This window comes from Rhipicephalus microplus, chromosome 8 (assembly GCF_043290135.1).
Source record: "Rhipicephalus microplus isolate Deutch F79 chromosome 8, USDA_Rmic, whole genome shotgun sequence".
In the NCBI taxonomy this organism is placed as follows: domain Eukaryota; kingdom Metazoa; phylum Arthropoda; class Arachnida; order Ixodida; family Ixodidae; genus Rhipicephalus; species Rhipicephalus microplus.
The window spans coordinates 64,578,075-64,720,816 of NC_134707.1; the positions used below are offsets into that span (position 1 = coordinate 64,578,075).

The 142,742-nt window shown below is 44.8% G+C and overlaps 7 protein-coding genes and 1 pseudogene across 16 annotated transcripts in view; 3 read left to right on the plus strand and 5 right to left on the minus strand.

Moving 5' to 3' along the window:
• The first annotated feature begins 4,527 nt into the window (after positions 1-4,527).
• On the plus strand, positions 4,528-24,104 carry LOC142769101 (uncharacterized). 2 transcript variants are annotated; one of them, XM_075872039.1, is made up of 10 exons: positions 4,528-4,611; positions 6,147-6,215; positions 6,675-6,764; positions 8,253-8,386; positions 10,387-10,440; positions 10,925-10,960; positions 21,350-21,379; positions 22,530-22,553; positions 22,963-23,043; positions 23,803-24,104. In XM_075872039.1, exons 1-10 carry the CDS (start codon positions 4,603-4,605, stop codon positions 23,879-23,881), a joined length of 606 nt encoding a protein of 201 aa, XP_075728154.1. In that variant the 5' UTR covers positions 4,528-4,602; the 3' UTR covers positions 23,882-24,104. The 2 variants fall into 2 exon arrangements, with proteins under 2 accessions (XP_075728154.1, XP_075728153.1); XM_075872038.1 differs by lacking the exon at positions 4,528-4,611 and having other exon boundaries at positions 5,731-6,215.
• Positions 24,105-31,140: 7,036 nt separating this feature from the next.
• LOC142761713 (protein AMN1 homolog) lies at positions 31,141-67,171 on the minus strand. Of its 7 annotated transcripts, none has more exons than XR_012885659.1 (9): positions 66,998-67,171; positions 59,949-60,108; positions 57,475-57,616; positions 49,786-50,003; positions 45,583-45,639; positions 44,869-44,902; positions 41,811-41,925; positions 33,441-33,503; positions 31,141-31,635 (listed from the first exon to the last, which is right to left on the minus strand). XR_012885659.1 is itself a non-coding variant. In XM_075872041.1 (8 exons), the coding sequence occupies exons 1-8, from the start codon at positions 67,048-67,050 to the stop codon at positions 31,616-31,618; spliced, it is 825 nt and encodes a 274-aa protein (XP_075728156.1). In that variant the 5' UTR covers positions 67,051-67,170; the 3' UTR covers positions 31,141-31,615. The 7 variants fall into 7 exon arrangements, 4 of the variants coding, with proteins under 4 accessions (XP_075728156.1, XP_075728155.1, XP_075728158.1 ...); XR_012885657.1 differs by lacking the exon at positions 44,869-44,902 and adding an exon at positions 38,328-38,427 and having other exon boundaries at positions 66,998-67,170; XM_075872041.1 differs by lacking the exon at positions 44,869-44,902 and having other exon boundaries at positions 59,952-60,108; positions 66,998-67,170.
• On the minus strand, positions 61,657-66,791 carry LOC119181333 (zinc finger SWIM domain-containing protein 3). Its single transcript, XM_037432548.2, has 5 exons — positions 65,879-66,791; positions 65,619-65,727; positions 64,688-64,919; positions 62,654-64,558; positions 61,657-62,386 (listed from the first exon to the last, which is right to left on the minus strand). The coding sequence occupies exons 1-5, from the start codon at positions 66,124-66,126 to the stop codon at positions 62,079-62,081; spliced, it is 2,802 nt and encodes a 933-aa protein (XP_037288445.1). The 5' UTR covers positions 66,127-66,791; the 3' UTR covers positions 61,657-62,078.
• Positions 67,172-76,194: 9,023 nt separating the features above from the next.
• LOC119164534 (protein AMN1 homolog) lies at positions 76,195-105,203 on the minus strand. Of its 3 annotated transcripts, none has more exons than XR_012885660.1 (8): positions 104,999-105,203; positions 104,299-104,431; positions 103,273-103,414; positions 102,487-102,704; positions 86,656-86,712; positions 82,951-83,061; positions 78,513-78,623; positions 76,195-76,743 (listed from the first exon to the last, which is right to left on the minus strand). XR_012885660.1 is itself a non-coding variant. In XM_037416749.2 (8 exons), exons 1-7 carry the CDS (start codon positions 105,049-105,051, stop codon positions 78,559-78,561), a joined length of 783 nt encoding a protein of 260 aa, XP_037272646.2. In that variant the 5' UTR covers positions 105,052-105,203; the 3' UTR covers positions 76,195-76,743; positions 78,513-78,558. The 3 variants fall into 3 exon arrangements, 1 of the variants encoding a protein (XP_037272646.2); XM_037416749.2 differs by having other exon boundaries at positions 82,947-83,061; XR_012885661.1 differs by lacking the exon at positions 82,951-83,061.
• Positions 105,204-105,399: 196 nt separating this feature from the next.
• LOC119165455 (transmembrane protein 138) lies at positions 105,400-112,801 on the plus strand. The gene is made up of 4 exons (XM_075872045.1): positions 105,400-105,568; positions 106,623-106,794; positions 110,137-110,227; positions 111,539-112,801. The coding sequence occupies exons 1-4, from the start codon at positions 105,444-105,446 to the stop codon at positions 111,664-111,666; spliced, it is 516 nt and encodes a 171-aa protein (XP_075728160.1). The 5' UTR covers positions 105,400-105,443; the 3' UTR covers positions 111,667-112,801.
• Positions 111,711-120,608, minus strand: LOC142769105 (NADH dehydrogenase [ubiquinone] 1 beta subcomplex subunit 2, mitochondrial-like). Its single transcript, XM_075872046.1, has 3 exons — positions 120,421-120,608; positions 118,820-118,949; positions 111,711-111,865 (listed from the first exon to the last, which is right to left on the minus strand). The coding sequence occupies exons 1-3, from the start codon at positions 120,519-120,521 to the stop codon at positions 111,791-111,793; spliced, it is 306 nt and encodes a 101-aa protein (XP_075728161.1). The 5' UTR covers positions 120,522-120,608; the 3' UTR covers positions 111,711-111,790.
• Positions 112,816-118,362, minus strand: LOC142769104 (protein GVQW3-like; annotated as a pseudogene).
• Positions 120,609-121,044: 436 nt separating the features above from the next.
• The window catches only part of LOC119164535 (protein CIP2A homolog L), a 49,484-nt gene continuing 27,786 nt past the window's right edge, over positions 121,045-142,742 (plus strand). Inside the window, exons 1-11 of the mRNA XM_037416750.2 lie at positions 121,045-121,291; positions 122,910-123,179; positions 123,854-123,948; positions 125,528-125,621; positions 128,155-128,277; positions 134,634-134,773; positions 135,731-135,809; positions 137,483-137,659; positions 138,753-138,909; positions 140,729-140,852; positions 141,888-141,987. Of these exons, the coding sequence (XP_037272647.2) occupies positions 121,178-121,291; positions 122,910-123,179; positions 123,854-123,948; positions 125,528-125,621; positions 128,155-128,277; positions 134,634-134,773; positions 135,731-135,809; positions 137,483-137,659; positions 138,753-138,909; positions 140,729-140,852; positions 141,888-141,987 (1,473 nt within the window). The 5' untranslated portion in view covers positions 121,045-121,177. The remainder of the gene's footprint in view (positions 121,292-122,909; positions 123,180-123,853; positions 123,949-125,527; positions 125,622-128,154; positions 128,278-134,633; positions 134,774-135,730; positions 135,810-137,482; positions 137,660-138,752; positions 138,910-140,728; positions 140,853-141,887; positions 141,988-142,742) is intronic.

Here is a 142,742-nt window from a genome sequence, read left to right on the forward strand (position 1 = left end):
AGTCAGGCGTTCACATTTCGAAATTTCCGTAACGCTCTATCAGTTTAAGATTGAAAATGATAATTTCGCGTGAAAGTAGTTTTAGTTCTGGTGAATCTGAGGACCACGCATTATAACGAGAATAACTAGGACGATCGCATGCGATTTGGAGGAAAAAACTTGGTGTGCCGTGAAGCTCCTCTTCTCTTTATTATTCTTATGAGTCAAGTAAACAAACTTAGTCTAATTAGTACATGTGTGTAATAAAGTTTACCGCTGATAAATAAATTATTGTTTACAAATGATAACCAGAGAAGATTCGTTCTTGCTGCATACGGGTACGAACGGTATAGTGACTTAACTACTGTAAACTAATTTTCGTTCCTGGACGCATGTCTATTGCCTGTAGGCATCTCACCAGTTGACCATGCACGTCAGTTTCAACCAATTATTTTATCTGATCATGTCTTCATACCTTAAAGATGCGGGCGAGGCCGAAGCATTTCCGCTGGTGCACATTTGCCTTTACTGGCGGGCTGTCTCGGCTTTTCGTAACACATAAAAATGGTATGCCAGGTATCATTACACCAGTTAATTGCCGTTTGTGAGCCTCTTTGATGACCACGCGCATTCATCTGAACGCCACTACGTACCTGCCATAAAAAAAATATTGGCGTAATTGAACGTATTTTTTCTTAATATATCAAAAGTGTTCCATACTACTAAACAACTACGCTTTGTTAAAAATTGGCTTTTAGTGTTAGATGCAGTGTTTTTTTTTTACAAATGGTCGCGTTGGATACATACTTTTTTATTTTTTTTTTACATTGCGCTAGATGCGTCGCTCCGAACACGAGTTTCCAAACTTTCCGAACAGCGTGCCTAAGTAATGTCAAAATATTCTTTTTCCTTCTCAGAAAATGCAACAATACAACACCGCTGGTCAATTTGTCAACGAATCCGGACGTCACTATTGCTTCAATGACTTTGAAGACGCACGTGAGTTCATCATCGACGGCTCCTGAAAAACAAGAGCTTACACCGAAAATTGCACAGGTCTTGTAGTACTCCCCGCCGGGTCTGGTGTTGAACATAGCCTTCTGCTTCGCTATTCACATTATCGCAGAAGATGTGAACGAGCGTAACCATCCTAATTACTTAAATTTTACAGAACACTAACTGGGTATGCGTAAAAGGGGACCGAAGCAAAAGTCCATTCAACCTCAATCAAATCGTTCATTCGTTAATTTTTTGTAAGCCAACGGAGTGAATGTGCCACATTATAGAATACTAAGACGCGTTCTTGGGCTAGTTGGTGCATTGACTAATATATATAAAGATGCCGCCTTTCAGTAATTATCGCAGCGACTTTCACTTTTTAGACAAGTTCTGATCACTGGTTGTTGTATACACCATTCTGTAACGACGATCACCAATGCGACTTGCGTATTCGCTTGAAGCTACCTACAATGTGAACGTCCTTTCAATAAATCGGTTATTAGTTGGCACCAGTTTTGTCGTTTGTTGTTCTGGTTCCTTCATGCCTCGCGCATTACATTAGACATATTATCGAATACCAGGGCGCTCTAACTCTTTCTTTCGCTCTCTCTAAAGTGGTGTCAAGATGTCACGCGGTGACACGCAGCAATATGAAGTTGAACGCACCATTCATTGGCCCCTGGTCTAAAATGCATACCTATGTAACTCACTGCTAACACTGTCGCCAACCCGTCGAATTGCAGGGCTATCCCATGTACCTGAGGCTACTGGAAGAAAACAAGGCCCTGTCGCTGCCCAGCAGCCTTGCTCTGCCCAGTGGTCTCACCGTCAAGCTAAGCGACGCGAAAAACGCATTGGACGCGTTGAGTCCAAGGACGGCGTCAACCGCTGTGAGTGGGGGCATGATATTTTCCATACCCCTAAACTAAAGTCAAATAACAATTTAAGACAGAGTGAAAGCTCAATGCATGACAACGTCTAAAATGACAACATCATCAAACCAGTGCCCCACTTACTGAGAAATTATTGTAAATTCATGAGGACACATGCGCCACGAGTAGGAGATTCGCAAAACGATCCCGATGGCGTCAGACTTACCACCTACAATTAATGATTAGGAATCGAACTAGCTGCACTAGTTAAATAACTTTTCGTGCATTACGAGACGTAATAAAATGATGCCTGTTCGTTTCTGTTTGATTCATGGAAACAAAACGGCCAAACGTTACTATGGGGAACAGTACGAGTGCTTAAAAAGTTCAATTTTCGCCTGGTCAAACAGGACAGGTCGTGTCATCTAGCAGGGCACAGCCTAAACAAGCACGCCCGCAATTCTGAAGGCCATGGCTGAAAATTGTTCAATGACCGTTGTTGCTGCTGTGGTTCCCACTCCTATCTCTCTGCTGGTACTATAGCGTCGGCAGCCGCGCATTAAAGCAGAGCAACGTTGTGCACAGCAACAGTGACGTGACAGGTTCCGCTTAAAGCGGGTAATTTGAAGTGCGCTAACGCGATGCCGACCTCTAAAACGGGATTTGATTTCAGAATAAGCACAACCCTGGCACGAAAGTAGCACTACGGAGTTTTTGGATCGCTATTGCAGCAATCAAAATCGACGCAGTATTTGCCTCTAGTTTCCCTTTAAAGGAGCTCTGCAACACTTTTCCAAGTAATAATTGAATGGGTTCATTAGAGTGCTTTATTGCCTACCCAATTTTCAACATACGTCAAGTACCCAAGGAGTTAGAGATCTGTCGCACGCCTTAGTTTAACAGAATAATAGAATGCAATAATAGAAGAGAAGTTTATTAGGATTGAGCTTAGACTACTTACGATGCGTGCGTAAGACTGAGCCCCCTCCTGTATAATTTGAGATAAACGTATTCTACATAATGCATCCAAACTTTTGACCTAGCTTTGCGCATTCTTTACCGTGATAATTTTTTGGAGGCAATCATAGACTTGTAGTGGCATGTGGGTGAAACTTTAGAAGGGGTTCTAATATTACAATATCTCTAAGTAAAAAAAAAACTGGTACCACAAACTTGCCCGACAACACCTCCCGCTGGCAAAAACGATCTACTATGTTCCAGATAAGATGCACCAGTGACCGCTGTACAGCGTATTTCTTTGTCTTTGTGGAAAAACACTCACTCCATGATAATAATTTTGATGCGAAAATTATAGTGCGTAAGCTCCGCCTCGTTCACCTATCTACAGCCGGTCTAATATCAGGCTGACATATATAAGCCTCTGGTGGTAGAGACCGGTGTGACCAAAAAAGCAACTGGACAAGTTGCCCCATTAGGGGAGGCAGGCGTGTATTGCAAGGACGATGTCTGAAAGAGCAAATACCTTCTTTTCCTTACGCTAGGTCACCGGTTCCATCAGGTCGACCGATGACGCCAAGGTGAGGTTCCAACCACGATGTCATTTCTCACACTCATACACATCTTCCGAAAGACGCCCCTACAACCCGCTGTATTCAAAGTCCGCTAAATCACGTTCCTGTAGATTTGCCGTAGTGGTGTCGTACTTGCTAAAAAATTCGCTATCAAAGAAGGCTGTAAGACACCATGTGAAGAGGCATCGGGTGTCCAGATCATTCTCGTCCCCCATTACGTCTTGCCCTGCAATATGTTCGTAGTTATGGCAAGTAAAACCTCGGGCGTTACCTTTACCTAATATAGACCCTCAATTTTTACGAGAAAAAAATACGTTCTCGCTGACATGGCCACATTATCAATACAAATGGAGGCCACTGGGGTTAATATCCATCAACACAACCACTGCTCCCGCCGAGCCTGAGCCACAGCTAAGCTGATATGTCAAATTTGGGACAATCCGTTGTCTGGATGAGCCTAATTCCAGCGATTGCTTTAAAAGTTTGCCGACGTCTCTCCTGCATTTACGTGAGGCAGCAATTAGCTGACGTTAATGATCCTCAGGCCTCCCTTCGAAATGTTCGTTCACCTCACATGGCTGTACACTGACATCACGATCAGCCTATCTTTGAGCAAGCGACGACGTCATGCAACGACGCGTCATGAGACGTCACGCTGTTAGGCTGCATCATGACGTAATGGTGATATCTCGAAATCCAATATCTTGGACGATGGTTAGGAAGACGTCACACGCTCACGTCATAACGTGATTATGACTTTTTGCATTGATCGCTCTTCGCATTTGATGAGGCGTTTCGAGTTAAGACCTTAATAGGGATAGCATAGTGACGCAATTAGTTGAGGTGCCGCTCGTGATTCATCAAAGTATTTTCATACTTTTTGATGCTTTCACTTTTCATAAAATAATATCGTGTCAGCTCCCACCGGGAAATGATTTTTAACCTACTGACTTCATGCTTTTTTTTTGCCGCTACAAGACTCGAAGATTGCTTTTCTTCTTTGAATGTTAGATTGTATTCTTGTTTTCTTTAAAGTTAGACGTGTCTAGCATACAGCGCCACTTTGCACATAGCATTTGAAGCTATTATATCAACATTTTCTTATATGTTCCTCACTTGATTTTGCCTTTGCATAACTGAAGAATGTGTCCGCAAGGTGGAGGGAAGGCTTTACGGCTCTTGCGAGCGACGATTCGTATAGAAAATCATTACAAGCGTCTATGAACAAGGTGAGTGAAGCGTGCCATTCTTGAATGGTTTTTGTCGGTACTGACGCACACAGTGAGCGAACGCAATGCGTCATAAACGAAAGGAACGAGTTACAACACTATGTCAGTCGAGCCGTGATTGAGCCACAGCTTGGTTAACCTCCCTGCCTTTCTTCTTCGTTTCTCTCTCCTTCTTTAAGATCTCTCAGAGCATGACGAGATTTTGTAGCAACTTGAGGCACTCCGCGCAGCATCGTCTAATAAGTGATAGTGGCAGCGCTGCAGCTAAACAGAGCCCTAACGTATATGCTTAGCAGGTTACAGCAGGAGGAAAATAGGCGACACAAGTGTCTCGCAGAAATGCATATTTCTGTGATGCATGCGTTCTCACCAACATAAAGGAATCATAAATAGCCTTTGAAACCTTGTATCTGGCTCTCTCACACAGTTCGTGCGCAAATGAAAATAAAGTTTATGGCTTTCACCCTCGCTGCTTAGATAAAAGATCACGCCTTTAAGATTTTTTTCTCATTGCTTCTTTCATTGTATCGCTTACATGATAGTCCTCGAAGTCGAAACTCTCCCGAAACGCTGTGAAGCCATTGTGTTATAAGTATTTCTTTGTAAGTACTGTAGCAAGAATCTTTCAATTTTGTTTCAAAAGAAGTCTTCGTGTAGGTGACATCATGGTGTAAAGGTGGGTCCGTGAACGCAATAGTTCGCGACGCTGATTGCACCCATCGTCACGCTTACGCTACTCCTTCCGCCTTTCTTGGTATAAATGCACGTTACGCACTACCACTCGTTACGCTACGCGGTGTAGAACACGTGGCCGCCAACCAACCTGCCCGAGAGAGTATCGCAACCTGTCAAACGGCCGCTCCCGCGTGACCTACGGTATCATTACGTCACACATGAACGAGAGTACACCAAAACTATGGCACCGGTTGTGTTTTGGTGTTTTATAGTTCCGCCACACACATCTGCATACACCCATTTGAAGAACCAAGTGTCTCCGCAGACAAAGTTTTGAAGAAAGGAATGTTCCCCGTGAGCAAGCGATGTGTGGTGACACCGTGCTAAACAACAAACTTCCCGAGATACAAAAGCGAAACTATAGCCTTCTTCACGCCTACACGTGATGGGCCTTTTTCAGGGTAAATATAGCCTGCGCATGCGCGTGGGCGGGAACGAGGCACGCGCCAGGATCTTCGGCGACCAACCAAGCGACGCCTAGTGTCACAAACTAGCGAATGTTTTCCTCAAAGAAAGGCACGAATACAGGCCTCCCGGATCGCCTACCGGTTCGCGGAGAACCATTACGGAGGCCAGTTTCCTCAAGTTTACTTTTCGGCGATCTCAACTGTAGGTACTGATCGGACCCGGAAAAAGCCCATTTCTGCACGGTGTTTCAAGCGAACCATCCCATTTATACCCGAATAGTGAACGAACTGTAGGTCAAGGTAGAATTTTAGAGCAAGGTGTGTCAGGGGCATTTAGCGAACGTGGTCCTCATGCTTCGATTGCATTCTCTCTCTCTCATCCTCACCATGAAGGAGTACCTGGAGTACACGAAAGCCGCCATCGTTTCGCAGTTGAGCAATCTCAAGAGAATCACCAAAGCGGTAAGATCATCACTATATTTTTGTACCACAAGTCTGTACAGCACATCACACTTCGGTTATGCACACTTCCCCATTACTCGGTATTGTAAATCCGTGCCTTTCAAACGCAAAGACCTGGCTGCTTAGTAAAGGTACTTTTGTCAGCGAAAGGTATCCTTGATTCTAACTCACGTTCTCACCAAGGCTCGATACATCTCGCCGTGTATTGCCAGGAGTTATCACAAGCTACCAAAAGCTCATTAGTCCTGCTGTTTAAGCCTGTTCGTTAGCAGCTGCGTCACGCTAACGCTGTTCCTCCAATTCGACGAAGACCCGCACGACAATTACAAAGTACTCCGGCCTGCGTTTGTTTTTTCCTGGTTTGCATTAACGTTCCGTTTTTTTTTGTTTTCTTGCATGCATTGCCCGCAGCATTTGATTCTAAAATCTTCGTTCTTTGTTTCTCTGTTAATTCTGCAGGTTTTCACAAATCTCGGTGACTGCAAGCCCATCCGCCAGTTCTATATACAGTGCCTCGAAGCCTTCTGTGACGGTACCTTGTTATGCATGGTGAGGGGATGGTAACGCAAATACTTCTCGAAAGGATTTCGTCCGCTGCGAACGTGTAAAGTATTTTCACGGAGTTACTCCAAGAATATTCTTAGCAGATAAAACTATAAAATCTCAAACGAATCCTATAAAGAGGCGCAATTGACTTCGTTTTCAGAGATGCTTCGTTTCAAGTGGATATGGTGTGAATCGTAGGTCGGCGATCTCACTCGTGAGTTGTTTCGCTCGGACTCACTCAAACTCAGATCGATCCATGAGTCTGAGTGAGTCCGAATCAATGATATTTTCGTGATTGTGTGGTTGACGTTTATTTATTTAATTTCCTGGAAATAAGAAGAAAAAAAAACGAAGCAAAAACAAAAGGCTGTAAGAGTCACAGTTAGTCCAGCTGAAGAAGAAATTTCGTATGATTCAGTCCGAGTAAGTCCCGTTCAGAAAAATTTCTGTGAGTCTGAGTCTGAGCGAGTCCAAAGTTCGAAATATATTTCATGAGTGAGTTCGAGTGAGCTCTGCTAGTTTTGCCGACCTGTGGTGTGAATACGCGGCAGTAACGACGCACGCAAATTGCGACAGCGCGGGAAGCGGTAGAACGTGTGACTGGGAGAGCACAGGGACATTCAGTAAAGAAACTTCGCGCGCATCGGCGAGCACCATGCCTCATTTGTGTTCCCGTCGGGAGGCAGAGTTCTCCTCAACGCATGCAAACGCTTCCACAAAAGTCGCTTTCGCAGCTCTATTTAGAAGCGAAGCTCCTTAGGCTTCTACGATGTCCGTTGGCACATTTGTCGTAGCTTCCCGTCGGACAGAGGCACAGGTGTTACATATATCGCACATAAAGCGTTCGTAGCGCGCATATAGGTTCAAAATAGACCGTTCGTCTGTCCGTCCTTCCGTGCATCCTTCCATCCATCCATCTGCCATCCATATGAGTCGGCGACGTCGACGTCGAAGTTATCGACCTTAGGACCATAACGTCTACGTTGTAGTGAATTTATAACGTGCATACGTTATACTCCTAAGACCCATAACTTCTACGTTGAAGTGAATCTATGAAGTGAATGATGATGGAGCTCCTTCATCACCCACTTCATAGATTCACTTCAACGTAGACGTTATGGGCCTTAGGACTACAACGTACCCACGTTATCGATTCACTACAACGTAGACGTTATGGGCCTTAAGACCATAACGTCTACGTCGAAGTGAGTCTTTAACGTGTTTACGTTATAGCCCTGAGGCCCATAACTTCTACGTTGAAGTGAATCTATGAAGTGGATGATGATGGAGCTCCATTATTATTCACTTCATATATTGCAGCAATTTTGTATCGGCAGACTGGTACGACTAAGCAACTGCGTATGATGTTCTACGTTTACGTTATTTACTGACGCGTAACTGTCACTCACGGAATGCATACGCTGGGGGCTCTTTGTAAAATATTTTGACGAGCGCGTTTTTTTCATTGGCGACGTCCATTCATCCTTCCAGAACGGCATCTGGTTCTCGGTGTGGCTAGTTTGCGGCATGTTCACCACCCAGATCGCCGTTGGCCTGAAACTTTCCAAGTACCTCATGAGGATGGATGACTACATGTACGAAGGCATCGAAGTCGAGGAGTCCGTGTAAGTTCACAGGCATGTCCGCATGGGCTGGTATAGAAGCACTCAATCGGTCGGGGTCTTCATCTTTCTTTAAAAACTATTTAACTATAGGCATTTTTAACGGAGAGCAGGATTGCCTCCTTTCTGGGCTGTTGGACGGGAGTACAAAAGCCAACGTCACAGCCTCGGTAGTGCATTTTCGGGCTTCACGCATGTTACCAACAGCCCAGAGAGAACTGTGGTGGCGCTCAAAGAGCCTTCGCTGACTAAGTGCATCGGCACCGTTTAGAAATATTGGTTGATCTCTAGAATTTGCCACATGCAGTCTCTGGAGCCCTCCACAGAAAGAAAAGTCACCTTCATTATTGGACATGCTTAGGTAAATTACAATGGTACAAGCAAACTGCAACGTCACGAGTTTACTGAACTTCCAGAGCAGGGAGATGAAGCGACCCTTACTATGTCAATCATTTGTTCGGCAGTTAGTTCGTCGCCGTTACTGCTGCAAAGCACGATGTTACCCTTAAGGTGCCGAGGTTTTTGTCCACTAATCTCTACACGAATTCTTGCCAATATTTAGCCGCGTTGTTTCTCCTCCAAGGCATGTAAGATGCTAGATACCTAATCATGCGCATCACTCGTTTTAGCTGCTTGTATCGACTAGGGGCTTAAAAAAAGCAACGTACATTGAGGCTTGGGTGAATGGAACTCCTGCGTAGAAAGTGTGTCATCAGTTAACTTTATTTTGCAAAGTACCGTTTAATATATTTTTTTTTAGCTGAAAGCATTGCCACTTTCGACGAGTCGTTTTACGTTCCGTTTCCCGCCAGCCACGTCAAAGGTATAATTTTCCTTCGCTAGAAATGGACTTAAGCAAAAAATAATTTACACTGTGCTCTTGGCCTGAGGCTTCATTCCTTTAGGGCAAATATAGAGCATGAGTGATTTGAGAATAAATATATAATTAGAAATCATTTACAAGTAATTACTATAACACATATAAATTAACGCATCATTGCATTATTTTTGTTGCAATATTTTCATTTCATTTCATTTTATTTAGGGCAAAAATATAATATATATAATGTCTTAAAATAAAGTTGCGTCGACTTGACACACTTACAGACGATTCAATGGCAGCGTTTGAAAAGGCTAAATATGCAGTCACTAACAATGAATAGATCGAATTCCGTGGTCAAAACGGTTTCTTCGATCGCTATTTTCCTATTTTGGGGGGAAGGAGTAGGACAGGTGCGGAACTCTGTGGACGTTCACTATGGTATCCACGCATGCTTCAAGTTCACTTTGCCGACCAATGCCTCCGGAACTGCTGGTGCCTCTATCTAGTCAGATGAACTTTCACAATTTATGAGTGCCACGTGAAGACCCATGGAATGGTTTATGTGGGGCAGACGGGGGGATTCATGAACGAGCACTTAATAGAGCGTTCTAATTCACTGGAAGATGACAGTGGGAAGTACCTGTCTGTTCATTGTGGCACATGTGCGCCAAAGTGCAAGGCCGTATTAAGTACAGTACTAAGGTGCTAGGAAGAGCTAAGAGCCAAAGGGCAGGTGAACTTCTGGAAGCTTCCAGGATGGCTAGACATTGGCGGTCAGCGAGACATTGGCTGTCAGCGACAAGTGGTATCAGCGACACATCGGTGTATCTTTCCAGAAAAGAGGGCTTTTTCTTATGCAGATAGGAGTCTCGCGGGTGTAGTCCACTTTCGTTGCGTGGTTGTGATTGTCATTGTGCACGCGCATTGTTGCAGAAGGCCAGTTTATGTGATTTCAATAAATGTGTGGGTCTGCGTTCGCCCTGTATTCTTCTATACTGATGTCTCGTCTCTAACGCAGTTGAAGTTTTCAAAATGTCCTGCCAACTAGACCCCCCACCCAATATACGCTTCCCGACCACATAAGGAGTTCACACAAGCTCGTGCTGACGCTTAGCAAAACGCAAGATAGCCTGTGTATGCACACCGGTTAACGGTGGCGCTGTTCCGTTGTCTTTTCCAGAGAAAGTCCGCCGGATGACAAGTCTTCCGGATTTAGCGTGAGCTACGCACCAAGGTGGGTCTCTTCATGTGAAACCTTTGTCAAAATACTTGTAGCGGTCACTTCTAGGACCTTTGCATAACCACGATCCTTCACTCTGGTCACTTGGTTCAAGTACACTAAGTAAGGAAGCGTGTAAGGCAGTTCCAGCAGTAGCGTCTATAAGGCGTCTATAAACCAGACGCAAAGACTATTTACAAAGTTTTGTATCCTGTCCTCTTCACGTTATTGCTATCAGCCAAGATCAATTTTGTTCAGCACGTGCCGTTCGCATTCACGAATGAAGCTGCCAGACACTTGAACGAATCACTCCGGGCTGCTCTGGCCCGAAGTTGTGGCGAAATTCTCGTTTGAAAACACCAGTGCCTATTGTCTCAGTAAACAGATTCAACTGGTTATACTGAATGTTTTCTCAAATTACCGCACTATTTTTAAGTTAAACTCTTGTCCTTTTGAACTATCATGTGAAAAATTGTTTTTCTGTTTTTTTTTACTACAGCGGCATGAAAGCACCCACTGGCCAGTATAGGTGGAGGTTAGTACATACTCTGCTTCACTCCTTATAATATTTTCTCGTTTGTTCTTCCGCAAGTTTTACATTAAATAGCAGAGGCAATCGTGACATGCAACACCACAGTCTCCAAGCCTCGATTCTCCAAGTGCTTCATAAAGTTTATTACGCTAGAGAAAGAGAGAAAGCTCTTTGCTGAAAATCAGAATGATAAACCAGCGTGTACATGATGGCTTTGTACTCTTTAGTGATTCGACAGTTGGACAAACCTATGAATGTTTCCGTAACGCCACACTATAGTCACTGACGGAGGTGCTACAGTAGATCAACTTGAAATTTGCTCACTGCTTACGATCTCGTTTGAAGAACTGTCGATTATGTATTTGCAATCGTGCGCTGAGCATCAAAAAGTCAGCTGAATACTATGAACACACTAAAGTCGCGTTTTTGTTTTCAATTTACCGTTGAAATGAGTAATTGCCCTCGGAAGAGCATGGAAATTCAGGAACACCCTAGTGCAATCGCAGAACACACTCACTGATGTTGTAAGCCAATGAAACCCCACTTGCTTCTGTCTCTGGGGGTGCATTTCTGAATTACGTTTTCCTTGCATCAAGTCATTCACTTGTAAGGCAAATGACAGCGTTCCAAAAACCTAGCTCTGAAGTATACAGTATGCGAAGCTTTCAAAAACTCACTGTGATCGTCGCATATCCTCGCCACGAGACGTCTGTCACAACTTTAGTCCTCTAGTAATGTAACGAGAAACGATATTGCTTGTGTGCAGAAGGCACGCTGCGCCTATTTTTTTTTAGATGCGAAGCATCCTATGGTCGAGGGTCGAGTTCAATCCAGTGTGCGGCGTTTATATATTACACCGTGGGCGTGACCACTCTTTCCACGCGTGCGCTTCCCCTCCTCCTCTTCTCTCCCTCGCCCCCCCCCTCTCTCGCTTAACAACGCTGAAACAGGCAGCGTCTGCTAGGCAGTCTCTTCGTTGAAAAAAATCCCAGCATATCCACGGGGTGAATGATGATGAGTGGGGCGAAGATTCGGAGGGTTCTATCGGGAAACCATGAATTATCCATCCGCTTGTCTCAGTTTGTCTGTCTGTCCACTTGTGTCCATCTGTCCGTCCATCTGTTCATCCATCCATCTGTCGGTCCATCTCTCCACCTGCCTGCCTGCCTGCCTGCCTGCCTGCCTGCCTGCCTGCCTGCCTGCCTACCTGTCTGTCTGTCTGTCCATCCGTCCATTCGTTCGCACCTGCTGAGTGAGTCATCGAACTAGGTGGTCACGTACTAACGACGAGCTAGGAGGAACAGACCCCCAGCTTTAGAAGCTTGGTCCATGAAAACCAACTGCTCGCGCTGTACAACCGTTCACTGGCCCTACTGTATATATAGGCACTGGAACTCGGCCCCTCCAAGTATAGTGCCAGTGGTAGATTTCTCCTGTCCGTTGTCGAACGGTAGGAGTAACAACACAATCCGCAGGCTCGAATCACTGTTTGCTGCGTCGTGTGTATGCAGCTTTAGTGGAAGATGGGGTAATTTTTTGTTTTCATTCAAGCTATATGAAATCAGCCATCTACTAAGTCTGGGCTGCATGCACTTGAGCAAAATGCCGCGAGGATAGCCGTATTCTTTAAACATGACATGATTATTTCACAGGACGAACGCAGTCAATACTCGCATTATTGAAACGTTTGCAATAACACACTGTGCTGCTGGTCAAAGGCAAGCTCATCACTTTTAGAGGCAAAGCTCCTTATAACGGCACCCGTTCGTCCCTCGTAGCCGTTGTAGTGTGTAACAAGTATAAAATTTTGATCTCCTAGGTGGTGCCGGTGAGAGATTTCTTCTGTGCGTTGTAAAACAATAAAGATAGTGCTCAATGAGCATGTCAATGGCTGTTAAGTGGGAATGAGAGACAGGGGCATTCGGCTTTTAGTTAATGCGCTCGCTGCGATCCCCATTCGCAGCCATTGGCATGTACATTGAGCCCTATCTGACAGGAAAAGGTTGCTACGTTATACTCGCTTGCGTAACCTCCTTGGTTTTAGACAGGATTAGCGAGCGTTGGGCAGCAGTGCCATGAATACAGTGAACTAGTATATACCATGAACTTGAGGTGGTTAAAGGTGGGAAGTAGACCCGAAGCGCAAGCCGTAAGAAAGTGTTCATGTTCCACCTCTCGTTTAGTCCGTGGAATGTCCGCTGGATGGTGGTGTTTCTATATGGGTGCGGGACAACATCTTTAATGTTTCCGCACTGAAGGTTCTACAACGACTGCCCCTGAATCGGGGCACACACACAGTTTTCTTGCTTATTTCGGGCGAGAGTGTTCTTATCGCTGGCGCTCGTGTTTGGAGGCATAGAGCCGCGACGCGCAGGCGCCGAAGCGGCGCCGACCCGTTTTGCCAAACTACTCCCCCCCCCCCCCCCCCCGCAGATAGGAGCCGTCAGGGTTGAAGACGTTTGGGGACCCGCACCTGGCGTCCAAGGCGGGTGGTGTAGGGTGCGAGCCTAGGCGTTGCGGGCTGTCGTCGGCGAATTACGGGAGGCATGCGGGGGTTGGTAGGCTCCTGGCAAAGGATGTGTGATGGCTATAGGCGGTCGATGGAAACGCGTACATCCTTTCCACTGATTTGCAGGGTAAATGTTTTGTCGTCGCGACAGGTGACTTTGTAAGGCCCGGAGTAAGGCGGCTGGAAAGGTGCACGTACGGTGTCGTCGCGGAGGAAGGCATGCGAGCATGTTGCCAGGTCCTTAAACACGAACGGGGTCGGCTTGGTGTGGCGAGCCGCTGGTGAGGGGCGCAGCGCACCTATTGTGCGACGGCGCCGACGGCGTCGAGCGACGAAGTCTGCAGGGTCCGAGCTGGTTACAACAGAGGTCGGAGCGGAGAGGAGTTCTCCAGGTAGGCGAAGCGACTCCCCGTAGACGAGTTCCGCGGGCGTGGCTTGAATGTCTGGCTTGAAAGTTGCGCGCAGACCGAGAGCGACGGCGGGGAGAGCTTCGAGCCTGGTTGAGTGAGGAATATATGATGAAAAGATGCGATGGTGGTACTTAGAGTGTTGAATAGATGGATGGATGAACGGACACACAGACAGGTGCACGGATGGACGCATGAACGGACTCAAAGGCGGATGCATGTACGAACGCAGGGACGGACGCACGAACAGACGCACGCACGGACGGGCGGACGGACGCATGGACGGTCACACAGACGGACGCATAGCGTTCAGAAGTTCACTGTTGTAATTGCACGTTCTCGACACTTCGTGTCTGTCGTAACAACATCCCCCCAGTAGAGTGTCATTACAGCCCGCGGAACCACATTCGTGCATAATGCGATCTTTTAGAGCGCAGCTCTGAGGCGCTCGTTCCTGCGTTGAGCGGCGGTACCATTGGCGCCGGCGGCATAACCGATAAAGCGAACGAGGAAGAAAGCAAACACGGAGTACGAAAATATGAAGAGCCGCTTGCCTCTAACCTCTTATTCTTTCACCGCCGGTCAGGCACGCTGGCCCATCGGTCGGAACTCGTGCGCACGCAGGGCTGGCATGTGCAGCGCGGCTGGCTTCGCTTGACGTACGGAGCTGTGGGCGTTTTAGGGGCGAAGCTACTTAGGCCCTGGTTCGTTCCCTTCTCTGTAGTAGTAGTAGTAGCCACCTCTAGTTTGAGTTGCTCAATAGGTAGCATTGCGTGTATATGTCCATCCGTCCGCGCGTTCGTCTGTCTGTCCGTCGGTTCTACCATCTGCTGTCCATGCTTCCGTCCATCCGTGCGTCCGTCCGTGCTTCTGTTCGTCCATGCTTCTGTCCGTCCGTGCGTTCATCCATGCGGACTCACGGACGAACAGACAACCCTTCACCCCACTCATCATCATTCACTCTGTGGATACGCTGCGATTTTTCATTTGGTTCACGACGCCTGCAATGCAGAGAGTGGTGTGCGTACCCCTCGAGCGCTGTTGGGGTGTCGCTTGGTGGCGGACGCCGTGGAAAACGCCGAATGCCCGACATAGGCCAACTAAAGCATTCGCATTTAAAATATGCCAACACGCTTGATAGAGACGCGTCCAAGTGCGTTGCTGACTATTGCATGAACTATACGTCAGACTATTTTTGTGTTCTCATTGATTGTTCGATTAGGTCACTATAATTAGCTAACTTTGAACCAACGAAACTGGGCGAAAATTTTCGCTGAGAAAGTTGTTTATGGGTTTTGAAAAAAGTCGTATTGGGAAGTTTCCAGCTTCCTATTATGTATTGGTGTTTTTCTGCTGAATAGTACTCGCGATGTCCTGCTCGTCAGTCTTGGGGAGTCCGGGTGCCAGTGTCGGAACTTGAAGGCGGTTTCATTTGTAAAGTGCTACGATGTCTCCAAAGAATGTTACCGTATTAGGTCCTGGATTGTCAGTCGATGAATGGCGAGGCGGGATGCTATATTGACATGATGTAGTTCATGTTATGAACTACATCACTAAATATATACACGGTGAAAGACAGAAAGCATGAGCCTGCGAAATGCACATGACTCTGCGCAATGCGTACTCTGTCCCTTTTAACTCTTAAATATCAGACAAGTGTTCGATTTGTTCTTGGGCATCCTTCGACGAGTTTTCTATTCGCGGTCTTCAATATTACTATCCTCAGAACCCTAGCACATCGAAGTGTTTAGTTTCGATGGACATTGTAAAATTAACGAATAGGTGTCTGAATACATTTTTGTATAGCCACTTCGATCGGTGTTGAGGTCCTCGGCCGCAGATATATGTCTATTCTAGAACCAGCGCAGACCGTACAAAAGATAATAAAGAGAACAAAGACATCCCTTTCTTGTCAATTGTTTTGCTGGTTGTTGAATATTGATTACCAACTATCCCATTCTCAAACCTTGCCTGTTTGATACCGGTCGCGGTGGTCGCATTTCAGCGGAAGCGAAATGCTAACGGCGTTACGAGAGTCAGGGGCACGTTTGTGTACCCCGTGTGATGGAAATTTACAGAGCCCTCCCCTATACGACATGCCTCATGCCGGGCGTGTAGGAACAAATTATTTCAGGAGGGTCACCTCCTTGAAATGGACGATTTTCACTCTGTATATAAGCCATGGCGAAAAAAACTTCGGGGGAGGGGCGGTGTACGCTATGGCCTCGTGATCATGTCGTGGTCTTGGCTCTTAAGACTGCAGAAATTATTTTTTGTCCATCTCAGTGTTAAACGAAATCTGGAAGCCATTGAAATTATGAAGTCACATTGCTCTGTTCATGAGATCTATGCTGCATATAGGCACCGCACACTGACCAGAGGGAGCTGCGTTGCTCACACTGCCCCGTCTCAAAGTTTCTGACATTCGCCGATAGGGGCACGCAGAAAAGAGACGCGTGCTCGCGTCCCCAATGTATCCCGGGCACAATCCGCCGACAGATACTCTAGGCTAGGACATCTCCTGAAGGCCAAGAACGCACTTCGTGAAAGATGGAAGAAACAAAAGCTGAACCGGCGGCTCAGAGCCAAGATATCCCAACTCAACAAGGACATAGAACAACATGCCAAGAAACTCGCTGCGCAGCAATGGGATGAGGTCAGTAACGAAACATACGGCAAAATGCGCAAAGGAAGCAAATGGGCCCTAATCAAGCATCTGTTTACTGACAGCACCAAATCACCCAAAAGCAGCACCCGGTTTAGGAATTGACAGACTCGTCTACATGAACACCTCGGAAGGCTGCGGTCTACAAACCTTTGCTGACAAATTGGTGGACATATACTTACCACTCGAAGGCAAATCTATTCCGTCGGACAACCCCACATCTGAATATCAAGGAACCCCCCACTCATCCTTGGATAGGCCTTTTGAAGCTGCGGAGATCGTTTATGCCTTGCGGGACCTCGATGGACGGTCGGCGCCCGGCCCAGACGGAATCTCAAACAAGCTTCTTAGAAACCTTGACAACGCAGCAATATATGTATTTACAGAAAAGAAAAATCAAGTATGGTCTGATGGCAACGTCCCCGAGGGGTGGAGAACGGCTAAGGTCGTACTCATACCCAAACCGGGAAAGCCCCTGGGACCAGAAAAGTTGCGCCCGATATCACTTACATCATGCCTTAGGAAATTGGCAGAACATGTAATTCATAATCGAATGAGCGGACACATTGAGGACGACGGTCTCTTGCGCCTCAATATGGTGGGCTTCCGGAAATCACTGTCAACACAAGACGCTATGCTTCTCATCAAGAGGGCCATACTCGATTACACGTCTCTAGACATCAAAGGGATGTTGGCGCTCGATATGATAAAGGCCTTCGACACACTGAAGCATGAGCACATTCTTAATGAAGTTTCCAAGTTGAGCTTCGGTGAAAACTTTTACAACTTTGTCAAGTTTTTTTGGCAGATCGGAAAGCTACAATCAGCATCGGCCCAATCAAGAACAAAAAGTACACACTGGGTAACGTTGATACACCACAAAAATCAGTGTTGTCCCCTCTTTTATTCAACATTGCAATGCACAACCTGTCCCAGCGGCTCACCGACGTTCCGGGCATTGATCATGTAATATACGCAGACGACATCACCATATGGTCCGCGGAGGGCCCTCTCGGGAAGCTGGACGGCAATGTACAACGAGCACTCGCTGTCACGGAGGATTTTCTGACGAGCACGGGGATGGAGCTATCTCCTGATAAGTCAGAACTCCTCCTGAACAAGCGTTTTCCGAGGCAGGGGCTGCAGATTTATGGGCAGCCTATTAGTCTGCTTCACATCTGTGAATCAGTTGAAGTTCTAGGCATGACAATTGGAAAGTACCCCAACAAGAACACCAAGGCACTCAGACGTCTCGAGAAGAGCGCTCACAGACTCAGTAGGGTCATCTCCAGAGTTGCCGGCAAGAGAGAGGGGCTGAAGGAGGATAATCTCATGAAAGCCTTCGATGCGTTTCTCCTCAGCACTTTATTTACGCCGCACCATTCCTAAAACTGACAAAGAAGGAACTTAGTAAGATTGGCGCCCTTATCAGGACGGCGCTAAAGCGGGTCCTAAATCTTCCGAAAAGCAAAAACACGGAGCGGTTCTTACAAATCGGACTGCATAACACAGCAACGGAGCTCTTTGAAGCTCAACGAACAGCGCAGCTGTGCAGATTGTACCTTACCAAAGCGGGCACCAGGATCCTCTCAGAAGCCAGGCTACAACCCCTCTTCATGCCACCAGAAAAACAGAGTATATCTGCTGAGATAAGATGGGCCATATGTGCCGACCCGGACCCTAGGAACATCTATCCGGTGCACAACGAAGGGCGCCGACGAGCAAGAACCGAGGCCATCATGAGGAAGATTGGGCGCTCAAGCTCAGCTACCCTCTTTGTCGGTGCAGCCCAATACTGGAAGAAGGATGCGTATGTCGTCACTGTTTTTAACGAGAAAGGATGCCTAGTAAACGCTTCAATGGCGATCACCAGATTCACTCAGGAAGCCGAGGAACTCGCAAATGCGATCGCTCTTCACGAACGCAGAAGGGATGTCACCATCTTTTCGGACTAAAGAACAGCCATCTGGTCATTCTCATCTTGCTTCGTCTCTACTACGGCTGCTCGCATCACGAATAAGGTACCTACTTATGAAAATGAAGTGGAAGTTCCCCTGACAAAAAGTTCCCCGGTCCATATGGGTAATTTCTCGTCTTGCCGTATCGGCAAACGAGAGGGCTCACCAGCTAGCGCGCAAACTACCTACCCGCGGCGGTGAGCGACCCTCTCAGAGGGTTAGTGAGCGGGGATGTATGGACTTCGAGGATCCATTGATTACATTTCACGAGATCAGCAAAGCTCATTACTAGGGCGCAGAATTTTCCCTCTTCCGCACACTAAATTGAATAAAGGACAAGCAGTTACACTTCGGCAACTACACATGCAAACGTACATCCCACCAACCATGCTGCACAAGACTCGACCCTGATTTTTCATTTTTCACCCCACTGCCCGCACTGTCATCACGAGTACTGTAATTTCAAACACATGCTCTGGTTGCGCCCCTTTAACTCGGGGTCGCAACTACCGAACCAAACCTCTTGGAAGGCCGCCGCCCGCATCACGGAACTCGACAACCAACTCCTGGCCCTCCAGAGGGCCCGGGACATCGCCGAGAGACTCCACCTCTCGGCACCATCCTGGGCGGAGCCACCTGGCTGAGCTAGCGGGGCCTCCGGTTCCGTCTAGTCTCTGCCTCCTTTGGACCAAATTAAAGTTCTCACTCACTCACTGCAGGGCGCGAGCCGCACGTGCCGCGTTGCATTTTCACCGATGCCGTCTCAAAGCTCCTTTTTTTATCCACTAGGCTATGTAATCTGGCGCTGCGGTCAGACAGCAAAACTCAACTGAACGGCGGCGTTCCACTAGTAAAAAAGTACACGCCCTTACGAACGATACATTCTCGAACGCACATACAAAAAAATCAACAATTGCAAAAGGTAGGACGCCTTCAGATTTTCAACATGCATAACATACGACGCATAAAACGTTTTAAGGTTAAGAAGAGCGCGCGTTTTTTTTTTTTCTTTTTTTTTCTCTCTGACGCCCATTCTAAATATGGTACCTAAAGTAGCTAAATATACTGCCAATTGTGCCTAAATACAGTTCATATAGTGACGCGTCCTAATAACTATTATTGCGTCCCGCATCCCTTCATGTTGACGTTTTTGCCAGTTCCTTTGTTTCTTGCTCGCACATACCAACTTGACTGACTAATTTTTTTGGATAAATGTGCCTTCAACATAACCCTCGTGGTTTCGTTTCTTTTGCTCAGGCGACCTGTGAGGGACCCGTAAGTATACGACCGTGACTGACTCAATCTTGTCGAGCTTTTTTTATCGCCACCTTGCCTCAATACGACTCTACTGCTCACGATAGAGCAAATATTTTAAAGAAAATGGAATCAGCCTGTCCATCCACCATCTTTTATACGGACGACACTGTTACGTACCTTACCTGGCTCATACGTTGCTGCGCTGCGTCTTACCTAAACGTTGCAGGAAGATTCATTAATAACGTATCTGCTTTGTGTGCATCCGTGCAAGTTTCTTGAAATATATGGCTTGCTTTTTTTTCAGCGAGGGAAAGTTCCTGTAAGCCACTGCTCTTTTTCCCATCTTCATCTTCTTTTAATCTAGAATTACACCGCTTTTTCATTAGAACTTCTTGCTAGGCTTGTTGAAGATACTTGGCGCAACTGTGAGAGGTTTGTTCTTGAGTGGATGCGTGGTTGAATGTGAGTGTGTTTGATTGAGGAAGTTCGAAGTTGCGCGCGCCAAGTACCTTGGTTATGGCATCGCTTTCTGCAGGTGACACATACATTTCTTTAGTTCAAGTTGCGACCAAGGAGGAATAAAAAAATTGCTGGAATGGAAATGATTGCGCAGAAGTGAAGCCGTTCCTCTGGCAAGATGGCGGCTGTGGCGGCCATCTTACTAGGGGCATGATAAAGTATCGCCGTTCAGTGATTAAAAACAAAGCGTTTTCCTCGCACGTCCAACGAGTTTAATGTGGGAACTTTTTCGGGCCACATAGTGCTCCAAGTGCGTCTTAATGTTACTAAATTTCCGTAGTGAGCCTCTAATTGGAGGCGAAGTTCTTTGAAGATTCAGTGATCCATACTTGTTTCTGTGTGTTATTTCGTCGGGAACAGCTATCCTTTATTATAGAACTAACGTAGCATTTACATAATGTATCAAAGCCACTTGATCTTTAAAAGGGCACTATCAGAAAAGAGCATGTTTCCGCTATCTTGGCAGTGGCAATAAGTGGCTTCACTTCTGCTGGCAAGCCATCGCTAGAGCTTCCACTCCAGCAATTTTTCTTTAATCCTCCTTGGTTGCAACCAACAGAATTGTACAAAAGAGAACAACTTTCACGACACGAGCCTTTGCCCTGTGGGCTGTCATCTTCTTCTCTTTCTCATGGTTATTTTATTCTCCGCTTTAGCAATAAAAATGTATGCGATTCAGCACCAACTCACCCAACAGCAAGTTCCACAGACGTGTTAATGCAGCCGCTAACAAATGCATCGTGATACCATCAGAGTTCTTCAGTCATACAAGGCCCTGAACACCACTTGCAGTTCTGTGCTCGCATACTGTGCCACGGCACCGGTGAGACGTGGCCCATGTGTTATATATAGTTGACTTTCGTAGTTTTCTTTTATGAGTTCACGCTTTTCGCCAATCACGGGTCTCCTTGAATGTGGTGTTGCGGGCACACTCAAATGGGGGAGGAAGTTTTGCGTATACGAAAAATGACAGAGGAACTGACTATTCTTACTCCGAACTGTGAACATGTCCGGCATGGCTCCACAAGTCCCGGAACACAGGTTTCCGTAAATTGACACGTTTCATTGCCGTTTCAGGAAATTCGAGGAAAACCCCTACCACATGCCGTAAGAAAAAAATTTTTGATTATTTGATTATTATAGATGCAGCCAAGGTTAAGGAAATGAACATTACAGCCCCGCTAAGCTCGCTTAAGGGCGGGGTTAAAATCTCGGCCACAGTAACCCCATCTCGATGGGGGTGAAATACGAGAACGTTCTTGCAGTACTTTTATTAAGGCACAACCTAAAGAACCACTGGTGGTAAAAAATAACCCAGTAGTCCCCATTGTAGCGTGATTCGCAATGATGAGCATTTTTCCTATTTATTATAAATTTGAAATTTATACTGTTCAGCGTTCATGATACTGCCATCACTAGCATGTCACGGGATCGAATTCCGGCTGTACTTTCGATGAAAGCGAAAATGCTTCAAGATCATGAGCTTAAAGTTCCGAGCACGTTAAAGAACCGCAGGTGGTCAAAATTGCCGGAGCCCTCCACTACAGCGTCTCTCATAATGGCATAGTGCTTTTGAGACGTTAAACACCGACTATTATTATTAATACACTGCAATGGGCCTTGACATGAATGATCTAGACTGTTTCCAGAACTAAAAACACTGCGCTAACAACACCAGACGGTGATCTTAGCGAAATTTACGGAGATCTACAGAACCCCCAACAGCCAAAATACGAAAATACAATCAAATTTGTGACGTCCCACTGACAATCTAGCACTAAAGGCCAATATTCAAATAGTGAAACTTACATTAGTGTTTTCATTATAGTAGCTTATGTCAGCTAAAGTGACGGAAGCATCTTTTGCAATAAGACAATTAATAACTTATCACCACGACGATTCACTGTTTTCGATTGCTGTGGTTGAGAGTGCAGCTTGGTCACCCCGTCCACGTTCCTTTTATCTCTCTTTCGAACTGTTTATCACACGAGTGGGGACCATAGCCGAGACGATTCGGCACTAAGGAACACCTGGTCGCCTAATGAAAAGCGGTCAGCTGACGCATAATCTTCGATTTTTTTGTTGTCCTCGCCACAGTTACCGCTACCTTCAGTATGTAAGAGTTGCAGAAAAGACAGGTCGATTTTTTTTTTTTTGATGACTTACAATATTTGTCAGGCGCGTGTGTGCTTGCAATAAACTTCAAGGTACTCTCAGATAAGCTGAAAATGGATACCGTTTCTTTTTCTGCTTACAGAAAGGAATTGGAAGGATCCGCAACGTAAGAATCTTCACTCAGTAATATTCTACTCAACATAACTCAGAATTGTAAGATCGTAAAATACTATCATGAAATCAGTCCGTCGTAAAATTCCGTAGCAAGCAGCAACCATATTGATCTGGCCCCAACAAAAACATTATCAGGCAATGACGAACTGCGACGATTATTTCATAAAACAAGATGCAAATAATGTATTGCCATATTTGCGTCAACTTTAGTGTGTAGAGATTATACAAATAGTTTGTATTCTAGCGAAATTTAGTGCAGAAGATTAATAACATAGCACATGCAAACCATGTTTTTGCATCGACGATTAAGGTATCATCAAGAAAATGGCCAGATATAATAATCACTTCATAGGTTGTCATATTTGCCTCTTGTAGGTCTAACGAAGTTCGTACTTTTCCAGAGCATGTGACAGCAATGATTCGGCTTTAGACATCAGAAGATGGGCTGTGGACAGGACAAAACCTTTCGTTATCGATTCCATGTAAGTTCTAAACTCACGTTATTCTCACGAGACTTCTTCTTTACTTTTAGTTTCCGATTGTTCGATGTGCGTTAAATGGTTCCATTTTCGCTTACGTTTGACGCTTGTAACTGTAGAGGGCGTGCACACGTACAAACTTAAAATTTCGGGGGAGGGGATGCTGTAGAAATCGTCCTAACTGAAAGCGCACATATAGTGCTGATTATGTCGAGATAATTGCACTAACCAGATACATACGTCAAATTAAATTTCAGACACAATCTGACCATGTCGTACTATATATCGGTAGCTTATTTATCATGGCAAAGCCGCACCAGTGAACGCGCGAAACTTTGCGAACGGTACGATCTATCTCTCTCTCTCTCTCTCTCTGTGTGTGTGTGTGTGTGTGTGTGTGTGTGTGTGTGTGTGTGTGTGTGTGTGTGTGTGTGTGTGTGCGTGCGTGCGTGCGTGCGTGTGTGTGTGTGTGCGTGTGTGTGTGCGTGCACCATTTTCAGCTTTTCAATAAAACATTTATACATCTCTATATCTTTGCCTAATGGACTATATACAATAAAGAAAAATTAAACGCTCAACCTGGTACGTTCTATAAACCATAATATGTGAAAAACTATAATATGTTTTGCAAGTGAATATTTAACGGGGAAAAAATAACTTCCGTTTCCGTACTGTTTGGCGCAGTACACTGAGGTCTGTTCTTTTTTTAAGCTTTTTGGCGCAGCATCGCAATATAACGGGTATACATGTGTGAACTCGCAGTGCCGATGAAGTCAAGAAGGCAAAGGAGACCCGTGCAAAGGGCCAGCACCATCATCCAGCTCCCGGGGACGCGTCCTAATTGGCTGCACGGCGCAAAACGCTTCCACCAAGCGCCATCTAGGCGTCTAAGGGGGAGCGACATTATATTGCGGTATTCATGCGTTCATATCCACTGCCGATGTAGGAAATCGTACTGCACGCTTTTCACAATTTTCAGAATTTTGTCTGTATCTACTGCACTAATATTTGTTGCGCAGAAAAAAGTGAAAACAATACAAACGCGTTGGCTTACATGCTGTTAAATCTAAGCGAGTTTTGCTTTGTGTTCTGAGCTTTGTCTCTTCACATTCCCGATTAGGGATAGTGTACAACTTTCCTCTCTTAGTTTTCATTGTATCCCGAACATGTTCCAACTAGATGATGATATGCCCACAGAAACATATTTTTTAATTTATTTTTCTTACTTTCGGTACATTCCCTTTCTAAATGCCATTCCCTCTTCTGAAAAATGATCACGCAACAATAAAAAAAAATGCCAGGCCTGCGCGGAAGGCGCAGCACCATCGCAGGGAAAGCTAGAAGAGCAGCCTTTCAGAGGCCTTTCTAAACACTCATTGGGTAAATGCCGCAAGCACACTTGCAGCATTTGCTATGCTATTTTTTGTCATTCTTCTGAGAAAGCATTGTATCCGCTAAACACTTGCAAGGAATTTTGTGCCAATTGTTCATGCAGTGGCTGACGACGACGAAGAATTACGCCCGAGGTGGGTATGTGCCACAGTTCATAGGCGCCACAGTTAATTTAAAAAGCAAGGTACCGTCCCATTTATGGCATATCCCCCTAGGAGGGTTGCGCCAAGGTGTTGAAGAACCAACCAACCAACCAATCATAGGCGATCAAAAACAAGCTTTTGTAATGTATTGGACGATTCGACGACGCACTCGTTACGCTATTCGCATTGTGTGATGCCTCGTTGTTCCTTTGCTGTTCTAAAACGCTTTATAACTCATAATAACACAGTTATTTTCTCGACATCAAGCCTGCCTAAGGCAAGTTTGCAAACAAGTCCCAAGCACAGGTGTGGCTCAGTGGTAGAATACTGGACTGTCACGCAGCAGACCCAGGCTCGAGCCCCACTGTGTTCATGGTACTGTTTTTTTTTTATTTCGCGAAAGTGGTTACGGACACCGGCAGCGGACAACTACGGCGCCGCGCGTGACCCGAGTTTTGATCTCACAACAGCTTTCGCTGTAATCTAAAACATGTCATTGAGGTACTGATGTTTCATAAGAAGTGTCAAAACATGTCATCAGGAGTGTCTCGTAACCACCAACATCATTAGAGACCACAACTCTGACTGGCGCAAAGGTGCTTAGCCGGGGCACTGGGGCATAGCCACCAGATTCTGCTCAGGTTGCCGGATCTAGTAATCTCAGGAACCATGACTTTATAATATGTACTTAACACCATAGTCTCCTATAGATACTCTTTAAGGATCTCTAGTGCTAGTGTTTTTGGAAGCTGCACTGCACGAGGCTTCAGCCAACATGGGAATGATGGGTAGTACACTAATTTGTATGATCTTAATACTTTCAGCTCTGTTTGGCTTCTCATTGCTTGGAGCTTTGTGACAAAATAACCAGTTCATGTTCCGCAGTTGCACTTCACCACCTAAACCTTTTAAGCTCACCAGTTGAAATCGGGTCATGAAGTTCACAACAGTCTGTTGTTTTATGCGAAACAAAGCCAACAAGTGCCTTCGAACCTCGCAAGCACAAGACTAGGCAAGTTGGCAAACCCATCAGCTCGGCCAGAACAGTGGCATTGTCTTTGAAAATGTGCAGTATTTGTTGTAGCGTGCATTGAAAAGCATCGACAATATTGGTTCACCCTAAAAGACGATCAAACTGGGAATATTGTGTGTTGAATGCGAGTTGTGTGGATAACAACGTGTCTCGCTTGCGAAAACATTGGCAGTCATTGTGGCCAGGTGGCAGTAACATGTTATTGACGAAACTTCACGGTCGGACATTTTATTCGAGGTGAAGTGCATTTTACGCGATCACCTGTGAATAAATACCTCTCAGTGTTTGAGCTGTGTGCAGAAAAAAAACAACGTCCAGGCTGAAAGATTGCTGAAGCTGCATATGCATTTGGCCATAGCAAATACTCAAACCTAACAAATGTATAGTTGTAGTGGTGGCCCCAATGACTTGGTGCCATCACCACTCAGCAGGGGTTCTTTCAATTAAGGTATCCAAGCCATAAGAACCACCAGCCAGGCCTCGTGTAGGGAAGCCGGAGAAGACATGCAGCCTTTTACCACCGTCAACACAGCGATGCCATACCAGCGGGAACTCCACGGGGGTGAAGCGGACTCCTTGTTGTACCCTCTCTGTAAGTCGTGTGCGCTCCGTGGCCACTCACAGGTTGCCCGCCACGTATCGCGTTGATTAAGAGTGAGTAAGCGCAAAACAGACAAGGACGTAGAAGAGACAGACACATACAGAGCGCTCATGTGGCGTTGAGGTAGAGACAGACATGTGGCGTTGAGGTAGAGAGGGGCATGATCAGAGGTGAGTGCACAACCACCCGCACCTCCGAGGCATGAATGGATTGGAAACTTTTCTGACAAGCCTGCGAGAACAGACTCCTAGCTGCGGCATCCCCTATGCAGAGGATCCGAAGCACCTCCTGCCAATGCAGCTTTGTTATCTGGTTCTCTCACAAGGAATGCGTTCCGCATGCCAACACCTCTGGACAGTCAGATTACAAGAGCTTACTACTCTCCCGACCTTTCCGGTATAGTTGTGCTTGTATCGCGCAAACAGTGATTTTAGCATTTTTTGTATGCACGTCAATGGCAGACTGGACCAGTGTCCATTCATGTAAACTTTATCCTGTATAAGGTGATGCAACCCCTGGCAATGGGCTACAGGGGTTCACCATAAGCCTCCGGTGCGGATCAGCCAGGCACCCATCAAAAGAACATACACACTCATGTAAACGTCAGAGATTTTTGTTTCACGCACACTTCGGACCTTTATGGTTGAATCTTTATGATGTCACAATGCACATTCCAAATACATTTATCAAACCTAATAGAGCAACGTGAGTATGCAAATAGGTTGTAGGCATCAGAGACAGCAAGGCAACTGTGCAAGAGTTTAGGCATACGAGTAATCGGCTTTAAAATTGCATTTATTTTCAGTGGGTTATGAGGAATACTGGGGATTGATTGATTTGTGGGGTTTAACGTCCCAAAACCACCATATGATTATGAGAGACGCCGTAGTGGAGGGCTCCGGAAATTTTGACCACCTGGGGCTCTTTAACGTGCACCCAAATCTGAGTACACGGGCCTACAACATTTCCGCCTCCATCGGAAATGCAGCCGCCACAGCCGGGATTTGATCCCGCGACCTGCGGGTCAGCAGCCGAGTACCTTAGCCACTAGACCACCGTGGCGGGGCAGGAATACTGGGGAGGACTTAGCTTTATTCTTCATGAGGATTTGTTAATTTTAGCATTATGTATGGCAAAAGAAGTGTTTTCTTCTTTCTTTTTGTGCTTTTTTTTCAATCCATCTCTTCTCATAATTCGGTGCAGTCATTAAGAACCTTATCCGTGACCTCCCGCGCGGCAGCTCAAAACCATTCTGCCGGCTTTCTCGTTTAAAAACGGCAGTGCATATGCCGCGACGGAAACCGAGGAAAGTGTAAACCCCACGTTTACATCCATTACAAGCAAATATTTTTCAAAATGCCAGTCACTGCGCACATGCAAAATGCCCGTTTTTGCATTTTTTTATGGGTGTCATTGTCGTCAGCCTGACTACGCCCACTGCAGGACAGAGGCCTCTCCCATGATCTGCCAACCAACACAGTGTTGTGTTTTCTGCTGCCACGCTATACCTGCGAACTTTTCAATCTCATCGGCCCACCTAACTTTCTGTCTGCCCTTTGGCCGTTCGCCTTTTCTGGGAACCCAGTCAGTTGCCCTTGATGACCAGCGGTTATCCTGCCTACGTGCCCGCCCCATGTCCATTTCTTCTTCTTGATTTCAACTCTGATGTCCTTGACCCCGATTTGTTCCCTGACTCACTCTGCTCTCTTTTTGTCTCTTAAGGTTACACTCATCATTTCTCTTTCCATCGCTTCCTGCGTAATCCTCAATTGAGGTTAACCGTCTTTGTAAGCCTCCAGGTTTCTGCTTCATGAGTAAATACAGGCAAGATGCAGCTATTATATAACTCTCTTTTGAGGGTTAGTGCCAGATTACCATTCATGATTTGAGAATGCGGGCGGAATGTCATCCACCCCATCCTTACTCTCCTAGTTACTTTACTCTCATGGTTTGCCTCCGTGGTTACTGGCTGTCCTAAGTAGACATATTCCTTTACAATTTCCTGCGTCTCTTTACCTATCACAAAGTGCATATTAATTTTCAGACCTGCTTTTCTGCTTTCCATGTCTAGTTCAGTAATCATGAGCTGTAATTCATTGCCTGGGTTACTCATCAAGGCAATGTCACCAGCAAATTGTTGGTAAGCAACATACTCTCCATCAACTCTTATTCCTAACTATTTCCAATTTAGGGCTCTTAAAACCTCCTACAAACATGCGGTGAGTAGCATAAGAGAGATCGCGTCTTCTTGCCTTACACCCTTCTTTATTGGGATTGTGTCGCTTTTTTATGGAAGACTATGGTGGCTCCAGATCCATGTTAGATTTCTTCCAGTTATGTAGGGTTTGTCGATGCCCTGTTTCCGTAGCGCCTGCATTTCGTCCGTCTCAACTGAGTCAAACGCCTTATCATAATCAATGAATGCTATGCATAGGGTTTGGTCGTATTTCGCGAATTCCCCTATTGCCTGATCGATAGTATGAATAAGACGTATTGTGGAGAAGCCTGTATGAAATCCTGCTTGGTTCTTTAGTTGATTGAACTCTAATGTCACCTTAAATGTATTAGCTATTAATTTTGTGAGTAGTTTGTAGAGAAGGAACAGTGAGCTGATCGGCCTGTACTTTTTCAAGTCTATGACGTCTCTTTTATTATGGATGAAATTGATGTTGGCATTCTTCCAAGATTCTGCTCCTCCTTCAGTCAAGAAACAGTTTATGCATAAGGTGGCCAGCTTTTCCAACACAATATTTCCACCATCTTCCAGCAGGTCTGTTGTTACTTTATCCTCACCAGAAACTTTGCATTCCTTCTACAGCTTTTCTTACTATCCCTGTAGTTACTGGTAAGATGTCAAACTCCTCTGGGCTATTATTGCTTCTTATATCATTCTGCTTCACTCGGCTTCTCTACAGCTTCCTGCAGAACTCCTCCACCACCTTAACTACCATATCCATATTGGTTATGACATTGCCTACCTTGTAACTTAATGCACACTTTCAATTTTTGCCTATGCACAACTTTGCCTTCGTAGTTTTTAGGCTTCTGCCACTTTTTACATCCTGCTCAATTCTCTCATCTTGTACTTTTTAATGTGAGCTGCCTTGCACCTATTGATTAACTTCAAAAACTCCTCTAGCTCTTTATTGTCGATTGCATCTGAGGCATTCATGGCTCGTTGTCTTTTAATGACATCTTTAGTCACCCGAGATTGAAATGACTTTGTTTCTTCTGTTTATGACAGAAAGGAAGCAGAAGCTAAAGGCCATGTGGCCTGACAAAGGCTTCTGCTTTTACAACAGTTCAGCACACAGGCCATACATTGCACAAGTCAATACAAAATATACTGTACAAACATATTCAACAGAATAGTCAATACTGCAGTTGGCCAGTGCCGTTTCTAGTGACTGTAACTCAGACTTCCATTGCACACTTTGAAGATACTAGCAAGATTATTGTTCATTGTGTCAATACTAATGTAGGTTACCCCATTTAAAGCCTCGAATCTATTCTGAAGCGAAGCTTTGAATTGCTGTCCTTTCCCTCTCATGGCAGGCTCATTATTTGGCTTCTTGCATATTGGTTTATTCCTTGGCTTTTTTCAAGTGTAGGTGAATACGAGCTCCTACCATTCTAAGGTCATTGCATCGAATCTTGCCAACTACTACTATATTCTGTACAATGTCTGGGTGTGCACACAGAATGAAATCGATTTCGCATTTAGTTTTGCAATCAAGACTTCGCCACATCTACTTACGGTTAGCCCGTTTTCTGAAGAAGGTATTGAAGATCCGTGAGTTATTATGGTCTGCGAACTTTACTAATGACTCCTCTCTGTTATTTCTAGAGATGGTGCCATATTCCCCCACTGCATGGTTTCTAGACCATTTCTTGCTTACTTTGGCATTAAAGTCGCCCATCAGAATAGTATACTGCATCTTTATTAATGGCCGACTCTACGTCTTCATAGAAGCATTCAACCAAATGATCATGGTTCAATGTAGGCGCATAGTCCTGTGCCACCTATATCTTGTACCTTTTATTAAACTTAATTATAATACTGGCCACCCTCTCACTAATGCTATAGTATTCCTCCATGTTGCCAGTGATATTCTTGTGCATAAGAAACCTCATCCTTAGTTGCCTTTTACCTACTAATTCACGAAAGCATAGGAAGTGTCTGTTCTTCAGCCCTGTATAACCCTTACGTGTCCTCCTAAATTCGGTGTGCCCTATCAGATCCCATTTAACACCCTCATTTTTTTGAAAAGCACAGTTTATCTAGCCTCGCTAGATAGTGTTTTAACCTTCAACATAGCGAAGTTCAGATTCCAGTGGTGGCCTGTTCGGACCCAAAGATTCTTAGCATACCGTCGCAGGCCTGACTGACTGTGGACAGTTGCTTCACAGCCGCTGGAGACTACAACGAGCAAATCGACACGTGTTAACGTAACAGAAGCGCGCATTATACCCAGTGGCCCTTCCTTTCAAAAGTTGTGGCGTTAGAAAATAGCAATTCTAACAATTATATCCGGGGTTTCAAGTCGGAAAACTAAGATATGAAATGAGAGGCACCATAATGGAGGGCTCCAGAAATTTTCATCATCTGGTGTTCTTTAACGAGAAAATACCAATTCGCAGAAATATGTCCAAGGAATGCAGACACATGGAGCGAATTGGGGAAACAAGGGCAGCCGGCATGTTCTCTTTCCACTTGATGAGCAATCGTTAGCAGCTCTCGCAACCTTTACCAGCACACAGGATATACGATACATGGAGCAATGTTATCGTCGCACACTTTATATCGAACATCACGCCGATGGCATGTCCCTAAAGTTGCTATTGTAATAAAACAACACATACGGCACACCTTTAGTGTTTGTAATGCAATCTATAAAGCATAAAAGATCTATAAAGACAATACATAAAAATAGTCTTTAATAGGAACTTTATTCTGAGAGCAATAACTTATACAAAAAGTGCTGAATTAAGCATCCAAGCACGTAAAAATGAATTACATAAATGCCAAAACTTCTATAGAAGCTGTCGTGAAATAAAACCAAGGAGTGACTGTTTTATGTCACATTATAAAAAGCAACAGAGATGAAAGCTTTTGGAAAACACATGGTAAACTGCAGCACATTGACTAATGGGGCTATGAGAAAGGCAATGCTGAAAATTATGAGGCATAAGAAAACTTGTTGGTATAAGCACGGTGAGGCAGCTGTCTTCTGTTTGCCTTCCAGAGAGCGCTCCCGTGGCACTTTGGTGAAAGTTTTCCCACAGGCTTGTGAGCACTGCCAATCTGGGACAGTGGTAACAAAAATGACTTCTTATGTCAAAAATATGAACTCCAAAGGCTGCCATATCTCGGTCATTGGCAGTTTTTGCTTAACTTGGCCCCCTTCATGTTGTACCTTCAGGATCTGCAATAACGTACATAGGAGAAGTATAGAAAGAGTAAATGGGCTCATTTTCTTCATTAGACACACTAATAATGAAAACTAACCAACAATAACACCGAGAAAGTATAGGGGATACTATGACAAGTTGTAGTCTAAAAGTGAAGAAAAAAAAAGATAAAAAAATAAATCTTGCCACCGGCAGGATCCAAACTTGCAACCGTTGAATAATGCATCTGATGCTTGTGGGAATTGAGGCTGGCCCGCCGCCTTTGCGCGGGCTTTGCCGCCTTTTCTGCCATTCTCATGTCCCGACATGTCTGCCCTCCTCTGCTGCCTGCCGCGCTGGGAAGGGCGGAGTGACGTTTAACTCCCTCACCCGGTAGCGGATGTTGACTATGGCGCCGCGCGGGGAGCCTCCCAAGAGGTTTTCGTGCGCTGCGTCGGGAGCGTGAGTACAGTCCGGGACTTCAAACGGTGAGCCACGCATTCTTTTCCGTCCGTCGAGTCCCGTCGCTCGGGGCTCGTCGGACTTCGCTGACGGCGCCTCGCGCCCGATGCGAACGCTCACCTTCTGTTGCCCCGCTGCGTACTCACGGCCGAAGGGCAGTACGCTGTCCTAGTGCGTGGCCTAGCTACGCCGACCCGTCTCCCTTCGAAGCCAACGCGAGCGCCTTTGCCCTCGCTCGAGCAACCGGGCCCCCTTTGTCCCGGTGTCTCCGTGGATCACCTTTACCGCGGAGACGTGCTCGTGGCACCCTGTGTAGTACTTTGTGCCCGTGGCGTGGATAAGCCTATTTGCTTTCCCGCCGCGCCTTTTTTGCAACGGGCTGTACTGCGTTTGGTGTTGCCACAATAAAGTGTTGCGACTTGAGCAGTATCGTGTTTCCCGCCACGGCGACGGTTAACGCGTGCCCTGCGGCTCGCTAAGACCAGACCCACGCTGGTGGCCGTACTCCTTCAGGATACGTGTACACCACATGCTCTACCACTAAGCTACGTTTATGGTCATCCCCTCAGCCACTTTATAAAATATACATGTGGGTTTAAACGGAGCGTCTGTCAGCGTCATTTTGTGCCATTACTGCAAGTGTGTAACTTTTTTTGCATGTTCAGCGTCACGTAGTACGCGATCTTATTACAAAATGGCAGCTAATCAATAACTTGTTGCATACGACCTCAAGGCATCAAGTCTGTGAGGATTTGATATGTAGGGTTTAACGTCCTAAAATCATCATATGATTATGAGACGACGTAGCGGAGGGCTCCGGAAATTTTGAACACTTGGGGTTCTTTAACGTGCACCTAAATCTGAGCACACGGGCCTACAGCATTTCCACCTCCATCAGAAATGCAGCCACCGCATCCAGGATTCGATTCCACGACCTGCAGGTCAGCAGCCGAGTACCTTAGCCACTAGACCACCACGGTGGGGCAAAAATGCAACTTCCGCAGCCGGAATTCGATCCCGCCACCTGCAGGTTAGCAGCCGAGTATCTTACACTAGACTACCGCGGTGGGGCGGAAGTCTGCTAGAATTAGATCGCCACTATAAATGAAGTAAAGTGAAACTTAATAGCAGTCTCTGCATCGGACACATTATTCGAAGTTCGCAGGTTTGGATCCTGCCAGTGGCAAGGTATCTTTCGTCGACTTTTCTTTCTTCACATTTACACAATCATTTCTAATAACATTGCCTATACTTTTCCTTATACTGTTATCTGTTAGTGTCATAATTATAGAGGACGCATGAACGTTATTGACACTGAGTGAGAGCACACAAAATCTGGACAATGGCCTCTCACAAAACTCCACTGCACATACTTCACCTGTAAGTTCCATTATAGCTGGTCTCCAAGAAACGTTAGCATCTGGAAGTGCCATCATAATACCTGTAAAATCATGAATACACTTAGTTTTAAATACGTTTAAAAAGCGCAAGCCAAGCATCTGTTAAAAAGGCACATAACACAAAACAGGCACGTTAAATTCAAGCACGCCTTTTATTGTTCCAACTGGAAAAGTAAAATTTTTAGGTGTGCGAACATGGATTACTCAAAGCTGATATGTTGAAGCACCCTGCGCGAAAAGCTTCTCAGTTCAGCTCAGGTTGCTCAGATGTGTTGGACGAATATAAGGAGATTTTCAAAGGTGCATTTAAATGTGGAGTTGGCCTTTAAGGCTTTGCCTAACGACATTGCATTGTTTACATAACTTAGAGAGCAAGATACACAACTTCAAGCTGCCTGAAAAAGCTACTGGTTAACAGTAACATGTAATTAGGTCCTGCCGGAGAGTTTTAAACAGATTACACTATCTCCCACTCAAGATGACTAAAACCGAATACGAAGCTGAGCGGGAGGCGTGCCCCCCTTCTCCCAACACCTCGTGCTGAAGTGAGAGGGCGCCGACTATCCCTGACGCAGACCAACACCGACTAAATTTCAAGGCCGCAGGGCTGCCGCAGTGACGTCAGAGTGTGGGGGCCCAGTCACGCCGCGAATGCGGCGGAAAGCCAGTGTTTCGTTCACGTTTTGGGAGAACCAACGCTCCCGCTGTCGCAGCTGCTGCGGCTAGATTGGGCCAAATAAAAGATGTGGGAAAAAAAATTTTACTAAGCATCCTAGCATTGCTACATGGAGTAACCAAGTACTGCATCTAGCTTGCGAAAGTTTTGGTGTTCTAGCTCTACCGCCGCGGCGCACTAGAGAATCACACGAATCATTTCAACATCTTGATTTCGATTATGATTTATTTTGGGGAGAAAACCACATCTACTCTACTTGTTACTCAGCGTTTGACGCTTCCTTTTTTTATTTTTCTCTGGCGTCACGAATGTCATCATTCTGGAGCAGAAGTTTTTCAGCAAAATGTTTGAACTGCACCACAAAATGTACTTAAGGACAATCTCCTTCATGTGTCCAGCATCACAGCCATCGAAATCAGATGACTCATCTTCAGTCAGCAGATCCACGGTGAGATCTGTCGCCACTTGACGTTGATTGGGAATGGTCAAGAAGTCATCTCTTCTTGACAATTCCTCAACGGCTGCATAGCTGTGTGCAACGGCGTTGACAGCAAATATTGAAGGATGTACGAGTCCTCCTTGGTCAAGCTCCTTCACAACCTCGTACTTGGGATCTTCCACAAAGACAGTGACTTCCTTGTCAATGGTTAAGACGTCCATGCACTTCTCGCATTTCAGCCTTCTCAAAGTGGAGTAAACGCAGTATCCTGCCACATACACCAATACCAAAATGACATCCGTAATCTTAGACAAGGTGTCTTGCGTGACAACCACATTGTAGTTAGCGCGTGCTGCACCCTCCTTTCGGTCCAGGTCTTCCCACTGTTTGTCTCTGTGACTCGTGATGTGAAGGTTTACTGACAGTCGGCAGCGTGCTTTGCAAACGCATCTTGTTTTCGCCCTCGTAGATTTGTCGAATGGACACGTGATACTGCGACCCTGCGAATTGCCTGTATTTTCCAAAGCAGTCTTCCAGGCCGTCGGTTTGGATCTTGCCAAACAGGACGTAAAACATGTTGAGCTCGGTGAGGCAGTATCTAGCAATTTCCACAAGTCCATGAGTTGTTTGGTGGAGAGCAGCGTGAGTCTTCTTGGTCATTTTGCTGCTGTTGCTCTCCGCAGTGCGATTCTTCCACTCGTCCAGCCAGTCCAAAAGGTTGTATAGAAATCCACTTGCGGGTCATCTAGAGAAGACATCGGGTGTTGGAGTTCATCCCTCAGCCTTTTCCCCTTGCATGGTGTATGGACATTCACATTTTCCACCACGTCAGCACAATATCAATGAAAGCCGCGGTCCCCACAACAAACTGAAGGTTTCGCTTCGATTCAAGGGCTTTCAGGGCGGGAGGGTGGGAGTTGTGAAATATCTGCAGGGCAAGTTTTACACTTTGTTTTTCAATGTCCGTCGAAAAGAGCCCTTTCCTAGTCAGCGTGTGAGCATGCCTCAGTAGCTCGCCAACCTCAGCATTGTACACATCTCTGATGGTTTGAAATGATGCCGTCAACATGTGCCGTTCGGTTGTGTGTTCTGAATCCATCTTGGGAAAAAAAAGCACCGCATGTGATTCTTTTGCTTCAGCCAGTTGTTGCGGATGCACTTCAAAATATGAACTGGGTCTATCACAAAAAAACAATGGCCTTGCAGGATCACAAGGATGCTTATAGACAAAGCGAGTCTCCGAAGACGAGCAAGTTGGAGAAGACCGATCAAAATGCTCCATAGCTTTCCTATTGATTTTGTTGTTGTCGGTTACAACGCAAATAACTTTGTCGCCAACCTTCTCCAAGCCAAAAATTACTGCTTTCAGCACCTCGTGCAGAAACTTTCCGTCTCCAGAGCGGACGGGCACTATATGGGCTACCTCTTTGAATTTCGGCGTGAGGCTCTGAACCATAAAAACAAAAGCAATGTTGGCCACCTCTAGCGAGTTGCGCGCAATGCCAGTGATGTTTCCGCCTTTGTACTCAAAAAAAAGGCTTCATGTGGATTTCGTCCACCATTAGCGTAACAATGCGCTGGTGATCGTCCAGGTCCAATATCCTCTTCGCCATGTATCTCAAAAAGGCTGACGGCTGGTGCTCAAGCTGGAGATTCATTTTGTATGATGAGCATACTGATCGGATGGTTACAGGATGCGGAAGAATGATGTTTCCGGAGCTGCAGATGTATCTGTAAGCGTGAGGTGAAATGGTAAAAAAGTAGGCAGGCGAACACTATGACGTCGGGCGGGTAGCGCTTTCGCACCTTTTTTTCAGACAAAAAGTTGAGCTGCTTGATCAAAAACTTGATTGTGGGAACATCATCCTCTTCTTCCTTTTCACACACCTTGGCAAGCAGTGCACGCACAGTTTCTACAGTATCTCCCTTCGAGGTGGTTGCTGTCGAAATCAGGTCGCGGTCCCATTTCTCAATAGCCTCAAGGACCTCCGCAATTTCTCTCTTCCCTAAAGCTACATAGGGAATCGAGATGTTACGTCCGAGCTTCTGAGTCGCGGCCTTCAAATAATGAAAGAGTACGCTCAAATCCGGCTTGATCATGACAGAATATTTATAGCTCGGGGTATCCTCGTCAACAATGTGCAGCAAGATGAGGCGTTCGTTCGCTTCTATTGCATGCCAGAAAGCCGACGAATTGCATCTCACGTAGTCGGCCAGGTCTTTGAGCGACTGAATTCTGCCCTCTTCAACTTCATGTTGGAATGTCTCAGCCGACTGCTGAAGAGCTTTTTGCAGTGTGCTTGACTCTAGGCGCAACCGTTTTGCCTCCGGAGCTTCTCGCGCGCTGCGCTGTGAGGTCAGATACTTGGGGCAGTCGGGGAATATCAACGGAATTGCCCCTGGGAGTAGGCGTGCATGCGTCAAGGGGGCAGTGACTGTTCGTCCCGTCGAGTCGTCTGTATACGATGTTTTGAGCGTGATGTCTTCCGGGTGGAAGTGAAGCTCACAGACCTGAAGAAAAACATAGGCCTTCGCATAAGTAAATGAACGCGTTTTGTGGCTAGTGCTTTAGACATCTTCTTTAAGTTTTAATCTTTAGCAGTACTTAAGTTTTAATCTTTAGCAGTACCGTTGAGCTTGCGCCTAGCAAATATATATTCAAAAATTGTTAATGCTTCTTTCTAATAACTGCAGCTCATCTTGCGATGAATGGAATATGCAAAAAAAATGATGAACTACTCACTCTCATGTTCTCTGTTGGTAGGAAGTTTTCTCGCGGTATAGCACGAAACCATTTTTGCCGACACTCTTCATCCTTCGGGAATCGGAATATCCACACTTTCGATCCGTTCTTGTGGTTCCCGCGACATCGAGGTACACAACACTTGTTCGGCATTACGCACTCACGTGTTCACACACAAATACGCATAGTCGAGGAAGAAACTCTCCGTGCACAAATACGCAACAGTCACAGTGTCGTACACCCGCTGATGTACATATCTGCGCACAGTATGCTGCCTTCATAACTAAACAGTGGCCAAAGGGAACGACCTGTGAAAATCGGAACGTACAACTATCACTGCAGCAACCACAACCCGGTGGCCGAGGAACTTGCCACTATTCCATGAACGCACGTGCACTGGGTGACGCCTCCACGTATAAAAGTAGCACACTTCATAGTTTTAAAAAATCTTTATTTTAACCATCCTTTTTCTACGAGCGAGGATCTGAAGCACTTGTAATCTTTATTGCAGTTTATTTACATGACTCGACAGGTTACATAACTATAATAACCCGTTTTTCTTTTTCAATTCAGAAAGTAGTTCAGGACAGAAGTCACTGCGCGAGAGGTGCTGGTTGACATTGCTTCCCAGAAATTGGTCGCCCGGCTTCCCGCGGCACAGAAACGGGTTGTGTGGCAACTGAAGGTCGCTCCCACCAACACCGCCTCCAGCCCCGCTGACCCCTTCCTTCAGAGACTGGCCTCCGCTCCTATGGAGAGGGCCTCCACCCTGTCACGTAGGTGCCTTTGTGAACACATAACATACGGCCTCGTAATTTAGTCGGTGTTGCGCAGATGCGCTCCGTCTCCTGAAACGCGTTACGAATGGTAGCGTGAGAAGGAGGAGTGTAGGAGAGGAGGGAGAGGGGCAGGGGGTTGCATATGGGCAGTGGAGGTGTCGACGCAGCACTGATGAGGAGGCATTTCGTTGCTTTCGCCAGCAACTCTGCAAAGAGGGGGCAGCGTACGAGAGCAGAGGGCCCGGCATGCGCTGTAAGGGTGGTCACCAGGAGAGGAACCAGGAAAATTGGCCGTTCCTTTGCATTATCGCTGGTACTGCCTCAGGTGCTGCGTTACAATGAAACGATTACCTATGTTACGGCTATTTCGAGCCCGGAACAGAAAATCAAGCAATCTTCTCACGAAAGTTGCCACGCGTGCCTTCTTTGCCAAATGAGCAGCCTTTTTTGGTTCTCTTTATCCTTTTCTTTTTCTTACTCGAACCTCTTTAAAAGAAAATTGCATCTTATACGAACAAAGCTTGTTATATGCAAAAATTCGATATAAAGATACATTCTCAACACTATATTGCAAGACTAGTTTTATTTACTTTGTTATAACCAATATTTCGTTATATCAAGATTACAGTGTAGCTCTATGTATTTCCTATTTCATTCTTTTTTGTTCTATATATGTTCCAGCCCATTATTTCTCTTTCACACTTGCTTCCTCTTTTTTCTATTTTCACACAAAATTGTACCTGCATTACGCCTCTTTTTTGCTGATGATTATAAGAGATCAATCATCGAGGCGCTAAAACAAGACTTTTCAACTTGGCGCAAGAGCTCTCTCCGTATTCTACAAGCAAAGCGCTATGCCAAGCGACAACAGCATGCTATTCTAAACCTCATTACAACAAAGTTGCATATTAGATGAAAATATCCATAAATTCCATATCCAGAAATTCGTTATAAAGGTACATTCCTAACACTATATCTACAGCAAGACTACTCTTCATTTGCTTTGTTACAACCGGTATTTTGCTATATCTGGGTTCGTTATATCGAAGTTTGAGTTGGAGCATACGACAGCCCGGCCTCTCTGAAGTGCACCGCACTTGAAAGCACAACTGCATTAATGTTGCAAGTTTTCAGCAAAGGAAACTTGCTGCATTCGTGGAAAGCAAGTGGTGAAGGAAATGTACAGAGGGCTAAAGTCACGTGCTATTAACTCATACCTCATTATAACACGGTTGTATCTTACACAAAAAATATATTCATCATATCCCAAAACTTGGTCTACAGGTATATTTTCAACACTATAGCTATTGCAAGACTTTTGTTCCTTTGTTATGAAAGATATTTCATTATATCCACGTTCACTATATTGAGGTTTCAGTGTATACAAACCAGACCTGCAATATAAACTTCCGACCTGCTCATGGCGTCGCTGCCCCTGTCGCCAAATTTGCTTTTGCTTGTTTAGTTTTTTTTGGTTCTCGAAACGGCTACAGCACGCCGTGGTGCCACCACTAACCCCCATCGTGTTAGCGGCCACTTCATTCTCCGTACACTCCCAGTCGCCGCCAACACAGAGTCTGAAGTTTGCTACGTGAGATAGGTGCTCCTTTGTGAAGCTGTTGCGTGTAATCAACTGCTATACATAGTCGGCAACATCGTCAAGGGACGGCAGCAGTATAATACCATTTTCTGTGATGGTATACTGCTGCGCTTCTTCTGCAAGTCCAGCGGGCGACTTTTTAGGAATCTGAACTTTCGTTGCCCTTCCTAAAGAACGACATCAGTGTCGGCCGCACTAGTAATGGGTGATTGGTAGAATGAGCATTTGGGTACACTTTGGAAGTGACTTAAACTATATTTTGAACGTTTGTTGCGTCCAACCCTTCGTGTGGAGTGTCCTTGCATGCAGAAAAAACCCACGACAGGCTTGTTATGTATAGCCTCAAAGTTTGGTGTCGCCACCCCTTTAAATTATGCTTTCAACTCGAGAAGTTGCATAAAATATTTTGCCATCTGCCCCCCTGGCACCAAATTCGACTTCAGAACAGCCTTTTTCCTGCCACAAAAATCAGAATGTCTATTCCATCACTGATATTGACTGCACATTCAATGTTGCAAATGTTAACTGGAATGTGCCTGCCAAATGCAAGCGTTTCAATGTATGCTGAGTGAAATAAACTCATTGAAATTGTGAACTTGCTTCTTAATTTTGCTTCTTGCAGTGGGAAAGCTCACACAGGTACCGGCAATAACTTCCGAGGAATCCACTTTTGTATCTTCAGCACCAAGCATGGAATTTATGAACTTGTGTAGTAGTGAAATATGTATGGGACTTGTCTAGTAAATTGACAAGGTGAATGTGTAAACAGCATAGAAATTTCGTTCTTTGAAATAATTGCCAAACTGGCCTTCAGTATGCATTATGTGCATGATGCCAACCAAGATATTCGGAAATGCAGCCTTTGATCAGAAACAGTGCATGCATAGTAGGTATTGCTGTGTAGGTTAAATAGTTTTGCAAACTGTAAAACTTGTTGGCAGATATAAAATTTCGTGAAACAAGAAAGTGATATTGCAAAGTGGATAGTGGGAATACATAATGTGATAATGAGAAAGTTAGGTTTGTCTCAAAATGCTTTTATATGAAGCATATTCTCAAAGAGGTGTATACCAGCAGCCATGAGAAAGCCTGGTGGCTGCGCCGATGCAAGATACGTGGTAATTTTATTGAAGGCGCATCAACATTTCAACTGACTGTAACCGCAATGACTAGACTTAGATGGTGGACGTTTTGAAGATACTGTTGGCGCGAACTACCGTTGTAGAAGCAAGCCGCTAGGTTGCTAAAACTGACATGTGCAAGGGCCGCATGTTCACGTCACTCTAAGTTTGCTTGACCCTGACGGTTACAATTATCGCTCCTTACACACCCTTCACATCTGGACAGCGTGGCAATAGTGTGTCTTGAAACAGAAGTTCTTGCAGCGGCAACAAGTTGGTCTTGAGGACAGGCGACAGCGTGGGTCCAGCAGGGCAGAGTGCACAGCAGAAACTCCTGTTTCAAGATGTGCCGTCAACCCCTGAATTACTTTTCCACAGCTGATGCGAGGCTCAGTGAAGCGAAGTTAGAAATGTAATGATTGCATTCCCTACTTCATTTTTAGTATATTATTTGTTTTTGCGGCCTATGTTTTTGCGACCGTCTGACGGAAAGTCGGCTGATCAACATCAATTCCACTCGACTCCTGTGCTCATTATGACCAGCGTGTTGCCTCGAGATATTAAACACCGTGATTCAGTCAGCGCACGCGTTAAAAGCAGAAACGCACACACACACACACACATGAATGCGTGCACCAGTGTGCGGGGACTTCGTTGCGCGCTAAATCTAAACGACACGCATGGTCTGCTATGTGGGTAAGTTTTGGCGGCATCTGGTGGCACTTTCGGTCTCTACACATCAATTTTCAGGCCCATGCGCCGCCGTAAGGGAGCGCGCCAGTGAGCAGGTCGGAACTTTATATCGAAGGTCATGATATAAACGTAAAAGGAGTGTACAAAGTTGAAACCTTGCAAACCGCCTTAATGTACAAAGACACTTACACACTCACGTTGATAAGGTATCGAAAATGTTTTTCAAAAATTACCAAAAAATAAACTGCCTTACACTGATCCCTTCGCATGCTTCGACATCACTTATTGAATGCTTACCAAAACGAAGGTGGTCGCAGTCGTATATTCTCAGTATTCGCAGTGACGGAAAGTTGGCGATAATGATCCGAATCCCGTCTGCTTCAAGTTTACTGCATCGGTCGGCCCGAAACTCCTGCAAGACGGACAGCCATCGAGAAACAAGCGGACACAAAGCTTGAGCCTGAATCACGCAGCTGTCAAACACTTCGTTCACGTCACTGCAACAGTAGAGCCATTCGTCATGGCACAGCATTTCTTTGCTGCTTTCCCTACAAAAGCAGAAGCTTTTGTAAGTTCTGCTGCAAGAACCCCAGCCGACACCACCAGCATGATGTCTCTTCAGAAAACAAGAACTTCCTCATGACGGACAATAGTACGGTTAAAAAGTGTGTGACAGCTTCGTGAACCATCTGTTTCAAATACTTTTGACACTGAAAGCAGTTTTACAGCACCAAACACTGTTAACACTTTAGTTAATGTTTGCGACATCTGTGTAAGGTATCATTGCCTCTTTCAATGCACGTTTCTTCATTTCCAGAAAATTTTTTCCAAAACAAAAGTTTTCTTTATTACAGAACTTCATTTTTTCTCACCCCACAGTCATTTGTTGTAACTACTGCATTATTGTTATGTTTGCTGACAGCATCACTGTTGTTAGACAGCATCTAACGCGCCCTTTTTTCTGGTTAAGCGAGTTCATAAATGGCATGTGCATAAGAAAAGAGTACGAAAAAAACAATGAATACGGTCATTCTATTGCCATCGGCATGTCCAAAATGGCCGTCCCTTACGTGCGTCAACATGGCACGCCGGTAATTTCTGCCTATGTGTTTCCCATGTGAGACACTTCGTACATGTTCTGAGGAGTTCGTCATCTTGTAGTGTATTAGCACGGACGGCATAGAAGGACCGACTCCAAAAACTCGACGAGTGCACCACGATGCCGCTTTTAAAACAAAAGTCATCACAGGTGCAGAAACGGACGGAAATCGGGCCGCATCGCGGTCGTTCGGAGTTCCCGAAATGTGCGTGCGGGACTGGCGGAAATAAAACCAGAAGATTGCCGACAGCAAAGATAAAGGCTTCAGTGGACCACAGCAGGATCGGTTTCCGCAAATTGAAGAGCTGCTCGGCGAGTATGTGATTGAGCAGTAAGCGGCACAGCGGCCTGTGACGAGAGAACTGCTCCATGTGCAGGCTATGCAGTTAGCCTTAGAAAAAGGGCTGATGCGGAGCCAGTTTAAAGCGAGCAGGTGCTGAATAACTAACTTTAAGAAGAGGAAAGGCTTTTTCCTCCGAAGGCGAACGGGCCCATGCGAAAAGTTTCCGGAGGAGTACGATGAAAAGCTTTACAGTTTTCAGAGGTTCGTCCTAAACTTGCGGCACAACAACGGCTACCTGCTTGGGCAAATAGGGAATGCCCATCAGACGCCCCTTTACATAGACTTGCCTGGCACCACAACTGTCGAGAAGGAGGGGGCGAAGCAAGTCCGCGTGCTGACATCGGGCCACTGTAAAACTAAAGTGACGGCAATGCTCCATTGCACGTCATATAGGCACAAGCTTTCCCTGTACCTCATGTTTAAACGGAAGACGCCCCCGAAAGGAGTTGTTTTCCCGAGTGGTGTGATCGTGCGGGCCAACGAGAAAAATGGGTGCGCGTTGCAATCGATGTCGTACTTTTTTTTTAGTCGTGGAAACCGTGTGCGCGTTACGATCGAGTGCACGGTAGAATCGAGTAAATGCGATATATCACAGTCAATGTTTTCAATGCTTTGTGACCAATTCATTTTACTTCATTAAAAGGTCAGCTGCTATGCAGAACACTCCCTAAAAAGGCCCATAAACCACAAACAATATAATTTCAAGTAAACACGCACATCATAATGCTGGTGCGATCAATGATTTCTACACATGGCAGCGCTACGTGCCGCTGGTGCATCGAAAATTCCAAAAAACACTCCCTCCTCCTATTTAGGCTTTTTGGGCCTCCATGTGACGCGCAGTACAAACATGCTTTGATTGGTTGAGCCTATAACTTCTGGCTAGACTCCAAGCAGGTGTCCCCACTGCTTATTGTAGTTCATTGTGTTGCCCGCATGCGTGCGGCCGCTCCCGAATCGGCTATCGCGCCCGGTAACGCAACTGCGCGAACTAAATTTGATTGTTTTGCGATGGCTTTTCTTCATCCATTGCATTGATAATGCCATTAGCACTGAACGGGTAACAACAAGGGGGAAAGCATTGCAGAACGTGCACCTACCAACCCATATCAACGCCACGATCTGGGGAACGTGGTGGAGGCGGGTCCTCATCTCGTACTGAAGTGCTCTTGCACGGCACGTCACCGAAAAATCCACCACGATGGTGATCATTCGAAAGTGCGCACGTAGCACAGGGTCCATGCCAACATGATTTGTATAAGTACAGGCCGGCACGGCAGCCACAGTTTGCCAAAAAAAAAGCGGAAGACGGAGGGACAGAGTCAAGGTAACCGGAAGTGGGCAGTGTTTCAATCAGTGCGTCAGCAATGAAATATGCCACGCGATGTTGGAAAGGGCACTCGAAAAGGGGGCAAAGCAGTCTTTGGAGAGGATACCATGGAGGATAGCACAGAAAAGAACGAAAGGAGTGATCGCCACGATTTCAATAACCAAGCACATGTAACCCTGCTATATAGGCACCACTCACAGCTCAAGTTTTTTCTACACTGTGCACAATTTTTCCACCATGACTGAATTTCAACCACTGGGTGGTTTAGGGGCTCTTCAATGCATGTGCTGGAGGGAAGGACGGTGTTATAACGTAGGAACAACTTCTGCATCAGCTGGTGGTTGCGCAGTGCTTCAATGCTAATGTTCGTGCCTTCTATGAAGTGACACGCTTCACTGTTACTGGCAGTAGCGCAAAGCATTGAAGGTAAGGCAAAGGAAAAGGTTAAAAAGAGGCGTCATGGAAACCCCTCATCTTGTCAGATGAGAGGGTCCCCACAGAACAGTCACATATATTTTTGAACAAGACTGGTTACAACAAGATTTTGGAAAAAAAAAGACTGTAATTACGGGTAATCACTTACCGGAAATTGTGATTGAATGATCCAGAACATAAATCTAAAAAAATGTAGTCAATTGAATACATTACCAAATTACAATAAAACAGAATTGATCAAAGTAATCCATTTTTTTTATGCCTTACAAAGAGCTCCAAGGCAGTTTCATCAGCACCAAGCCGTAAAACTGATTTCAGGAACACTTTCGTCTTAAATCGATGCATATGTTGTTAGCTACTTGCTGGTATCCCTTAAATCAGTTGGACTGCACCTTTAAAATTTGCATTTTTTTATGCGATGTTATCGCCCAATTCAAATTCACAAGCATCTTATTCGTCGAGTGCACCATCAAAACTTTAATGATATCACATTCATATATCATCACCGTGTATCCAGGTTGCCTATGCTTGAAGTGTACGCCACAAACCAGTTTTTTTCAACAATCTTGACTAGCCACAAATTGGACATGCACAATGGCTTGGCACGGCTTTTGAAAACCAAAGAAGCATAATGAAGGAGAGCAGCTGAATGCACAGTTACCATACTGCTAGTATTGCCTGTAACGAAACACGCCTTTACTAAGGACCTTGTAGTGACTCAAGGGAGCTAATTTCAACGCTAATGACAATGCAGCCAAGGTGTTGAGAAGCTCAGATCTTCTTTCCTTTAAGGTGCACTACAATACAGATATCGCTTGAAACATCTAAAACTTGGCAGCACAATCAGGAACCGTTGACTCACCTCTATGGTGATTTTGCAGGGACTGTTGGCTAAGATGACCAAACCACGACTGGTTATCTGCAAAAGGGCAGAACAAAACCTTTCCAAATACACCACAAGATATTGCTACAAACGAGCCTGACACGTTGAGAGTTGTGAACCAAGCTCCTGCTTTCATTCTTATCAGTTGTACAGTAGAGCAGAAATAAGGAATCCAAAGGACACCGAAAAATCTCCACCCAGGCTCCAAAGCGAATGGTTAACCAGGGATGCTGAAATGTACAGCCTTGGGTGCTTATCACGAGCTCAGGTCTATGGAAGTGTCTTGTGTCGTAGCTTCCGACTTTTCGTGAGGCTTCAAAACTTGGAAATCGGTGAAGTTAGCTTAGAGGATATTGTTACAATGAAATATGTTTATTTAGAGATGGGCCGACGAAAAGGGGTGCCGTACGGCACCGATACGTTCACAAGACAGACATTCTTCGTCCTTCTCCTTTTTATTCCGCTTATTGTGCTGGTGTAGCAATATTAAGAATGCCTAAAGTATACTATGGGTAATGATTCATGATATATTGCATACCATCCGTGGCTATCCCAAGAAATGATACCTTCGGGAAGATATCCCAAGGAATATTGTTCCTAGCTGTACATGATGAAAAAATGTGTAGAGAAACAAGTGCAGGCACAGAGAACTTTTGAGGCAGTGTACACTCAAACCAAACCCAGATATAACAAAGTAATAAATAGAGAGTTAGAAACACACTTTTATAAAAAAATTTTGTATATAACAAAGTTATTTTTGTATAAGCTACAAATTTGTTATACCGAGCATTGCGTGTATGCTAGCACTGCTTCTTTGAAGTAGCTTCTGGTTTTCATTTCATGGTTTTGGTGCAGCTTGGCGCAAAGACGGGGATTTGTATGAAATCGTTGTTGTATGAACAAATTGATACAGTTTGATGGGAAATCGTATCAAGAAGCTGTTGCACCCCTGCAATGGGCACTTGTACCACGCATCATTACTGCAATATTTCATGTTGTATTGTGAGCCATTTATACAGGACGCATGCATTTGTAAAGCATGTGTCACTTTCACTACATTACCAAGCAGACGAAATTATTTTCAATGTATTCACAGACAGACACGTGGTCGTGTGGTTGAACATCCACTAGCCACGCAAACTGACCCGGGTCTGATTCCCACTGGAACCCAGGAATTTTTTTATTATTTGTGTGATTTGCATCATTCTTGATTTTTCGGTGACGCATAAGACGATACTTTTTTGCTCACAACCAATAACACTGGAGTTTCTGCGAAATGTGCACTGTAACGCTATCGCATTAAAATCACTTTTGCTTATTTTAAGAAATGATGGTACAAGCTCAAAATTCACTCGTCACGGCCATTGTATCCACCACAGGCCGATTGAACATGTCACACTTGACTTTAACTGGGGCCACCGTGGGAGGCCACAACTTGTTCACTCATGCGTGCGCAATCACAATAAAAATTGTATGTTCAGAAAAAATATATACATATAGAAAAAAGGTGCTCAGAGTCCCAGACATGTCTGATGTATTTCTTTCCCTGTGCCATCCCTCTATGCTTAGCTTCCAGCACTTTCATCGGGACCAGAGAAAGTGAGAATGATATTGCAGCATGCGACAAACTATTGTAAAAATTTTTGCGGCAGTGAATAAGTGAATCCTTTAGTAGATCCATTCCATGGCTGCTTGAAAAAGTTGCAGGGCCCCTTCAAGGAACGAAATAGGCTGAGAGTCATTACGGCTAGCTGCTCCTTTCCCACCTTGAGAAGCTTCACCATGTGAAAGCAATGTCCTGTTGTGAAAGTGGCTCTAACGTTCCTTATGCAAATGCCATTAAAAAAAATAAAATAAACTTTAAAGTATCACAGCTAAGTTAGGACTGCAGTTCGGAAAATTTGTGGCTGGCCCATGAAATCAGGAGGAATGCTCAAAGTTTAGGAGCCTCTCGCAAATCAGGACAATTTGCCCTTTTCTTCCAAGTGTCAGGAATTTGCGACATACCGAAAAACTTTGAGCAAGCAAGTTCAGAAACGCGTGCCGCCTTTAATGTTAGCCTTCAAGTACTCAAGGGAAGCGTAGCTTTCAGCATGAAAAACCTAGCGCAGTCTCGTGTGAGCTATTCAATGCTAGAATCAAACGTTTTGTAGGTGATGGCATACAGCGCGAGGCACGTGCGAGAGATCTCGCTTCTATCTTTCTCGCCTGAGTAACTTACTGTAAAAGCCAGCATATAACTCAGACCCTCATACAGTCCGGGATGTACTTGGGGGTAGCAAACCCAAAAAAAATTTTTCAACCAAATACAGCCTGAGTAAAACTGAAAAATGCATTTATCGACACACTTCACTCATCGTCGCCATCGGACGCACTCTGTTCTCAAGCTCCCTTGTTGGATATGTTCTCCCATAGCACATTGTGCTCAGTGCCATCAAGCGCGTTTGCGATAGAGGACTTTTTGAACACACAGCGAACGTGCACATCAAGAATGCAGGCCCAAGCCTCAACTATCCACGAAGCACAGCATCACTGGCGAGGCAAGTTTCAGCCGCCCGGTAAGAGTCTTTTCTAGTTCTTCGGACCTCATCCACTCCGCATACAGGCGCTTGACATGGTCCTTCATTGTCTTATTAAGGCACACATCAAGTGACTGCAGCTGTGATGTCATCCCTCCCGGGATCACGACGAGCTCGGAGAGGGAGTCGTGCAGCAGTCACTTCATGGAGCCGATCAGGTCACACCGAAACCCGTCCACCACAAGCACTGAAGGAAGCTCCAGCAGTGCTCCGGGCCGTCGACACCACAGAGACTGTATCTAGTCAAGCACTAGCGATTCGTCCATCCACCCATTGTCCTGGCAGCCGACGACGACATTTTTTGATAACTTTTCCCCTTTCGGCAGCCTCTTTCTTTTGAACACCACGTAGGGTATTAAGCTTGATATCACCTGCACTGCAGGACAACATTACGGTCGCCCATGTTTTTTTGTTCCCAGTCGATCACATGATAGCTTGCCCGGAGCCATTCTCATGCACTATCAGCGCCGAGGGCAATACCAGGTAGACCGGCGTTTGATCCCCGTTGCCAATCTGGCCCAGCTGAAAGGAGACAGCCTTTCGCAACGCAATTGCAGGTATTTGAAACTTCACAAGGTCCTCTTCGTAGCACTTTGGTAGCTTCTGCGACATTGACGTACGCCAAAGTAGGGAGAACCCAGCGCGACGCATCAAGAGAAGCACCCAATGCTTGCTCGCCTTGAAATGCTCCGGCTGAATGCCTTTGTCTTGGGCAACCTCCCTTTGCCTTTCGCTTGTAGCAGCTCAATGATAACAGTGACATGTGCAGCTCGCTGCTCCTGCACAAAGTCTGCGAGTTCTTGTTCCACGACAAGAAACTCTGCATTTTTCCGTCTGTGGAAACTTTTCCGCTGGTCGCTGTAAGCAAACAGGGCACCCTTCCGCTTTCCAACTCCGCTCGCTGACTCTAAACTGCCGCTCTGCGGCACAGTTGTCAATGGTTTCGGCAGCAGGAATAACTTTCTTTTTAAAAGCAGCCGAGTAGTGCCAGAGCGATGCTGACATGGCATAAAATCACAGGACCAAAATCATGGCCGTCGTTATGGCCTCCAAGTTGAAGCAAAGGCCACGGCCCACTGTTGCACACGTGGGTCTGTAAGACTAATGCCTGCTACCGCTGGAAACACTACCTAGTGCAGAAGTGCGCAGTGACCTGATAATGATTATAGCACCGCGCTATGCCGAAACCAAAACTGAATTTTCGCCAGAAATTCTTGGGACCTGCATATAGTACGGGGCTGAAATTTCGTACCCTAAAATTTTGAAAAAAACCCCGGGCTATACGCAGGCTTTTACAGTAAGTTCTAGCTTCAATATCATTGTACACTAGGTGTGTACGCAACCAAGACGTGGCTCACGACTGTTACATAGTTCTGAAGTACACATTTTGTTGCAAGGTCCATCCTTCTCCGGCATATGGAGAATTTGCAACTAAAGTTTGCTTTAATGTTGTGCTTTATATCTTTAACTGTAAATCAATTAAAAGTTGCTATTTGAAAGTGGAAAATGAGAACAATTTTTCATTATCTTTGGTGATTTCATATCTCGGGCATTAAAGGGTTAACAGGTGCGGGTACGGGAACCGATCACAGAACTGACTGACCTGGGTCGATGAGAAGTCGAGGCTTTTCAAGAAGTGGCAGTTCTGTCCCAACACTTTAAGGGCATCGTCACTAATGTTCACACAACCACTCAGACTGAGGGTCGTGAGGAGCTTGTTCTGTCCAGCAATGGCTGCAACCACTGCGTCAGTGACTGCGCTGACACCAATCAGCTCGAGCCACCTCAGGTTGTGGAAGCACGTGACTGTTTCCAGGAGAGCTGAAAAGACCAATCGGTACACACGGCATATTCTTCATAACCCATGCTCTCGTAGTTGATCAGTTCTTGACAGATTTTACAGACGAAAACCACAGAACACTAAGGAATTGTGAGAAACACACACAAAGCGCGTCTGTCATAAATCTGCAGTAAACATGATCCCACTGGTCCAAGCAGCAGTTTTTTTAGCTAAATCAGTTTTGTGGGGGCCTGCAAAATAATGGTAGATTAACAAAGAGGAAAAGTTCTCCACCCATTGGCAGGTTGTTTTTTTTTTTTTTGTTCTTTTTCTTCAGAAATTTCAAGAACCCTTGCCCAATAAAAAAAAAAGGGAAAATGTAAAGCTCGGTGTTTACATACCTGACAAACTGAGTTTTTTTCTACTTACTTCCGATCACATTGCATAATGCTCTCTCCTAACTGTTGCCAGAGTCATTGAAGGCTTTTTTTGGCCACGAAACTGCCGGCACTGAGGTGGCAGTTTCTTGGCACTGCTGCTTGTCAGGGGACAAGGAGAATGCTGACAGCCTTCTGGTTCCCTTGTGGCCAAAACGGAACCCCGGCATATGACGTGTGTTAGCCATCTTTACAGCTAACCGCTAACTCTAGCAACGTTACCGCTAACTCTAGCACATCGTTTCCATCAGCTTGTCTCGCAGTGCGCGAGCATTTCAATACGCGGATAGCGTGGATGAATGCCTCTGTGGCGCAGCGGTGCCTGCGTTGTAGCATCTTTGAGCAGCGCAGGAAACTCGCCCATTGTGTGACGTCACAGCTCCGCTATTATAAAAAGCACTGGATGATTTCGCTGTTGCCTGCCGCTATAATGACAACAGACCCTTTTCACACTTTAAGGGAAGATGCGGGTCGAAAAACCAAGATTTTTTTCTCTCGAAAAAGTCGATTCTGTGTTTTCTTGTGTTCTGTATTCCTCCAAGCCTTCTCCTTAATACCGTATTTATTTGCAGAATCTTTACACTCACATAATTCTCGCACCCCCCCACCCCCCCCATCGCCCAACAAAAATATGATTTTTTTTTTCCTTCGAGTAACTATCGCATCTCTGAAAACTGCCGCAATAATGTCGTCTCCTCGTTCCAGCCACTGATGATAATAGCGCGTGCCATCTGGCGCCATCTATTAAACTTCAAGCGCACTATTATTGCACGGAGATTCAATCTAATTCAAGCCACGCCAAAGTGGCAAGTGCGCGTTGCGGCCGGTTTTGTATGTTGTGTCGGTAATCTTGTCACGTTATGGGGCGATACTGAAGCTACACGGCTGCCTTCAAGTTTGAAAGTGATAGATCATGCACTAAACAACGGCCACAGGGTCGCCGGTAGGCCCTTCGGAGTCTACGAGTTTTGTGTTTGCTACTGGTGACGGCAGCTGTAAGCCACCAAGACGCGTTGGGCCTGCCGTGTGCCTAAAACTCGGATTGATGGTAAACTTTCTTTCTTCAGAAGAAAACTGCGGATATTTCTATTAAATAGCCATCAGCTTAATACTGACATCCTACGCTTATTTTTTTAGGGCTCCAGTTGAGCGACGAACGCTACCGCTACGGCCACAAGCTTTGCGTATGGTATTCTAATTCTCGACTATTTGCTTCCACTTTTTGTGTCTCAAATAAATCTTGCCTTGTGTTGAACCTGCACTTTTATTGTTGAGGTAAGTTTTAATTACACTTCGCAAAGCTTGCTGTTAGTTGCTGGTTTGAGAATCCCGATTTGCGGCCACTTCGTTTTTTTGTTTTCGCTCTGTACGTTTTCGTGAAAGTTTTCCCCACGTAATTCTCGCACCCCCAACATTGCATCGGTTTTCCGCCAAAAATAAAGCAAGGATTATGCGAGTAAATACGGTATACAGTCGAAACCCGCAGTATCGAAACCCCACGAGTACGAAATCCCCGCGGCAACGAAATATTTCCGAATCCCCAGCGAACGTTCATAGAAGCCCTAGTATGCGTATCTCGCGGCAACGAAATGTTTTTTGACAGCGATCCCACATTACTGAATTTTCTATCACGGTGCGGGCCTTATTTTACCCTGCCGCCAAAGATTAACTGTCGAAAATATGCTCGTATGCGTGTTATGCGCACTCAAAATTTGTAAGCGTCTGCTTTTGCCGAGCTAGCTTCGGTACCACCATTTTTGTTTACTTAAATTGATGATGGGGTTGGTGTCCGGCAACATGCCTGGCCACACTGCAGCAGGCGATGGCAAATGATCATGCTGGAGTGCAGATGGCGCCGTTGGACGAGCTCAACAGACAGGAGAACTGCTTGAAGCACGCGGGCTTCACCACCACCGTGCAAGCATCCCGCACGGATTGCGCTTCGGCCTCACCAGACGAAGATTTGTACGAAGGCGCACATAACAGTGAGAGTGGTGGCGGTGCAGTGCCTCTATCCCTGACCAACGCAAAGGGGGAACTTCGAGCAATCGACATCCCAGATGAACTCACCGTTGATGCGTTCGTTCGCGCCGACGACGACGTAGTCGTGTTCGAGGAAGTGACCGACGAGGCCATTATTGAAAGTTTGGGCCAAGCTGAGGACACCAAGGACCAAGAAGAGACGCACGTGGAGAAACCCAACCCGCGGGTTGTTTTGGATCCGCTGGACACCCTTCGCTCCTTCTTCGGAGGACATGGCGAAAATGTAGCAATGGAACACTTTTTCCAGTGTGAAGGGAGAGCTTTGAAGTTGTTGCGTGGCAAGGGTCGGCAAAGTAAGTTGACCGACTTCTGACAAATTTTCGTTCTGCTGACCAAATCCCTGTTTTTATGTCTCATACTCATGGCAACGAAATTCTTGGGAAAACAAAATTTTTCGGTTTCCCCGGTGATTTCGTTATTGCGGGTTTCGACTGTATTAAAAAATCAAAGCTGAGAATTAACTAGAAGCTATCGAAAAATACAATTAAAGCACTCGCAGTGGCTTGTGAAAGTGCGAAATTACTCGATTTTCGCGCAGGCCGAACTTCGCTCTACAGCATCGCCGGCTCTTGAAATTTCGCGGGCATGTAGGCCTAACCCTCTTCTCCCAGAGCCCACTTCGGCAGAGCGGCATTCACACTAAAAATACAACAAAAAAGTTTTCCCACTGCATTTTAGCATGGCGAGTGGGCCTTCGAAGTCACATGGTATGATCGGAGCCCTGCCATTGGTTGCGAGCATTCAGCCGAACAGTCTGATGCGAGCGCTTTCTTCGTTCTCCTGCTTTTGCCAAGACATCAACGAACACAACCGACAGAGTTATTTCCATGCCATGAATGCCAGTGAGAAACGCTACTTTCGTTCACGGAAGTTCATTACGCGGCACCAGTATGAGAGATGCCGCCCCGAATGCAAGGCAGTGAGCGCCGGCGAGAGGTTCGTCTGCTGCTAGGCCTAGCCGGGGCAGCAGCGACGCACCCGATTTGGATTCTTCAAGCTTAATTTCTAGCACCGATGACTTTGTCAGTGTTTCGTAGTGAAAGATAAAGATGTTCGACGACAAAAGCAGTATGCCCCAACTGCAGGCGGTGCGAGCTGTCCATTCGAGTAATGGCAAGCAGACGATAAGGACTGGCATCGTTTTCGGAACTTTAGTGCCGAAATGACGCGTGTGCTGCAACTGTCGTTTTGTCTACATACATGTCAAGCCGCATGTATCCGTCATGCAGTGAAAGCGAGAAGACGTTCACCAGCGGCAGTGCACTGGACAGCTTCGCTGTGAGCGTGAAGTACATAGTCGCACTGCGTGCGATCGGCGTTGGACACAAGCAGTGTGTACTGTTTCGAGCAATCATTAGTGTTCAAAAACCAGTGCATCACAAGAACTGCCACTGCAAAAAAAAAACCTCGCATGAGCCCGAGAGCAACAACCCATTGCCGCAGTACCGAAAAAAAAAAGCCCTTCGACGGAGGCAGCTTGCAGTGAATGTAAGGGCCCAATATATAGTGCTGGATTATTCTGAAACTGTCAGTTTTTTCAAGATAGCTTTGCTGACATTCTCTGCGAATTTCATGCAGATTGTTTGAAGAGTATAGTATTAAACATGTTTTTGAACTTTCAAACCTCTTTTCCTCAGTTTCTCATTTTACGGCATGTTTAGAGCTTGTGCACTATAATTTGTATGCTTTATGTAGTCGGATTGCAATGAAACTTGGCATGCCTAAAGTTTAACATGTCCTGAATCTAAATAAAGAACTTTCAGAGGTCTCCAAAGCATGTTCAGCTAGATAATTTCAGAAACTTCTTCTTTGAGTATGGTAAAACTCAAACTCAGCATTAGAATTTCTTGTCTAGGCCAGCACACAAATGCTACACAATGTTTCTTTACTTTATTGAATTCTGCAATTCATTAGGAGGAACATTTGCTCTTTTTTAGAGCGTTTTCTGTGCTTACTATTGTTGCCCAAGCTTGCACAAAAAATGCATTGTTTTTACAAATGCATGGTCTCCAACAAATTAACTAAATAAGCCTTAAAAAAATAAAAGCAGATTTGGAAAGAGGAGCTCGAACTCTATACAACTGGTGAAAGTTTCAGTGAGCTGTCACAAATATCTCAAGAAAAAGTTTTTGGAGAAGCATCTCTCCTTAAAGTTAGTTTTCTTGCTATGCAGTTTGAATCACTAATAGCGGCTATCCACTCACTTCAAAAAGCCTGCTGGAGCGCGGTTTGCTTATGCAATGACGTGGAAAATTTAGTCGGCTCTGTCGGCGCAAAACACTCACAACAGACAAGCCCAGTACGTTCAGCTATGACCACGTCGCCGCTTGAAGCACGACAGGTGCCACTGCCATTAGTTGGACAAATATGCAGTGAGCAGCGCAGAGAAGCACAGTTGAGGGGTATGAAAAGGGCCCATTGGACCTTGATCCACGAGCTTAGCAGTGAAACACCAGCAACCGGGCGCGAGGACGCTTTCTCTGTCACTGACGCGTTTTTCAGACCTTCCGTAAAAGGGAAGAGGGCATTTGGTTAGGTCGAGGCAGTTGTGCAAAACATTAAGGTATATTCAAGGGCAGTTTACAGCTGTTCGATAGACACACAAATTTGTTATATGTAAGTACGACTGTATTAAGATGACTTTTCTATAGACTAAGAGCACTGCCATGTGACAAGAGATTCATATCTCCTGCATGTGAATTTGCAACCTAACGGGCTTCCACAAAAATGACTGTCAAATGACAAAGCAAATCATAGTGGCCCACATTTGTAAAAATTTTTACCAGATATTTCAATCAATCAATCAAACACGTTATTTATACAATGTTGATTTGATACATACATATTTGTATAACTTGCTTTTTTTATGTGCTTGTAAATTCATGCGGCTTAACGTTTATTGGTACTCTAATTGATTTGCGTCACGCCTGATTTGCAAGCGACTTCAGTACCCACCCATGCAATGTCTTGCAAGGAGGCAGCATATGCAAATAAATTTTCTATAGAATCATGTGGGGTTTAACATCCCAGAAGCACCACATGATTATAAGAGACGCCTTAGTGTAGGCCTCCAGAAATTTGGACCACTTAACTCTTTCGTTACCACGCCTATCCAAATCGATCACCCGTGATCGATGCTTTTAGATCATCGATTTTTGCATGTTAAATTTGTTTCTCATCCACCCAGCACTTTTTAGTAGGTAGTTAAGCCACTCAACTTTTAGAATCAATTTGAATTTGCTCATTTCGGCAATATATTGATTTTTGACAGACCTTGGCACGAACCAATGTGCATGTATTGTTGGAAAAGTGCACTAGGCTGGCGAACTTGACAGAAGTGCCTGCCTCTCGTGATTATAGTACAGTGACATCAAAGTTCTGTGATGAAAAGAACCTTTGCAAGCCAAATATCGAATTAAAGTGTCAGCTTCGCAATTTGACTTTTTTGAGTTTTTGAGCAGTACTGATTGCTAGAAATTTATGCCATATATTCAAAAGAAAGCTAGTCCTAGGAGTCAGAAAAAATGTTCTATAAAAAATATTTGCGAAACTCCGTCGCATGTTGAAAGTGTTGAGGCGGCGTCTATGGCAGTTTTTAGCAGCTTTGGTTTTGCTTGCATCCGTATATCAGACACAGTGTCCCATCTAGTGTCACTAGCCACTCCTACGGCGTTATCGTCACGCGCGCATGGGTGCGCATCAGGACTACAAAACACATGCACTGCTTGAAACTGTCTTGCAACCCCACCTGAATTGAGCGACGATGAGCTTGGTGTTTGAAGATGACAGCACCTCAGCTTCAAGTTTTATGGCGACAATGTTTTGCGTCAGCCTGATACATCCACAGCCGTTCATGGGTTCATTTCATTTACATCCTAAAGTTGTTTCCTCCGCCGCAAGTGCGTATAGCTTCTGACCTTTGCGCACAATCTTATAGCAACTCTGGTTACGTGCGGGGTCCACACCTCGCTGGGGTGCAGTGTGCTGGCACTGGCTATAGAGCTTCCCTTAAACACAAGATGGCCCCCGGAGCACATCTTGGCCCTGACAACGGAGCAACGCGAAACGTTGTAGAACTGCGTGCGATGTTGTTCTTTTTTTATTACGATATGCATGAAAATGCAAAGAAATATGCTTGGATACATATATTGGAACGCCAACCTATGCGTTGTAAGGTGATTCATGGAAGGAGGTGACGCTAGATGAAATAGCGAAGTTCATTTGATATCTCTTTTATAGAGGGATTATTCACATCACGGGTATCCATCTACTTATATACATCACGGGTATCCATCTACTTATATTAGAACACCAGGAGACTCTTATTGCAACACAACAAAAATTTACTGAGAAAAAGTGTAAGAATACAATTGTGTCTCGCGAAAAACTATGCAATGCTTCATTGCATGGCACGAGCAACGAAGCAGCACCTCAGTTCTGATTTTCTTCGTCTATGTGACGAGAAACATTTTTGCACAACATTCATTATTTTTTATACTGTTCCTCGTTCATTTATCAACAAAATGTATATTCTGAATTTTCTTTGCTTTGAATATTTTTGCATATACTACAGTGTTCTTTATTGCACTGTTTACCAGAATGTGACCAAGAATTCTACACTTTTCACATTCTTATTCATTCTAAAATAATTTTATTGCCCTACAACATACTTTTTTGGAAAAAGCATTTCGTTGTGTAAAGTTCGGAATGCTGCAATGAGTGCTGGAGTACTTTTCCAACTCGCAAAAACAATCTTCCCGAGACATATGAAAAACAACCATTTTCGCGTGGTAACGAAAGAGTTAAGGTTGTTTTTAATGTGCACCCAAATCCGAGCACACGGGCCTACAACATTTCCGCCTCCATTGAAAACGCAGCTGGGATTCGATTTCACGACCTGCGGGTCCGCAGCCGAGTACCTTAGCCCCAAGACCACCGCAACGGGGCATAAATAATTTTTTTTAAAGTTATCAAGCTGTCTCGAAAGTTGGTAGCACTGCAGGTGCAGACAGAGCATAGACGACAGGCTTACTAGTTTCGCAGAGCAAGTCATTCCAAGGCACCGAGGAAAAGGTGAGCTTCTCCAGCTGCGTGCATTTCCTGACGTGAACAAGGGCGGCTGCCGTGACAGGACTCTCGGCCAAATCTGCTTCGATGGACTTGGCGTGTAGCACCTGTACGTAACAGGAAAAGAAATGCGAAGAAAGGTTGTGTACACGACAGCAGCGTAAGAAAAAATGTCTGTTTTGCCCCCAGCCACGCTCGTCCCTTCTACGGAGAATTAATCTTCCACGATGCCACGGCGCATGTGCCCTCGTCGCATAACGACTCCTGGTCTCGAAGCCTTTGTTTTAGCAATGCCAGTTGTCTCGGCCCCTGCCTAGCTGCAACTGGTTCATGCAATAGCACTAATTTATTTTTGTTGCATCAAATACTTCACAAGTGTTTCAGATAGCTGCCTGTCCCTAAATGACAGATGTTTGTTTCGCTCATTTATGGACTTAAACTTGAACGTCCTGATGAATTTCACCAGGAAAACTGACAATGTTATTCAGCCAAGCACAACTTTTTAGGTAATTATAATGAACCTTTGACTCTCAATAGAAGTGATATCTGCATTAGCTGCACAACCATAAGGTTCAAGCGCAAACCTACCAGCACGACTGCCTTTCACTAGTAACGGCATAGGCTTATGAAAGGGGTTCGGGGCGGGGGTGCGGAGTCACCTTTTAAATTCGAGGCATTTCTTTGCGGATTTCAAGCACTTCCAGAGTCTTTCTCCACATCTATCAATCTATCTAGCCCTTTACGCCTGGCTCCTCTCGTGATCACCCCCTTAACTTAGTGTGAAGCAAAATTAGTATGGAAGGGTAAGCTGCTTTGACAAATATGATGCGCTCGTCAAGACAAAAATAAGGTCACAATAAGGTCACAATAAGGTCACATCGTCAAACACCTCCTGCCAAAGAGACACATACCAATGGGCGGATGAGTGCCACAGGTGATTGACACTTGGTATCCACTCGGGAACTACAAGATCACACATGGGCAATTCTGAGCATTATGAAAAACCCGAAATCAGCAGCTGTGACCCAAAGAATAAATTTGTCGCAAAGCTGTGAAGCAAAGAATAAATGTCTAGGTGCCAGCAGGAATCGAACCGAAGCATTCTGCATGGCAACCAAGCATTCTACCAAGGAGCCACGCCAGGTCTCGGAACTACTTCTCAATTAGACCGTAACGTTCGTGAAGCATAAATTGTGGTTGCAGTGCGAGCTATCCAATTTTATAAACATTACATATGTACTCCTATGCTACAGCCATTCCGTACGGCTAACGTATATTACGCTGAAATAGCAACGTCAAGGGCCACCACCATTTCAAGGACAATCACTGCATATCAGCTTATCGCTTCTGGTGTTTGCTAATACTCAGGTTCCCGTCGGCATCGTTGCGCAAGAGCAAAGAACTGGTTTTATGAACATCTGCAACTCTTGAACATATGTCTCTGCGTGTAACATTTATACATATAATTGGACTAATTTCATGACGTGTCGCTCAAGTAAAAAATTACAACACAGTCACTTTTCCTCTGCATGCTTTGCATAACTTCCCAAGGCACGCGGATCTGCCAATTTTTTTTAATTATTCAAGAGGTAGAGGTGGGGCGAGGGGGAGGAACGAAATCTGCCCCGCATAATAACTTAATAGGGAGAGGGCGCTGCACTGCAATGAACCTTCACCCTCTCCTGATGGGGAAACTCTGAGCACGTCTATGGGTGAAGGACAACTGTTTAATATCAGCTGGTTCGACAGGCAGAGCTTATTATTTTTCTTAGGTTTTAAACAACCAAAGCGAGTACGAGTTTGAAAGATGAAGATTATATTTTATATTGTTTTTAGGTAGTGTCTATATTGCCGGCAACCGGCAGAGTATATCAACTGACCAGATGCCGGCAGTTCTTTCCTATGGCAGGGTTTCCAGTCACATTCTCTGAGGAGTGTGCCGAGGCTGGTCTGGTGCTGCCAAACGACGAGGAGCTGCCCAAGCTACAGGAACATCGCTACCTAGACATTATATTGTCCACACCACAGAAGCTCATCTCACGACATGAGGCACACTAGGAACAAGCGTCACTGCGAGCCAGCCGCATACTGCCTGGACAATGCCTGTGGGGCTCGTTAGGTTAGGTTACGTTAGAGAATCTCAGGTCCTTGACAATGTTGATCAGTGTAGCGGAATGTCTGAGGGCAAAAATAGCCGAACGATGGCTTAATGCTAAAAATGCTGCGAGCCAGCATGACAGGCTCATCAGAAATGTGCCGGCAGATAATCACATGGTCACGGGAAGCCAATAAGGAAAAACTGCAGGCACATTAGGCACGCCCATGTTTTTAAGCCACTCCTATTTCTTTGAATCTCACGATTACAATGTTCTAGTGTTTCATAACAAGTACCCCTTATTCTGGCCCAACCTATTTACAGAAAGTATGCAACAGCGCTACCACGCGAATTATTGAAATGGTGCATGCCACAGGTACGAGATGATCCTTAAAAGACCGTCGTCTTTGCAGTCGTGTGTAGTAGTGATCGGCGAGGCAACGTGGCAGCACGAAATCCCGGAACCATTTCACATCTGTGAAGTCAGTAATAGCATCCAGGCATCTGAAAAAAAAAAGAAACGAGTAAAACTAATTTATTAAAGAAGACCACAAGTCTGAACCAGTCGGTACAGATTCATAGTGGAACAAAATGAGTGATGCAAACAAGTACACGAGACATCAAAACGAGACAGCACAGGCATGTGCTGTCCAGTTCCATTGTACACTTGCACGATTTACGGCACCCATGCTCAGCAGCGTGGTTTGTACGGATTTGTCGGTAATCAACACCGGGTCGGTCGAATTCCGTTGACACCATGGTTTTTTAAACGTTCGAGACCTTTGTATAAGAAATGTAAGTTATTCAATCTCGTCTAGACATTTCCCTTGGGTTGTAAAAAAAAACGGTGTGTCTAAAGGTACGTCGGACGTACCCGAATACCAAAAGCTAAAGGTACGTCCGACGTACCCGAAACCGTGAGTCTAAAGATACGTCGGACGTACCCGATTACTAAAAGCTAAAGGTACGTCCGACGTACCCGAAACCGTGAGTCTAAAGATACGTCGGGGGTACGCGAAACTGAGTCTAAAAAAAAAAAAAAGATACGTCGGACGTACGCCGGGAGTTGCCGGGTGGGTCCACGGCTACCGCGTACCAATTTTTGCATATATACGAAGAAACGAGCCTTCGTGCGAGCCTGCTCACGTAAAAGACTGACAGGGAGCGAGTACTACCGGTGACAATGGAAAACTTAGAGCATCGCGTGGTTGACGAACGGCGTCGATGTCGGCGGTGCCGTTCTCTCCTAGCAGATCTTTTGAACGGAAAGGGGGAGGCTCGCACGTAAGTACAGAGGCTGATGTCCTTCCCTCGGCAGAGCAATTTTCGGGCAAAGAGTTCTGTGCGGTACTCTCGCGAACGCGGTTTTGTGTGATATGCGCCTATGTAGCCAGCTGAGTTTGCACGAAAACCATTCTGGGAGCCGACCTACTCGCTGACCTTTGAAACCGTAACTGCGACCGGCTCCCAAAAACTAACCAGCGCGCTTGAGTCCACGAGGTTTCCAGATGAGCGGGTCGTTAGCTAATTACTGCAGGGAAAAAAACAAGATGTAAGATTTTTAAATGCAAAGCATTTCTTAGCAAACCAAACGAATTTATTTATCTGGTTAGCCAAGTTAGATCACTAACTAGCTAGCCGCCTACGCCTGGGTGCTCTCATGATCTCCTCCTTAGCAGGTTGCAAAAACGAAAAAGACAGGCCAGATAGCATTTTAATGCTCTTATTATACATAGTTTTCACGTGACATCACAGACAGGTTCTCTGCACTGGGTGCTCCGAGATGGCGGCAACCGTGACTTTTTATGTCATTAGAGAGTACCATTGCAGAGGAGGACACACAGTTGTTCGGTCCCCGTGTTCTTTTGTGATGTCCCCACTTTCTTCTGTTCGCAAGGCGCGCTGTGGGGAATCAAAGGAACGCGAAGGGCACCGGCACAAATCCTATGTCACCGTTTGAGCTAACCCAGCATCTCAAAGTAGCTGGGGGCCCTAAGATGGCGGCCATGGTGACGTCAATGCAAACTATGTATACAATGAATGAATTCAGTGTTCACTGAAGGCACAACTAATGCAAGCTTTAATCAAAGGATCACAATTGTATGAAGAATAATAGGAACAAATACACAGACACACAATACATGTAAATGTCACTCGCATGAAACAGCACTAAGCTTTCTTCCATTTTTTATAAGCATGCCAGTGGGGCATACACTCAGCCATCTTTTGTTGTGCTTAAGCAAACCCTGCTTGCGAGCTCCCCTGCTTGCGTAGAAGCAAACCCTGCTTGCGTAGAAGCTTTGGAGCAATTCTGCTCATTTGTAGCATTAATGTAGTAGCTTTCACAAAACGTAGCAGGTTGGAGTAATTTTGCTCATTTGTAGCATGTATGGACCAGCTTTAACAAAATATAGCACGTAGGAGCAATTGCAGCAGGTTTCCCATCGCTGTGTTCCACTCACGGAGCAGCTCCTTTACATTTGGGCTGCTGCTACACACTTCGCACAAAACCAGGAACTATTCCTGTTGCGGCTGCTCAGTGAAGTACAGATTTGGTGGAACCAACACAAACATAAGTCACAAATCACAGAAGGGTCCTCTTCTAACAGGTCCCGACATTCGTTGCATTTCCACTTTATGGTTTGCTTCTTCACCTTGACTGTTGCCAGCACAGCTGTCCAGCCGTCTTCAGTGAAGTATTTCTGGACACAGTCAAGGTGAACTTCCTCGTCGAGGATTGTCTCTGGAATCCTGGAAGGTATGGTTTCCACCTGGTCCTCACCTGTAAAAATTACTGAATAAGTGTTCTGAACCTGCCATCAGATGGCTTTAAGGTACAACAGAATGCTATGAATCTGAACAAGGGGAACTTATTTCTAGGGCTCAGGTTTATTTTGTGAATTGAACACTCAATATTCTTACAGAATGTAGCTGTAGTTGCAGCCCTATAGGTGATATCAGACACCTTCGTACTACACCTTAGATAGCGACTGAAGTTGCAACAAAATAGGAAATTTAAGCATAAATAAAGGTAAATCTCACAACTCACCGAGTAGCAGTTTCCCCTGCTGAACCTCACTTAGCAGGCCCTGAGGAACTAAGCAACTTAGGATCCTGAGCTCCTTTTCCTGAGGAGGCAGATCGCGAAATGGCTGCAGTGTTGCTGCTGATTTGTGGGGTCCCTGCCGCCGTCGTGGAAGCCCAATAACGGTTTTCTCCGCCCCTTTGGGTCGACCTCGTGACTTCACCTTAGCGGGCACTTTCAGCTTTCCGAGGCGTTCGCGCATGTAGTCTGAAGGCCCGGCGCTGCTTGCAGGGGCCAAGGTATTCTCGCGTGGCTGTGCCTTTCTCACTTCATCAGGAGTTTCGCATGCACCTGCATTATGGGCACGCTGCTCTTTCTCAGGAGTGGTATGAAGTGGTTCTGCCCCGGTATGGCTTAAAGGTGCTTGAGGCAGATCTGGTTGATCATGTGAATTATTCTGATCTGCAGTTTCAGACGTGTCCCAATCCTCACCTGATGCAGCTTTGGGTGACTCTGCATTCTCTTCTACGGACACAGTCAGCTCCAGCTGGCGTCTGACTTGCTCTGGTGATGAAGGGGATGAGGCTTCATGACGCAACACTTCCACGATTTCAATTTCGCGCCCTTGCTCCCATGCCTCAGAGAGTGCCAACAAAACTTTTAGACGGCCCTGGTATCTTTCACCTGTTTCTTCTGCAGCAAGTTGAGCTATGTACTTGCATGTAGGAAATACCTCCCTGTATTTCTCATGCTGCGACATTGGCCTCCGAGGTTTTGCAGCCTGCTCCGAAATGGAATGTTCAGTTGTGCACTTCTCTTGAGAAAGGAAGGCTCTCTGATGACAGTAGTAATATGCCTTGGACCACCTTTTTAGAAAAAGTTTGTCATCAAAGAGACTAATGTTCAGAGTCCGCCTAACTGCAAACACATGCCGGCATGGCAGTCTCATAGCGTTCCAAAAGGAACAATTGCAGTTAGTTTTTGTTGTTGACGTGTTGCCAGACGACGCCTCGAATGTGAACACATCTGCTTTTTGGTCACTTGGTACTCGCTTGGCTGACAGGTAGATCTGCTCCCTTACAAGCTTAAAGGCATAGGGAGTCAATGATTCCTGATACATAGCTTCTTCAGGGCTAGAAGGTGCTTTGCAAGGTCTTTTGGATATGCTTGTCAATGCTCTGTGGTCACGTTCATCGCTCAAGGCGTTCAATACTGTGAAAAGTGAGCACACAAACTCTTCAAGGGAGCTATTCTTTTTTATAACACTTTTCAGTTTTGCGTTCAGACTTTCAATTCTGTTGTTGGTAGTGTTGTTAAAGTTTTCAGACATAAACTTGGGTCCAGTGTACCACTCATCCTTGATGGGACGCCAGTTTTTGTCATAGTAAGAGCGGATCTCTTGGCAAACATTATTGTCAAATTCCAGTTGAAGCTCCTCAAATTTTTCACTCGATCGTGACAGGACCATCTTCTGGAGCAGTGCCAGGGCTTGGTCCCTTTCCTCTGCAGTGATGTTCATCTTGTTGCAGGCAATCTCGCGTCGAAAAGTCTTTAAAGTGTGGAACACACAGATGAGCACCTTCGACTGCGGGAAGCTTTCTTTGAGAAGGTCACGCTCCAAAAGGTCCTTGTCTGCCATGACACACTTTACTTTTGGCCAAGATGGGTGCAGTTCCTTGAACTTTTCCAACATCCATTTGATAGTGGGTGCAGACTCATTCACAAGAATTGCAACACATACTGTCTCTGTGTCTCCATTGGAGTCTTCAACGTGCATCACATAGACTGGTGTTCGTATTTCTAGAAGCTTGTAGGTGGCATCAATTCCTAGGAATTCTGGGTAGGCATCCATATTTGACCGCATAGACTCATTGGACAGCAAAATTCCTTGGAAGTTTTCCCCATCAGCAAGGATGTGGTAGTCTGTACCTGTAGAAATAAATTTCATGGTCTAAATGTAAAAGATTTGGCCGACTGTACATACGAGTTTCTCTGAAGCCCACTGGAAAACCCAGATGCAATTATTTAAAAACTTGTGCTACAATATCAGGTGCTTACCATGCTCATTTTGCAGAAGAGCTGCAGTCTTAATGAGGTCATTCCTTGTCTGTGGTCTGAGGGAAGAGGCCGCATTGCTCAAGTCTTTGAGCAGGACAAGTTTCCCCGTCTTTTCTTCTATCCTTTTCTTAACCAACTTCTTGTTGGCATGCAAAGCCAAGAGCTGTGTGGCTTCCTCCTTGGCCCCTGGTTCTCTTAATGCTCTGGTTTGTGGCAGGTGGCTGTAGAGTAACTGCAATAAAATAAACTTTTCATTCAATGTTAAACTGAACTACATATGCAATTATAGGTTAACTGCATTATGCAATGTCAAGCTCACAGAGTGAAGCAAACAAGTGCAGACAACATTCTGCATATATGGCATCTAGGTTCTTAGCACAAGCAAGCTCACTTCAATCTCACCTTATCATGCTTGCAACTGTAAATCTGTGTTTCCTATATATGGCTCGCATGTGATGTCAAGGACACAGTTCCTGAATGTAGTAGCACTGTAGAATGGCGGCTTTGATGACAAGCAAGTTGCAGTTAATCTGCCTCAATGTAATAATGATGCAGCAGGAATTCCTCTGAGTGTGAATAAGAAATGAACCTGCATGTACTGCTTTGATCCCATTAATTTGACATCGCAAAACTTCGCATCCCCTGTGCTGGTGCTACCAGCTCAATGAGAATTGAGCGAGAACATTTTGCGCGATCAAGTAAGCACGTCAAACATTTCGTCAAAAGTATATTTCAGTGGTGCATGTCACCCTGTATAACCTCAAAACTCAGGTTTGTTTCTGTGAAAAAACAGAACTGAACTTCACTAACCAATATGAACAGGTAACAGCAAAAGCTGTATTGGCTTAATTTAACAACACATGGTGAGGGATGAAGGACAGGGCATTAAGATACTGTCGCACACTTTTAAGGATGCTTAGGAACTCCATACCTTCGATAACTCATGGTTGTGGTCCTCATTCATTTCAATAACCTCCAGGAAGTTCCCATCGTCAGAGGCCCTGCACTTCACGAACGCCGGACATCCAGCCTGAAAGGTGCTGAAAGTGATCCGTTGTCACATGCTCAATGTCTCTCAGGAAACAATCGTCTAAATGCATGATGTGTACAACGCAACCACGTCGCTGACCATGGTGGATTGGCAGCACAGAAAGAAACACAAAGGAAACAATGACCAGTGCTGGCCCTCACCTGGTATCTCTTTCCCCCTTGCTGCGGCTCTTGAAAGACTTGCCCCCCTTGATACAGCAGTAAACCACCTGATACATTCCAAGTCGTTCGTTCAGAAAACGCTTCACTTTGGTCTTCGCCGCTGTGACAGTTCGACAGTCACGTTTGTAAAACTGCACGAACTTCTCTTCACTGTATCCTTTCACAGCAGCTTCCAGTTCCCTGAACGTTGGAAATTTGTCCCCAACTTTCATTTTGCTGCCAGCCATCACACGAGCTGCGGAACGGGAACACTTGACTGGCGCCGCACGTGCTGCGGAACGGTCACCACAGAACACCTGTAACACGCTGACTGAAGAGACGGGAGAATGGCGCCACACAAGTAGGACGGATAAGACTATGGATAAGACAGACTCACAGAACACCTGACAGACTCGGACGGACTCCAAGAACTGGATTGGAATGGATTGATTTGTACTACTTGCATCGAAATCGACCCGATGGCGAAAACTTTTTTTTTTTCCTAATCAAGCGATATAATAGCTGCGTGTAAACCACGGAGGAATAAACATTTCCGTGGTATAAACCAAGCTTGAGTAGGCGAGAAAGTGCAACCCGTGCAACGTCTGATGTAACCGGTGCAACGTCTGCGCGTCCAACTACAAACTCGTTGACGAAAACTTTTTTTTTCTCGGATCCGCGCGTCTAAGAGGTCAGTCGTGCGAACTGCTTGAAAACGACGGACGGGCAGGTGGAACTTGAGTCGCTTGAGTGAAAACTTGCGAGAAAGCGCACGTCGGACGTACCTTTAGCTTTTAGTATTCTGGTACGTCCGAAGTATCTTTAGACTCACGGTTTCGGGTACGTCGGACGTACCTTTAGCTTTTGGTATTCGGGTACGTCCGACGTACCTTTAGACACAGCGAAAAAAAAAATACGATGTTATCCTGTGCAATAGCATTCGCACCACTAGTGAAGCCAGGGGATTGTTCTAAGGGCTTCAAAATACACCGAATATTTAGTTGTTGCATAAATGCGCACCCACACACGTAGAACAAGCTTGCACGAGGGTCAGACCGACAATCCTGGCGTTGCTTTCAAAAGTATTGCAGTTTCGTTAGTAACAGAATGTATACACACATGTCTTGCAGGAGACGCACTTCTCGTCCACCGGAACCACGCTGTTCATTCATTTTAACACGTCCAAGGCTTTGTTTGTTGGAACTCTAACAACTGCTTTATCTTCACACAAATTGACAACACCGACCAACCCACAGAACACGACCAACCCATGTGCGCGCCAATGGGGGAATATTTACAAGGCCCGCACGTAGAAAACAAAATATGACACACAAACAATAAAATGTACGTCATTTTGGCTGTAAAAACATTGTTTCATTTTTATTGTAAATAAAATTCATTTACTGTTCAACAATATTTTATAATGTTTACTGCGGTTCTGTTGTTTGCATAGTTGTCATGGCAACTGTTTGTAAACAAGCGTATTTCACCGCGCTTCTAGTACACGCTAGCTGCGCGCTTTCGTAAACATGGCAAGGGACCGCATCTGACGGGTAATACATTGCTTCGGTTCACGCTTTTGGCCATCGACGTGGTGCTGAACGTACCGTCCGACCTCCACGGAGGTTCGCCGGTCATATCCGACTGCTGCTTTTCATGCGAGCGTTGGCGGTTATGTGCAGCGTGCTTCATAGACAACACAGAAATTTTAGAAATAACACGCAAGGCGCTCACAAACTAATACTCCCAGGTTTACGTGGACAGATATTCCCGGTAAAACGAACGGGAAGTAACCGTCGCCGTAGCTCGATTGAAAGCGAATCGGAGGCGTTGTTCGAAAGTCGCAGTTTGGGATCCCCGCCGGCGGCAAGACAAAATTATTGCGTGTTCGTTTTGAATACTTCGCATTTGTCATGGTTACTACAGATATCTTCTAAAATTCCTTGGCTTGGCTGTCTGTTAGTTCTAACCAAAGTTGCATCTAATAAGAAAAAATTAATTCTGGTCCCGAGTGGGGAATGAACCGGGGCCGTTACCATGGAAAGCGCGCATTCTACCACACAGCCATGCACCTGCTTGTGAATAAAGTGTACAATAAATCACTTTGCCTGACTGATATGTGGTGTTTAACTTCCCAAAACCACCATATGATTATGAAACACGCCATAGTGGAGGGCTCCAAAAAGCTGGGGCTCTTGAACGTACGCCCAAATGTGAGCACAAAGGCCTACAGCATTTTCGCCTCCATCGAAAATGCAGCCGGGATTTGATCCCGCGACCTGAGGGTCAGCAGCCGAGTTCCTCAGCCACTAAACCACCGTGGTGGGCCTCAAAAAGGACTTGTTCAGCTTGAAAATGCAGTGAAAGTTACTTCCATGCTTTACAAACGCACATGTCCTGTATACATGCTTCACAATGCAACATGAAATATGGATGTAATGTGTGGTACAAGCGTTCGTTGCCATCAGGTGTCACAGCATGTGATTATCATCATGGCTTTATGGTTTAACGCGGAGCACTCCCAACAAAACTCGCACACGTTACTGCCACGCACTAAGTGCTTGAAGTACGCACTAACAACATAATACCGCTATCGCGTTCAAATCTTTAAGGCAAACTTTAAGGATCCCTCATATTTTTTTTTACTTATCGCATACTACGGGCCTATACACATCTAAAGCTGCAGTGGGCAGAAGTATGCCACATCAGTCTATTGTCGTGGTATAGTACTAATTAGAGCCCAACTGCTGACTCAAAAGTGGCAGGTTTCATCCCGGCCAAGGCAGCCACGTTTCAACAGAGGCCAAATGCTAGAAGCTCGTCTACTGTGCGATGTCAGTGCATGTTCAAGCACACTAGATGGACTAAAGCCCTCCTCTATGGCATATCTCATATTAATTATATTATCCTGGTCTCAGGACGCAGAGCAACTATTACTATACCGCATGAACACATTCAAGCTACTCACCCAACCAGGCCTGCAGACCAGCCGTTACCTCATAACTAATTACTCCTGGGCCAGTTCTTGCGATAGAGTTATGGAAAAAAAAGCATGTAATGTTGTGCTGTAGCCAATAAACGCAAGTGCTGCATCTTTCTTTCTCTTGCATAGTGGAACTTGTATGGTAAATTATGTAGTGGCTGTTCTCTGGTAACAATTTTTCTTTGTATGGTGCCTGTTCCTATTAGTTAGCTAACTGAGCCATACGGCAAGTGTGCTAGATGGCCGTCGCAGTTTCACACCTTGATTGGACTAGTGATGAGAGGAACTTGACTTTGCCTCTTTTCACTTTTCGATGTGCGGTTGTTCAAGTCTACTAATTTAGGCCACTCATGAAGGTAGGATAGTTACAGATTGCGATTTAGTCCCATTTCGATGACATGATATATTAAATAAAATTCTGAGCTTACATTTTAACGTGGCTTGTGACGTGATCCTTCATATGAAGTGTTGCCATGTTGAAGCACCCACAAACCTCGTACCACTTCCACCAATTTGAAGTCACTGAAGGATGCTTTAAATCTCTTACAGCACTTCAATTAGGCATTCACACATATTTTGGGCCTTGTCAAAACTGCTCCAATACACTACATGCCACAAAAGTGCTGCTTGCTTTTTTGCGGGCCACAAGTTTTAATGAAATTTTGTAAATAGCACCGTCTACATGTGTGGCTGTATGCGTTATGTGTTTATCACAATATGTATCATTGTCATCACTCAGCACTTGAAGTAGCCAAACAGGCGAAAAGCCGAACATCTTCAGCTCTTCATTAAAATATTTCCCTCTCGCTCAACCACAGCAGCTCTTTGAGAAGCACTGCCCTTCATAGGCGTATCAGCCAGGGGTGCAGGGGTGCGCGAGCCCCCCCCACTCAGAAAAGTTTGGGGGGGGGGGGGAAAGCTGAGCCTTCCCACTTTTGACATTGGTCGCTGTACGCTGAAAGAACCAACAACTAAAGCGAAGTTTTCCTTCAACACAGTAATCTCTCAATTATATTGTTACGAGGAAATAAAAATGTTACCAGGAAATGTATTAATATAGTGAAATTTTTTAAACATTTCTGCTGTGACCATTTTCCTGGAAGGCTCTTCGCCTTGCAGGCCGCCTATGCGATGCTTTTCTGCCTTGTTCAGTAGCATTGCAAAGCAGGCTACAGTACAAGGCATGAAAGCGTATATTGCTTTGCCTGCTTTGTTATGAATGGGAACGAGCAATCGTTTTATGGACCAATCATCCCGCAGCCTGACCCACTGGACCAGGGAGAAGGTGAGGGACTGTGGTTTTTAGCACAATGCAGGCCTAACGAAGAGTCGGGCTATCTTGTTCTCACTCAACTCGAATTGTCGTTTAGAGTTCAAAATACAACATACATACACATGCACACACACACACAAATATAGATATATATATATACATATATATATGGCTGATGAGTGAGCTACGTTTGCCCCCCCCTCCCCACACACACACACGAAAGAGTTGGTACGCCACTGCTGCCCTTTCCTCTTTAAAGTCGATTTTTCACAGCTGGTTTGCTCATTCAAATCTAGATGACGCTACAACATCGTGGATATCTTCTTACTATGACAGTCTTTCTGCCGTGACCTTCTGCAGCACTGCTCAACAACAGCTTCGCATCATCTGCTCAAGGTCCCCGTAACGTCTGCGCCCATGCGAGTAAAAGCGAATCAGACCTTATGGGCACGTTGAGCAGGAACACACGAATGTTCAGCTTAGCTGCAAAAGGCCACGGCCGAAATGTTGTACCGGGGTTGATGTGGCCGCGACGTCGACGAAGAGAAGAACGAAGCGGCAGCATGCCAACGATGCCGGTGGCAGCCACCCACGACTTGGGCGCGAAGCGCCGAGTGAAAGAACATTTGCCACGAACAAGGGCTCTTCGCCAACTGCTTTATTTACAACTGTGTACATATATGATCATATGCCTCTTAGGCACCACCTAGCAGTGCCTCTACACATCGCTGCTGTGCAAGGCTTCACATGAGAAAACGAAACAACACCGCCCCCCCCTCCCCCTCGAAAAAGACACTCATAAAAAAATACATTAGAACAGTATACCTAGGATAGCACATCAAGAATACACAGCACATAGAAGAACAGAAACTTTGTACAAGAACACTTTACACAAGAACAAGAGAACAGGAGCCTCCGTATTAGTCTAGAATGTAGTCCGCGAAGTGGCTAGGTTTAGTTCGCTTTCTTTGAGACCAGTTTGGCGATTGCACGGCCTCTGGTGATGAGACCTCAAGAGGCGGAGAAGGCACTGGGCCAGACTGCACTTTCAACCTCGGCCTCATTACATGAAGTAGCAGCTGCAACAAGACTTTCCGAAGCAATTCGCGGTTCGATAGACTTTGTTGTTGGTGCAGGCTCGATGTGAACGGCGTCACCTGGTGTATGGGTACCAGCTACACCTACCAAAAGGCCCCCCACCCCCCCCTTTCCTGCGAGACAAGATATCTGAACATGTAGGCCACATGCAATAGTCTACCGAGTACTGCAAAGTGGTGTAAGAGTGATGATCAGAAGTTTGAGGCATTGAAGCCGTATCTGTATGAGAAATGATGGTACAAAAGAAGTTCCATATGTTGCCATCACTCAACCGAAAGAAAGTTAGGCCAACTTGTTCCATGACTTTGTATTGACCCCGATACTTGGGGACGTTTTCCTAGGACACGAACTTTAACTGTGTCGCCGACTCGAACTTTGGATGGTCTGGCTCCTCGACGACTGCCCAGATATACTGCTTCATTGCTTTTTGACGAGAAAAGACTAAGGTACTCGTAGGAACTCAAGTGTTACAATGTATAAAAACTATGCTGAGAGCAACTTGACGCTGCCTACCATTAGGAAGTTGAGCAGGAGACACTCCTGTGATGCCCTGCGGAAAAAGCTTGTACGAAGCCAAGCATTCAGTCAAGACGTTCTTGAAAGTGCGCTGATTCAATTGTGCAATCTGAACGTGTTCCTTCAGAACGTGATTTAATCGCTCAATTTGTCTATTCGATTGCAGGTAAAACATTGATGAATTCAAATGCTGAATGCAAAAGCTCCGTATCTGGGCCACTTATTACATTACATGCAATGTCACTGTAATGGCTGTCATGCCCTTGCTCAGTACGATTTCTATAAGAGCATTATCGATGTCCCTCACCACATCCAGCATGTGTTCAATGACAGCTATTCCACTTCTTACTAGGATGCACATCGTGATGTTCGGCCCCGTGCGCTCGGAGTAGTACACCGTATGCTTGGCGTGGTCATAAATTTCTTGTAAAGCAATTACGTCTGTTCCACTGCCAGCCGGCGAGTCTGCCTTTGTGCACTCAAATTTAATACTCAAAGGAAACAAAGGTAGAGTTGTAGCGGCGGCAGCAACGACTTGGTCCCATCGCCACTCGGCGTGGGCTTTCAAGAAGATTTCTTCAAATCAAGATAGCGAAGCCACAGGGGTTGTGTTCCCGCCGTGCACACCGAAGCCAGAGAGGACATGCAGCCTCTTGTTTCGCCACCATCAACATAGTGATGCCTTGCAAGTGGGAACTACGTAGCGGTGAGGCAAACTTCATGCTGTACCATCCCTCTAAGCTGTGAGAGCTCTGTGGCCATTCACACATTGCCCATGGCTTACCATATGGAGGTAGGGAGGGAGGGGCATGAACAGAGGTCGCGGCTCCAACTAAGCTGGATTATGTAAGTGCACAATAACTTGCACTGTCCAGGCGCCTCGGAAACATGAATGAACCAAAAACTTCCACGAAAAACCTACTAAAACAGACTCCTAGCAGTGGCATCCCAACGCTGGATTACAGAGGGCCGCAAGCACATCCTGCCGATGCAGCCTTGTTGTCTGGTTCTCTCACAAGCAATGTGTTCCGTATGCCAGAGTTTCTGGGCAGTCTGATCACATGAGCTCACCATTCTTCCCGATTTTCGGGCATAGTTCCGAACCGTTCTAGCATAGCTTGAACTCTTATGTCAGTCTGCCTTGGGTGCAGGTCAATGCCAGGGTGGACCAGTGTCCATTCGTGCGAACTTTATCCTGTATAAGGTGACCCGGCCCCTGGCAATAGGTTACAGTGGCTCACCATAAGCCTCCTGCACAGATCAGCCAGGCACTCATCCAAAGAACACACACGCTCCTATGTCTTCATGTAAACAGTGGAAATTCTTGTTTCATGCACTTTGCACCTCTACGGCTCACTCGTTACGAAGCGACAAAGCACATTCCAAATTTGTTCATCAGGTGTAATAGAGCAATGTAAGTAGGCAAATAGGCTATAGGCATCAGAGGCAGCAAGGTAATTGTGCAAAAAATTATGCACACAACGTATCGGCCTTAAAAGTGCACAAATTTCCAGTGGTTTACGAGAAACACCAGCAAGAACTTGGCTTTATTTTTCATGAGGATTTCTTTACCTCAGCGTAGCGTGCGACAAAAAAAAGTGTTTACTTCTTTTTTGTTGTTCTTTTTTCCATTTATCGCCACTCAAAATTTGGTGCAGTGAGTGAGAATCTTATCCGTGATCTCGCGCATGGCAGCTCAAAACCATTCTGCTGGCAATGCTGTAGCACGTTTAAAACTACAGTGCAAATGCCACGACAGAAACTGAAAGAAAATGTAAATCCTACATTTACATTTATGCCATGCAAATGTTTTTCAAAGCACCAGACACCGTGCACATGTAGAATGCTTGCTTTAGATTTTTTTTATGGCTGCCATCTACAACGAACAAATCTTTGCATGTTAATCTAATAAAATTGTGCGTCCTATGCAGTGACCCTTCCCTTTTAAAGTTGTGACATTATGAAATAGCAATTCTAATATCGGGGGCTGTGAGTTCGAAAATTAAAGGAGCCCTGAAACACTTTTTCAAGTAATCATGAAATGAACTGCCTGGAAGAGCTTATTGCCTCACAAATTAAACCACGCATAAATTTTTAAAATCCGTCCTGTGCGAGTAAAGTTGCCAAGATTCGTCGCATGCTGCAATTGCAATCTCTGTTCTTTCGTCCCGACGAAAGCAAAGCTAAGCAGAGATAGACGGCAGGCGCAAAGAAAAACGTAGCGCGTCTCGTGACCTTGAGCACTTTTTTTCTTTTTTTTTTTTTCTTCGAAGGCTTAGCTTTTCCAGTGCGAAATCGCACGCACGTGTGGACACGTCTCGGCCACCCATGGTGATCTCTGTAATGACCAAGCGCACCATGTTCAAATCAGCCAATGGCTGATAGATGGGCTTACTCCGTGATTTGTCAAGAGAAGAAAAAGCAATTCTTAGCAGACTTTGAAAATTTATTGTGAATTCGTGCTGCGCTATAATACTTGGCTGGCATTTTGAGTTTCCACTACCGATCGGCAGCGTTTTCTGACCGTGCTCAAAAAGTGTTGCGGGGCCCCTTTAATATATGACATGAGACGCCGTAGTGAAGGGCTCCAGAAATCTTCATCATCTGGTGTTTTTTAACGAGAAAATAGCGATTCACAGAAATTTGTCGCAGGTATGCAGACACATGGAGTGCCGCTATGCAGAAATATCCGACTGGCAGAACTTTCTTGCCAACCAGCACTTGCTCCCAGGGAGGGGATACAAGGGTGAAGCAGCTAAAATAGGGTTTGGAGCAATTTTTGGAGCAGCAAAATGTTACTATTGGAGCCCTAAAATGCAAGGTTGGAGCAAGTCACGGGAAAATACATCGGCTTTCTATCATAAAATACCAAATTTGGAGCAGTATAAAAAGAATGCTTACATTAATAAACATGTACAAACCATCTGACATCACCTAATTCGCACACAGCAAACATCGGCACTGTTATTCGAATAACATTTGCATTTTGAACCACCCCGCTAAGCAAACAATTATAAAGTTCACAGTATCATTTGCTGTGTCTGTCAAACCTGCAAAGCTGGTGACCTTCAAATTCAAGGAATTCGTGAAACTGAAGAGCAGTAGACTGCCTGAAAACTAACGTAGTGCCATTCGAGGCAGTGTGCGGGCTTCTCTCTCCCAGCTTGGTAGTGCAAATGCCGGCTTTTCCGTCCTCTGTCGCGTGCTCACTTTTGCTTCCATGACGACACCGGCTTACCCTCTCCTGTGTGCTGAGAAAGGGACGTCTATGTCCGCAGTTTCCTGGCGGACACCACAGGTTTTGCTGGAGAAGAAGGCAGAGACGAATGGGCGCATTTGGCACTACTTTTGTTTTCTAAGGGACATTAAGGAGTAGAACGGTGGAAAAAAAGAAAACAAGCAAATAGGGGCAACAGAAATGTAAATCACTGCTCCAAATTATTGCCAGTGTTCTTTTTTTTTTCAAACTCTAGCGGTCATACAAGTATTCACAATTATGCGGCGTACTTACCCATGAGTAATTGAAAATGGCAATGTGCCGCGACTAGCATAACGAGCCTTTCCAAATGATGCTACGCTTTCCCACAGGACACCGTTGTATTGTGGAGAAAGTGGCTTAATCAGTGTTCTGCACGGATTAGAACAAAACCTAACAATTTCAGAACATCGCAATGCCCCCCCACCCCCCCCCCCCTTCATCCTTTTTTCACGATGGGGTGAGGTTTAGGGCACAACTTCTCGGTTTGCTTACAAGGCATGTTATATCACAGATATCTATCACCGAGATGACGCAGCTAATGCAACTTCGACAAAAAAAGTTTCATGTGCCGTTACTATGAGGACTTGAAGTTGCGTCGTCCTGTCGATAGGTATCCGCTGCAGCCAGCGATACTTTCAGCTAATTCCATGGTTTTGGCACAGCTCAGGGCGAAAATTGGGAGTTGTATCAAATTGGTGCAGCTGTTGAACCCCAGGGCGGGCTGCTCGCAGTAACATCACATTGTTTGCAGACAGTTCTATTCCTTGATCAGGGCGAGAAAAATATAGTATCAGTGGTGTGCTGATCCCCTATGCAGATATGACAGGTCAAGGTATACGGCGCTTGCACAATCTATGCAGCCTACCCCCCACTCTGAAACACCCCCATGTGCCATTTAGACGACAAGGACAGCTGGCATGTTGTCTTCCCGCTTGAGCAGCGATCGTTTACAGCTCTGGCACACTTTCACCAACACACAGGATATACGATGCACGGAGCGATGTTATCGACACGCACTTGATATGGAAAATCACAGCAACAGTGACGGCAAAACTAGTCCCTACAGTTCCTATTGTAATAAAAACAATGGTGCATGTGTCTGCATGTTCAAGTTATGGCACATCTCTAGTGTTTGTGTTACAATCTATACAGCATACCAGAACTATTGAGGCAATACGTAACAAGGCTAATGTGTACAAATTTTATTCTGAGAATATTATGTTACACAACAAGAACTTATCATGCATACAAGCATATCTGTAAAAATGAATTACATGAATGCTACAGCTTCTAGAGAAACTGTCATTGCATAAAACCAGTAAGTGACTATTCCATGTCACATTATAAAAAGCAACAGAGATAAAATCTTTTGAAAGACACAGGATAGACTGCATATCATTGACTAATGTGGCGTTGAAAAAAAACAGCTAGAAATAAGGAGGAATAATTAACTAATGTGACTATGAAAAAAAAAATGCTGGCAATAAGGAGGAATAAAAAGAAGACTTGTTGGTATAAATACGGTGAGGCAGCTATTCCCCTGTTTGCCTTCCAGGGTGTGCTCCCATGGCACTTTGGCGAAGGAAGTTTTCCCACAGGCTCGTGAGCACTGCCCCCATGCGGCGACCAAAATTACTTTCTTCTGATTTCATAAATAAGTGACCGAAAGGCTTCCACATCTCTATCATTGGCAGTTTTTGCTTAACTTGGCCCCCTTGATGACGTATCTTCAGGATCTGCAATAACATGCATCATGAAGAATAGAAAGTGTAAATTCATGGGCCCGTTTTCTTTGTTAGGCAATGTGCACAATATCAATGAGAACTAACTGACAATAACGCTGGAGAAAGCATAGGGAATGTTATTAGAAGTAATCGTAGAGTAAATGTGAAGAAATAAAAGTGGACGAAAAGATAACTTGCCACTGGCAGAATACAAACCTACAACCTTTGAATAACCCGTCCGATCCTCTACAGTCAAAACCCGCAATAACGAAACTCCGCGAGTACGAAATCCCCGCGACAAACAAATATTTCCGAATCCCCGACGAACGTTGATAGAAGCCCATGTATTATGTATCTCGCGGCAACGAAATGTTTTTGGACAGCGATCCCACATTAACGAATTTTCTACCATGGTGCGGGCCTTAATTTACTCTCTCGTTAAAGTTTAACTGTCAAAAATATGCTCGTATGCGTGTTATACGCACTAAAAATTCATAAACGTCTGCTTTGCCCTGGTAGCGTGGGTACCACCATTTTTGTTTACTTAAATCAGTGATGGGGTCTGTGTCCGGCAACAGGCCTGGCCACACTGCAGCAGGCAATGGCAAATGATCATGCTGGAGTGCAGATGGCACCGTCGGACGAGCTCAACAGGCCGAAGCAACACCAACAGTTGGAATCAATCAAAACGATGAATGGAAGACTGGAACTGGTGACGAAATCAAGATGAAGTTACAATGGCGTCTCAGAAAAGCTTGACGCCGGAAGCGGATTCTCCGTTGATCGCAAAAAAAAAAAAAGAAAGAACGGCAACAATATCATCATCATGTTAAGCAGCCTTGCAGCGACACAATCCTATCCTTCGTTGCGTCCATCATTTCGTCCCTCTTTTCGTTCTGCTGGCCATATCAGTGTTTTTATGTCTCATACTTCCGGCAACGAAATTCTTACGGAAACGAAATTTTTCGGTTTCCCTGACGATTTCGTTATTGCGGGTTTCGATTGTATCACCGAGCTACAATTGTGGTCAGCCCCCCATCCACTTTATAGCACATATATATGGATTTAAACGGAGCTCCAATCAGCGCCATCTCATGCCATTACAGCAAATGTGCAACTATTATGCCTGTTCGGGGTAACGTATAACATGATCTTATTACAAGATGGCAGCTAATGAATAATCTCTCAGATACCAGCTCAAGGCATAAAGTCTGAGAGAACGAAGCCCCCCCCGCTATGAATGAAAGAAAGTGCAAACCTCATAAACTAACTGCGATATTTTTTCAAACATTTCAAGTAAACACGTGCATCGTGTGCAGAATGCCGTCGCGATCAAAGATTCTACACGTGGAAGCGCTACAAGCCGGCGGCGCGCCACAATTTCCAAGAAACAATGCCTCTTTTCTTCCAGGCCTTTTGTGCCTCCGCGTGGCATGCCGTTCCAATATCCCTGACGCGCCGATCCAAATATGCTGTGATTAGTCGAGCAAGAGTCTACGACTTCGGTCAGTCTGCAAGCAGCTGGGGGCAGCGTACAAAAACAGCAAGAGCGGGAAGGGCACGCATGCGCTGCAAGGATGATCACACCACACGCCGGACAAAGCTGCAGCCTAAGATGCGTCGCATCTCGAGAGCAATGGGAACTGTTTACCCTGACGTAAACCAGCAGGCCAATTCCTCAGCGAATGCAGAAGATCAACCAGGAGCAATTGCCATCCCTCTCCATTCTCGCTGGTCCTGCCCAAGAGTGTTCAAAAAAGAAATTAACTGCAATGGGTTACCTTGTTTATCGTGGCGTAAACGAGTTGGCCGACTGCTCAGCAAACGTCAGTAGAAGACGAACCAGGACACTTCGCCTTTCTTCTCCATTCTCATTGATATTGCTTCAGGTTCTGCGTTACAATGAAACGAAATGTTATGGCTGTTTTGAACCCTGGACAGAAAATCACGCAATCTTCTCACGAAAGCTGCCAAGCATGACAGAAGTGCGCAGATCAGCAGCCTTCTTCGTTTCTTTTCTTTCTTATTTTTTTTTTTGTACTCGAACCTAATCATAACAAAGTTTCATCTTACACTGAAAAAGCTTCTTATATCTCAAAATTCGTCATAAATGTACATTCCTAACACTATATATATTGCAAGACTACTTTCATTTACTTTGCTATAACAGATATTTCATCATATCGAGGTTTGAGTGTAGCTCTATTTCTTCTTATTTCTTGCCCTTTCTGTTCTCTATGTGTTTCTTTTTATTATTTTCCTTTCTTTCTATTTCCCACTTGCTTCCATTTTTTCTTTTCTGCTGATTATTAAAAGGAATCAATCATTGAGGAGCTCAAAGGGCAAGAAAAAGACTTCTTGTGCAGGCATTCCTCCATATGCTACACAAGAAGTGACAACAACAACATGCTGCTCAAACCTCATCTCAACAAAGTTGCATATTACATGACAATAAGTTCGTTATATCCGAAAATTCATTACAGAGGTTTACTCCAAACAATTCATCTACTGAAGACTATTGTTATATAATTCGTTATACCGAGTATTTGGTTACATCGTGGTTTGAATTACAGTATACGAAAGCCTGGCCTCCCTAAAGCATAACTTGTAAGCCTAACTACATTTATGTCGCAAGTTTCAGCAAAGAAAACTTGCTGCAAGCAAGTAATGTCGAAACTTTTGCATTACTGTAAGCGCAAATCCACATTATGAGCACAAATATTTGATTCAATAAGAAATTATGATCATGTCCTTACAATATATTATATTTACTCACCCAATGAACGCACTTTTTTTTCGGGAAAAATTGGCGCATAATTTGCGGTGCATTCTTTATGCGGGGCGAATTTAATGACAACTTTTTCGGGATGAGCGAAAAATGCGGTGATCGGAAAAAAGTTAGGTCGCTGAGCTTTTTGCAATCGACAAACGCATGCACTGTTTGGAAACATCTTTTTTGTTGCACTTCACTCATCTTCGGTGGTTGGACCTTCTGCAAGCTGTCCCCGTGCTGCCCGTGCGCGCCATTAGAGTGTTTCATGGCTATATTTTCTCACAATAGTTTAACTGCAACAGCGGCATCAGCTGTGATCTCCAGGGGCGCCCAGAAGTGCACGCTATGACGCGCTTTGCCAACTTTGTGGCAACCTCGCACAACGATCGCACTGCCACCGTTGACACTGCAACAAGTGACCAGCATTACAGCGAGCTATCACCGAAGTATAAAAAGAAACCGCGGAGAACAAGATTAACGACAAAATATGGCCTCCGCTTCCCTGCCCACATGAGAGGTTACTGATTTGAATTACGCATGAATAACAAGCATCAAGAGCAAATTGCAACTGAAGCGAGACTCGGGGGTGCTACTATGATGTTGCCGAAGTAGTCACGATCTATTCTGGGCGACAAGCGAATTTTTTCTAGTTTTCCAAAAACCTGCGAAGCGATGGCGACGAATGGCTCTTTGCGACAGCCATGGAAACAGTAAACCCTGTTGTTGTCGGTCAAAAACCGTGTGCATGTTGTTGTGCCTTAAAATTTTGTATTTACAGGAAGTGGCCGTCGGTTGGCATGGGTAGTTTCCTGACCTTCGCTCACTGTGTGCTTATCAGCTAGCTGAAATGTCTCTACACTTGCACTGTTCGTAAACACTGCTGTGGCGCATAGATAATTGAAAAATACAAGGGACGTACTGCGCACAGATAGAAAAACAAAGCGGCGCGCAGCAGCGGCCGAAAGGGGGCAGAAATCAACGCGAGGTGGCCGAAAAAAATCGGCATTATAATAAAAAATGAAAGAGACCCAAAGGGCAAAGAGGTGTCAGGTGTCGGTTAGCCGACTGCAGCAGATGAATGTAGGGGGTACGTATATTAAGTGGGCGGGGGGGGGGGGGGGGACTCCTAATTTAACGCTTGAAGTTTGGAGTGCATTTATTATGCGAGTGCATTCAGTACGCGAGTAAATACAATATTCACATGTTAAGATCGAACACACACACAAAAAGGCACTTGCACCACAAAACATCAAAAAGCATCAAGATTGAACTCAAATGCACAGTGTCAAAGGAATATAAATACAACATTCCACCACATGAGCTAAAATTGAAGGAGTTACTTGCGTAGACTTACTTTTCTTTTTTAATCGCAACCAGAAGTGCAAAGAAAATGCATTTTGTTGTTAACACAAATATGCAATGGCACACTGGTATCACAAATTATGATTGGCTATTACTGAGTTTTACAGGAACATACATATCGATGACCCCTGGTTCAAAGCAGTCGAGCGTTGCAGGATATGAAATGCTCTATGTTTAAGATTGGGAGGCGATCCCACATGGCACGATTAAACGGGTACTGACACAAAATTTCGGGGCCAAGATAGCCTGCAGGGTCGATTCTCCTGAACATTCGTATATCATCTGTAAGATATCAATAGTGAATATAGCTTGGAAGGCACTTTAAATTAATTTTGAAGTTTGCGTGAGCAACCGACTCCATAGCGCTATAGACACCTTCGGAGGAGACCCTCTAATTCCCCCCCGTCACCACGCTGCAGTCAACAAAACAAGTTATGATGACGTCATAGCTGCTTTTTTTTTTTTTTTTTGATGCGTTAGTTCCTGAAGTTTTTTTTTTTTTTTTTTTTTTTTGCTTCGCTAGTTCCTGAAGCCGGATAAGAAAGTTTTGTGTTTCCCGACATTCCAGCCCAGTTTCCTATTCGAAAGTAATTCTGGATGCGGACCGTGCAGAAGTGTGTCACAGTTCTGTGTGCTGACGTGGTCAAGAGCTCCACACGCTAAATGGCGACAGTTGCATCCAGTTTTTGGCACTCTCTCAAACGGAAACTGATTGATAATGAGGAGCCTGTAATTAATTATCTGTCACGTGCCGCAGCAAATGATGTGTCGTGTCATCACTAACAGGCCCCCAGCTACGGATTGGAGCAGAAAAATGCGAGGTCAAAGTTTTTGTGTCAGTACCCCTTTAAGCATGAAGAGCAAATCGCAACTGAAGCGATAATCGGGGGTGCTACCATGTTGCGGTAGTAGCCATGATATTTTCTGGGTGACAAGTGTTTCTTTTTCTGGTTTTCCAGAAACTTGCGACGCGATGGCGACGAATGGCTCATGATAGAGCAAGCGAAATATAGGCATCAATAAAATGTGATGCGGAATGCTGGCGAAATTTCGCACACGAGTCGAGAAACTGATGCCACACGGACGAAGAATCCTGTGAATGCCAGAAGTAACAACACAGTGAAGCGAGTAGTACCAACTTTCAAATTATTCCATTTTCAAGTTACAGTGCACACACAGCCTTGCAGCATTTTTCTTCTGAATGTCCCCCAATCTCTCTCTTGTTCCTCTGCTGTTTTTGACATAACCATGCGTCAATGCCAACAATACGAATTAGGCATCATTATATGCGGAATTGTCAGCTAAAAAACATTGCCCACTTGTGTCTTTTCCACGCAACTATAGTACACAAACCTTCAGCTCTAGGAAATACCTGCTCACGCACTTTGACTGACAGTGCATTTCCTCACGCACTGTCAATCAACAGTTTATAAAGCCTACGTGCTAAGCTGCTGCACTAACTTTAGTTATTTCACCTATACCCTGCTGATGACAACAGCCAGCTAGCTAAGCTTTGCAACTCAATCGTCAACAAATCTGCCTTAAAATATTTTTAAGTTGAAGCCTTCATGATGATAAGTAGGGTTTCGGGGCACGAGGGCCATAGGTGGCCAAAGGGCGCCATGGCTCTTCATGTGGTGTTAGCGATGACCGATGGTTGCAATGGCGGTGTATCACGACTGTAGAGAGGCCTTAAGTTAGGCGCTATACACCCAAACCTGAGAATAACAATGTTGCATCTCGCACAATAAATAAACTCGTTACATCAAAAACTTTGTTACAAAGGTATATTCCTAACACTACAGCTATTGCTAGACTATTGTAAATTCAATTCGTATAACCAATCTTTTGTTATATCCGGGTTTGTTATATTGAGGTTTGAGTGTATAGGAGCCTAAAAGGGGCGTACAAAGTTGCAACCTTATAAACCGCCATACTGCAGAAAGAAACTTACGCACTGCTCATGTCAATAGGCCATTGAGAATGTTTTCTAAATAAGATGCCTATAAATAAACTGTCTTGTAGCAGCCTTACACTGATCTGTTTACTCGCTTAGACACCGCTTAGGTTGAATGCTCACCCACATCATTTGCGCGGTGGTATTCTATGGCCAGTATTCGCAGTGACGGAAAGTTGGTGGTGATGGCCTGAACTGCGTCGGTTTCAAGCTTACTGCACCGGTCGGCAAGAAACTCCTGCAAGATGAACAACCACCGAAAAACAACCGGACACAGAGCTTGGGCCTCAATCACAAGGCTGTCAGACACTTCGCTTATGTCATTGCAAGGGTAGTGGTATTCGTCGTGACACAACATTTCCTTACTGCTTTCCCTACGTGCTTGGGTAGGCTTCCCATCAAGAGCGTCGGCCAACATCACCAGGGTGTCATTTCTTCAGACGACAAAAACTTCCTGATGACGGACAATAGTACCGCGATAAAGTGTGTGACAGCTTCGTGAACCAGGTGCTTCAAAGACTTTTGACACTGAAAGCAGTTTTATAGCAGCAAAACTGATCACACTTCAGAATAATTTTTCTAACATGCGGGAAGGATATCATTGTTTCTTTCAAAGCATGCTTTTTCATTAAAAAAAATTTTTTCTAGCCAAAAATTCTCTCTATCGCAGAACTCCATTCTTTCTCGGCCCACAGTCATTGTGTTGCAACTGCTGTGATAATGTTATATTTGCTGACAACATCACGGTCTTTGTCAAATGTAATTGTTATTCTTAGATGTTGTATGTTAGTCCATCAAAAAATGTACCTGCAAGTTGCCTTCCAGTGGATCCTTGACATTTCACACACACACACAAAAATTAATAAATGAAAGGAGTGAAAATTTCAGGGCTCGTTTTCCTTTGTTAGACACAATATTAATGAGAGCTACCAGATTATGATGTGAAGGAACATATAGGGGATGTTATTAAAAATAATTGTAATGGAAATGTGACGACAAAAAAGTATAATAAATGATAACTTGTGGTAGGCACAGACCGAACCTGCGACCTTCGAATAACACATCGGTGTTCCACAAACTGGGTTTCAGCGGCACCCGTCCCCCTATCCATTTTGTGGGAAATGTACGTGCATTCAAACTTAGGAGTACCAGTCAGCGCCGCCAGCAGCCATGATGGCAAATGTCGAACACTCGTTTATCTGCCTGTTGGCGTCACAGAGCATGTGACAATCTTGCAAGCTGGCAGCTGACCAGACTTGATGCTTTCAGGTGGTACGCGAGGAAATACTTTAAGGCTAAAAGGATTGTGCAATGCTACAATGACAATGTTTGACTAAAACACCTTCCACAATTGCACAAAACGTCAATGCATGTTAAAAAACACCAGGCGATCGAAATTTTCAAAGCCGTCTACTACGTCCTACCTCAATATGATATCATGATTTTTGCAGGTAAACCTCAGATATCATTATTGCACAAGAGCACACAAACTGAAGGTAACCAACATATGCAGCCCGCAGACTTGCAAACAATACAAAAAATGAATACCCATTATATTAGCGATTACTTCCTTTAAAATTCATATCTTTACAGTGATCAATTACAGCCCCAGAAATGTAGTAACTGAGCAATTACAGAAATGTAGTCGATTACTTTTGCATTGCTTTCCGGTGAAATTTTATTGCCAAGCCCCGCCGCGGAGGTCTAGTGGTTAAGGTCTAATAGTGTAGTGGCTGCTGACATGCAGGTCCTGGGACCAATCCCAGCCGCATTTTTGATGGAGGGGAAAACACTGTAGGGTCCGCTCCGCGTGCTCAGATTTGGCTGCACATTAAAGAACCCCAGGTGGTCGCAATTTCCGGAGCCCTCCACTACAGCATCTCTCATAGTCATATGACGGTTTTGGCACGTTGAACCCCACATGTGAATAAAATCAAAGTTGATTGCCCCATAACGCAATTACAAGTTTATTCAAGCTACAATGAACGCTTGCGATCTGCATGGTAGTGAAAAGCTGCAGGCTTTCGTGAAGGCTGGGACGCTTAATGCAGCTTCTGTGTGATGAAAGTGTTGCACCCTGTTAACCTTCAACAAAATTTTTTTCTGCATAGTTTTTAATTAACAGGTCAGCTTCTAGACAAAACACTCTCTCAACGTGGGTGCCAGAAAAAAGGGTGGCATTATAACACAGGAATACCTTGAACACTAGCTTGTATAAGTGGTGCACTGCTTCGATGCTAATTTCCATTTCTTGTACAAATTGTTGCGGTTCACGGTTGCTTGCACTATAGAACAAAGCATTACAGGGACACCCCGTCCAGTCCGACGAGAGAGTCCCTACAGAGCAGTCATGTGTACAGTAGACTCTCTTTAACCGGGACATGAATAGACCAGGCAAATGTGTTGTCTTTAACGGGAGTTCCTTTTACTGAGAAATGAGCGAAGGTGGACAATCCAAGTACAAAACCAATCGTGCTGGAGACAGTCGTTCCCTTAAACATAGAATTGCTCAAAATTAACTAGAGGGCCCTCTGGCGCTGCAATTGTTCAGCGACCGTGGGAATGATGGGTAGTACACACATTTGCCTAGTGTTCGTACTTGCGGCTTCGTTTATTGCTGGTTACGGTTTTGTTTTGAAAGAAAGAACAAACCCTTTTGAACTTAGTGACTTGATTCAAAATGTTAAGCCTAAAAGAATAAGGTTGTGAAGTGCAAACAATGAACATTTGCTAATTTATGTTTTTGTTAAAAAAACAGCTCCAAGCCACACGAACACACATGGAGCCAGAGGCAGGCCAGAAGTACGAAAATTAGACAAATGTGTACTACCCATTATTCCCATGCTCGTTGAAGCGCCGCGCGTTGCAGCTCCCATAGACACTAGCGCCAGAGTTCCCTCTAGTAAGTAATGTAGGAAACTCTATGCCCATAAAGCAGCACTTATGTTCGACAGACTTCTGTTTACTGATAGTCTACTGTATTTTAGGACAACTGCTGTAGAAGACTGGTTACAACTAAATTTTGGAAAAAAAAGGTAATTTATTTAGAAGGTAATTCAAAGAGAAGGTAGCATTGGTTATCAGCTACAAGACACTGCTATTAAACAATCCAGAATGTTAACCTCCCAAAAAAGTAATCATATATATAACCAAATTAAAATATAGTTTAATTGATCACAAGTAATTTATTATTTTTTATGTCTTACAAACAGCTCCAAGGCACTTTCATCAGCACCAAGCCGTAAAACTCATTAGAGGAACTCTTTCATCTTGAATCGATGCATCATATGTCGTTACCTACTTGCTGGTATCCCTTAAATTACTTGGGCTGCAGCTTTAAAATTTGCATCCTTTTATGCGACGTTATTGCCCAATTCAAGTTCACAAGCGTATTTGTAGAGTGCAGTATCAGAACTTTAATCCCCCATTCATATATCATCACCGTGAATCCAGGTTGCCTATGCTTGAACTGTACGCCAAACTACTATTTTTTCAACACTCTTGACTAGCCACAAATTGGAGACGCACTCTAACAATGGCTTAGCACGACTTTTGAAAACCAAAGAAAGCATATTGAAGGAGAGCAGCTGAACGCACAGTTGTCACACTGCAAGTATTACCTGTAACGAAACACGTCTTTTCTAAGGACCTTGTAGTGACACACGGGATCTAATTTAACAGGTAATGACAATGTAGCGAAGGCGTTGAGAAGCTCAAATCTCCTTTACCTTAAAGTGCACTACAATACAGATATGGCTGGGAACAGCCTGAACTTAGCAGCACAGCATCTCTCCTCTATAGAGACATCATCTCTCCTCAACCATCATCTCACCTCTATAGTGACTTTGCAAGGACTGTTGGCCAAGATGTCCACACCACGCATAGTTATCTGCAAAGGACAAAACAAACCCTTTCCAAGTGCGCCGCGAAGAATTGCTTCAAACGAGCCACACATGTAAAGAGTTGTAAACCGAGCTCGTGCTTTCATTCCAATAAGTCATAGACTAACACAGATACACTCACACGTTGACATAACAAATTCAGATGTAATGAATTATCGGTTATAAAGAAGTAAGTTACCAATAGCTTTACCATAGATACCGTGTTAGAAATAATCGTTCATAGCGAATTTTCAGATGCAACAAAGTATTTTGATGGCAGATGTGACTTTTTTATAATGACGTTTGGGTTTATAAAGAATCTAAAGGAAACAGGAAAATCAGCACCTTTGCGCCAAAGCAGACGGTTAACCAGGAAAGCTGAAACGTGCAGCCTCGAGTGTCTATCATGAGTGAGGTCTCTAAAAGGGTCTCTTGTAATAGTTTCCGTTTTTTTTATATAACAAAACTCAAGCGAAGTGAGTCTTCAAGACTTGGCGCTTGGTGAATTAAGCTTGAAGGATAGTAAGAACGCCATGGGTAGTGATTCATGCCGCAGCGGATATCATTCCTGGCTATCCCTAGGAATGATATTATCAGGGGGTCGTGAGATGGACAAAAGGAAAAGCCTGCACCCTCAAGGCTGAGCTCTCTATTTGGCCGAACTTGCAGCCATGAAACAAAACTCAATTTACAGCACGCGGTACACTGATAGTGGCGCACAGAGCGTCGGTCGTCAGCAAACTGGCCATCATTGAGATGTGCCGTCATATATACAAATCTTGCATGGAATTTTCCAGCTTTGTCGCACGTCGTCTCATGAACTTTGGAATAGGGTCGAGTGTTCGCGTCTTGAGCGCAACCCTGACTATCTACTGCAACCGTGAAGCTTCTCGAACAACAAAGGCACGGCTTGCGCTGAGCATCATTGCCGACGGTCCTTCTGGGCGGAAACCGAATACAGCAGAAGTGAAATAAAAAACGTGCGTGACAATACCTCTAAGGACGGTAGATATTCCAAGGAATATTATTCCTAGCTGTACACGATGACAAAATGTGGAGTGAAACCAGTGGAGACACAGACTTTTTGAGGTGATTGATTGATCTGTGGGGTTTAACATCCCAAAACCGCGCTATGATTATGAGAGACGCCGTAGTGGAGGGCTACGGAAATTCGGACCACCTGGGGTTCTTTAACGTGAACTCATATCTGAGCACACGGGCCTACAACATTTCCACCTCCATCGGAAATGCAGCCGTTGCAGCCGGGATTTGATCCCGCGACCTGTGGAGACTTTTTTTTTTTTTGAGGTGGTGCATTCTGGCATCGCTTCTTCCAAGTACCTTCTGTGCAATAGCAGACTGCTACATTTTCTTATTTCCCAGCCACGCAGTTCAATCGATTGTGAGGTATAGGCTCGAGGCCATGTGTGTGCGCACAAGAGCACAGCAGTTTCATGGCGCTACTGCTATTTTTATTTATAGTTGTATTTATTCAGTAGTGCAGACGTTATACTAGTCCAACCAAGGTGAGGGCAAAAAACAAAAAAGAAAACAAAGTAAACATAGCATAGTTTTCAAAAGGCAACAAACAAGCATTCTAATCTGTACAGTGCAGTTGTCTTACAGTATGCGCAAGTTGAATGAGTTAAAGCGACCGACAACCATTTTTTATGGTGCCTACTTTTAAGAGGGAAAGTAGGTCTTTTATCTTTTGATTTCCTTTACCAAATTTAATGAAATTGCTCAACCTTGTTCAGCTTTTCTTGCAAATTCCAAATATGCGCTTAGTTTTTATGTATGTCAACTAGTTGCACTATTAATTGATAATTAATTAGCATAGCTTCTGGGAACGATGGCTAAATAACTACTCATCAAAATCTCGGTTTAGACACATAGCTGGATACTAGGAAACGGGAGCTTCACAAGGGTAGGAATACTTTTTACAGTGAAAGCTGTTATAAGACCACTTTTCGGGTCCCGCGCAGTTGTTGTCCGCTGCCGCCGCGGCTATCCGTAACTACATTGCTCGAAATCAGAAAAAACACTTTGCACCAATGACACAGTGGGGCTCGAACCCGGGTCTGCTGGGTGCCAGCCCAGTATTCTACCCCTGAGCTACATCCGTGCTTGTGACTTCATGTCAAACTTGCCTTAGGTAGGCTTGATGTCAGGAAAGCAATCGTGTTAATACGACTTATAAAACGTTTTACAACAGCGAAAAAACAACCAGTCATCGCACAATGCGAATAGCGTAACGAGTGAGCCGTCCACTGCTCTAAACCATTACGAAAGCTTGTTCTTGTGTCCCTATTAACTGTGGTGCATACCCACTTCAGCCATAATTCCTCATCATCGTCAGGCACTGCATGAACAATTGGCACAAAATTCCTCGCAAATGTTTAATGGATGACATCGTGTGTATTGTGGTAAATTGTCGTAGCGTAAAAAATAAAATTATAGAACTCGCCGCCCTCATGGAAACGACAAAGCCACATGTAGTACTTGGTTCTGAATCTTGGTTAGACGACACAATAAATGACAATGAGATCTTTCCAACCTGCTACACAGTCTACAGGAAGAACAGAAACGTGCATGGGGGAGGTGTTTTCATTTTGATTCACAATACTATATCTAGCTTCCTCGTTGACGTTGAAGCTGGCTCAACCGAAATTGTTTGCTGCAAAGTACTCTTGAACAACGGCTCGTCTGTGGAATTCGTTTCCTTCTACAGGTCACCCAGCACGAGAGCCCCTCAGCCCCTTTTCAATTTAAGCAATGTGCTACTGACACTACAAACTACATATATTGTTTTGGCAGGTGATTTTAATTTACCAGATGTCATATGGCAGCAGCTTACACCAGTGTTAGTCAATTCATCCCTCCTGTACACGACCTTCCGCGAAATGATAAATGCCCATTCGTTACTACAGTTTGTGCAAAAACCAACACAAATTATGGCTAGTAGTGCAAATGTACTTGATTTATTTTTTTGCAATGTGCTTGATCTCGTGTCTTCGATTACCTTGATTCCTGGTATTAGTGATCATGATGTTGTCGTCGCTAAGATGTCCTGTGCCACCAAGAATTGTCGTTCTGCGCAGCCTCGCAAGGTCTTTTCTTATGAAAGAGGCGATTACGCAACAATATCATGAGAACTAGACAATTTTTTCCCAGAGTTTAGGGCTCAATGTTCGTGTCTAGACATAAATGCATTGTGGGATCTTTTCAAGACTAAATACTGTCCTTGACACAAACCTTCATTCCCTCACATGTCATTACTTCCCAGCGTCGAAACGATAAACCATGGATTACTAAAGAGATTCGTACGATGTTAAACAGGAAAAATAGAGCCTTTCGTAAGCACTGCCACTCGCCGAATCCTGCGTTGTTTGCAAAGATGAAAGTAATGAGCAAATTGATAGCGAGATTGATGCGCAATGCACATAAAAAGTTTCTTTTCACTCTAGGACACAAAGTGAAAACTAATCCAAAAGAAATGTGGAAATATGTCAAGAGCAAAAAGAACTCTGGTGACACTATCCCTGACGTCATAGATGAAAAAGCCTACGGCGCAGATATTTTGGCAAAAGCAGAGGTCTTCAATGCTTATTTTCACTCCGTGTTTTCATGCTCAAAAGCCGCACTTTTGAAATCACATGACGTCAGAGAGCTTACTCAGATGAGGGAAATTGAGCTGTCTGAAGATGGTATCGCATTATTACTACGAAAGATAAACATCCACTCGGCTACCGGTCCTGACTTTATTTCAAATTTTGTCCTAAAAAACTGTGCATTGTCTGTCACCCCTTTCTTAATACTGTTATCTAAGATATCTCTTCAAGTTGGTGCTCTACCTTCGGACTGGAAAACTGCAAATGTTATTCCAATTCACAAAAGTGGTTCAAAAACAAGAACGTGCAACTACAGGCCAATTTCACTCACAAGCGTTGCTTGTAAACATTAGAACATGTTGTTTATACAAATTTAATGGCACACCTTCAAGAAAATAGCTTCATTATTCCAACGCAACATGGCTTCAGGGCTGGCTTTTCTTGCGACACTTAGCTTGTAGAATTTTGCCATGACATCGCAGCATTTATTAACTCAGGTTTGCAAGTTGACTGCATCTTTTTAGACTTTCGGAAAGCTTTCAGTACCGTATCTCACACCCTGTTACTACTAAAGTTGTCCTACCTCAACTTGCCGAACACCCTCCTGAAGTGGTTGGAAGCGTACCTGTTAGATAAAAACCAACGCGTGATACTTCATGGTGTCCGCTCTTCTGATGTCTCTGTATTATCTGGAGTGCCACAGGGGTCCGTCTTAGGGCTCCTGCTTTTTCTTATATTTGTCAATGACCTTACTGAACACTTGTCTTGCCGTGTGAAGTTATATGCAGATGATTGCTGTATTTACCATGAAATTTCAAGTGAATCAGATAGTCAACTGCTACAGAATGATCTGAACAAAATCATGTCTTGGTGTTCGACTTGGAACATGACACTCAACCTGTCCAAATGCAACCTCTTAAGATTCACAAACAAAAGACACCCGCTGATGGCAAGCTATGTCAAGAATACAACACAGCTGTCCCTTGTAACAGAATATAAGTACTTAGGAGTCATTTTTTCCAGTAATTTGACTTGGAATGCCCACATAAATTACATCGTAACAAAGGCCAGCAACAGATTAAACTTCTTAAGACGTAACTTTAAACAAGCACCGGCCAGCCTGAAAGAAATCCTGTATATGTCGAATGTACGCCCACTTTTGGAATACGCGTGCAGCACGTGGGACCCTTTTACTAAGGTGAACATCGACGCTCTAGAACGCGTGCAGCTGAGAGCGGCCCGTTTCGTCACGGGTGATTACAACTTTTCTAAAAGATCTTTCAAAATCAGGAGTACTTTAGGATGGCCTCTTCTTGAAGACAGGCGCAAATTCTTACGTTTATCTCTGTTTCACAACATATTCCATAGTTTAACGGGTATTCACAAAGAAAACTACATATCGGAGCCTACGTATATATCTGCTCGTAATGATCACTCCCTTAAAGTGCGCGAGTTCGATACCAGAATTAACCTTTTTAAATATTCATTTTTTCCGCGATCAATTAAGCAATGAAACAAACTACCTCATGAAATTGTAGCCGCGTCCAGGGAAACATTCAACACTGCGCTGGAACATCATATTTTATCGTAGCCTGAGCACACACTAAAGTTGCCTACACTTTCGTTTCGTCTCTCTAGCGATCTACGCTCCAGATCTTTTTTCTTTTTTTTCCGCCTGTTTTTATCTGTGTGTGTATATATATGTATATATTGCCACGTTCCATTTCACAAGTTTTTGTTATTGTTCCGAAACACCACACGATTCTCGGCGCAAACCACGCCTGCAGGTTTCGAGAAGGTTCCGGACTGTAGTAGATCATTTCGATAAGATCACGCCCACTGTGCGAACGGTACAGATTGTTCTGGAACCTACGCCACCGCCAGCGATAACGCTAGAACATTCGACGACAAGGGTATAAATGCCGACGCGCTTCGCCGCTTGTCAGTTGTTGATCGAAGGCCGACGCTGTGTTCGCCGCTATCAGTCCGAGACTGCTATCTGTGCAAGACTGCTGCTGTAATTAGACTTTCCCTTTACCGGGCACAGGTTCGCCCAAATAAACAGTTAAATCCAATCACGAAGTTTTCTGTCTTTGGCCACGTCACGACCCCGTGACATCTGGTGGAGGTGCTGCTTCGTTCATGTACCGGACGCCCCCGTCAAGCCGTGAACCCAGCCCCCTTCGCGGAGAAGACACCGACGCCAACCAAGAGCAGCGAACGAGCCGCCGACAGCAAGGTCTCCCACCGGAGTACGGCCTGCTACAAGACAAGGCGCGGAAGACCAAGATCATGACCTCGACTGCAGCGACAATGACAACCGGAGCGTCCCAGCCCGCGATCGTCATTCATCAACCCAGGGAACCACCAACGTTCCATGGCTCATCGTTTGAAGACCCCGAAACCTGGCTAGAAACATACGACCGTGTGGCCGCCCTCAACCACTGGGACAACGAAGAAAAGCTCCATCGTGTGTACTTCTACCTGGAAGACACCGCAAGGACCTGGCTAGAGAATCGGGAGTCCACGCTCCGAACGTGGGATGTCTTCTGCGGCGCATTTCTTCAAACGTTCGCAAGCGTCGCTCGCAAAGAGAGGGCCGCTGCTCTACTCGAGACCCGGGTTCAGCTACCAAACGAAAAGGTTGGAATTTTCACAGAGGAGATGACCCGCCTATTCCGTCACGCTGACCCAGACATGCCTGAGGAAAAGAAAGTTCGTTTCCTCATGCGAGGGGTCAAACAGGAGCTCTTCGCGGGACTAATGAGGAATCCACCGAACACCGTCCAAGAATTTGTATCCGAGGCGACCACCATCGAAAAAACGCTGGACATGCGCACCAGACAGTATAATCGTCGCCTGACTCCAGAATGCGCTGCTGCTCAAGCCAGTGACTCCGACGACCTGCGTGAAACGATCCGAGTGATCGTGCGGGAAGAGCTGCGCAAACTGTTGCCTTCGGCGCAGCCTCAAGTGGATTCGATCGCCGACATTGTGCGAGAAGAAGTCCGGCAATCGCTTCGAATTCCCGAAACACCGCCGCCCGAGCCAGAAACTATGAGCTACGCCGCTGCAGTGCGCCACAACGCTCCTCCCCGTCCACGCCAAAACGCCGCCCCGTCACACTTCCGTCGCCAGACGCCACCGCCGCCACCACCCCAACCGACGTTCTACCGTTCCCCAGCGGGCCAGCGCAGTGCACCGAGAAAAACGGACGTTTGGCGTGCACCTGACAACCGCCCGCTCTGCTACCACTGCGGCGAGGCCGGGCACACATACCGCCGTTGCCAGTACCGACAGATGGGACTGCGTGGATTCGCCATCAATGCACCGCGTCCGCAGCCAGATCGGCCACATGACATCGCCGACTACCTGGCAGGAACTCAATGGACACCACGAAGTCCTTCCCGTTCGCCGTCGCGCAGCCGCCGCATGTCACCGCACCCCCGGCAGTACTCTGGCCCAACGCGGGGCCGGTCTCCTAGCCCGTATCCGGGAAACTAAGGGCAGCAACCGATGGAGGTGCGGTTGCTGTGCGACGAACTACCGAAGATCCTCCGACGACGACGCCGACGCGACGGAGCTTTTTGAACACAACCCCAACCAGGAAAAGCCCTGAAGGCAAAAGCTCACTTACCGAAGGTGGCCGGACGACGCAACATGGAAGCAGCGGAACAAGGCGACGCAGCCGTGACCCGACGCCACGCCCTAACTGTAATGCGAGACGGCGAACTAGCGACCTCGACGTTCTTATCGACGGCCACAGTGTGACTGCTCTCGTCGATACTGGAGCCGACTATTCTGTCATCAGTGGGTCGTTCGCCGCGAAGTTAAAGAAAGTTAGGACAGCTTGGAAAGGCCCTGAAATCCGCACAGCCGGAGGTCATCTCGTAACGCCTGCAGGAATCTGCACAGCGAGAGTCACCATTAATGGACGTATTTATCCTATAGACTTCGTAGTCCTACAGCGTTGCTCGAGAGATGTCATCCTTGGCATGGACTTCTTATGCCTCCATGGTGCTGTCATCAACCTAAAAACAAGGTCGATAACGTTATCCACAGAAGAAGCACTACCGCCGCGCACGCCGTCAGGACACCATGCCTTGAATGTGCTGGAAGAACAAGTCACCATTCCGCCTCGCTCAAGCGTCATTATTTCAGTCGGCTCTCCTAAATCACCTGACTTGGAAGGCGTCGTTGAAGGCAGTCAGCATCTGTTGGTCACCCGAAATATTTGCGTCGCAAGAGGAATTGCAGAGCTGCGGGGAGGCAAAGCAACGGTTATGCTCACGAATTTCAGCAATGAGTACAAACATGTGAACAAAGGAACAACGGTCGCATACATCGAAGAAATTGTCGAAGCCACCTGTGCTTTCGCCCTCGCCGATTCTGCGGAACCTGCTCAGAGGAACCAAGCCCCTCCCATAGCTTTCGACGTCAATCCCAGACTTCCGAACGATAAGCAAGAACAGCTCAAGGCCCTGCTCCTGCAATACGAAGATTGCTTTTCGTCGTCATCGAAAATTCGGCAGACCCCAATCACGAAACATCGAATCATAACCGAAGAAAATGCCAGACCACTCCGTCAGAGTCCGTACAGGGTTTCGACGCGAGAACGTGAGGCAATGAAGAGACAAGTTGATGAAATGCTGCGAGATGACATTATCCAGCCGTCCAAGAGTCCGTGGGCATCCCCCGTGGTGTTAGTGAAGAAAAAGGATGGGACCCTACGTTTCTGCGTCGATTATCGCCGCCTGAACAAAATCACAAGAAAGGACGTGTATCCTCTCCCACGAATAGACGACGCCCTTGATCGGCTCCATAACGCCAAGTACTTCTCGTCAATGGACCTCAAGACTGGCTATTGGCAAATCGAAGTCGACGAAAGAGACCGAGAGAAGACGGCGTTTATAACACCAGACGGCCTCTTCGAGTTTAAGGTGATGCCCTTCGGCCTTTGCTCAGCGCCTGCAACTTTTCAACGCGTTATGGATACAGTACTGGCAGGATTGAAGTGGCAGACTTGTCTTGTGTACTTGGACGACGTCGTCGTGTTTTCCTCGAGTTTCGACGAGCATCTTCGGCGCCTCGAAGCTGTACTTCAAGCCATCAAGACATCCGGACTCACACTGAAGCCAGAAAAGTGCAGATTTGCGTATGAGGAGCTCTTGTTTCTGGGGCACGTTATCAGCAAGTCTGGAGTTCGTCCCGATCCACGGAAAACAGCCGCCATCGCCGATTTCCCGCCGCCCACTGACAAGAAGGCCGTGCGCCGATTTCTGGGCCTGTGCGCCTATTATAGGCGGTTCGTGAAAAACTTCGCCCGCATCGCCGATCCTCTCACTAACCTTACCAAGGCCGACTCGGAGTTCAAGTGGGAAACGCCACAGGAACACGCTTTCCAGGAGCTTAAACATCGCCTCCAGACGCCTCCGTTACTTGCCCATTTTGACGAATTCGCCGAGACAGAAATACATACTGACGCAAGCAGCGTAGGTCTTGGCGCCATTCTTGTGCAGAGGGCTGACGGACTTGAAAGGGTTATTAGTTACGCCAGCCGATCGCTATCCAAAGCAGAAGCAAATTATTCCACAACAGAAAAGGAGTGCCTCGCCATCATCTGGGCTACGTCGAAATTTCGCCCCTACCTCTACGGCAGGCCCTTCAAAGTTGTGAGCGACCACCACGCCTTGTGTTGGCTAGCCACCTTGAAGGACCCTTCAGGTCGCCTCGCACGATGGAGCCTGAGACTTCAAGAATATGACATTACTGTCATTTACAAGTCGGGCAAAAAACACTCCGACGCTGACTGTCTCTCTCGTGCGCCTGTCGACCAACCGCTACCCGACGACTCGGATGACGACTACTTCTTGGGAACGATAACTACCGACGACTTCGCTGAACGACAGCGGGCCGACCCGGAACTTAAAGCCCTAATAGAATACCTCGAAGGCAAGACCGCCGAAGTCCCGAAGGTATTCAAGCGCGCACTTGCGTCGTTCTTTCTACGAAACGGTCTTCTACAAAAGAAAAACTTTTCACCGCTTCGAGCTAAGTACCTCCTTGTGGTGCCTTCAGCTCTTCGACCAGAACTCCTGCAGGCCCTGCACGACGATCCGACGGCAGGGCACCTCGGTGTTTCCCGCACGCTCGCGAGGATACAAGAAAGGTACTACTGGCCACGTCTTACCACCGACGTCACTCGTTATGTGAGGACATGCCGGGACTGTCAGCGACGCAAGACACCGCCGACAAGGCCAGGGGGACTTCTGCAGCCAATTGATCCACCTTTCCGACCTTTCCAGCAGATTGGTATGGACCTACTGGGGCCGTTCCCGACGTCGGCTTTTGGAAACAAGTGGATCGTGGTAGCTACCGACTACCTCACCCGCTACGCCGAGACAAAAGCCCTGCCAAAAAGCAGTGCATCCGAGGTAGCTAAGTTTTTCGTCGAAAATATCGTCCTACGTCACGGCGCCCCGGAGGTCCTTATCACCGACAGAGGAACGGCATTCACTGCCGACTTAACTCAAGCGATCTTGGCATACAGCCAAACAAACCACCGCCGGACGACAGCGTACCACCCACAGACCAACGGCCTCACCGAGCGGCTTAACAAGACGATCGCCGACATGCTGTCAATGTACGTCGATGTCGAACACAAGACGTGGGACGCCATTCTTCCGTATGTGACCTTCGCATACAACACGGCGGTGCAGGAGACGACGCAGATATCTCCATACAAATTAGTCTACGGAAGGAGCCCGGCAACGACGCTCGATGCCATGTTACCCAACGTCACCGACGAAGAAAACCTCGATGTGAGCGAGTACCTTCAACGCGCCGAAGAAGCCCGACAACTTGCGCGTCTTCGTATCAAGAATCAACAGACGACCGACAGCCACCGTTACAGCCTTCGACGAGGCTTCGTGGAATACCAGCCCGGTGAACGTGTTTGGGTGTGGACGCCGATACGCCGACGTGGACTAAGTGAAAAGCTTCTGCGACGGTACTTCGGACCGTACAAGGTGGTTCGACGTCTCGGCCCACTTGATTACGAGGTTGTCCCCGACGGCATCACGAACTCTCAACGACGCCGATCGCGACCTGAAGTCGTCCATGTCGCGCGCCTCAAGCCGTTTCATGCACGTTAACAAACTGAAATAGTGTTTTTTTTTGTATTATTGTTGTATTGTAATTTATTCATTGTGCTTTCTTGCATTATTATTGTACCTTCATCTTTAGTTAAAGCATCGGGACGATGCCATTTTTTCAGAGGGGGGCAATGCCACGTTCCATTTCACAAGTTTTTGTTATCGTTCCGAAACACCACACGATTCTCGGCGCAAACCACGCCTGCAGGTTTCGAGAAGGTTCCGGACTGTAGTAGATCATTTCGATAAGATCACGCCCACTGTGCGAACGGTACAGATTGTTCTGGAACCTACGCCACCGCCAGCGATAACGCTAGAACATTCGACGACAAGGGTATAAATGCCGACGCGCTTCGCCGCTTGTCAGTTGTTGATCGAAGGCCGACGCTGTGTTCGCCGCTATCAGTCCGAGACTGCTATCTGTGCAAGACTGCTGCTGTAATTAGACTTTCCCTTTACCGGGCACAGGTTCGCCCAAATAAACAGTTAAATCCAACCACGAAGTTTTCTGTCTTTGGCCACGTCACGACCCCGTGACAATATATATATATATATATGTGTGTGCGTATGCATTCTATATATATATATTTCTTTTCTTGCTGCTGTACCTTCACACACGTCAATGTTTATTATGTGTCACCATTGGATGCTTTATTATGTATCTGTATTTCTTTTATGTTCGACTCAGTGTTAATGGACTGTCGCCTTTCTGCATTTCAAAATTGTTATCTCCCCCCTACACTAATGCCCCTCGCGGGCGCTGTAGGTACTGTAAATAAATAAATAAATAAATAGATACCAGGCTTCTCAAAAGAATGATGAAAATAAGCATAGCGAATGCCAGCGTACTGCCCAAAAGTTTATTATTAATGCACTAGTAAGTACCAAGCAAGTGTGCTTACAGTAGTTACCCAATGAGTGTTTTGAAAAGGCTATGAAAGGCCGCTCTTCTAGCTTTCGCTGTGACTGTGCGGCGCCTACCGCGCAGGCCTGGAGTTTTTGATATGACATCTATTAGCAATTATAGAGCTCATGAAATCTTACTGCTCAAAATGTTACCAATCAATTGTTTGAATAAATGAACAATAAAGAAACACTGACACATAAATGCAAAAATGGTCTCCTACCCTTGTGGAAACCATTATTTGGCTCTGCACTGCAACAAGAATGACAATTATAGGTGCTCTGGATACTGAGAAATTGCTTCCGAATGGTCGCAAAGCGTCAAGATTTCAGGAATTAAGAAAATCAACAAAAACAAACAAGGGTCATATTTATTGAAAAGTAACAAGAAATAATGGCACATACACCTAGGTATGTGATCAGTAGCCACCAGGAATGTAGTCTCTCTGCTGCGAGCTACCAGAGTGGCACTTCTTGAAAGTTTGTTGCAGATTTTCTGCAGATGCACGCTTGTGCGCTGATGCTGCTGCACGCCGGTTGTCTTTAGCTCAGCCATTCTCTGGCTGTTTGGTTGGCCTGAACTCAAATGAAGCTTCTGTAGAATGGCAGATGAAGTTCTCGCATTCCCTGAATTGAATTTCATCACTGCTTCAGCCACAGCAGCTTCAACAGCAAAAAAGCGAGGCATGCTGTTCTTTTGGAGCCAATGCCCAAATAATTGAATGCAAGCATTCATTATTATACTGGGTCATACTGCGCTGACACCTTTCAAACAGTTTTTCTTCCGAAAGGCGCTCATACACTGGGCAAAGGGCTTCACGGACTTGTAAAGGCAAATCATATCTGTGTTTTGGAATGGGCTCATTTTTTGCTTGAGCAGCATTCTGACGGCATCAAGACCTCGGACTTGATGGGCAAAGACTGTGGTCAGAAACATTGTCATTAGAGGTTTGGTGGTGATATGCTGCCAATGACAGCTTTCCGTATGTCCTTGACATTCCCTTTATTTGACTTCAATGCCTATCCGTCGTACGAACTAAGTTTGGTTATCAAGTCATCAGTCAACTTGCCTTTTTCTCCTAAAGCATCTCAAGTCGAGCCCTTGTGTTTTGAAATGAGTGCACGAAGGGCCGTGCCCATTCTTTTTTGCACGTGATTAATGCAATCTTCTTCTTCAATTTGCACAAATCCATACACTTGTGTTGCTTGAGAGCCAGAAGTAAGCGACTAACACGGTCCGAGAGGACTGAGGTGTACCTCAGTTGGTGCACCTGAAGTGACCTCTGAAGAAGTATTAGTGCTGCTTAAACTTTTACTTATCCAGTTTTTTTGTTCGTATTTTTTTTTGGCACAGATGGTTTACCTTCCAATTTTTATAATACGGGTCGTCCAGCTTCGGGCCGCGCGCACAACCTGCACAGATGTTGCTCAACACAACATAGTCGAGCACAGGTCCTGAAAACAGTTCGATGACGGTGCCAACTCCCATGTGCGATGAATGGCCGCGTGTCATCCACGTGCCATCGTAGGATACCACCATATTGCCGGAATTAGTGACATTCAGGTCACTGTGTAGCGTTTTTACAGATGCGGTGCACTCGCCCATCAGTTTTTGTGCTGCTGTTGAGGCCGCCGGCGCCAGGTAGTTCTGCTTCAGGTAGTTCTGCCACTTTTTAGTATGAAAGTTGCGGTGTGATATATTCATTGCAGCGAAAATATCATTCACTTGCATCTGCCGATTCCCAGTGCACACCATTACACGAGTGAACAGAAGGTTTACAATGAAGGGACTCACCGTCGTGCCATCTTTTGAGCGCGCCGAGCTCCACTCTGAAAAAACATCGCCGCACTTCTTGCAAAACCAGAAAAGCTTGATGGCAAGGCCGTATTCACGCTCGTCTGTGTCGAAAGTCATGAAGCCGCCACACAGAGTGCACTTTATGCGTGAGAAAAGAACACTCATCGTTTCTTCACCGACAATAAATAAGTGCGACTTCATCTCCGCCGGCCTGTCCGCACCATCGTTGACGCTCACAGACATGTGCGATTTCCTTTCAGTCGCTGATGTTTGTGCAAGCCGTTGAAGTTTATCTTCTGTGTCCTTCTGCCGTTGAAGCAATTCTGCTTGCGGAACCATCCTTGTGTCGTGACGAACAGTGCTTCTCCGATCACTATCGGCAGGGGACGCCGTTAGGCATATCTCGCTATCACGAGGCTAGCTGCCGTATACCTCGGAGCCCCAGCGGACTTTGCTTGGGGTTGCCAGCAAGTAGTCATCGCTGATAACTTCGACAGGATCGGGGCGCCTTTTGAAGTTGTAATGCGCCTGCTTTCTTTTCTTGCCCAACTTATTTCGCGTGGCCAACTTGCGATATTCGGACATCCTTGCACGCAACAATCAATTTTCACAATGGTGTCGTGCTATCCTTCTCAAGCCCGTCAATGCGCAACAACATATGACACCAACTAGCTGCACCAATTACAGGGCTGCACAGAATCACGTGCATAGTCACGTGCACAAAATAGGCCAATGGAGCCGTGCTCTGGGACTTTTTTTCGACGCGGTATTACTACACAGCAAATAGGCATACGAATTAAATTGTGGCGAGAACTTCAAGAAGAAAAACAGTTCTTTCCAGCATGACTAATCTGGCAATAATAGCTTGCAAGGTTCAGCGTTCATGCGGCTTAAAAAACAGCCCATTTTTGCGATTCCTTCACCCAAATATAGCATACGGTACTTACATAAATTGGTATTGCAGCCTATATAATTATCCACGACGTGGGAAACACGTGAAAATGTTTGTATTTTATGAAAATTCCACTTTCAAAAACCGATTTTTTTCGCGATTTTTTTTTTTTTCATCTGAAAGACCTGTGTCCCCCCTTAAAAGGCCCGCAAACCACCCAGAGGTGGATATTCATTTGTGGTGGGGAAATTGTGCCCGAGCGTTCGACGAACATGGAGCCATGAGAATTTTTCAAAACGGTGCCGTAATAGCGGAGTTAGACGCATTGCATTATTGAAACTGCGATGATCGCTCCTTCCTCTCACTTTTGCGCTCCCTTACATGGTGTCCTCTCCCAAAACCTGCTTTACCCTCTCACCGAGCGCCCCTCCCAACCTTGTGTGGCATACCTCATCGCTGATGCGCTGCTCAAAACACCGTCTACTTCTGGTTGCTTGTAGGCGAACCGTGGCTTCTGTGCCGGCCCGTGCGTGTTACACAAAGTGTGCCGGTATGTACCCAGCGTTGTGCTCACGCTTTCAAAGGATTGCCAACACCATGAACTCACTCACACGTGCACGTGTAACACGACAAACAACAACAAGCAGCACAGACAGCTGCTTGCAGACTAACCGGAAGTAGTAGGCTCTTGCTCAATAAATAACAGCATATATTGTGGCTCGTGAACATATTTGAACGGCGTGTCTGAGATTATTCGTTCGGCACGTCACGCGGAGGCCTGAATGTCCTGGAAAGAAGAAGGGATTGCTTTTTGTAATTTGTGGCGTGCTGGCAGCTCGTACTGCTGCCACTTGCAGAATCGTTGATCGCGATGGCATTCTGCACACGATGCTTGTGTTTACTTGAAATGCTTGAGAAAATATCAAGGTGGTTTACGGGTCCTTCAATGCCAGCTGTCAAGTACTCAGGGGGAGCTTAGCTTTCAGCAAGAAAAATCTAGCACCGTCTCAAGTAAGATATTCAACGCTAAAATCAAGTGTTTTGTAGCTGATGGCGGACAGCGTGAGGCACATGCGATAGCTCTCACTCTTTCGTTCTTTCTCGCCCAAGTAACTCAAGTTCAAAGTTCAACAATTTTGTTCGTTTGGTGAGCACGCAACCCACAGGTGGCTCACAACATGTTACGTAGTTCTGAAGTACACTTTCTGTTGCAAGGTCCTTGCTTCTATGGCATATGAGGAATTCTCAACTAAAAGTATACATTAAAGTTGTATCTTAGATTCTTTACTGTAGAATCAATTAAAGGTTGCTATTTGAAAAATGAAAAAAATTTTTCATTTTTTGTGGCGATTTCATAATTCAGGGATTTAGGGGTTAGTAGGAATGGGTAAGGGAACCCTCTTCAGATTGCAGAACCAACTGACCTGCGTCGATGAGAAGTCGAGGCTTTTCAAAAAGTGGCAATTCCGTCCCAACGCTTCAAGGCCCCCGTCACCAATGTTCACACACTCATTCAGTTTGAGGACCGTGAGGAGTTTGTTCTGCTCGGCAATGGCTGCAAGCACTGTGTCAGTGACCGCGCTGACACCACTCAGCTCAAGCCACCTCAGGTTCTGGAAGCACTTTACAGTCTCCAGGAGACCTGGAAATATTAAACAGTACACACAGCATATTCCTCACAACCCATGCTCTTGCAGCCAATCAGTTCTTGACGAACTTTACCAGCGCAAAAATACAGAATGTCTAGGGATTCTGACAAACACACAAAGCGCCTCTGTCGTAATCTGTCATAAACATGAGCTAACTCGCCCAAGCACAGGGCTCGTGCTCATTTACATGACGGAAATTCAAGGGTCTTCAAGAATTTTTTTAGGCTATGCTTGTGAATTTTCAAGGACCATATCGTCTGTTAGAAACACAATTTCACCCGGTTCAGGGGAGGAAAAAAGCTTGAAATAACTTGAATTCATCAAAAAAGGTAACATCACTGTAGCAGACATTAAAAACATGGCTCCAATGGCATTTTCATTCTATACAACTTTCAATCACAGATACTTAAAGCTGCATAGGCCATCCCTTTCACTATGACACAAGGTGAAAACCTTCACTCAGATGAGAAAACCTTCGAGACAGCTTGATAATTTTTTATCAAGCTGTCTCGGAGGTTGGTACCAGTGCACGTGCAGATGGCCCACAAACGAGGGGCTTACTCATTTCGCAGAGCGAGTCATTCGAACGAACTGAGGAGAAAGTGAGCTTCTCCAGCTGCGTGCATTTCCTGACGTGAACGAGGGCCGCTGCGGTGACAGGACTCTCGGCCAAATCTGCTTCGATGGACTTGGCATGTAGCACCTGTGTGTAACAGGAAAATAAATGCGAAGAAAGGTAGTGTACACGACAGCAGCATAAGAAAAAATGTCTGCTTTGCCCCCAGCCATGCCTGTCTCTTCTACAGAGAATTAGCCTTTCCCAGATGCCACGGCGCATGCACTCTCTCTTAGCGGAAACGTCGCAGAACGACTCCTGGTTTCGGAAGCCTTTGTTCTAGAAATGCCAGTTGTCTCGGCCCCGGCCAGCTGCAACTACTTGGTACAATAGCGCTCACTTATTTTTGTGGCATCAAGTACTTCACCAGTGTTTCAGCCTTTCCCTAAATGACAGATGTTTGTTCCGCTCATTTTCGGACTTGAACGTCCTGATGAACTTCGCCAGAAAAACTGACATCGCTATTCAGCCCGAGATAATGTTTTAGAGAGTGATGACGAATGTTTGACTCTCAGTGTAGGAGGTATTTACATTAGCTGCAAAAACATAGGGTTCAAAAGCTAACCTGCCTATGCCTTTCCAGGTGACGTCATAGCTAAATGCGTGTGAAGGGGGTTGGGGGGGGGCACCTTTTTTAGTTACCAAAGGGGGGCACATTAACTTAGTAGGCAGGGGCTGTTGCACTGCAATGAACCTTCACCCGCTCCTGATGGGGAACTCTGGGCACGTCTATGGGTGAAGGGCAGCTGTTCAATTAGCTGGCTCCATAGGCAGAACTCATATACTACAACAGTAAGAGTTTGAAAGATAAAGAATACATTTTATATTGTTCTTAAACTACTCCCATTTCTTTGTATCTCACGATTACAATGTTCTAGTTCTTAAAAAGAAGTACCCCTTATTCTGACTCAACGTTTGTCACACAAATGACGCAACAGCACTACTATCTTAATTATTGAAACCGTACGTACCACAGGTACGAGATGATCCTTAAGCGACCGTTGTCTTTGCAGTCGTGTGTAGTAGTAATCGGCGAGGGAATGTGGCAGCACAACATGCCGGAACCACTTCACTACTCTGAAGCCAGTAATGGCATCCAGGCATCTGAAAAAAAAAAAAAAACGAGTAAAACTGATTCATTCAGACGGACAGCAAGTCTGAACCAGTTGGCACAGATTCATTGCGAAACAAAATGAGAGACGCAAACATTAACACGAAGTATCGGAACGAGACAGCACAAACATGTGTTGCCCAGTTCCTTTGTTTGTACACTTGCACAATTTGCAGTTCGTAGCATCCATGCTGAGTAGCATGGTTTGTAAGAATTTGTCCTTATTTAACATCTAGTCGGTCGCATTCCGTTGACACCATGGTTATATAAGCACCAGCGACCTTCCAGTAAAAAATTTAGGTAAGACATTTCTCTGGAGCTGAAAAAAAAAACTGTTATCATCCCGTGCATTAACATTCGCACCACTGGTGAATCCAGGGGACGGTTTGGTGGACCTGAAACTCACTCCACCCACACAACCCTTTTAAGTACGGCGTAAATAAGCGCCCACACACGTGCACGCGTATAAAAAGCATGCAAGATGGTCAGACCAAGAAAAGAAATGATGGTATTGCTTTCAAAATTACCGCGATTTCATTAGTAACAGAATGCATACATACATGTCTTGCAGGAGATGGACCTCTTGTCCACCGGAGCCACGCTGTTCATCCATTTCAACACGCCCAATGCTTTGCTTGCTGGAACTCTAACGACAACGCTTTTATCCTCACGCGACGCAACTGACACCATGCCTAGTTCTCTACTACCTCTACACCGGAGACGACACCTGAGATCCATAGAACACGACACCATGTGCGCGGCCATAGAGGAATGTTTGCAAGGCGCGCGCTTGCAATACGTAATACTATATGGTCCACGAACAACTAAATGCAACGTAGTTTTAAATAGTGCTTCTACGGAATTATTTTGCCGGTATACTGTTGCAACTACTAATAAGCTAATTTTTACTAATGTTTTATAACATTAACTGCGGTCCAGTTACTCGCGCGGTTGTGATGGCAACCGCTTGTAAATAAACGCGCTTCGGCACGCTCTTCAGTAAACATGCGGAGCGACCGCATTGGATTGGTAATACTGCTTCAGTTCGCGCTCTTGGCCATTGACGTGACGCTGAACGTAATAACCGAACTCTACGGAGGCTCGCCGGTCACCCTGCTACTGTTTTTCATGTGAGCGTTGGCGGTTAATTGTGTGCAGTGTGCTTCATGGGTAACGCAGAAGCTTTAAAACTTGGGGAGACAATCATGCACTCCCTCACTAACACTCTTCGGTTTAAATGCGCAAATATACCCTGTAAAGTGAACTCCAAAACGACCACCGCCGTAGCTCGATCGGAAGCGAATCAGAGGCGTTGTTCGAAGGTCGCAGGCTCGGATCCCCGCCGGCGAAAAGTTGTACTATCGTTCGTATTAAATTCTTCACATTGACGTCATAATTACTACAAATATCCCCTGAAATTCCTTGGCTTGGTTGTCCGTTAGTTCTACTCCAAGTTGCAGCTAACGAAGGCTAAACGAACCCCTAAATTCTTTTTAGTTCATTAAAATACTTTGAAACTTGAAATTTTTATGAAAAAAAAAAAGTTTATTGAGGATGTCGACTGTACAATATACCGGGCGTTTACAGGTAGACGCACGCTAAGTAGCAGCTGAATAACATACATTCTGCTTAAATTATCTGATGTAATTATTCACTGGACATATTTCAGCCAGCAGGTGCACTAGGCACGTCCATTTCAACAAATATTCAGGAAACACCAAGTGCAAGATATTATGCACGAAAATCCGTGAATAAATGTGTAGATGTGATCCACTCGCTTTTGTACTTCAATGCAGGGTTAGTTGCAAAAGTAACTAGAACGATCAACGGGGCATTCTGATGGCAAGTTTGTGATGACATGCATCACGAACTCCATGGCTTTCCTAAGTTTCATTTCACTGACATAAGCATTGAATATTTTACGGCTATCATCAGCTGCAATATGTGCCACAGAGTAAGGTAGTTAATTTATGTGTATTACTTATTCGCCTAATCATTACCTTAATCATTACACTCGTACACTGCTCTTTGCGGTTTACTTTTCGTGAAGTGGTCTAACCTATTTGGAAACACAATCTGCAAGAATTTTTAAAAAAGTGCATGGGTCATCTGAAATGCCACATACATATATTGTGAATTGAGGAGCCTAAACATGTGTCCACTCGTTGTCAATTTTTCTCGCAGCATCCAAGACTTCTGCATCGTGTTGAGCCTGTTGGTCATGTGCCTCACGATATTCAACACTTATGCCTTCCAAGTTGGCCAGTTCAAGGAAGTCGCCACCATGTTCAAGACACCGGTCGCAGTCAACCTCGTCTACTTGGTTCTGTCGCTAGTTCTTCACGTGTGGTCCATGGCGAGTCGATTCCGCTCGGCTAATTAAGCTGCTTTATTATTTACTCCTTTATTTATCTCCTAATGCTTGCTTATGCACATCTAAATCTGGAGTGGAAGGGATCGACTATTCCACATCAGCCCGCCGTGGTTGTGTAACGATAACGAGGCTAAACTGCTAGAAGACCGCTTACCGTGTGACGCGAGTGCATGTTAAGCGTGCCAGGCGGTCTAAATTTCCAAAGCCTTCCTCCATGGCATGCCTCGCAGTTACAGTATAGTGGTTTCCGGATGTAGTACAACCATTGTTGTTATGCCGCATGAACACATTGAAGCTACTCTCCCGACTTGGCCCATAGACCAGTCCGTATACCTCAGAACTAATTACTCCTGGGCCAGTTTTGATAGAGAGTTACAAGAAAAACCCGTGTGATTCTGTCCCATAGTCAATATAAGGAAGGGCTGGACTTTTTTCTTTACATAGTGGGAGTGCTACAATAAATTTTGTAGGGACTGTCCTGCAATGATTACCTTTTTTTTTGTACAATGTCCTTTCCTATTAGCTAACTGAACTATGCGGCAAGCGTGCTTGATGGCTGTCCCAATGTCACAACTTAATTAGGCTAGATAATTAAGTGAAACTCTCCAATGTGCAGTTGTTCGAGCAGACCAAACTGGGTCACTCATGAAGGTAGGATAATTAAAGGTTGCGACGTATAGGCCCACTTTGATAATAGCACATAGTAGTTTGTACAATTGAGAGGCTTCAGCTGCGGTTTGCAACATGATCCTCGAGATGAAGTGTTGCCACGTTAGAGCACCCACAAAGCTCGCACCATTTACACCAGTGGAGTTAGCTAGTGTCCTCAACAACAGTAATTCTCTGATAAAGTGCTGCCCTCTCCTCTTTAATGTCAAGTTGTTTCAGCCTGCTTTAAAAACTTTGGTGTGCACGAAAAGCTGTCATCGTAAAGTGGTACGTGCCACAAAAATTGGGCAAGGTCTACAAAGGAACCCGAGAAGGTGGAAGCCCTACATGAAAAGCGACCTGCCCGTAGATGTATGGCATGTACAAGCGCTCGGTTTCAAACGAAGGTTTTAATGCGGTAGTGTTAAAGAGCTCGTTTCACAGATATTCTGGTGTCGGTGCCGTTGGTTGTGACTGCAAAATCATCATTTTGTACGTGACCAAAAAACCGAGAAAGGTGGAAATAAAATCAATAGTAATAAACATTCTGGGTCTCGGTGAGGATCGAACCTGCAAGTGAAAGCAACTTGCATGCTTTACAAAGACACGTGTCCTGTATACATGCTTCACAATGCCACATGCATTATCGCAGTAGTAATTCATGATACAAGCGTACATTGCTATCGGGCATCGGAACATGCAGTTAACGTCAATTCACGGTTTATAGCGGGCCACCTACTACAAAAGAGACACGGGTTAATGTGCTTTTGCATAGCAAGTTCGAAAATATTTCATGCACCTAGTGCTCAGAGTACGCACTGAGCAGAAAACATAACTATTGCATTCAACTCGTAAAAACGAAGATTAAGGATCCCTTAGTTTTTGTGTCTGGAGTCTTGAAATCTATGTCACACCTCTCTGATTTGACTCAAACTTCTGTGAACTGAAAAGCAATGAAGAAGCAGCCTAGCATGACCTAGCGATACAGCCTGGAAACAACCTATGAGCAACTGTATTAAACTTCAGAATCGTCCGCCATTTGTTGTTTACACCTTGCACAACTTTGGGCAAGCTACCCTTTTTTTCTAGGGGCGAAGCTCCTTATGGCGTGGCTTGTGCGACCCTCGTTGTAATGCGTAACCTGTGGCACATGTCCACATGTTACAAAAGACGTAGCATGGCCTCGTTATCACGCTTTCAGTGTTAACAAAGCGCTGACAGCAGAAATGTGGTACATACTCTCGTTTAGTTTTTGGATTGGCCGCTGGATGGCGGTACTTGTGTATGATGAATAAATGATAAAAAAATCACAGCATATCCACGGAATGAATGGTGATGAGTGGGGCAAAGCATCCGTCAATCTGTTTGTGCTTCCGTACGGATTGACGGGCCCACAGACGGATTGACGGACGCTTCGCCCCTCTCATCATCATCAATTCCGTAGATATTCTGTGATTTTTTTTTTCAAAGCTTTCCAGAAGTGTCGCTGTAAAAATAGTTCAGAATATAATTGAGCAATACCAGTAAGCTTGTGTGAATAGTGAATTTTAGGTTCAAAACGAATAGTGATTTTGGTCGAATAACTTGAATTCAAACTTCAATATATATATATATATACTCTTTGTTAAAATGAAATCAGGGCTGTATGCAAACGCCCTTTTTCCTTTCGTTCAAAAGAAGTGCAAACAACTTTGAGTAGTAACAGGATTTGAGTTTCGGTAAATTGCGACTGACAGCCTGTAAAATATGTGACATATAAAATTAATTATACTCGGAGCATATAAGCTGTCCAAACAAGCTTTGAAGCCTAATGAAATGATTAACTGATTTGAGGGCAATATGTTCATTGAAAGGGGCCCTGCAACACTTTTTCATGTAGCTATGGAATGGGTTCACTAAGTAAGCTCCTCACAAATTCACCGCCGCAAAATTTTCAGAATTCGTGCAGTACGAGCAGAGTTGCGAAGATTTGTCGCACGCTGCAATTGCATTCTCTCTTCTCGTTGCGACGAAAGCACTGGAAGCCAAGCAGGGGGGGATGGCATGAAAAAAGAAAATACATCATGTGCGTTTCATAACCATGAGCACTTTTTCTGTTTTTCTTCTTCTAGTGCACGGCGTTTCAGTGCGATCGCCCACATGCACGTGGGCGATCGCACCATACTCAAATCAGCCATACTCAAATCAGCCAATGGCTGTGACAAATGTTTTTTGAGAGACGAGAGCAATCTTTACCTGACTTTGAGAGTTTATTGTCAACCTCACGCCGCATGCTGCCCTATAGTATTAGGCTCGCGTGTTTTCGGTAGCCTCGACTTTTGATCGGCAGCAAGACCCCTTTAAATTTGAAGGGGGGCAGAGGGAATTTCTTTTAAATAAAATAGGTGATTACACGGCTTAGCAACCCTACATGCAGCGAATCCACCTTTACATGCGATTAGATGCGGAAAAATTTTACCCATTCATTCATTGCGAATACTTCGAAATTTTCAATGATTTAAATTCAAATACTCTACCAATCGTTTGAACATTCGAAGCATTCGGATATTCGCAGAAGCCTAAATACCTAGAGTTTGTGTCAGCTAAATTATTTCGGATGGGGATGATGCAAACTTTTCAATTTTCATGCAATTGCCAAGTGGTGCAACAATTTTTGTTTATCATTTTTTTTACCAGGATATCAACGAAGACGGGTCAGCCGAGCGACTGCGGCACTCTTGGCAAACCAAAGCCACTGACGTCACGCTGTTCACACTTCAAAGATTTGGTAACAACGCCGTACTCTCGGCAGTCGAACATTGTCACACATTCTTCATGCAATCGCCTACTGCCATAAATCTTGCTGCATATCATGGTTGCTACTTAAAATTAGGAACTTGCAGCTTTAATAGTTAGCATTTTGTTTTGAGTAGTTGCTTTCACAGACTGCACCTTGTACAAGAGTTTTGTAAGTGTGGATTATTGTGTAAGGCGCCTTATTCAAAGTATAGATGAACTGCGCCTGACTGTGTGATAATAGGCAATAACTGTGACTGTGTGACGAGTGATTGTATGATAATAGCTGTTACTCTATTCAAGGCATGTGTCAACTGTTTCAAACTAGAACCATAGTGAATTGAAACAAAATTGTCTGATAACTGTCACACAGAACTACTATGGCACTTTAAATCACACCTTTGATAGGAAGCATTTTTCTTGTCTGGCTTTGATATTTTTCGTGTATTTTACTCATCCTATCTCGTTGTCTGGTTGATTTATTGTTGTTATAACGTCACTTGCCTTTTTGTTTTGTTTTTCAAACCACTTTTGCGAACAAATATATTGTTTCCCCTTGTTATTTTTCTGTTTTTATGCACCTACATATGTACCATGTTGCCAAAACCTTTCACAAATCACAGTATGTATGAATAAAATTAAATGAAGAAGCGCATGGTGTCACTAAAAGCAGCACTAGAAAATTATAAAATTTTCCAATGTGGCCCTAAACATGTAGTGTGGAATTTAAACAAGCAGCTTAAATATAGACACCAGCCTAATAAGAAAATTATTGCAAGCCTAATCTGCAGCAGGGCAAAGGATTTTCACCGTGAGCCCAATTACACTCTCCTTGGGTGATACGATGAGCTTCACTGACCGGGTACACAGGTTAGGCTCATAGGATGACTTATGAGCCAAGTTACAGCAGCTGCGTAGGGCCGACTAACTCCATTTATTTTTTTCATCTCACTACCCCATCAACTTAGCTTGATTAACCATCAGTTGTCTCATCCGCACAAGCCTTTTCCAACTTTACTGCTCAAAAATTTGTCCATCTGGGTTTTGGCATCCCTCCGGGATGCCAAAAAAAAGATGGGCGTGGGAAGAAAAGCTGTTGTGAGCTTGGCTAAGCTTCCCAGCCAATTACGGCACAGCAAGCAGAGACGGGATATGAGAAGCAATATCAAAACCTATAAAAAGATGGTGTAGATTGGGGCCTCATCTTGAGAAGAGATATGGTGATAGCTTTTGGAGTGATGGGCAAGTTGCGTTTTCCTTCTTTCAAATTTTCGTTTGACAACTCACCATTTTTTTTTTCTAGCTGGAGTGTGGCACTACTACTTCTACAAAAAGACCGCTCTGTACATGGCAGACGATAGACTGTACTGTCCGAATGGACGGTCCTGTGCGACGAAACGCCCCTCGATAACGGCGGAGCGGCCGGTGTGACATCAGCACTTCTGCACACAGATATGCAAGAAATTCGGGGCCACTACACTGTGAAACAATAACCTTTAATTCCGTTATGCGCCAGTAAATGCTGGCAGAAAACATCTAAAGCGGATGCAGCAGTCTAGTCTTCGTCGTCCGGAGGGATGCCAAGCTCCGCGTCGGTGAAGGAACTCGCCGGTGGCCGAAGGAAGTGACCCTGGAAGGATAACGTCGCGGTGAGCTGGCACTCGGCACAACTGGCGAACATACGGAGAAAGCCTGAACACAACTACTATGTGCAAAAAAGCATGTCGACGTACGAAACTCTACAATTTGTGAACAGTCGAGAACGGTGACTGTTGTACCAGGGCTATTGTATTTACTGGACTTCCTGCAAGCACTGAACGAAATCAAATGGCTAATGCCAACTAACAATCAATCGGTCATTATTTGCCACTTCGAGAAGTAGAGGGCATGGGAAGAAAAGCTGTTGTGAGCTTGACTGAGCTTCCCAGCCAATTGCAGTTCAGCAAGCAGTGACGGGATACAAAAACTGTCGTGCATGAACACAAAAAGAGCACACATTATTCTTGTACATGATCATCATAAGAGCACAACACACACACCCGTCTCAATGTGTGAAAATGTTGCTTTACAACTGGAAAATGTAGGGCCTTTTACATTTATAACCGCACTGCTGCCTCAAATCAATCTAAATCTAACGATGCTCTTATTGACAACAAGCTTAGTTGACAATATAGACAACAAGCTTAGTTGGTGGTGCCCGATTTCATCGTTATTTTTATCTCCATACAGTGATGAAGTTGTGTCAGTTAAGTATGCAGCAATCAAAGCAGCTAAACTTACGAGCTCGTGAACCTGTGCCAAACAAAACGAAGCGTTCACAATAAAATAGTAGCAGTGCGCACAGTTGTCGGTGGGAAACGGTCTCATCGGCTGCGGAAAAAAAACATCGTCGCTTAAACATGCGCCATTTGTATGTTTCAGCATTATGTCTGGAGCTCGCGTAAATTCCAGAATTCAATGACCCACTCGGAAAAACATTTGAGATGGTTTAAGTACGGTCAGGCATGGCCCATGCTGAGAAATAATACACAATAATTTTATTTGGATAAACACAACACAATGAACAGGGGACAAATAGGGGTTAAGGATATCATAGTTGAAATAAAGAAGAAGAAATGGACATGGGCCGGGCATGTAGCGCGTAGACAGGATAACCGCTGGTCGTTAAGGGTAACTAACTGGATTCCAAGAGAAGGCAAGAGAGTTAGAAGGAGACAGAAGGTTAGGTGGGCAGATGAGATTAAGAAGTTTGCGGGTATAAATTGGCAGCAGCAAGCACAGGACCGTGTTAACTGGTGGAACATGGGAGAAGCCTTTGTCCTGCAGTGGACGTAGTCAGGCTGAGGATGATGATGAACACAATGAACACAAAAAAACAGGCATCTGAGTAAAATATACCTGCGTGCATGTGTTCTATAGGAAGCTGCCCAGCTAAGCTGCAGAGGGTATTTTTCTCAAAAGACATTGTTGGCATGAAGATACTCACGTACTGAAATGTGACATCAAGATATTTGAGAAAAACAGCTGGCATGCATAACTGCTTAGAGAGGTAACAACTTTTTTCAAAAATTTTCAACTACTGTGTATTCAAAATCCTGGCCATCCATTCAATATTATACCTTGACTCGTTTCATCGTCAGGGTTCATTTATTAGCTATAAAAACACAATTTAGATTCCCTGCTCATGTTTTCCTGAACTGTACAACTGATGTCACTTAAAGTCAGCCAATAAAAAGTTTCAGACATTGAGAAAACATGTTGAAGCAGCGATTTTCGCTGAGTCATAGTTGACCGAGGTTTGGAGCATTATACCACCTCGATTGTGGCGCCGTTAAGCCATCACGAACATTTTTTCCACTTTGATAAGCTGTGCCACCTTGTAGGACAACGCACACGATAGGCATCGCGAAGACTAAACCACCCAAAACACACCATAAAACACAATCTAATGCAAACTGAAAAAAAAAAAAGCAGAGGGATGCTGCGCCGAGGCAACATGTGACGCAGCCCGAATGCACTTGAAAGCGGAACCAAGCAGATCACTTGCTGTAATTCCACACTATACACAGCCTGAAGCGCTGAAACTCCTGTGTTATTTTTCTCTTTCCTAGGTTATAATAAATCTACAATTTCGGAGCAAAAAAAAGCTAACACTATATTCATAACATATCTTACTGCGACGTATCACTGGCGTCACACATTATCGCCTATGGCAGCCAACAGCGCCGCATGGTTGCTTAAGAGTCCGAGAAAACTATAATTTTTAATGAGCATAATTAATTACTGACTGGATATCGGGCTGAAATATTCTGGAATTGGCATGTCTAATTCTTGCTGAAGCATGAATGATAGCATCCGGGAAGCTTCATTTTTGTTTCACGACCCCTTTAATGTCAGGCGACTGAGAATACGAATCTTGGGTAATGTGACTACGATCTGGCCACTAAACGTAAAGATCACCCCGATGCAAATGTTCAGGATCAAAATCATACCTACAGTAGACTCCCGATAATTCATACTTTCGGCTAATTCAGACAAAATTCAATAGTTTGGTTGCCCCTCTATTCTTTCAATGTATTTGAAAGCCTCTTAATTCAAACTATCATTCAGTATTACATACGTTTTGCGGTTCCATACCAGAAAATATCTGCCGCTTTCCCACTACTATTTAAAAATTTGCCTGCTTATATAACCCTAAAGGTCTAAAAATGAAAAATAAGCGCCTTAGGCCTTAAAAAGAAGGCTTTGCAAGTATAATGTTTGAAAGTAAGCACACCCATGGTGAACCGTGATGCTTCCTAACTTGTATAGAGAGCTTTGTGCCGAAGGGACATATAGCAAAGTAGCAGTTGGCAATTCACGATTTCTTTAAAAGGTCTGATCATCAATAAACGGCCGATAAACCTCCGCTTTCTGTTCATTGCGTGAAGTTAGGGTGTAAAATGCTTAAGCAAATTTTTAATATGATAAAATCAATGCCTAATCATATTATGTGTTGTGACCTCACACATAGTCATATATCTGAGAACTCCTGATAATTCAAACAAATTTCAGAGGTCCCTTCCAGTCTGAATTAACGAGAGTCGAATGTATATGGCATGAAATGTAAGTGGTGAAAACTAAGTGTACTGCTTAGCTCAGTGTTCCGTTTCAATTTTTGACATGTGCAATCGTGAGTAATGGGCAAGGCTAAACCAAATTCATATTAAAGCAATGAATACTGATGATATCTGGATGTGAAAAACTTGTGTAACAGATAATTTACTGCTTGAAAATATAGTGTCATGTCACTGCCGCTGTAGGTGGTGAGTGAAAAATTATGTTGTCACTGATCGAAAAATCGTGGAAGATACAAATAAGATAAGTTATAAAAATTTGCTCAAGTGAGAATGAAACACAGTCCTGCTGTGTGCCAAGCAGACTCTGTGTTTAATAAGCCACACCATTAAATAAAGATGCTTTCAAAAAAAAAAAACGCGATATGAAAGATCATGTAATGGCGGGAATCTCCTTACCGCGTGTATGAGGTTTGTTAGAAAAGTGTCCGACCTTTGGTGAAAGAAAAAAAAAAAAACTAGCATAATTGGAGTGTTGTAAACCTAATCCCCCTCAAGGTAGTCCTCTTGGGACTGCACACACTTCTCCCCGCGGTGCTGACATTCTTAGAAGCATTTTGGAATGGAGTTTAGCTCAGCTGTCCTTGGAGCAATAATATCCCCCTTGTCTAAAATCTCTTTCTTTTCAATGTCCTCTTGAGCTTGGGAAACAGCCAGAAGTCACAGCGGGCCATATCAAGAGAGTAAGAAGCCTGTTGAACTACAGGAGTCTGACTTTTCTCCAGAAAAGTATGAACCAAGTGTGAGGAATGTGCAGGAGCATGTCGTGATGGATGCACCAATTTTCTGTTGACCACAAGTCAGGTCTCTTGTGCCGCACAGCATCAAGTAGGCGACAGAAGACATCCCTGTAGTACGGGGGGGGGGGAGTGATTTTAAATGAAAAGAAGAGAAAAGTTAGCCCCATAACTGTCTCTCAGGGGGAGGACACCTCACCAGTAGCTCACGAGGGGTGGAGGTAAAGGAGGGATTAAAAGGATAGGATTAAAAGGTAAAGAGATAGAGAGGAAGGAGAGAGCGAGGTGCAGGGACAACGATCGACGGAAGTGAGGAGAAGATAAGAAAGATGGAGATGGTAGCAGGAGTCCAAGGACAGGGCACCACTGGCGAGAGCTCGTGTCGGCGACAGGAGATGGCGTAGAGCGAGTCCAGTCAGCCAGAGCTACGCTGTCATCGGAGATCGGCGCAGGAGATAGCATAGGACCAGCCCAGTAGGCCAAAGCTGCGCTGTCGTCGGAGATGGTGAGGGCACAACAGGTCGGCACAGAATCCAGCGAGCGAGGCCCCCTATAGTATGATTGTTTGACCCTGTGGTGCGTCCTCTGGTTTACGACGCTGCAGGAGTCAAAGAAAGCACTCAGCATCACTTTGACGTTGCTGCGCACTTGGAGGGCATTTGGTCTTGGTGACGTGGAATGCTTCCACTGTGACAACTGGGATTTGGGGTCCGGGTCGTACGCGTACACCCAAGACTGGTCACCAGTGATAATGGTGTTTATGAAGTTAGGGTCACTGCTTGTGAAATTCAGCATGTCCTGTGAGATTTCGACACAAAGTTGCTTTCGCTCCACTGTGGGCAGTTTCAACAACAACTTCACCGCAAATCTCTTCAAGGCCAAATCTTCGGTCATATTGGAATGTGCAGAAAAAGTGCTGATGCCCACCTTTCCCGCAATTTGCCAGACAGTCACATGAGGGTCCCACGAGGGTTCACTTCGGCAACAACCTGTTCATTTCGGCATGTTGGTGGCCGACCAGAGCGCAGCTCGCTCTCCACCGATGTGTAGCCGTCTTTAAACCGGTTGTACCACTCCTTAATTTGCGTGCGGCTCATAGAATTGTCACCGAGAGCCGTCTTGATCACCTGAATGATTTCCAGTTGGCTGTCGCCTAGTTTCTGGCAAAATATGATGCAGTAGCGCTGCTCCAGTCGCTCCGTCATTTCCCTTGCAACGAAAAACTGACTAGAGCACTGCACTCTATTTCACTCAAACGCTGCTTCCCAGCGACTGATGCTATTGGCAGGTGGGAAAAAATTCACGCATGCACACGAAGGTTCAAGGTCGGCTTATGCAAGCGCGCTTGTTTCAAATTCATTAGGTCGTCGCAAAATAAAATAAGGTCGAATGCTTTTCCAACAGACCTTGCAAATTGCAAGGCAGATGTGTTGTATTGTGCCAGGTGTTGCAACATGCGAATTGTGCAATTAGTAGGTGTTTTAAAAGCCCACCCGTCACACAGTGCTCACACATACTTAATCATAATCAGCAGCAAGGACGCCAAAAATATGAGCAGATATGTAGTAGGCTTTTGGGTTTTAATATGAACGTGGACATGTAGTAAGCACTATGCAAGTGTACCTGCCGTAGGAATTCTAGGACAGTTCGAAAGTGCCAATCTTATTACGCACAGAGACGTTCATTTCCTTGCGGCACTGTCGAGGCATGCACCTAAAACCAAAGTCAGGCTAGCAATTAAGACAGTACTACACGTGAATCCTATTAGGCTATCAAGTTCTGCTCTTGAAGGCAAAACTCAAGCGTCCTTCAAGTTTCAGCACGAAAGTGTTTTATGCCGGGGTTCACCATGGCTCTACTGAAGTACTTCCGCCATGGAAGTGATGTTGAAAGATATATACTAAGGAATTGCAAAAAAACAAAAATTGAAGGCAGACATCTGTCAAATGGAATGGAACCAGCAACTTCTCGATTCTCAGCGCGCGGTGCTAACCGCTATGCCACAAAGCGTATGTTCTCTGGAGTGCTAACGGCAAGCTATTTATGTACACCATACACTGTTAGGCAGTCCTCAGAGCTTCGAAACTTTAGCGCGTTTTCGTTATCAGAGGCAAGATGGTGCGACGGTCTTGCGTTCGAGGTGCTTTCAAGGTCGCCGCCTCCATGAACCTCTGTCCCCACCGAGCGTGGTCTCTCCTGCACGCGCGTTTATCAGACTCGTAATTCGGGAGAGGACGAACCAAGCGACCATTTTTACGAAAGTCAGCACTGCTTACACATGATGCAGGAAGAACTGTGACAGTTGTTAATTTGCACTCATCCTGTGCATGCTAATTTTGTGCGTGCTTTTTGCTTGAGGTGTGTGCTGCATGTTTCGAGCTGCTTGCTGTTCCTATAGTGACTTTGAAATTTGTAGCTGTTGCTCAAACAAAGCACAATAAACGCTCACCTACTTCTGTGAAGATGTGTTTCACTTTTGTGTTATACCAATTCCTCTATAGGGGGATCAACCACGTGTTTTTCTTTGTGTATGTGTGTGTGTTTGACACCTGCGCTTAGCGACTGCAACACTTTGTTAACAAGCTCAGTATTCCCTTTTACTAGTTCGCGACTGTACAGTGTCAATTTTTATGAAAGGGAACGCATGGCCTGCGCGCTTTGGCGGCTGTTGGCAGCGTGTTCAAGCTGGAGTGACAGCAACCACAGTGTCCCTTCGTGTCATCTCGCGGCGAGGAAAACAACCATTCGCTGCTGATATGGAACCAGCAGTAAAAGTGCAACCCTCTCCCTGTTCAAGGTGATCAGCAATAAAAGGTTGTTTTGCTCGCCGCAAGATGATGCGAAAGGAGACTGTGCTTGCTCCCGCTTGAACGCGCTGCCAGCAATCGCCGGAGTGCACAGGTGACGCGTCGCCGTGTTACCATTCATAAACATTGACAGTGTACATGCAGAAGCTAGTGACTGTATAAAGCTGCCAAGCCGGTTCGAGCAAAATGTGACAAACTCAAATGTCTTTAATGCCGAACCCAGAATTGCGGTTCTAAGAGCCTGCACACACGCTCCCCGCACAGCCGCAACGCAGGTGCCGGGACACTTGCCGCACCCAAGTGGAGGGTGAAAGAGCGGTGCCCATTCCGCCCTCCTTTCGGGTGCGGCAAGTGTCCGGCAAGTGTTCTGCGGCTGTGCGGGGAGCGCGTGTACAGGCCCTCAGAAACAGACTACAGCACGCACCGTGATGTGTTCGGGCTCCGTGATAAGGTGGTAGAAGAACCACCACCACGCTACGGTCATAATGAACTCCGCCAACTTGTAGTCGTACGGGTCCGGCTCGGGTACATCGCGGTAGACCCAGTTGCCGTGGCTGAAAAAGCGGACAGAATGGCGCTTTGATTTCTTAGTACAGTGCACTTCGGTAACAACCGTAATAGCAGAACAACAAACTCTACACAGCGAATCCTCGTTGATACGAGTCTCGCTGGTGTCATTGAAAATATGTGCAATATCTGAAATTCGTGTCACTAGATACAGAAAATTAGTATGCGACAAAAGAAAGCTGGCACACATTTTCGTTCTTTGTTTCTCGGGGCCTCAGCAATGTCGGAACTCAAAAACAGCTCTGAATGATTGGCAGTCCCGACATCAAGATAAGTGGTATGCTATTAATTGCATGGACACTCCTGTGAACTGCAGCTTCGCCGGTTAGTTTTCTCTTTATCAACAGGATCAACGATTCAACAATAGGTACGTTATAACTCATAAGTAGCTGTCAAAGTAAGAAAGCAACAACAACAACAAAAAAAGCGAAGGAAAATGCTACCAATAACCAGGGATTGGGCTTTGCCTCATAACCCTAGAGCTACCTCAGATGACATATGCCATTCTCACTTGAAGTGAAACCTATGTGTTCTTGCCATGCAAAGAGATACTTTTTTTTTTTCTAAGATTTTTCACGCACCTTTGTTATCTTTACGAAGGATGGTGGCGAAGTTATTCGCGCAAACATCGTTACAGCAGCTAGAGTTGAATGTAAACATTTGACAGAAGTCTGTCTGGTTGTGTATGCAACTGGGAGATGATTTAGACTCCAACGAAAAGTTTTGAAGAAACCCGACATTTCTAAACCGACTTGGTTCTTTTCTCAGGGGTAACTGCGGAGGCTACGTAGTAGCGGCGTCTTCAAAGCACTCGCGGGGTGGCTAATGATCCCTCTCTCTCTTTCTCATTTTGCCGTGGAGCGCAGTCCATGTGTATACACTGGGGGAAGGGTTCCAAGGGAGCGGTTGATGATATGTGCTGTCCTCTGTATGTGCCACGACTCGAGTAACAACCTTCTCCTCCAGTTCGGCTCGCTCTCAAGGATGGCCATCGCTTCGAAATTTATCTGGTGATCCAACGTCCCAGCATGTTCGGCTACTGCGCCGCGCTCTTTGTAGAACTTCCACACATCGTTTGCGTGTTGCTTCAGTCGTTCCGGTAGGTTTTTCGTCTCGCCGATATACGACGAGGGGCACTCGGCGCACGGAGTCACCCCTGAGGAAGGAACCAAGTCGGTTTCGAAACGTCGGGTTTCTTCAAAACTTTTGGTTGGAGTCTAAGTCATCTCCCAGCAGCTAGAGTGTGTGGTTTAGTTTCATTGGCAAATAACGCGGTTACACACACGTACAAACGAAACTACTGTTGCACTTCACAGAACTTCAATACCACGCAAATAATTGCAATGTGAAGGCATACTACGAGCGCACATACAAACTCCTACTGACATTAATTGTTTGAGCAAGTCCGAAGGGTCTAAACACATTGCATCGGTTTAGGAAGCATAACTGAAACCTCACCCGCCACTATGTCTCACGCTCGTGCGAGTCACAGGCACGACGATGGGCCTGGTAGATCTAGCCGTTCGGACGACTGCCGTCCTAATCAATGTGCCGATCATCTTTGCAATTAGCGATGTTTGATAACTTGACCTTTCGTTACAACACGGCTCTGCACCGCAGCAGCAGCCGTGCCCTTTGAAAAATAAGCCCTGCGCTTAAACCAGTTACTGCTTTTGCGGCGCTACTTTCTGTTACAATTAGAATGTCAAACTTTTGTCCTGTGCCATGCGTAATAACATGTTTTCAAATTACCGTTGATGTTTTAAAAATAATAATAAACAAAAGTGACCAAAGTTTAGTTTTTAGTTAAGTTTTTAGTGCTAATTTGTGCATTTATCAAAACTATGAAAGTCAAAACTTTACGTTTACGTCTTATTTTAGCATATAAATAAATGAATAGCCCATGTTTTTATTGAACTTGTAAACAAAAAATTTAGACGTTCTTGTGAGTATGCATGGCTTCAAAAGCTTGGAACTCAAAATCAGTGCGGAACACCTTTTCCTTCCTCCGTGGTGCGGAAGCTTTTAACATACGTCACATTGTTAGTTTCGTTGACCAATCGGCGCCTCGAGGCGCAACGCACGCGGCATTTAAATCCGCGAACGTTCCGATCAAGCGTGGTTTTGACGCCGGACCTATTCCGCCGGACCTATATGTGTCAACACCGCGCTTCGTCGCAGTCCTGGGTGGATCCTTTTCTAGCGTGCAGCTGTCATGGAAGTCGCCGACGTCGCCCGATCGTTCGTCCAGTCGTGCACCCTGCAGCCGGCGGCGCACGAAGATTCCACCTCCCCGTCGTCGTCGTCTTACGCTCAGCGACAACTGGACGCAAGTTGCCTCGTTTATTTATTTTGTCGCGCCTCGCCCGTCACTTAGAGGGACCCTCCTCACGGGGTGCAGGAATGGTAGTTGGGGCTGAGGATTTAGCAACACGACTAGGACAACAGGGCAACGAAGACCACGGGACAAGCGCGGTCGCATCCTCTGCGCGAATTATGAACCGATTAGCGCTCTTGTTTTGACAAGTGTTTATCGGAGGTTTCGCATACATTTAACGACTGCGTGTGTCTCATCGGATGCTCAAAACAGCTCTGCCCTATGCAGAGGCGCAGCCAGATTGTTTTATTTATTTTTTTAGTGACAAATACGGGCTCTGCTATAGAAACGACGAAGAAGACGTTTGTTGTGGCGAATGCTCGTGCTGCTGCAGCTGCTGCTGAAACCGCTGGTTGCTGTATTTATTTATTCAGGGGGGTGGGGGGCACCTTGATATGGTAATTTGCGCGTGCTGCAAAGCACAGTGAGAAAACTTGTTAATAGTTGCTTGGTGTACTGCACACCTGGCCTCCTCACTTCATCATGATGTTTGACTTCTATGAGAAATGTATTTCTGTTACCAGGTGTCCTGATAATTTCAAAAGCACGTGGAAGGACAAGTAGTATTTTGCATGGAGGAGTTGCTGCTGATGCAGGTTTGTAGGTGGCGCAGAAAGTGTAGCACAGCAAATTAGATCCGACACTACACGTGCGGGTGATACGGCGGACATGTACTAACTATATAAGATCACCAGCATGACCAGAGTGAAAAACACGTTCTCCCCAACCTCTTGTATGCACATGTAGTGTCAGTTTTAATGAAAGGGAACACGTAAGCACGTGATCTGCACGCTCTGGCAACTGCTTGTAACACGTTCAAGCAGGAGCGACAGCAACTACAGCTTGTTCTCGCATCATGTAGTGATCAGTAAAAGAACCAGTCATTGATGATATGGAACTGGCGGCAAGATTGCAACCCTGTCCTCTTCAAAGCGATCACCCAAGAAACCGGATCAGCAATAACTGGCTGTTTTGCTCCCTTCTAGATGACGGAAAAGAGGCTATGATTACTGTTACTGCCGCTTGAACACATTTCAAGCGGCTACCAAAGCACACAGGCCACACGCTGGTGTGTTACTTCTCGTAAAAGTTGTCGCTGTACACTGTTGTCCCTTATGAAAGGGAAACATGCGAGCACGTGGCCTGCTGCTCTTTGTGGTAGCTGCCTTCAGCATCATCGATCGACAGCTGAAGAAAGCGTGCCTGCTTTTGGTGGCATTGTCTGTTATTCGATCCGAGCCGGATTGTTATCTAGCAGTGCTTGTTCAACGGCTAAGACTCGTTATTTTGTTTGAGAATAGATGGCGGCGCCAAAAGCTGACATGCTTTCTTCAGCAATCGGTTGAGGGGGCTGTAGGCAGCCAACGCAGAGTGCAGGTCACGCGCTCCCATGTTCCCTTTCATAAAGGCCGACAGTGTACGCATGTACTTTGTCTTACACACACACACAAGCAAGCATTCACCACATGTGTTGGCCTGCTTTCTTGGGTTCGTTATGCCTACCTTGTTTGTTTGTTTTATGATGAACCATTGCGAGCTATTTCAAACTTCCGTTCGTAATTTTCTCCAGGTCCTCAATGGCATGCTGGGCTCGCGTGACTTGACCTTCTTTGCCGGACGCAGCCGGCTGGCCCATGAATGTGTCACATGCTGCGTATCCATCCTCTTCGATGTCCAGCCGAACCTACAGCTCTGCAGCAAAGTTTTGACCTTGTTCCAGCATCTGGCCAAAGATCCACAGCTGCTGGAGTGGCTGCACGAAGAGTTCGAGCTCCACTCCGCGCTTGCGGAGTTTTTCCAGAACCGCGCCATCGAAGACAACGTTCCGATGCAACTACAGGTTAGTCTACTGTTTGCCCCGGGCCTAGTTTTTTACAATATTTACTAGAGGTAATTCTAGGTAATTCTGATACTGCGATTGTTCGGCCATCATGAGAGCAATCAGTAGCTCACGGATCCTCCTAATCTTCATGCTTGCGGCTTCAGCCACACTTGTGACCTTGTTTACTGTTGTGCTTCGGTGTTGCTATTGGATAAAACAAGATACTGTTGTGGACTCCGCTAGCTGATTTTATTTGGCGAGATTAAGAAGGTTAATGAAGGTAAATGAACTGCTGAACTTCTGCTGACCTTTGTCTCGCGACTTAACGGTTCTTGGCTAAACGCCTAATGGAGCTGAAAGCATTACGCTTGGACAAATTCGTGTACTACCCATCATTCCCACGCTGGAGGAAATGCCGTGCGCTGTAGCTCTCGTAGGCACCAGGGCCAGAGTTACATTTAGTGTATTATTAAGAAACTGTGTGCTGCAAAGCATAGCGTTGCCTAAAATTATCTAGAAGGGACAGTGGTGCTGCGCTCGTTCAGCGAACGTGAGAATGATGGTTAGTACAGGGATTTGCCTAGTCTTCATGCTTGCAGACTTTGAATGCACTTGTGGCTTTGTTTAATGCAGTGTTTCGGTTTTGTTTCAATTCAAAGATATATCTCTGAAAGACTAAGAAAATATTGTAGGTCATCCAGCTTCTGCGAGACCTCTGCTACAGACATCAGGTGACGCTGACAGAATCCAAACTTGGCTATCTCGGCGATTTTCTATTCAAACGCATGTAAGTTCATTATCAACTTGCTTTATCTTTTTTCTTTTGTTCCAATTTACTGTTACATCGTTTCAAGGGGAACTCTTATTGCATGTGAACACGGACTAATGACCTTCGTGAAATGTAACATTCAGGGTGTAGTCGAGTCCTTACGACAAGCATGGTTTCTGTGACCCGAGACAAATTTACTAGCACAGTAAAGAAAACTTGAGACATGCATCAGCTGGTTAATGCCAATCGCTGTATTAAATTCATCATTGAAGCCTTGCACTACATTCTATTAAGCTTTTACTGTCAAGTTTGTTGTGCTTGTAGACATATTTCTGCGAATGTATCGGTCTACTGCTTTGTCGATTGCTTTGCATTACCACAGCTTCACGTATTGCTTCAGTTCTGCGCAATGCTTTGCTGACCGTGCAGCTGGCCCGCGTTTGGAACCAGGGTGCAGCGATGAAATCGCACTCTTGAGCAGCGTGACGCTGTTTTATTTTATGTCGCTCAACCTTGTCATTTTTATTGAAGGGACACTAAAGATAAAAACACAAAATTTTTTGTATAGGTAAATTACTGTTTCAAAATGCACGAACCTTCACGTTCTCCGTGAGAGGGCGCTTGGTTTGAGAGAAACCACACAAAAAGAAAATGCGGGTCCCGGTGCCACCTTGGAAGTTTCTGCATTATTTATCATGACGTCGCAGTCTTTGATGGCACCTTCTAGTGGCAGTGTACCACATTTTCACGATTGTAGTTCGACCCGCTTTGTCTAAATTGGAAATTCGAAGTTGGGGGCTCAACCGTGAATAGAAAACTAGTTTAGGTTATAAAGTGTTTCTGAAAAAGATCCCCACACATTTCTGCTAAGCTAGCTTTTTGCACAGCTTTCAAGCACTGGCGTGAAGCCACCTTGGGACACTAAAGTTTGATTTTGACTTCGGTGACATCGTAAATTCCTTTCATCACATCTGCCCGTGCTCCCATCCTTTTCTTGTTGTGCAATTTTAGAGGGGTCTACCTACATTCGGGTAGACTTGTAATCGTGTAAATACGGTAGTTCCTCAGAAGAATGGCAAGTTGGGTGAATCGGTATTCATCCTTATTGTAACTGCACAAAAAACAGATGAAAAGGAGAAAGTAACTGCGCAAGAAATGGCCAGAAACAAGAAACTTTCCCTCTTTTCTTGTTTTCGTCCACTTTTTGTGCAGTTCCATTTGGATTGGTAGTTCCTAATTGGTAAATATGAAGTACGTATATTTCCCTTTGAGGGGACTGGTTATTGCATTGTTTGAGAAAAGTTAGCAGAGCCAGTTTGGTCAAAATATGAATAACATCTTGAAATCCTTAACGTCGCATGCGGAGATTTCCCATACCAAGTTCAAGAATGAAACATTGACCTTGCTTTTCTCTTCTATTAATGAGCCTATATTGAAATGGTAAAATTGACCTACTAAAATTTTCTGAGTGAAATTTATCAGTCTAACCCGATATATTGTTGCTCGGCGGTGTTCCTTTAAAGGCAAAAGTACGATGAAAATGCATGCTGAAGAGTTGGCATCATTGCCCAATCCTTTTCGTTCCGAAATGTTTCAGGGATATGGGGACTGACGAGCTGTTTGTGCCGTGCTTGGAGCTGCTCAACCATCTGTCGTGGAGCACGAGTGCGCAGCAGTACATGAAGATTATGGTGGGCACATTTCGTTGTCTCATTACAACGTCTCATTCTTCATTAAAAGTATCTATTTCCATAGTGAGTGTACGTTACCATGAAGGAAAAATCTGTAAGAGTGAGCCAAATGTTCGAAAGGTTCCAATTTTTAAAAGAATGCTGCAGTGTTTGAATTTGCTTTGACACGAAGTTGAAACATGAGCGATCTTGAATTTACATACTGAAAATGAATGAATAGACATAGGTCGCCACACGTGATCCACCTGAAAGTTTGGCTTCAGGTTTACCGGGGGCGCACTTTAAGTCGCTTATTCATGGAAAACCTGCTGGGCCACGAAGCAATGCTTTTCGTTTGAGTGTGTGTATTGCTTGCACAAGCTTTTTAATTATTAATTTTTTTGTTGTTAGGGACGAGCCGCATGCAGCGTTTTTGTGAGCGCTTTGTTGCCTGGCATTGTTTGGTGTGGACGCAGTAAGGTGGTGGCCAAAGTTTCCACCCCGGACGTCCCAAACATCAGCAGCAACTGCACTGGAAGCAATTCGATGGACGCAAAATCAATCAGTACACGGCTGACAGCGACTTCCATGTAGCGTAATTGTGGCATCGCTGCTGCCAAACTGGCTGCTGCCTGCCTCAGGTCATCGCAGTGCACTGTGTGGTCCGCAAGTTCTCAACTGATGGGTGTATTTGACCCCACTTGTCCCCCAGAAGTTTCGACAGCAAAGCGCTAGTGATATCTTTAAACTGTTTCGGGGATACTTACTGAAGTTCATCGGATGGCTTATCGGGAATAAGTGTATAGGCCAAATACGTCGCCTCAAAAATGTGCGACAACTCCAAGCTTAGAGGCCTTATAATAAAGGGACACTAAAGGCAAGTATTAAGTCGACGTTGATTGCTAAAATAGCCATTTAGAAACCTCATAGCGGAACTTTCGTGCCAAGAAAGTGCTTATTTTGATATAAAATTGCGTTTATATGGTCCGCATCGTGTTGGCGCACATCAATCTCCCGCTTGAAAGCGGACTTTCAGACGTCGCTGTTACCCAACGTTTTCTGCCTTTACTACGCGGCTGCCGACACCAGTAGCAGCAGAGCGAAAGTAGTAGGAGCCACAACAGCAACAATGTCCATTTAACAATTTTATGCCATTTTGGAGGCCATAATTCTGCTTGTTTGGCTCAACAGGGCTTCGCTAGATGACACTACCTAACTAGCCGAAAACATAACTTTTGAACCACTCGCACCATTTCCCATAGTAATTCCAGGCAGTTATTTTTTCTATAAATCAAACAAATGGACAAGCAGCATCTTATTGTGTCTCTTTATACACAGAATGTTCTTACTTTATTGCAGCCAATTTGATTACTAGTTATTAAGAGATTAAGTATAGTCGGATGCTTTCACTTCATCGTAATCATTTTGCAAATGTCCCACTCCTGGCACACATCGTGCGATACATGTAGCTTAATTTCTTGCTAATTAAGTGACTGCTGTTAATAATATTGCAATTTCAGATGTCATGCATTGAGCTTTCACTAGGATGTAAATTGTCATTTGCCTTTGGTGTCCCTTCAGGAAATTGTGCTTCTTAATCTCAGTGGCTGGCACTGCAACTAAAATAAGCATAAATAGACATTTCGGCAGCACTTTGACTTGTTTTTTACACTACAAAACTGCAAATGAGGCATCGAAGTTATAGTCTGGATTATTTCTTGTTGATGCATTGAAGGAAAGTGCACATGGCTTTGTGAAATGTCGGGTTCATTCTCTGGAATCGCATTGTGTGCACTGGCATGGCCGTGTGCCTTGGTGCTTCTCATGTGGTTGGCGGCCCTCTCGGGCGTCGTTTTATGAAACAACGTCGTGAGACTGAATGCCACGAAATCATGGTGAAAATGTTGCATGTGGTTCGGCCATAAGGCTTACGATGAGTTGTACGGACCTATATTGGCCAAGAATGGCGTATACTAAGTTGTAGCATATTTTACTTGATCGTAACTTGCTCCCTACTGGTACTCAAATTCGACGACTGTTTGAATTTGCCTCAAGATTATCCTCTAGTACTAACTGCCATTTGCTTCAACTACAGTAAAACCTCGTTTACGGATTTCCGATCTTAATAACAACTCTGGAAGAAACCTACTATACAGGAAACCGAAATTCATTAGCGAATGCACCAAAACATCTCGGTTTTGCAACATAACAATATCTCCGATGTTGCAGCTAGACAGCCGTATGAAATGGAAATGCATTTATGAGGTTGTATTTTATATGACAAAGTTACGATGATCTGAGACTTTTACAACTAAGTGACCCTAGTAATGAACCACTTCAAAGGACTCTAGCACATTGTTTGGTAGGTACATGTTAGACTGTGCTTGATGCTGGCCAAACCTTCCAGCGCATCTTACAGTTGCGTCGTATACGGCCTTTATCATTATTTGCTAGTGCAAATACAGGTGATGACACGTGCGAACAGACCATATTAGTTTACCAATTGCCACCCACACTTACATGCTTTCTTCTTTTTTTTTTTCTTTCTTCACAGCCACAGCTACCAAAGTTGTGTCGGGCGCTGGTGCCAATGACCACATTTGACAACAGCTGCGTGGTCATGCACACACTGGCCATTTTCGCGAACCTCTCACTCGATGAGTTCATCAGCAACAAGGTAATTGCACTGTTGCTTCTTTTGAGCGCGAAGAAATGTGTACATTTACGGGTTTCTAATGCACCATTCGCAATCACTCCTGCATAGCGAATGGTGTCTATTTTATTTAGGAAAAAGTGCGCGATAAAACCTAATGTACCTGCTGCCTTTCCTTTAAAATATGGTAATATTTTTGGAAATATGGTTGATACCTGCAGTGTTTACCCTTGGCAGAATAACCGATTCGCCCTCAAAATTCGTGAGCACTTTTTTCCCCACTATTTGTACACCCTAAAGCGGTATGTATCGTCCTCTGCACAGCGTCCCGTATTCGATTTTCACTTTCTTCAGATACTTCGTCCATTTTCAGGGGGCCCATTGCAATGATTGATCATTGCTAATAAGTCAAACCTCAATATAATGAACCCACATATAATAAATATCGGTTATAACAAAATAAGTGAAGAATACTCTTGCAATAATCCTAGTGTTTAAAATAGACCTTTATAACTTACCTGTAAGGTCTCTGATTTTTCAGGGGGCTCCTGGATTTCAACCATATCTTAAGTTTGTATGGTTGGCCGGAAAATCTCCCGTAAATCAAAATTTCTGACCATGATCTGGCCACATTAGCAAAAGGTGAACTTAGTTTGATCCAGGCTTTTTGCGAAATTATCGGCACTGTCGCTTCAGGAAGCATTGATGTAAACGTACACCAGAATCTTGGCAATTCAAATTCGCATAATTCTGCAGCCGAATGCCACCGTGGCCAATGGGCCAAAATTTGGATGTTCAGTACCAGACTGTTGAGAAATGGCCGAGAGCAACGTGCTGAAAGCTCCCGAAGGACGTGCGCGGCCCAACAATACAGCGGTAACTCTTGACACGATCATGTATGGCTACGACGTAACTTGACAGAACTCCAAAGGCGTACGCGCGTCAAGCGCTCACCCAGTCAATGCGGCACTCCTGTCGACACGCTGCAGACAAAACCGCAACAGAAGCAATAGCAGATAGTAGACTTGTGCGAATAGTAAATTTTGTTCAAAGCAAATTCGAAGCTAATAGTGATTTTGATGGAATAATTTCGAATCGAATTCGAATAATATGTATATCACATATTATGAAGGAAAAAGGGCATATTTGTCATGACCAAACTAACGTGCACAATATTTTTTACAGTTGAAACAAGGCCTGCGCAAAGGCCATTTTTGTTTAATCAAAGGAAGTGGAAACAATTTTGAATTGTAGAAGGATTTGACTTTCGATACTGTCCAAGTGATAGCCAGTAAAATTTGCAAAGTTTTAAAATTTTCTATGCTTGAAGCATATAAGTCGGTGTAACTAGCTTTTAAACTGAAAATATAATAAACAAAGAGACAGAATAAATGTGACAGTAATTCTTCATTAAAACCTTGAAGTGGGGCTTCCCTGCAGTGCAGATTTCTTCTGATTATGTGTTTTGACTGCTTAGCACCACTTTTACATGTGGACTAATGTTTGAATAGGTGCTTGCCTGGCTTCACTGCTGTGAAACCACATTTAGAGAACGTTGCATGCCGTTTAATATGCACCCATTCATTCATTTCGAATAGTTCAAATACTGCATTATTTGTTCAAATATTTGCACAAGCCTAGCAAATATCAAGAGACTTGGTCTTGAAGGCACTTGTGCAGCCAGCGCATGTGGGATGAAAACGGAACTACCATTTGCCACAAGCGCTGCGAACGAAACCACAGTCGTTGCGATGTGATCATAGATAGGGACTACGAGCTCGGAAGGTACGTGGCTAACAAAGATGATAAAGGCATAAAAAGAAGGCAAGAAACGTTTCAGTGTTCGGGCCTATCTTTGTTTACGACTACGGTGGAGCGGGCTTTAGCACTTCCCAATAGGCCAGCTGCGCTGTCCCTTATTGGTCCATTTGCGTGTGGCCCACAAAAATGCATGCGATTTGTTTTGGTAAAAAGAAATGTTTTGTGCGTATATTGCGGTTTGGAAACTCCTTTTGCAAGTTTTTTTTTATTATACTAAGCTTCAGACAATAAGAATATTTTCGATCCCGCTTGAAGTTGGTACGCATCACGGAGATTCTGCTCTCATTTTGACACTCCACCTGCGTGTTTGCATTGCTTGCGGGGTTGTTCTGGACCCCCACCGCTCGCCACCGTTCCGCATTTCTTATGTTTTTTTTTTTTTCGATGAAAAAAAGACGTGAGGAAAACAAACATATGACACTCCCCTCCCCATTGTAAAAATCTCCCGGATTCAGAATGAGTGAACTGGGCAGGTCTGTTTACAAAGAATTTTTGGAAATAACAAACTTATTGTCACTGGTATAGAAAGGTACCTCAGGCACGGGTGCAGACGGAATGAAGACGACGATGTTGTTGTGGGGCTGTGTCTGAACTGCCCTCTTGTCCTGCGTCCTTGTATACTGTGTGCATTGTTAGCCCACCCGGTGCTCACTTATTAAATACTTCCCGTTACATTATTTTCATTATATGCAACTTTGTTATGCCGTATATACTCGCATAATGATCGCACTTCTTTTTTCAAAAGATTGACTCCAGCTTCGAGATGCGATCACTACGCGGGGTAAATTTTCCGTGAAAAAATATTCTGAGCACCGGAAATGCAAAAAAGTCGCTAATCAGAATTAATACAGTAGCTATCATAAACATAACCGAAAATAGAAGTAAATTAAGGCTTACCTTTGTAATAAAATGCACGCATTACGCAGGAGCTACATGCATAGCACACTGCCATTTTATTTTTTACCTCTCTGACCCCCTAATGTTCGTTCAGATGCCGAAGCGTCACTGGCGTCAGTGTCGTCGCCGCACGATTCCCTGTCGGAACCGGCAGTGTCTTCACTGTCCCACAGAGGGTCGTCTTCTGTTCCGTCGAGCGCGTTGGAAATGCCAGCGACAGTCCATTCCGCCGCATGAAACGTGTCGTCCAGCCGGAACTGACGCGGAAGTCCGTTGTGGCTATTCCCAGCCTTCGGGAAACTGTGCACGCCTGCGTCCGTATCGTGTCTAATGACACTGCATAACCGTCCTTGCGCATGTCCTTCACGTATTCGAGGACTGCCTTTTCAACTTCGGGGAACTTGCCAGATTTGGGTCCACGGAAAGCCCATTGTGTGCTGTTATAGCCATGAGCATGTCGTGCTGTTTTCTCCAATATCTGAGCCGGATTTCGTCCACGCCAAAATGTCTGCCGGCAGCGAGGTTGCCGTGCTCTAGCGCGTAGTCAAGCGCCTTCAGCTTGAACGCGGCAGTGAAGCTCGCATAGCGCCCTGTGGTGAAACGGCACTTCAACAGACGATCGCAAAGCATACTCCCCCAAAAAAAACGTGGTCTCGGGAAAAAAAAAAAAACACTGCTGCGGGATTAACACGGGTCGACCAACTGGCGGCCGCCGCTGAAGCAGTGCGGGATGTCAAAACAAACATGGCGGCTGACGGAGCAAAGCACTCGGTGGAGCGAAGCCACCGCATTTTTTTTCTTCTTTGCGTCAGTTATGGAGGTTGTGAGTACGTCACGCGCATCAAAACAGTTTCTTCCATCTAAATAAGGAATGCTTTCATTTAAATTAGTAAATTTACGGCATTAGCATAGTGATGCCCGCTTTCATATCGCAGAAACAATGATAGGCGCGTTCAGCTAGACTTGGCACATGACATGTTGATGCGGCAAGTTCAGGGTGCGATCATTACGTGGGGAAAAAAAGTCAAATTTAGACTACAAAATTTAGGGGTGCGATCATTATGCAAGTGTGATCATTATGCGAGTAAATAAAGTAATAAATTTTAATGTAAATAAATACTCACCGTGGCAGCAACAGTTTCTGCGAGCTGTAAAATGGTTTTGCATTGTGAAAATGGCTCAAAATTTCGAATGGATGACTTTGAGCCCTTTATTATTTTTGTTTCTTTAAGGATCTGCGCTTCAAGAGAAATGTGTGTGCTCTTGCAGGAATTGTCTCTTATGAGACGATGGAAAGGCGATTCCTCCACCTCCCTTTCACTTGAGCTCACGACAAATCTATGCTTTTGCATAAATAAATGCCATATGCAGCAGATAGGGCTTCGAACATTGCTGACCATTATCCACGACTCAGTTTCGTTACACTAAAACTCGTAAAACTAAACTTGGAGGGACCAGGACAATTTGCTCCTAATGAAGAGTTCTGCGCACCAAGATATAGACAAAGGTACAGAACAAAAGAATAAAACAAACCATGTTAGAGACAGTAGTTCCACTTTAACAGCAATTCATAGATAGGTGGAGAAGTTTGTTTGTTACTTTACGGGGTCAATAATTTCTCTTTATTGTTCTGCCCTGAGAAATATACACTAGAACCTCATTATAACGAAGTTGTATCTTGCTACGTGTTGCATCTTGCACATTGCGACTTAAAAAAAATGTAAATGTGTGACTCAGTGGTGAAATAAACATAAAAAATAAGTACATTATATCTGGACATTCATATATAAAGCTGTATTGCTAACACTGTGTACTGCAAGACTAGTCTTAATTTCCTTCGTTATAATCAATATTCTCGTATATAGAGATTTGAGTGCATACATTCATTTCAGAGGTTTCTGATTACTGAGTTGACAGTATACTCAAAGCACAGCACGCAAATGAAATTACTAGAAATCTAGAGAAGGGAAGTAAAAGTGGGAGGAATGTAAATATATGGGGATAACTCTGCTTGTGCAATTGCCATGTTTGATTGGCCATTGCGGTCACAATTATCACCATCACAGGGGGCAGGCCGCTGAATGACAACCAATCGGGGGAAACTCGTTTGTCTAATTGTAGTTTATACAAGTAGTAATAACTGTTTGTGGTATTACAACCTAAAGTGACGCTATGGTTTTAAAAGATGGCGTAGTGGAGAGCTCCAGCAATCTTGAACACCTGAGGTTTCTGAGTGTGCGCCTAAATCTAAGCGCACGGGTCTCTAGCATTGGTGCTTCCATCGAAATGAAGCCGCTACATTCTGGGTTCAATCTCGCTGGCTTCAGGTCAGCATTCAAATGCCATAATTACTGGACCACCACAGCGAGTAGTTTACGAAAGTCTGTACTACTTGCGAGCTCTACCTATACCAAGTTTCGTTGCTGAGCTAAGTATTTAGGTTTTCATTGGCATCTTGTGTGGTGTCGCAAGAAGACTATCATCATTGCCTATTCGCTGTTGCCGTATCAAACCAGGGTAAGCTTAGACGGGCTTTTGAAGGGACATTGAAGGCAAATATTAAGTAGTCATTAATGGTCAATATGGCGATCCAGAAGCCTCGTACTGCTGCTTTCATGACAAATAAATGCTCATTTTCAAATAAAATTGTGTTTTAGTGGTCCGCACGTCATTAGCTCAGTTAAAGTCACCCGCCTGAAAATGGGCCTCAATGATTCGGCATGTGCCTTGCTCGCGTTGCCAGCTTTTACTGTGTCCTACCGGAATACACAAAGGGTTGTAGAGATGCAGGGTCACTAGATGATGTGAACATCTTGAGAGTTATAGACATGTTCGTATTTGCCCAGCGTTCTTGAAGAAAAATTTATTAATAAATGAAAGCAACTTATTTGCAATTACGTCACTATAATGCATTCACACCAGAAATAGAATGCACAATGTTTCTGCAATGAAAGCTTGCCTGGTTCATGTAGGCCCTGATAGATGGTGTCACCTGTCTATCCTAACCAGGTAAATACAGAAAGTTTTGAACCAATTGCACCATTCGTCTTGTTATTACCAATTAATTCTGCAACATGGATTTTGTAATGTGTTGTAATGTGCGAAAGTTTTTTTTTTGTATTGCAACTGGTTCGATTTTAATTATAGTCGAATCCTCTGATGACATTGGGATCATATCAAAATGTCCCACTAGTGGTGCATATGGCATTGTACATTTACCTTAAATCCTCAATAAGTAGAGCACTGCTGTTGATAATGACATTTTAGACTTTCTCAAACATTGATCTTATACTCGGAGTTAGATTACTTGCCTTTTGTGTCTTAAGCCAGGAGTTGAGTCAAATATAATTAAGCCGAGCTAAATATCTCTAGTAATAGGTCGAATCTCCAATCAGACCAGCGATATCAAGCCAAGGAAGATACTAATTATGACTGACAGTGTAATTAAAGCAAATTAATTTGCACAATAATGAATATTTACAACCATACATATTAGTTTTTTGTTACTAAAATATTTAATTAGGCTTAATTGAGAGTGTACCAAGCCGGTACTAGCTAGGATACCACCAGCTCCGCTGTGACTGAGCCTTGCGCCTCTAGTGCAAGATGACCACCTTTATTTTTTTTAATGAAATGTGATTAATGTTGCCTCCTTCTCCCAGATGTTCAGTCAATCAATGAAGCAGACGCTTCAGATTCTCCTGTGCACGGTTGTGGCGAGCAACATCGCAGCCAGGAGGATCGCCACAGACATCATCGAAGACCTTCTTAACCACCCGGAGCGCAGGGCTTGCATCCTCAAGTGAGTCCAGTTGCAGAAAGTTTTCGCGACAGGGTGGCTAAGAGTGGTTAACGAGGTTCTACTGAGGTGTTTGCGAATACTTGAGCGCGTCGAACGTATGCACGAGTCGAAGTATTTGAACGTGCTCTGACATAAACCTGAAGTTGTAGAGACGCTGCACCCTCAAACCTCAATATAGCGAATCGGATACTATAACGAAATATCGGTTATAATAAAGTGAATGCAGAATAGTCTTCTGATAGCTATAGTGTTGGAATATATTGATACAACGAATTTTTCGGATATAACAAACATATTTTTGTGTATGCTGAAACTTTAACAGGTTTCAGTGTGTTGGAAACTAATGAATAGAATTATTTTCCTTTTGTAGATACGAAAGGGTGGTTTAGTTACAATGTGGGGCCGCTATGCCATCAAAACCTCCTATTTACAGTAAAACTCATTCTGGTACAAAGCCACATTTCCTAGTTAGGTGTATTACCTGTATTGCACCCCAACTTACTTTTCCCTGTAAATGGAATATAGCTGCATGTAACATGGTTGGTCTTGTGCTTGGATTCTGTGTGCCTGCTAATCTGGTAATAAACAAAAAGAACCCTGTTTTATGTAACAGATTTTCCTAGTTCCTTCGGGTTCTGTTTAACGAGAGTGTACTGTATTGTTAAAAAATCGTACGTTCGTGTGTTCCACAGGCCAAATACGGCACATTTCAAGACATGTTTTATAGCTTAAGACCCACACCCCATGATTGAAATCCTGCTACGGTTCAAAATTATTTTATACTTTGTCTTCCACGACAACAAAAAGTGTCATGATCTCAATTGTTCAAACAAGCATAGCACTAAACGGAAAGTCAAATAAGTTTCGACTGATACAATATTAAAATCATCAAATCAACAGGCTTCTTTCAGAGGTGATTCACGTCACTGAAACTATTCTTATTTATTTTTTTGCCAGGTACCACAAGATGATGGTCTCCTGTGCATCGAAGGTGGCCGAGAAACAAGCACGGAGAGAATCTGAGGACTTGCGGACCGTGAGGCCACATTCGTTACACTTTTCTTTCTTTTTTTTTTTCACTTGTGCTGGCCAATGTTAAAATCCTTGTGTGTTTATTGTTCTCGCCGAAATTTGCTGTCGGGTCTTAAGATTTTTCATTTACAACAAGAAAGCTTAATTTTGAGATCAATCTGTTTGTACCGTAAAATGTTGTTCACACGCACAGAGAGAGAAAAACAAAGCTATACTTATTTGATGCTTCTTTTTTTTTCATTTCTTTTTACCTTCTTGGTTTGGCATTAAGGTGAACCACACAAAAGAATTGCAGCAGTCTTGCTTCTCTGTGTGCGTGAATTTTTTGTTATGAAACCAGCTTTACTCTGGCAATTCACCTTGATCATACTGGTGGTTTACATTAAAGGGACACCTAAGGGCAAAATGATTTTTTGCGTATTAATAAAGTACACTTTCACAATACCGAAAACACTACTCTTACCGTGACATGATGTTTGGTAAGCGAGTAAACACTCGAAAAGAAAATGACAATGCAGATGCCACTCTGAGATTGCTGCACCAAAACCTGCGATGTCGCACATTTTGAAGTCTTCTACCTAGTCCTATGTAGGTTCTAATCGATAAAATGTATGTAAATCATCATCTGTTGGTTTGGCAAGCAAAGTTTCAAAAAATTTCATTGAGCCCATGCCATGCAAGTAACAAAGATGCCTTTTCAAATTTCTGACGTCATGCGTGGAGATTTCGGTGCAAAACTTAGAAGCGTAGCTTCAACCTTTATTTTCTCTGCTAACAATGAACTTATGACAGTAAAACTTAGACATTCCAGTTCTAGGAGTGCAGTTTGTCAATCTAAACTAAGTCGTTACTTTTTAGTGTCCGTTTAAAGCTCAACCACGAATGTCTTTTCCTGGTTGTTTACCTTGGCAAAAGCATAAGTACCGAGCTTTAGAGAGCAGACATTTTTACCTCTGGTACAGCACCACTTCTTAGAGAACATAGGGACATTCTTGTCCCCTTGTTCCCTAAGCTCTGGAGCAGAGTGGGGACCGAACCAGCGTTGTTTGGGTCCAAGTGGGGATCGAACCCGAGTCGTTTGCATGGCAAGCGGATGTTCTACCACACAACCACACTTCTGCTTGTGAAAACAGTGAGAAAAAGTTCATCTGCTTGTAAATTCAGTAAAAGTAGCTTTCATGCTTCACACACGCTTCCTGTATATATACTTCACAATGCAGCATGAAATATTGCAGTAATAATGCGTGGTAAGTTTCCAACAGGTGTCAGAATATGTGATTATCATAATGGCTCCGTGGTTGAAAGCCCGTACCCCACTATGAAAGGCACACAAGACTACTGTGCCTATTTCCTTAAGGCCACGTTGTGGGTGCATAGCAAATTTGAACAGGTTTCATGGAGTAAGTGTTTGAAGTACGCAATAGGAGCAGGATGTTGCTATTGGATTCAATTCCTAAAGGCGAAGCTTCAGGGTCCTCTAATTTTTATGCTGTTGAACTTGTCACTGGTCTATCGTGTCTGGGTTTTTTTTTCTTTCGAGTCTTTGTCTTCCATGCTGTTTAACTTCCCAGATTTGCTACCCTACTTTGTTGCACGTGTTCAAGTGTCTACTCATGTCATGTCTCAACCGATCTAATTTTTCTATTGAAGCCCCTCATTTCGTTTCATTGTGTACAGACCATCAACCTCCTGGCGATCGTCTTGTCGGTGCCAGAGTTTCTGGAGGGATACGTTGGCCGGACGCCGAGCACGATTGAAGCCCTGCTGTCTCTGCTTGTCGATGCCATCGAGACAAATGCCAATTTGCTTGACGTGGTGCACACCAGCATCAAGCTGGTCACGCTGCTCACCAAGGTTAGTGGTACAACTAGTGTTTTTGTACAGCTTTGTGGCCATGGTAATCAAGTTCAACAGAAATTCGCATTACTTCACAGTGACCCAAACAGCCCGTCAACCCGCTGCTGTGTACACTCAAACCTCTATATAAAGAACCCGGATATAACGAGATATCCGTTATAATGAAGTAACTCAAGAATAGTCTTGCAATATAGTGCTATGAACATACCTTTATAATGAATTTTCGCTTATAATGAATCATTTTTGTGCAATTGGCAACTTCGTTATAATCGGGTTTAAGTGTATACTGTGTGGGCTCTATAAACATGTCATTCCGACACTGCTGCTTGGTATACCCTCCTTATAGTACTCGCAGACACCCTGTAATATGCACTCGGCTGCTATTTTTTACGAGTAGTGAGGCAGGCATGGCACACGGACATTCAGTGGGGACTGCAGTGCCCTTTTTTGTTCGTTTCTGACAGCAGCCACCGCGAATAGCTCACATGGGGCTTGAGGCCGTTTTTCACATGCTCCGCGCATTCCCGCATGTACTGGTTTCAATAGCACCTGCAACCCGGGATGGCTAAGTACTTTCATTCGGGAACCAGTTGCTGCCAATGTACTAAGCCATCTTTGCACATTCACAGGAACATTGTGGAGAATGTAGCCGGGAATCACTTGCATTATTGTTGCATATTTATCCGCTTTTGAGTCTATTAAATTCAAGAAAATAATGTATCGTTCCAATTTATTGTACCGTGCTTGGTCTATTCACATGTTGGCCTATGTCATACTGTAGTCATGTGACAGGAGTGCACTCATACCTTGATAAGTAAACCCAAATATAACAAAATATCGGTTGGAATGAAGTAAATGAAACAGTCCTGGAATATAGTGGTAATATAGCTTTATAACGAATTTTTTGTTATAACAAACTCTTTTTCGTGTAATACTCAACTGCGATATAGTGAGGCTCGAGTGCAATTATAAGTAGTATATTTCTTGGAGTGCGATGGTTGTAAAAGGTGCATCGCACTTTCTGCGAGTGGTGCCTCGTTTCGCACCTATTTTCTTTCACCAGATTTTTTAATTTCTCTGGTCATCGCAGGAGATGAGCACGCAGAACCTCCTGGTAGCCCACAATGCGCCTGTGGCGGCTTTCCTAAAGGCAGTCGCGGTCCTCCTGGTCTCCCTCCAGGACCGGGAAGTCGAGGGCCTCTACTTCGCCCCAGAAATGTACCTGGCCTGCCTGCGCTTCTTTCACAGTAAGCCGCAAGGACCAGGGGCAGGATTTGGGCTTGTGTGATGAAGGGGTAGACAGTGGGGTAGTTGGTGCGAATTTTAAAGCTTCACACCAAAGTCCAGGAAGTGCACTATATTTTTCTGTGTCCTTGGTTATGATGCATATATTTCTAGGGGAATTGGTGTGTGTGCGTTAATGAACAGGTAAGTACACCGGTTCCCCTAGAAATATATGCATCATAATCAATGACTCGGAAAAATCCAGTGCACTTCCTGGACTTTGGTGTGAAGCTTTAAAGGGTCCTTCAAACACTTTTTTTGAGTGAGTAACCATGGAATTGATTCACTGGAAGAGCTCATTGCCTCACAAATTCAACGCTGCAAACACTTAAAGAATTCGTCCAGTACAAGCGGACTTGCAAAAATTTGTCACACATTGCAATCGCATTCTCTCTTCTCTCGTCCCGACGAAAGCGCTTGGAAGCTATGCAGAGAGGGATGGAAGGGGCAAACAAAAAAACGTCGCGCACGCCTTGTAACCTTGAGCACTTTTTTGTTTTCTTTTTCTTTTAATACCCGGCTTTTTCAGTGCGATCGCTCGTGTGAACAAGTGACGGCCTCCCGCGGCGATTTCTGTAACGACCGAGAGTGCCATGTTCGAATCGGCCACTGGCAGATAGATGGGCATTCTACGAGTGATTTTTGAACGTCTTCCGTCATTTGTCGAGGGAAGAGAAAGCCATTTTCAGCTGACTTTGATAATTTAATGTGAATTCTAGACAGCGTGCTGCTCTATGACATTTGGCTCGTGTGTTCTCGGGAGCCTATACTACCGATTGGCAGCATTTTCTGACCATGCTCAAGAAGTGTTGCAGGGCCCCTTTAAGATTCGTCCGGACTTTAATTTGGCTCACTTTATTTTGCCAGCCTCCTTGGGGTTATTGTGCAGAATGACCTTAACAGAAAAAAAAAGTTGGCGTCTTGTTGTGCAAGGGGCATTTATTGACATGCTACGCCTGCGACGCCATTTGCTTATACAAGGGCGATGCACTTTGAAACTCAGTTTTCTCAGTAATACACTTTTCATAGATGCGACGGGACAGATAAGAAAAAGACTGATAAGTCGGGATCAGTTAACACACTCAAATGTCGCAATGTACTATGCTGCATGTGTTTGGTACTCTTTTTTTTGTTACTGCAAAGGTTGGGAGGATCGAACCTGGCTCTCGGATGGCTATCGGTGGCGGATGAGCATGGGTTCATCTATACCGTGGCTCATTTGCACTTTAACCTCAATATAACGTCATAACTATTATAACGATGTAAATGAAGAAAAGCCTTGCGATAGGTGTGGTGTTGCAAATATGCATTTATAATGAACTTTTGATTATAACGAACCTATTTTACATGCGAGATGCAACGTTGTTGTAATGAGGTTTGAGTGTACTTTCAAAGATTGGCAATCTGTGTTACTGTGGGCTGTTGAGCTCAAAAAGTGTTTATAAGCATGTGATAAGCTTGCCTATGGATCTTGTGTGCGAGGGCTTTTTCGGGTGTGTGCTTTTTCTACGTGTACAATCATATCATGACATAGAAGCAGATGTGACGGTATTATTCCAGAATGTCTCATACTAATAGTCATTGATAGCATATGTTTGCTGTATTTTGCAACCTGACATGATGAAGGTATAGAAGGTGTGTGTGTATTATATGTATATATATATATGTATATATATATGGATTTGACTTTGTAACAAGTCGTATATCTTGATTGAAGGATATTAATGTAGAATTGTAATTTCAAGAAAACGCTAAAAAATTGTATTTTTTGTTCTTTCGAAGCCCTCATGGACTCGGGTATCTGTGGCGAGACAATCATCAAACAGTGTATGACCATAGAGCACATCAGGGCCCTTCTGAAGCCGTACCTTGCAAAGGACCCTCAGTGCCTCCAGGACGCATGCATGTAAGTTTCGGGTCCAATCAGGTTTTTGATTTCTCTGGGCGTGAAAATAATTGATAGGTCGACACTTTCGTGAATGATATTCTTGGCTTCTTGTGAATTGTGTTTGCCCAGATCTAGTAACGACAGCACGCATTTATTGTTTGGGTAAAGGCAGCGGATATCTATCGGCAGTAGGGCGCAACTCTAGCTCCGGAAACGTTGTGTACAGTTTTTATAAGAACTAATGCATGTCATTCGCTGCGTGTCACGTATTTGTTACGAAAAGCGCAATATGCGTTTCCAGGCTTACTTGATTAAAGTGCCTTAGCAAAGTTGGAAATTTAAGATTTCTTGTGATGTGCTGGATTCTGTGACATCTTTTTTTTTTCCTCGAGTTGCATCCTCCTGCAGATAGATATCCACTGATGATTATGCATTCAGTGTTGTTACTTTATCTGTTCAATAATTTCTCTCAATCGTCCTTTCTGTTCAATCATTTTTCAGAATCGTTCTCCCTTAACGAGTATACATCTCTCACTGTGGTCAAGACCATTATAACAAGGAATAGCGTGTCCACATTAGAGTGAACACTTGTAGAGAACACACTAATAGAATAGTGTGTGTCATTGCTTCTTCTATTTTCGGCCCCTTACAATCATTTTAAATGTTGTACTATAATCATTGCAGTGATTTGTTAACACATTAAAACATTATTATAACGAGGTTGCTTCTTACAGGAAAATAAGTTTGTTATATCCGAAAATTCGCTATAAAGGTATATCCACTGTACTTACAGCGAGACTATTTTTCATTTAGTACTTCGTTGTAACCAATATTTTGTTATATTCATGTTCGTTACATCGACGTTTGAGTGAACTAATGGTATCAAACATTATTACTGCTTTTTTTTTTTTTTTGGGTAGCCCATATGTCACTTCAGTCATTTGCGTCAGTAAGAATTTATTTAGATACAGTCAAAGGTCCGTGTGACTAAAACTTATATGTAGAGTATAACAATTATTGCTTAATCTCTTTTCATCCTCTTTTTCCTCTCAGCATCAAGCAAGTGGAGGTTGTGACCACATGCCTAGACTTTCTACGGCAGTTCATGAACAAACTCGAAAATGCCGAAGAGTGTCTTCAGGAACTCCTCCAGGTATGGGAATTGCGTGCGCTTGTTTACGTACGAGCTTAGATTTTTGAATTCTGTATAAAATTGGCGCTTGTTGTCATAAAGATTTGCGAATCTGGTGTTATGTTTGACGAAAAATCAATTCGGTTCACATACGATGAAATTTGGTGCAAACATGCCCTCGTCCCCCCAATCGCATGGCTAACTTGCAGTTTTTTACACCATTTTGGAAATAATTTTTTGCCCCCTCATCCTGCACAACATCCCCAAACTCGCCGTACATCCCGGCAACACTTTCATGCTTGATTCGACTCCACTCTTGCTCAGCCTTCCCAACTACCCACACATGCAAATTGTTGTCAAATTTTATTACGATAGCAATTATATGGACACTCGGCTTGATTTTGCTGCTGGCGTTGATGTTGGCATCATTCATGGATATGTACACGTATCTTTATACACGAAAATGCAAGAGAGAAAAATTATCCCGAAAAATAGCCCGGCGCTCGGAATCCAATGTCCAACCTCTTGCTTGTCGGTGCGAGGTGATAGTCACTGAGCCATGAAGGAGCACCTCCTTCAACGTTGAAGCAGCAAGCTATTTATATCCACCATTTACCACTGGCGATGGTCATCTTTGGGGAAATACCGTGTTTTCAGCATTACCAGTGAGATGGCGCAGTGAGCGCGCCTCGCCAGAACGTCACGACCCAGCAGCGCGCGCTCTCGTCCCTCACGCGTACTTTGCCTCCGCAGAGAGACGAGGGGTTGGACGCTCA

Bases quoted from the DNA above. Each gene is read 5' to 3' on its own strand.
- LOC142769101 (XM_075872038.1), top strand. From the start codon at position 6,105: ATGCTTCGATTGCATTCTCTCTCTCTCATCCTCACCATGAAGGAGTAC. The intron at 6,216-6,674 runs GTAAGATCATCA...TTAATTCTGCAG, and splicing joins TCAAGAGAATCACCAAAGCG to GTTTTCACAAATCTCGGTGA. The intron at 21,380-22,529 runs GTAAGAAAAAAA...TTCTGCTTACAG, and splicing joins GAAAACCCCTACCACATGCC to AAAGGAATTGGAAGGATCCG.
- LOC119181333 (XM_037432548.2), bottom strand. From the start codon at position 66,126: ATGGCTGGCAGCAAAATGAAAGTTGGGGACAAATTTCCAACGTTCAGG. The intron at 64,559-64,687 runs GTAAGCACCTGA...TTATTTCTACAG, and splicing joins TCTTCTGCAAAATGAGCATG to GTACAGACTACCACATCCTT. The intron at 62,387-62,653 runs GTGAGTTGTGAG...TAATTTTTACAG, and splicing joins GCAGGGGAAACTGCTACTCG to GTGAGGACCAGGTGGAAACC.
- LOC142761713 (XM_075872040.1), bottom strand. From the start codon at position 67,050: ATGAATGAACAGCGTGGTTCCGGTGGACGAGAAGTGCGTCTCCTGCAA. The intron at 57,617-59,948 runs GTAGCGCTGTTG...TGTTACGTACAG, and splicing joins CCATTTCAATAATTCGCGTG to GTGCTACACGCCAAGTCCAT. The intron at 41,926-45,582 runs GTGAGTCAACGG...TCCGTCTTGCAG, and splicing joins CCTGCAAAATCACCATAGAG to GAGTTTCGGGCCGACCGATG.
- LOC119164534 (XM_037416749.2), bottom strand. From the start codon at position 105,051: ATGGATGAACAGCGTGGCTCCGGTGGACAAGAGGTCCATCTCCTGCAA. The intron at 104,432-104,998 runs GTATGTATGCAT...TTTTTTTTTCAG, and splicing joins GTCCATCTCCTGCAAGACAT to ATGCCTGGATGCCATTACTG. The intron at 102,705-103,272 runs GTAAGCCCCTCG...TAATATTTCCAG, and splicing joins TGACTCGCTCTGCGAAATGA to GTCTCCTGGAGACTGTAAAG.
- LOC119165455 (XM_075872045.1), top strand. From the start codon at position 105,444: ATGCGGAGCGACCGCATTGGATTGGTAATACTGCTTCAGTTCGCGCTC. The intron at 106,795-110,136 runs GCGAGTCGATTC...TTTTTTTACCAG, and splicing joins TTCTTCACGTGTGGTCCATG to GATATCAACGAAGACGGGTC. The intron at 110,228-111,538 runs GTAACAACGCCG...TTTTTTTTCTAG, and splicing joins GTTCACACTTCAAAGATTTG to CTGGAGTGTGGCACTACTAC.
- LOC142769105 (XM_075872046.1), bottom strand. From the start codon at position 120,521: ATGATCGGCACATTGATTAGGACGGCAGTCGTCCGAACGGCTAGATCT. The intron at 118,950-120,420 runs GTGAGGTTTCAG...CCGCTTTTTCAG, and splicing joins AGCGTGAGACATAGTGGCGG to CCACGGCAACTGGGTCTACC. The intron at 111,866-118,819 runs GTGCGTGCTGTA...TTATCCTTCCAG, and splicing joins CGGAGCCCGAACACATCACG to GGTCACTTCCTTCGGCCACC.